The 140,004-nt window shown below is 39.3% G+C and overlaps 1 protein-coding gene across 10 annotated transcripts; it reads left to right on the forward strand.

Moving 5' to 3' along the window:
• Positions 1–689: 689 nt before the first annotated feature.
• Positions 690–113,289, forward strand: KIDINS220 (kinase D interacting substrate 220). 10 transcript variants are annotated; one of them, XR_010136371.1, is made up of 31 exons: positions 692–852; positions 11,563–11,707; positions 19,877–19,975; positions 20,951–21,049; positions 25,328–25,426; positions 26,161–26,262; positions 32,298–32,396; positions 35,529–35,726; positions 38,151–38,249; positions 40,346–40,444; positions 41,786–41,884; positions 44,662–44,839; positions 47,431–47,595; positions 48,596–48,775; positions 49,826–49,991; positions 52,285–52,436; positions 52,612–52,901; positions 58,884–59,024; positions 59,559–59,802; positions 59,971–60,059; positions 61,807–61,951; positions 67,812–67,974; positions 87,075–87,253; positions 88,356–88,579; positions 90,678–90,791; positions 101,646–101,777; positions 103,897–103,995; positions 104,970–105,206; positions 111,387–111,465; positions 111,710–111,766; positions 113,057–113,289. XR_010136371.1 is itself a non-coding variant. In XM_063713786.1 (29 exons), the coding sequence occupies exons 2-29, from the start codon at positions 11,600–11,602 to the stop codon at positions 111,453–111,455; spliced, it is 4,068 nt and encodes a 1,355-aa protein (XP_063569856.1). In that variant the 5' UTR covers positions 690–841; positions 11,563–11,599; the 3' UTR covers positions 111,456–113,289. The 10 variants fall into 10 exon arrangements, 9 of the variants coding, with proteins under 9 accessions (XP_063569856.1, XP_054404386.1, XP_054404388.1 ...); XM_063713786.1 differs by having other exon boundaries at positions 690–841; positions 111,387–113,289; XM_054548411.2 differs by lacking the exons at positions 111,387–111,465; positions 111,710–111,766; positions 113,057–113,289 and adding an exon at positions 106,650–109,730 and having other exon boundaries at positions 690–841.
• The last annotated feature ends 26,715 nt before the right edge of the window (positions 113,290–140,004 follow it).

The following is a 140,004-nucleotide window of genomic DNA, read 5'->3' on the forward strand; positions in this document are numbered from 1 at the left end:
AAGTTTTGCATTTTTGTATTTTTTTTTTTTTTTGTAGAGACGAGGTCTCTCCATGTTGCCCAGGCTGGTTTCAAACTCCTGAGCTCAAGTGATCCTCCTTGTTGGCCTCCCAAAGTGCTGGATTACAGGTGTGAGCCATTGTCCCCAGCCCGCACCAACTTCTGATGAAGTCAGGCTCCTTATTGGCTTTTTCCTGAGTTGCCAGGTTGACACATCGGTGGGTGCTTTTCGATGGTTCCCAACCTACGCACGTCGTGATCATCCTTGGACCTTTTCAAAAACCAAGATTGACGCTTGTTGGCAGCAAGGCCTAGGAATGTGGAGGCTGAAGGAGGTGAGGGGAGGTGCTGGGAGACCCGGAAGGCCGGGAGTGTGAACTGCAGGCCCCGCGGAAGGCAGAGGTCTCGCTCCTGAATCCGGAAGAAGGCTGCTGAGTGGGCTTTCATTTCTCGTGTATGTGCAGTGTCTTCTGAAGATGTAATTGATGTTTATTTCTCTGAATAAGCTTGATTATAATGGCAAATAGGGATAATAAATTAACTATAATAAGAGTGACATTGACACTGAAAAACATTGCCTGGGGCGCTTGTCCCGGGTGTCCCCGCCCCGCGGCCCCTCCAGCCCCGCCTGCTCTACGCCCCTCCCCTCCACGCCCAGGGGGCGTGGCAACCCGGAGTCCCGCCCCTACCCAGGGCACGTGATCTGTCAGTTCGCGGAGAGGGAAGAATATGGCCGCCGGGTGTGGTGAGGACGACGCGCTTGCAGTCGCCGTCTCTTGCTTTCCCGTCCTCTGACATCACCTGCAGCCGAGCGGGCCCGTTCCGCCGGAGCTGAGGACCAGGTTGGGAGACGGTCAGTGTGGAGGCCGATCCGCGCGAGGCTTTGCCGCGGGACTGGGGAGGAGACGGGGGCGAGGCCGGGCTTGGGGAGTCGGGCGGGGAGGTGGGACAGCCGGGGTGTGCGCGGGAGGGGCGAGCTCGGGCTGGGGGTCCGGGGGAGGGCATGGCGCGGGCCCCGGACGCTCGGTCCCGGCTTTCGGGGCGAGTCCGCGTTTCTTGGAGCGCCGGGAAGGTCTCCGACCTTGTAGTCTCAGGTGGTCTGTCTCCTTAGGGGCCCCTCGGGTGGGTTGGGGTGAAGGGTGTTGGTAAAACTGTTTTTTTTCTTTTGCCAAGCAGCCTCTGGCACATCCACCACCTTGAGAGCCCCCTTAGCTGGTACCGCTAATCGTTCTAGGTTCCTCTTTCTAGACTTCCATGGGCCGGGAGGTGTTGTTTTCTCCCTTGTTTTTATCGTGGGCTCCATTGCTCCATTGTCCTGTGCAGGCTTTTAAACGCCTGGCAAAATAGTGCAAGCCATTGATTTCCACGCCTCCAAGATTTGTTTATAGGGAAATAATTTCTTCATCACTTTGTAATGTTGGAATTTTTATTCTTTCTAGTTCACAGGTTTAAACCGATGAAGAATTTTTTATGAATAACTATTTATGCAGCCATCTCTGCTCCCTATGGGCACTTGTTAAAAATGTAGATTTCTTAGCGTTTTAGAGATTCCTATTCGTTCGGCCTGAGGCGTGGCTCGGGAATCACCCCTTCAGGTTCGTTCCTGTCCACATTTTGACAACACTGAGGACCAGACATCTACACCTTTTTAAACCACAGTGGGGTATTGAGTGCAGAGCCCAGGTTGGGAAATGCTGTGGCCAGGTGTGTTCTTTGTTCTCTTCTAGCTTTACTAGCATGGACTACTTTCATCAGAATCATTTTGGGGTGCTTCTTAAAATGTCAGTTTCTGGGCACTACCCCAGATCTAGGGAATGGGATTCTCCTGGGGAGGAGCTCAAGGGATATGTGTATTTGACAAGCTTCCCAAATAATTTTGATGCACACAAGTTTGAGAATTCTAGTCTACACCCTTTGTGTGAATAATTTCCAGATCATTCACACACAGTGTGATCGATATCTTTTTCCAAGTATTGGGTGGGTTTCTCCAACCTAGCTCTTTTGAAACACTTCAAATTCAGCCTGGCCAAGCACCCCATAGCCCCATTCACCCAGCTGGGGAGGTGGGAGGGAGGAGACATAGCTAAGTAGAGAAAAGTCTACTTTTTCTCCTGCTTTTTTTTTTTTTTTTTTTTTTTGTTAAGGGCCGCTCCGTTCTTCAGTCACCTATGCTGGGCCTCTGGTCATCTTCCACCCGTTTTCTTCTCCAACCAGTCACATAGTTTTATCTTTATATCCAGAATATCTCTTCTGGATATTTTGATAGTTCAAATATCAGGGATTTTATATTTTTCAAGTTAATATCTCTCATTTCTTCTCTATGCCCACTGCCTCTCTTGTGTACTGTCTGTTTGGTGATTCCTTGACTGGTATCTAGGGCCCTGATTCTTTGTATTTTTCCAGTCTGGGTCACATACACTGCCAGATTAATTTTTATAGGATCATGTATGAATGTGCCATCCCCTTCTTCCTGCTTTTGCTCAAGAACGGTCAGTTTCTCCATTTTATGTGCTACTGTATTTGTCGGGGCTGTTTAGAAGACAACAGAAACTTAAATCTTTTACTTCAAGGAAAAGGAGATAATAGGATTGAACAAGAGTCAGAAAGAAGTCAGGATCCCAGGTAGCTCCATTTTCTACATCTCCCTGGGGCAACTTTTTTTTTTTTTTTTTTTTTTTGAGACAGGGTGTGACGCTGTTGCCCAGGCTGGAGTGCAGGTGGTGTGATCTTGGCTCACTGCAGCCCTGACCTCCTCTTAGGGGCCACATTTGTTCTCTTACTTAGGAGGAGTCTCTTTTCTGTTCATATCTGTTGTGTTTTCTCTTTGCTGATTGGCTGTCTCAGAACTGTATCATTTTATGTGTGACCCATACTGATTGGCCCAGTCTCTGGTTTCTAATTCCCAGTTCTAGAGAGAGAAGTCTGATTGACCCAGCTTATCTTTTTCAACAGTTTCATGCCACAGACCATATGCCCATCCCTGGGTATGGCTGATGCTAGAGAACATGGCTGTTGAGGGTAGCAGGGGCTGTGGGTGGACAAAGTCCTCCAGAAGAGGTATCTTTAGCATACCTATGCAGTTATTCAATTTGACGGTTATCTATTAAGTTTCTACCTGTTCTAGATTTGTAATAGGTTCTGGGGATATAAGAATGAAGAAGAGAGACAGCCCTTAATAAATTAGTTCAAGGCTGGGCGTGCAGGCTCACACCTGTAATCTCAGTGCTTTGGGAGGCTAAGGCAGGAGGATCACTTCAGGCTAGGAGTTCAAGAGCAGCCTCGGCAATATAGCAAGACCTGTCTCTACAAAAATTAAAAATGTAAACAATTATCTGGGTGTGTTGGCATGCACCTGTAGTCCCAGCTACTCAGGGAGGGTGAGGCAGGAGGATCACTTGAGTCCAGGAGTTTGAGTCTGCAGTGAGCTATGAATGTGCCACTGCACTCCATCCTGGGCAATAGAGCCAGACCCTGTCTCAATAAAAATAAATAACTAAATACATACATACTACGTACATACATATACATACATAAGTTAGTTTATAGGTGACCCACGAGTGGGGTTTTGAAGGGTATGTTTTGACTTGTTAAGAATGTTAAAATTGGGTCAGGCATTCCAGGTAGTTGGATCAGCCTGGGCATGTCCGTTCATTCTACCGATACTGGGTTCTGTGGTGTACCAGGCACTTCTCTTAAGTGCTGGAGATTCAGCAGTGAACAAAACAGAGATAGTCTTTATTCTCATTGAGCTACATTTGTTTGGCTACGGGAAGCAGACCAAAAACAAAGTATGTGGTATGTGGAGTGATGCTAGGTGTTATAAAGAAGACCTTTAAAGTAGGGCTGTGGAAGGGGGATAGAGTAGAGGGGGAGAGGGCTGTTTTATACACGTATAAATGGTATACACCATTTATATATGGTGGTCAGAGAAGCTCTGATCAGGTGACGTACGTACAGAAAGTCACTGTGGCCTGAGCAGAGTCAAGGAGAAGGAGCAGCAAGAGTTGAGCTTAGGGAGGTGGAGAAGGGGTGGAATAGATCAAGCAGGGCCTTGTTGGCCCTGGTAGGGATCTGGGATTTTGAGTGAGAGGGCAACCGTTGGGGTGTTTTGAGCACAGAATGGTTTAAGAAGACATGATTCAGGAGGACCACTTAGGCCTCTGTGTCGAGGGGGCAAGTGCTGCCACCCAGGCCCAGGAATGTCAGCACCAGGGTAGGCTCTGGGGACTGCATAGGGGTGATTGTTGCTGGAGACTTAAGTGGGAGGAGGAGAAGAGGGACTGGAGATAGAGGACCATGGGAGGGGCCACATTCAGGAACTTACTGTGTCATATCTGGAGGATAAGAAATAAGTAAGCATTGGGCAGCATGGCCACTATTGTTGTTTTCATGTGCTGTGTCTGTAACTGGAGAAAAGTTATAGGGTGCGTCTGTTAACCGATTGGCCTTTTGGTGAAAGCATTTTGAATACATTTAGACATTTTGCCTATTAAATTGGCAAGTTCTAAAAATGAGCTTAGTACAACATAAATTTTTTGTTCTGACATTGCTGTTGGCTACATCTGCCATTTTCAAAATGGGTGGCAAGACATTAATTTTTTTGCTAATTGTGCAAAAGAATGTATAGCCTTATATTCCCATTAGACAGAAAATGCTGTGGACATTAGATTCAACTGATGTCCATTTATTCAAGAAATATAGTGTCTTGTATGGGCCAGCTATTAAGCTAAGTGTTGGGTATTTGGTGTAGAACAAAAGAAAATAATTCGTTCCTTTTTTTTTTAAGGAGGGGGGGAGGAGTCAGAAGCTTATATTATTTATGCGCGGGAATGCTATGTCGGGGGCGCCAATTATTAGGGGCACTAGTCAGTTGCCAAAGCCTCCGATCATAATGGGCATGACCATAAAAAAAATTATTACGAATGCATGGGCCGTGACGATAACATTGTAGATATGGTCGTTGCCTAGGAGGTTGCCGGGCTGGCCTAGTTCAGCCCGAATGAGGAGGCTTAGGGCAGTGCCTAGGACTCCAGCTCATGCGCCGAATAACAAGTATAGTGTTCTTATATCCTAGTGGGTAGACAGCTATTAATCAGATAAATATGTCCCATTCCAGCAGGTGTAGCTAAAAAAAAAAAAAAAAGACAAATTTAAAAAACGTAAATATGTAAATTGCAAGTTTAGTAAAGTGTTATGAAGGAATAAAAAAGATTCCATAATAGAGAACAATCCAGGTAATGAGAATCAACCAAGAAAGGGTGGTTAAGAAATGATCATATTCTGTTATTATGTAAAACAGCTAATGTTTATTGGCTTCATATGGGTTAGGTATTATTTTAATCCCATTGCATGTAATTGTGCAGTTATTTGAAGATGGGGAAACTCAGACACTGAGGTGAAGAAACTAGCCCAGGAGACAGGGAGTGATAAAGAGAGGTTGGTTAATAAGTACAGACATACAGTTAGGTAGAAGGAGTAAGCTCTAGTGTTCAGCAGCATGGCACTATGCTTAACAGTTTATTGTGTATTTTATTTTTTGTTGTATATTTTAAAGTAGCTAGAAGATAAGATTTGAGATGTTCCCAGCACCAAGAAATGATAAAAGTTTGAGGTGATGGATATCCTAAATACCGATTTGATCATCACACATCCTATGCATGTAATCCAAATATTACACATACCCCATAAATATGTACAATTATTATGTATTAGTTAAAAAAATTAAAGAAAAAAAAAAGAAACTAGCCTGAGATGATATAATGGTCAGTAGTAAAGTCAGGAGTCAAACCAAGGCAGTCTGGCTCTAGGGTCCATACTTTTGACCACTAGACAGCTTCGTTTTAAGCCGAAAGGGCTTTTGGAAGTGAACGTTGAAACTGAAATGTGAAAGATGAGAAGCTGTAGTTTTCCTCCTGTGATGAAACATTTTTTTTTTCTATTGAAAATGAACGTAGACTTACTATTATCAAGTAAAACAATACAGCACAAAGACGTGTAAAGGCAAAGCTAATCATCTCCTCCTTTTAGTCCTACATGGTAAGATAACGAATTTTACAGCCAGGTGTGTGTCCTTCCACACTTTTCTTTTTGTTCATGTGTACACACTGGATAGATACATATATGGGGGTCTTATTTATTTTATCAAATAGAATTATACTACACACGTGCTCTTTAACATGACAGTGTGTCATTGGTTTTACTATTGTGTGTATCAACAGATGTGGATTTAATGTTCTAATTTTATTTTGTAATTTCTAGGCACTTACATATGTGCTTACAAACATCTTATGACATTTAATAATCAATTATTCAGTGAAATTTATTAAACACTGTCAGTGCCCTCTAGTCAAAGACTGCCAGGAACATACCTCTAGTTGAACAAAGTTGGTCTTATTAACTCCCTACAATGAAGGAGAATGCATGTCCTAGGGAACGTTGGGGGTCTCTGTAAGAGGTTGTTAGAAAGGACTTAGAAGATTCAAGACAATGTTAGGTGATTCGGGGAAGAGTTTAAGGAAGCAAAGCTTTGCTCAGTCTTGGGTGCTTCAGGAATAAGGAGGAGTGGGAATTCTGCAATTGGATATTTAAAATCTTGACGAAAAGGCAAGAGGTATGGAGTAAGGCTAAAGCTGTAATTGATAAAGAAGCAGCAATCCTTCATATTAGCCACGATAGGAAGATGTTTGGGCGTTTTGTGGTTTGGGTGATGTTCATGTTTTTGTCTGTGTTCGGATATGATTCCAGAGTAGTCTTATTTTTGTCTTCATATCCTGGTGACAGAGTGACCTTGTTTGATGTTGGCATTCTTTGAAATTGTTGCATTTATGTTAGAACACCAAGTCTGGCTGTGTGTGCCAGGTCAGTTCCCGACAGTTAGGGGCTGCTTTTCTCTCTCACCTCCTGTTGTGTAGGCATTGTGCTAGATATAAAGCAGATCCTGCTGCAAGAACTTCTAGTCTAAGGGAGATGTGGAGAGAGTAAGTAAAATGGAGAGGAGAGTTGAGTGTGATGTGAGCAGTCTACAACTAGATGTGTATACACAGGTGTGGAGGAGCCCAGGGCCTGGCCCAGCTTGGGGTAAGCAGCCAGTCAATGAAGGCTTCCAGAAGATCTGTTAGAGCCATGTTCTTAAGGATGGGTAGGAGCTGTCCAGGCATATATACGTGGAGAATGGACTTTCTAAGCAGAGGGGGCATTAAGTGCAAAGGTCTGGAAAGAACAAAGTGTGGGGCAGTGAAGGAGCTGCAGGTAGATCAGTCTGGCTGGAGCTGGAAGTGTAGATGTGACTGTGTAGAGGGTGGGAGGGATGGGGCTGAGGAGGGGAGAAAGAGATGAGGCTGGAATGGTAAGATGGGGCCAGATTGTGAAGGATCTGCATGCCCTCATCATAATCAAGAATTGAACTTACTGAGTTTTCGCTCTGCTCAGTGGAGAGCAAAGCTTTCCGTAGGAATTGTGTATTTGCATCTTTACAATGGCTTTAAAAGCCTTAGAAGGCCTAAGTTCCTTGAATAACTTGTAAGTAGTAAAGCTGTCATCTGTCCTCCCAACCTTGGTTTTAGGAGAAATGTATTGTAGGTCACTCTTGCTTCAGTGTGGCAAATGGATTGCAGGGGGCAGGCCTGGAGAGAGGAGGCAAAAGTTGCTAGCCTGTCACATTGATCTGGGTGAGAGATGGTGTAGTAGATGTTTTTAGGATTGATGCCTAGATCACAACTGTTTACTCTTTTCTGGAAACAGTGCCAATATGGTGTGACCTTGTAACCCCCTCCCAACTTTGGGTCTCTATTTGCTTGGTTCTGGGTGTGCAACAGATCCAGCCTGGGCAGTCAGAGCCCTTTTCTGGGACTGTTGGATCTGGGAACAAAGAATAGCCTGCTTTCTCTGGTGTTAGAGACTATCTGATTTAGGCCAGGTGCAGTGGCTCACGCCTGTAATCCCAACACTTTGGGAGGCAGAGGCAGGCGCATCACTTGAGCCCAGGAGTTTGAGACCAGCCTGGGCAACATGGTGAAACCTCATTTCTACAAAAAATAGAAAAATTAGCCGGGCATGGTGGTGTGCGCCTGTAGTCCCAACTACTCAGGAGGTTGAGGTGGGAGGATCGCTTGAGCCCTAGAGGTCAAGGCTGCAGTGAGCCATGATCGTGCTACTGCACTCTAGTCTGAGTGACAGGTGAGACCCTGTCTCAAAAAATAAATAAACGATCTGATTTGAGGCTGGATGGCTGTGGGAAGCCATATTTCCCTTTGTGTGGAAGTAGTTGGTCTAGAATGAAAGTAGATTAAGCCAGTAGAGAAAGAGAATCCTCCTGGTATTTGAGGTCCAGTGGCAGCCACTCTTCCTGTAGTGTGGTTATGGGAAATAAACCAGTGTACTTCAAATACATTTTTCTGTTTTGCTTAAGCTAGTTTAAATTAGTCTCTTGCAAGCTTAGGGGTCTTGATTAGTATAGATGGTGAAGGCCTAAACTAAGGCACTGAGTGTAGGGTTGGGTGATGTCACATTTTAGGGGGTAAACTGGATAAAAATGGTAGCTGTGTGACTCAGAGGGAGATGGATGCCTTGGTAGAATGGAGATGAGAATGGTGTTCTGCATGGAAGGAGCACATTGAGCATAGGCGGGAGTGTGGAGCAGCACTGGGGGAGTGTGGTGAATTTGAGTTCTTCTCCTTGGCTGGGCTGTGGGGTGAGCTGGGGCTGGTATAGAGGGAGAGCCAGATCCTGCAAGCCTCACTGAGGCCTTAGGCTTGATCCTAGAAGGAGTGGGAATGAATGAAGGAGTGGGAATGAATGAAGGAGTGGGAATGAATGAAGGAGTGGGAATGAATGAAGGAGTGGGAATGAATGAAGGTGGGTATTGGTGATGACTGCTAATACAAAACCTCACTGCTTTCTAATGATAGAAGCATCACATTCCAGAACATGTAGGAGATAAAGGTTTTAAAGAAAATAAAAATTACACTAATGCCCATCACCATTTGTTCTTTTTTTATTTCCAGTATTTAAAAATGTATAGATTTAAAATAGCTGAGATGCTGGATATATAGCTCTTAATCTTTTACCTCCTTTCTTCTATCATGAGCATTTTTCTGTAACACATTTTTTGAGACATTTTGATGACTGTATATCATCCTACTTTGTGAATTTTTATAATTTATATAATATCCATTTCTAAGATTTTTGTTCTTATGGATAAAATTGTTTTACTTAAAATCTTAAAATTTTGTTCATGTTTCTCATGTTTTTAGAATAACTCCTAGAAGTGAAACTATGGGATCAAATAACATCATTTTTTAAAGTAATAGTTTTTCAACCCAAGAGTATAAATTCAAGTTGCTCTGAATATATACTCCCTAAAAGTAAGGTATACTGATTTATACTTTACATATCATAACATTCACCCTTTTTAATGGACAGTTCTGAATTTTGACAAATGAATGATTGTGTAACTGCCACCACAGTCAAGACATAGAACAGCCATTAACTCGCCAAATTCTCTTGTACTCTTTTGTAGCCATCTCATTCCCGTGCCTTAGACCCTGGCAGCCCCGATCTGTTTTCTGCCCCTGTAGTTTTCCTTTTCCAGAATGCTATCTAAGTAGAATCATATAGTGTGATAGTTTCTGTCCTCTGGCCCCCAGAGATAGATTTCCTTCCTGTGTCAAAACATATTCACTCCATCCCAACACCTCCCCAAAAGTCTCAGTTCATTTCAGCATCAACCCAGAGTCCACAGTTTCATTTAAATCTCATCATCTAAATCAGGTACGAGAGGGTCTCGGTGTAGTCCATCCGGAGGCATGATTCCTTTCCACCTGGGAAACACAAGAATCAAGTTATCTGCTCCAACACAGAGTTAGGGAATGGGCATGGGATATCAGTTATAGACAATCCTGTTCAAGGGTGGAGGAAAAGGAAGGAAAAGAGGATTCACCAGTCCCGAATAATTTCATTTTCATAACAGCAAAAGTTTTCAATTTTGACGAACTCTGGTTTATCAGTTTTCTTTTTTTATGCACCATGCTTTTAGTGTTATATCAAATCTTTCTTAATCTAAGGTCACTAAGGTCATCTGTATTTTCTTCTAGAAGTTTTGTACTTTCAGACATTATATTTAGGTCAATTTTGAGTTAGCACCTGTATGTGGTACAAAGTATTGATTGAGGTTTGTTTATTTATTTGCATTTGGATATCCAATTGAATATAATAAAATTTCTACTCTTTTGGAACTTACAGTGTAGTTATGGTAGACAGACAATAAGCGAACAATATGTCATTTTTTGGATGTTGGCAAGTGCTACAGAGAGCAGTGAAAGCAGGACAAAGGGTTGAGAGTGTAGGGCGACAGTGAAGTCTGTGTGGGGTCGGTACCCTGCCATCCCACATCCGGTGAGACTTTCTAACCAGGTGACCTGACGGAGGTCAGGGGGTGAGCCATGTGCGTGTCCTGTGCAAGAGAATTTTAGGCAGACAGAAAAATAGCACAGAGGCTTGGTGAGGTGGGACAGTGCTCAGTGTGGCCAGGCAGCCAGGAGGGTGAGAGGGAGTGGTAGGAGCTACAGTCACAGGTGTAACACAGGTGAGAGGCTTGCCACTCAGAGTTATCTTGGCCAAGGTAAAAACATTTGATTTTACTTTGAGCACCTCAAGAAGCCCTTAGAGGGCTTCGAATAAAAGAGGCCACGCTCTGACTTGGTACCACTCACACTGTGGTTCTTCCTCAGTGGTGTGAGTGTCACAGGGAGCTGGATGAAGATGCAGAGTAAGGGGCCCCACTCAGACCTGCTGAGTCAGAACCTCTGACGGTGGGGCCCAGGAGCCTGCTTTAAAAGCTCTGCAGGTGATTTTAATATATGTTAAAGTTTTAAAAAAAGTAATGTAATTTTAATTGACAAATTATATATATTTATGGGGTACAGTGTGATGTTTTGATACATGTATCCGTTGTGGAATGATCAAATCAGGCTAATTAACATATTCATCACCTCACATACTGAATTATTTATTTGCAGTGAGACCATTTAAAACCCACTCTTCCAGGTAAAGTGGAGGCAGGGAGGCCAGTTAGGAAGCGATGACAGTGATGCAGGTGAGTCACGGTGGCTCATCCAGGGTGGCAGTGATGGAAGTGGTGAGCAGTAGTCAGATGTGAAATGTATTTCACAGGTAGAGCCGAAAGGATTTGCTGATAGATTGAGTGTAGGGTGTAAGAGGAAGAGGCAACGTTTCTGGCCTTGGAAGAATGGACCTGGAGCTGCTGTTTCCTGGGATGGTGACAGCAGGGGGAGCAGGGGAGCATCTTGGAGTGGTGATGAGGAGGGTTTGGGGATGGATCTGGAGTTTGGTGTTTGGGTAAGTTAAGATGGAGGTGAGTGTGAACCTAAGAGACATCACTGCAGCTTTTTGACACCTGAGCTATGGAAGCCGTGGGAAGTCGTGTCTTCACTTCTGCCACTGGAGGTGTCCTTGCATGAGGTTAATGTTAAGAAGGATATTGTATTTAATAGTAACTTAATTTTTTTCTAATTATAAATTATGTGTATTTTGTCTAATTTAACAGGTATTCAAATAAAGTTAACTGCAGCTTTCTGTGAAAAATGTCAGTTTTGATATCACAGAGCGTAATAAATTATGTAGAGGAAGAAAACATTCCTGCTCTGAAAGCTCTTCTTGAAAAATGCAAAGATGTAGATGAGAGAAATGAGGTAAGACCAAGTTTGCAAAATTACATTCTTCCACAAATATTTGTTGACTGCCTGCTATGTATAGGATAGAAGTGTGTAAGAAATAGGTGGTTCTAACCCTTAGTAATATTGCACTGTACTTATGATATAATGTCTTATAGTTAAAAGTACTTCAAATTCCATGTTTTTGGAGTACATTTTAACTTATATAAATGATTGACTATTGAATTTAGATTTATTGATTTTTTTCCCCTGATGGAATAATTAATATTCAGGAAGCTTGATTACTGAAATCAAGTACTTCTATGAAACTTTAGAGATCATCTGGACCTGATCTTGATTAACCAGACAAAATCAGGGATTGTTGAAATACTTTCCTTTTTTTTGAGATGGAGTTTCACTCTTGTTGCCCAGGCTGGAGTGCAATGGCACGATCTCAGATCACCACAACCTCCTCCTCCCAGGTTCAAGCGATTCTCCTGCCTCAGCCTCCCTAGTAGCTGGGATTATAGGCATGTGCCACCACGCTTGGCTGATTTTGTAGTTTTAGTAGAGACAGGGTTTCTCCATGTTGGCCAGGCTGGTCTCGAACTCCCGACCTCAGGTGATCCGCCCGCCTCGGCCTCCCAAAGTGCTGGAATTACAATCGTGAGCCACTCCGCCTGGCCTGAAATACTTTCTTTAATGAGCCCCAACTATCTTCCTCCGTTGTTTGTCCCACTCACTTTGGGATTATTAAAAACCCTACATCTTTATTAGAGAGTTAAATAGGTTATGTATTATATTTAGTAACACACTAATAAACATTAACTCAAATGAGATATTTCTCCTCAATGTTATGAGTTAAAAAATATGGATTTTAGTTCATTACGAAAAGCCAAACTATTATTTTATATTATTTTATTTTTTTTGAGATGGAGTCTCACTGTGTCGCCCAGGCTGGTGTACAGTGGCGGGATCTTGGCTCCCTGCAAGCTCCGCTTCCTGGATTCACGCCATTCTCCTGCCTCAGCCTCCTGAGTAGGTGGGACTACAGGTGCCCGCCACCATGCCCGGCTAATATTTTTTTTTGTATTTTTAGTAGAGACGGGGTTTCACCGTGTTAGCCAGGATGGTCTCCTGACCTCATGATCCACCCACCTAGGCCTCCCAGAGTGCTGGGATTACAGGCGTGAGCCACCGCGTCCGGCAAGCCAAGCTATTATTATTTGGCAGGACATTTTAGGTGCTAATATGGTTTTGTATAAATATTGTAAGTATCAGGGTATGTGTTTGTTTTACAAAACTTAAGGAAAACAACCCTGTCTCTTAGAACTGTGTGTGTTTTCAAGAGTATAATATTTCTTGGCAGTGGATAAGATGAATAAGGAGTGGTTTTTTATTTTACACTATATGTGTATGTGTATATATATATACTTATGTGTTTGTATATATTTGCTTACATATATCTCTTGTGTAGACATATAAAAAGTTTTATTTATAAGTTTTTTTATTGTGATAAACACATAAAATTTATTGTCTTTACTATCTTAACCATTTTTAAGGATACAGTTTAGGAGTATTAAGTATTTCTCCATTGTTGGGCAATAGATTCCAGAACTTTTTCTTTTTCTTTTTTCTTTTTTTTTTGAGACGGAGTCTCACTCTGTCACCCAGGTTGGTGTGAAGTGGTGTGATCTCGGCTCACTGCAACCTCCGCCCCCTGCGTTCAAGCGATTCTTGTGCCTCAGCCTCCTGAGTAACTTGGACTACAGTCGTGCGCCACCACGCCTGGCTAATTTTTTATATTTTTAGTAGAGATAGGGTTTCACCATGTTGGTCAGGCTGGTCTCGAACTCCTGACCTCAAGTGATTTGCCCACCTCGGCCTCCTAAAGTGCTGGGATTACAGGCGTGACCACTGCATCCGGTCTACCAGAACTTTTTCATCTTGCAAAATCAAAATTCTGTCTATTAAACAGCAGCTCTCCCTTTCCCCCTCTCCCTAAACCCTGGCAGTGACCATTTTACTTTCTATTTGTATGAGTATGACTAGACACCTCATGTAATTGGACTTATATACTGTTTGTCTTTTTGTGACTGGCTTATTTCAGTTAGCATAATATCCTCAAGGTTCATCCACGTTATAGCACGTAACAGGATTTCCTTCCTTTTTAAGGCTGAATAATATTTCATTGTATGTACGTAGCACATTTGCTTGATCTATTCATCTGTGGCTAGAAATTTGGGTTGCTTCCATCCCTTGGCTGTTGTGAATAATGCTGCTATAAACATGAGTGTGCAAATATTATACATGTTTTTGCTTTTGTTTTTTGTTTTTAGACAGGGTCTCACTCCATTGCCCAGGCTGGAGTGCAGTGGCAGAATCAGGGATCACTGCAGCCTCGACCTCCCAGGCTCAAGCGATTCTCCTGCTTCAGCCCTCCAAGTAGCTGGGACACAGGTGTGCACCACCATACCTGGCTAATTTTTTGTATTTTAGTCGAGATGGGGTTTTGCCATGTTGCCCAGGCTGGTCTCCAACTCCTGGACTCGATCTGTCTGCCCGCCTCGACCTCCCAAAGTCCTGGGATTACAGGCATGAGGCATCATGCCTGACGTATAAATGTTTTTAAAGCTGCTGAATTACTTTATTATTACTTTTTCTGACCTGTGGTACCTAATTTCATTTAATGTTAACTCAGTCGTTAAGGAAATGTTGATATAAAAATGTTGTTATTACAATTATAGCTAATGTTTTTATTGAATGTTATCATTCATTTTCATTAGCTATTGAATAATAGCTAATGTTTTTATTGAATACTTATGCAAATATTCTGGTATATATTTCCTATATCTTAGCTCATTTAACTTACATAGCAGCTGTATAAAAAATAATACTGTTATTTATCTTTATTTATGGGTGAATGACTGAATTCCTAAGTTTTCTATCTAAGATATTATTTGGTAGAGTCCATATTTGAACTTTGCTCTATTTGACTTTAAACAAATTATAATCTGTTTAAGCTCTATGTTTTTTTTTTGATTCTTCAGAATAAAGTTTATTTAATGATAATGCCTATATTTTCAATGTTTCTATATTGAACAAAATATATTTTCATTAGTTAACATCATTACCCCCTTCAATGATTATGGATAGTCAAAAACTGTTATACATAGATAAGATATAACATTTATAATTGGAAGTTGTTATAAAATGATTACAGAAGTAGTCATTTTGTTAGCATATGTTAGCGTATTTGGAATAACGATATGATAGTTTGAAAACATTAAATTTTACTTTAGAGACGCTTGTCTAGGGAATGCTAAGAAAACAGCTTCACTTGGAAGGAAAAAATAGCACACCAATAAGCGTAAAATTAATCTTATTGCTATAAGGAGTAAAGCACAGTGGCATAGAGCTTAATTTAGCATCATGCGAGATAAGCATTTAATGGATATTAATTAACATATCCAGTTTAATATTGTATCAATTTAAATTGGAGTTTTAAAGTGATAATTTGAAACCCCCTAGGCTTTTTCAGTTATGGCTCAGTGTAAAAGTTGGTTTTTTTTTTTTTTTCTTAGCATTTTGCTTTTACAACTTCTGATAAAATGTAATTTTTATAGAATTACAGAAAGTTGTTTGTATTTTTTCCCCTTTATTCTCATTTTAAAAAATATTTATGTAACTTCATGTTAATGTGTTTGGCTATCAGTTTTGAGAAAGATTCTTAAGTATTAGATCAATTAAAATAATGTGGGTAGGCTGTATGTGGTGGCTCACGCCTGTAATCCCAGCACTTTGAGAGGCTGAATCTCTTGAGCCTAGGAGTTTGAGACCAGCCTGGGCACTGTAGTGAGACCCTACTTCTAAAAAATATTAGCCAGGTGTGGCACCTTTTAGACCTAGCTACTTGGGAGGCTGAGGTGGGAGGATTGCCTGACCCCAGGAGTTCAAGGCTGCAATGAGCTATGACTGCACCACTACACTCCAGCCTGGGCAACAGACTGAGACCCTATCTCTAAAAAATATAAAATAAACAAATTTAAAAAGGGGTAAAATTGCCTGATACTGTGCTTATTAGCACATAGTTGGCCACAAACAGTGAATTCTAGTTTCCTTTTATTGCTTTATTTATAAACTAGACAAATCTTTGGCCTATGAATAGTCTCAATGATGGCAAATCTTTGTCCTTTACAGAGTAGTGAAGAGTTTTTATTTTTATTTTGTTTTTGAAAGAAACAAACAGTCACTGTCAGCTGTCCTTGGTATAAGGGAATAGTGTTGAGGCTGGTCATTTTTCTCCCGTTTAAGAAAATGAACTGAGACTTTAAACAATGGATTTTTCTGTATGTTTATGAGTAAACTTTATTTTATTTTTTTGAGACAGAGCCTTGCTCTGTTGCCCAGGCTGGAGTGTAGTGGCATGATCCAGCTCACTGCAGCCTTGACCTGCTGGGCTTAAGCAATCCTCCCATCTCAGCCACCTGAGTAGCTAGGACTACAGGCGTGTGCTACCACGCCTGGCTCATTAAGAAAATTTTTTTTTGTGGAGATGAAGTTTCACAATGTTGCCCAGGCTATTCTACAACTCCTGGGCTCAAGTGATCCACCTGCCTCAGCCTCCCAAAGTGCTAGGATTACAGGCATGAGAGTCACTGCGCCTGGCCTGTAAATAGACTTTAAAGGAAATTTCAAAGGAGGATTTCAAAATGTTTTAGTTTCACTGTGGTTATTGGAAGAAGTAGAAACCCTCCAGAAGGACTGCTTTAAAAAAAACAGTGGTTATTTAGGTCTCATACACTTAAATAAGTAGAAATGGGAACCTAGAAATTGGGAAGAGCAAAAAGATGCTTGAATAGTAGCTGTTTTTGCATTGTAGTCTTCTGGGAAGCTGAGATAAAGTCCAGTATTTCAGTAGGTGCATAGTGTTCTGTTTTGTTTTTGGTGTGTTTTGGCTTGAGGTCACTATGAGTAGTAGAGCGGGGATTATGTGAAATGTAATCCTGTGTTTTCTAGAAGGAGATAGGCATGGAATTTGCTGGGATGTGTGGGGTCAGGTATGGAAAGGATCTTTACTGATTCATTTTCAAGTAGAAAAATGAAAGTTTTCATGACATGAGTTACTCTATCTCTACAACTGTAGTTACTGGACTGGTTAAGCAAGAACTAGGAGAATCCAAAGATAGGCTTTATTTTCAGGCCCAACTTTTAAAATAACAATCGTTCTATTTTTGGGGATCCTGTAAAACTTTATGGCAGCCTTTCCTGAAAGTCATTATCTTTTTGGATAGTGTAGCTACAAAAGGTGCATCAGTTAAGAATTGCTTTGTACTGCATGGAACAGCTCTCAAAACAGTGATTTAGACAAATTAAGGTTTTGTTTTTCTCACATTATGACAAGCTAGATGAACCATTTCAAGGCTGATATGATGGCTTCAGAACCCAGGCTCCTTTCTTTCTGGCCCAGTCCTCAATGTGTGCCTATTGCATCACATCAGTCATGTAGCAAAAGCTCCAGCACTGTGTCTCAGTATCAGGCAAGAAGAAGGAAAAGGCACAGACCAGCTGAATTAGTACAGAGCTTTCCTGGGAGAGCTAGCCAGGGCACCGTTGTGGGATTATTTCCAGCTGCAAGTGAGGCTGAACACTGGGCGTTTTTTTTTTCAGCTGAGCTCATTGCCACCCCCAACAAGCCCTGTCTTTCTAGATACTGGGTGGACAGCTAATAGTTTCTGCAAGAGAAAGTAATGACAATTCTAATCTTTCATTTGGCATGTTTCTAGGCTATCAAATTTATACCATCTTTCCTACTTGTGTTATATGTATTTATAACATTTATATTATGTTATATAACATTTATATTATTAAAACATTTATATTATGTTTTTCTCTCATTATCTAGAAACACTTATCTATGTGAACATCTGAAATGTAACTGTGACCCAGAGAGTAAACAGAAAACTTCCCTGAGTCTTTGGAATTATAATTTTGAAAACTGTGATGTAAAATTGATGTATTCTCAGGACTGTGGATTTAGAGTTTGTTGCTTTAATTTATATATTCTACCAATGACTTTGATACCTGACTTTTTATCCCCGTACATCAGAAGGGAGAACAGTTCTATAGAATGTATACCGAAGAACCTAGAGCTGACGGAGGCATGCATGGCATAGTAATTGATGTTGGTAGTTATGACTCAGAATTATAAACATAACGTTTAAGGTAATCTGTTTAACAAGTAGCAGTATGTGCATAGCTTTTTAGAATGATGATTATCATAAAAGTTATAATCAGCTTTAATGTTGAGAAGATAAATTGTTTCACCCAGAAAATCTATTTATGTGTAATACGTCATTCCCTAATGACTCTGGTTGGATGACATGTGGCTACCACATATAATTTAGCATCCATCCTTATATAGGAATGTCTGTATTTAATGTGACCGATATTTGAACTTTAAACCAGTGTTTGTGTTTAAGTCCTTACTTGTATTATTCTTATAATAGCATCTGTTGTATTTTGCTAATCATTATAACTATTTGCTTGTTTGGATGTTGTGCCCAATAGATTTTTAAATTCTTTGAGACTTTGCTCACCCGTTTACTCAGCACATATTTGGGTACCTGTGTGGCAGTCACTGTCCCTCACACTGGGTATATAGTTTTAAACCCATAAGCAAAACAGACATGTTTCCTGGCCTTTAGGAGAGACAGACAATAATCAGTTGTTAATCACACAATACAAGTGTGGTTACAAACAAGGATTAGTATAGGAAAAGTAAATTATAGGGGATCAGTAAGGAGGTGGGAATGAGCAAGAGGACATGTTGAGGCCGGGGGTGGCACAGGCTGGGTTGAGAGCCAGGCATGCCCTGCTCTGCGTCACTCAGGGTTTGTGTCAGCTTGGGTAAGGATGTCAGTTCTTATCCAAAAGAACTATGGCAAAACATTGAAGGGTTTGAAGCAGAGGAATAATGTCAGGTGGGTATTTAAAAGAGTCATAGATATTTCCCCCCATACTAATGTAGTAAGTAGATGTTTAAGTGTTTGCATAATTAAACTTAATTTTTGGTGTACATTTTTATCATATGCCTTAGTGTGTCTTCGTACCTTTAGTATCATCACTCTTTAACCTGGTACTTCCCTTTTTGAAAAATTTTAATTTAAATATTTTTTTGAGACAAGTCTTGCTCTGTCACCCAGGCTGGAGTGCAGTGGGTGCGATCTCAGCTCACTGCAACCTTTGCCTCCCAGGTTCCAGCGATTCTCATGTCTCAGCCTCCCAGGTAGCTGGGATTACAGGCGTGTGCTACCACGTCTGGCTAATTTTTTGTATTTTTAATAGAGACAGGGTTTCACCATGTTGGTCAGGCTGGTCTTGAACTCCTGGCCTCATGTGATCTGTCCACCTTGGCCTCCCAAAATGCTGGAATTACAGGCTTGAGCCACTGTGCCCGGCCTAACCTGGTATTTGCCGATCTGTTTCCTGTCGTGGCACTTACAGAGAATGATAACTTTTGTACTGCACTTGCAGTAGATGAGGCTTGCTGTTAGGGGTGACTTGTCCAGGCACCCAGCTGCCTGAGCCCTGCCCTCGTCTCCAGGGCTGAGGGAGCATCGTCTCTGTACTCCTGTGACTCATTCTTAACACAGAGGCTGGGACACTGATTTCAGCAGTAGGAGTTTATTTAGTTTAATGAACTAAGTTTCTAAGAGAAGGCTTTAAAAAACTACATATGTATATTATACATAGCACCTGGTTGTTCTTATTTATTATTTTACTTTTCTTCTTCTGGTCCTATTTCAGACAAAACATATATATAATTAAAAACACATTCTAGATCATATTCTACCTGTATGTTAGAGAATTTGGCTACCGTAAGTATTCTGAAATTTTATGTATATTTCAGTAATTGCATTCCAAATCCTAGTGTTATTCATATTTAGTTACTTTAAATGAATTTGCAGTGCTAAAAACAGATTATTAATACTGTGGGAAGAAAAATTATGTTTTATTTTTTCTTTGACTTTTAAGTTATTAGTAAACTGAAACTTAAAGTTCAAAGCTGTTTTTAAATTAAATATAGTAAACACAGCTAAACAATGCTTAACATACATTCATGAAAATGTGTGGTATATTTAACTGTGATGTTTTAGTAAAAGTACAGTATCTTGATAAGTTCCCTGTGTCTTTTATATTCTCTAGTGTGGCCAGACTCCACTGATGATAGCTGCCGAACAAGGCAATCTGGAAATAGTGAAGGAATTAATTAAGAATGGAGCTAACTGCGATCTGGAAGATTTGGTATATATTAAAATAATTTACTCATCATTTGCTCACTCTTTTCTTAGCTATTTTTTTGTTTTTCAGAAGTGATTCAAAAGTAGTAATTAAAACTTCTATATATATTTCAACTTTGCCTAGTGGGCTATATCAGTTTTTTTTAAAAGGAGTAATACAGGAGAGAAATTTTTACTTTCAATGAAGGATCTCAGCTCTTTGGTTTTTTTATATGGATGAGACTGGCTGAATAGAGAGCATGTGTACATATAGTTAAATGTCCGCCTAGAAGATATCCACATACGAGTCATGTTAAGTAACTCCCCATAATGGTAACTTATTATAAATATCATTACATGTGATAATGGCCAGGAATATATGGTCCCTTCTGATATCACTTCTGAGGGGTAAATCAACATTCCACACGGTTACATTTCCTCTGATTGTCCCTGTATTTTTGGAATTGCTTTTGAGGGTCACACAGCTACATCTATTTTGTTTCTTAATTGAATGATCATTTGAATTATATTACAGTTAAGAATTAAAAAATAAAAGAGAATAGTTCTTTATCACATGGTTTCTAAACACATCATATGAGATCTCTGTAGTCTGCTAACCTGTGAATGTGCTTTTAAATCTGATTACAGTCTCTTTAATTCCAATTTATATTATAGTAATGGTGGCTAGCCATGAGGATTAGCTTTGAGGTTTTGATGATCATCTTTTCTCGTTTTTAAAAAGCACAGTATATGATTAGAAGTTCAGTGAGTAGACTGAACAAGCAGTTGTAAAACCATGTTTACCCCATTCTTAGTGATGCAAGTGGACAGATAGAATCTTAGGAGAGCTTCAGTATGACTTTAGAGTAGTTTAGTTAGCGTGGGTCACATCATGTCAACTTGGTATGATCATTTGGTATGTAAGTTCAAATTTAATTTTCCTTACTTTGAAGTGTTATTTTTGGTTTGAAAATGATAACTTTTAAAATACATGTTCAAGGATAATTGGACAGCACTTATATCCGCATCGAAAGAAGGGCATGTGCACATCGTAGAGGAACTACTGAAATGTGGGGTTAACTTGGAGCACCGTGATATGGTATGGACATTTTTATATGTTCTTAATTAGCTGAAATCTTATTTATAATCATAGATATGTGTGAAATCTTGTATTTTTATGTGTGAAATGATATTATAATAATGTTTTTAGAATTTGGGGTTGGGCATTGAAATGACCCTCAAGAATGTTTTAAAACCCAGGTGTTATAATATACCTCTTAGAATATTCTTAGTCATCATTTTTCATTTATTTCGGAGTTTAAAATTCTGACATATTGTTACAAATAACTCATTACTGTTTAATATATCAACGTTTTGGAACTTCTGAGACAGTTATTTCCTTTAGGTAGGACCTTAGGAGGGACAGCGTATGGTTTTAAAACTATTATCAGGTGTTCGAAGTTATACTTTTCAGAATAATATTTTTAGATTTATTTTAAAAAATGTGATTATTTTCAGACATGCTATCTGTGCATGACAGAAGTTTAATAAGATGTGATCCTTAATTATTACTTAGCTCTTACTTGAGTTTGGCATCTGGTTAAAGCATAAGGTGAAGAGAGAGTTCATTTCTGGCTAATTCTGTAAAATGTTCAGCCCTTTTAAAAGTTGATTTTAACAGTAGAAGAAAGGAAGAAAACGATCTGCTGTGATATATAAAATATTTATTACTTAGCTGATGATGGTTTTTGAAGTACAGATGGTCTGAGTTTTTAAGAAGCCACAGCATTTCACCATTTTGCCCTTAATAGCACATTATAATTTAACAGTAGGTCAACCTGTATAATCTTATATTTGTTCTCAAGACTAAGTGCAATGGGTGGTATCCTTATTTTTATAGGAAGATACAGGGAACCACTGGTATCTTATATATTTCCAAAAAGAATTTAAGTACATTGCAGTGAAAGTTTAGGGAGAGAAGATAATGATGTCAGTAACTGAGGCAAAGATGGATATGACAGCCGAGAGTGAAATGTGGTTCTTGCCTTGTTGGTACGAAAGGTAGAAGGGAATTGCAGGGAGTTATCGAGTTCTCAATATTTTATTAAAGGTACCTTACCAGATTATCAGATGGGTTAATGACACAGCGGCTGTAAAGCACCTAGAGAGGCCAGGCGTGGAATAGGTACCATACCAATAGGTACCATACCAGTTATTCCATGCCTGGCCTCTTTAGGTGGTGTATAGCTGCTGTGTCATTTAACTGACTTCTCAGAACAATCCTATGGACTAAGGGTTGATTTTATTCTCAATGTATAGTTGAGGAAATTGAGACTGGAAGAAGTGAATCTTTATCCTAAGTCACACAGCTAGTAAGCACTTAGGCTGGGTTTTGAACCAGGTCTCCCTGCTCCAAAGGCTTTCTCCTCTATCATTGTTTTACATAGATCAGCAAGGGAATTAGGAACAATAACATATACGTTATGAATGTATAAAAATGCATTAAGATTTGTAAAAACTGATTTCTTAAACTTTTTTGGCTCTTCCTATTTCTTCAAAGTGATGACCAGAAAACCTTTAACATTTAAAGGATCTTTATTAAAGGTTCTTTATTTTGGCTTTAAAACACTGAAAGTTGGGGAAACTGAGGACCATGTCTCTCTTAATAGCTAGTTTTGTGGGACCTTAACCTCAAAGGATTGGGTGGGTGGGTGGTAGTAACTACCCAAGTAACTACTCAACTTCCCAAGTTGAGGGAAGACAGAGTCCCTGGGACTTGTTTAAGGAGAGGAGAGTGACCACTGAGGTCCTGTGGGGCTCAGGAAGAATTCCAGGATTTAATATCAGAAGTCTAGTGAGGACTCTTCCTGTGAGGACCTTTCCTGGCACCAAAATGAAGAAAGAGTTCATGAAATATAAAGCTATACTGTAGTTAATTGGTCTCAATCTTTTGCCAATTTAGCTTCATTTTCTTGAGATTAAAATTTTATCTCATAGGTTCTTACGTAGGGAGCCAGAGGGACATTATTCTTTATTTTATTTTTTTCCCCTGAGACGGAGTCTCGCTCTGTTGCCCAGTCTGGAGCACAGAGGCACAATCTTGGCTCACTGCAACCTCTGCCTCCCAGGTTCAAGCAATTCTTCTGCCTCAGCCTCCCGAGGAGCTGGAATTACAGGTGCATGCCACCGCGCCTGGCTAACTTTTTGTATTTTTAGTAGAGACAGGATTTCACCATGTTGGCCAGGCTGGTCTTAAACTCCTGACCTCAAGTGATCCTCCTGCCTAGGCCTCCCTTTTTTTAAATTTTTCTTTTTTTTTTTGAGACAGGGTCTCTGTCACCCAGGCTGGAGTGCAATGGCGCTATCTCAGCTCACTACAACCTCCATCCCCTGGGCTCATGTGATCCTCCCATTTCAGCCCCCCTTGTACCTGGGACTACAGACGCACACCACCATGGCTGGCTAATTTTTGTGTTTTTTATAGAGGCAGGGTTTTGCCATGTTGCCCAGGCTGGTCTTGAATTCCTGAGCTCAAGTGATCTGCCTGCGTCGGCCTCCCAAAGTGCTGGCATTACAGGCGTGAGCCACCATGCCTGGCTGGGACATTATTCAAATTGAAGTGAGGACGTGATGTTAAAAAGTTCTGGGCAAGTATTTTACAAGTTAAAATATAGATGTAAGACTTGACTTGATCAAATGCCCAGCTCTGTAATTTGACCTAAATTGTGTCTTTCATGGCCTTGACACTTTAGAGGAGTACTCATCAGTAATTTTAGAATGTTCCTCAGTTTGGATTTGTGGATGTTTCTTATGTTCAGTTGCAGATGTGCTTTAGAGGGAAGGATGTCCCAGAGGCGATGTGCTTTTCTTGGTGTACCCCCTAGGGGGAACGTGATTTCAGTTTGTATCACTGGTGATGTCAGCCTTCATCTCTTGATTAGGGTGGTGTCTGCCACTGTAAGGGCACTATTTTTCACTTTGTAATTACTAAATATTTGGGGGAAGATACTTTGAGACTAAACAAAATATCTTTATTCTGACTAAAACTTTCACCTATTTGATTTAGCATTCATCAGTGACTCTTAAACTTGCAGCAGTTATTACCATAACTGTGGTGGTGTAATGATGATTTTCTGTTCCCTCATATGTTGTACATTAATTAGTTAGAATTCTTCTGTAAGGAAGAGTGCCTACTTCCCTTCCCCACACCCTACTCTATCTGTCTATCATCTGTCTGTCCATCCATCCATCCATTCATCCATTCATCTATATATCTATCTATATCTTTCTATTTCAGTATGGACTTACAAATATTTATTCCATGGGTTATAGCCCAGTACTAATATTACTGCTCAAGTTGTTCCAACTTTATCCATTAGAAGCTCTTTCAGGCTGGCTCTGTGCCCTTTTATGATGCTCCATACTTAAAAAAAAAATTCCTTAGTAAGATTTCATTACATTGGTCTTTTTTATTGAATCATATCGTAGTTAAGGAGAAAATTGCTCCTGTAGCTTAGCAAGTAGAACATCATCAAGTGTGGTGCTGATTCATACCTGATGACTTTGCCTACCTCTGGAAATCCTGATCACAGATGAGATGCCTTAGCATCCTCTCTCTTTTAGCAAGAGGTACTATAATGATCTGGGGTTTAAAGGATGTGTTTAAATGCAGGAGTTGAATATGATTGTTAGAATCTCTCTCTGAATAAAGTTTAAATTCATAGAAAGAAGTGAATATCTAGGAACATAGAAAGTTTTCTGAAGAAATTTTTTTTTTTTTTTTTTTTTTGAGATGGAGTCTCGCACTGTCGCCTGGGCTGGAGTGCAGTGGCGTGATCTTGGCTTACTGCATCCTCTGCCTCCCGGGTTCAAGTGGTTCTCCTGCCTCAGCCTCCCAAGTAGTTGGGACTACAGGCGCACGCCACCATACCTGGCTAATTTTTGTATTCTTTTAGTAGAGATGGGGTTTCACCATATTGGCCAGGCTGGTCTCAAACTCCTGAGCTCATGATCCGCCTGCCTTGGCCTCCCACAGTGCTGGGATTACAGGCATGAGCCACCACACCTGGCCTGAAGAAATATTTTTGGACAGACAAAATAAATCTTAGAAATTTGGAAGAGTTCATAATGAATGTTCTCTAATTCAGGTTTCATAATATATTATAAACTTCGGACTAACCATTTGTGGATGCAAGAGATTTGACTTATTTCATGTACTATTGTATTTGGGGAGCCTGGGAGCTTAGAACTATTTAATACTACCATCATGAAACAATGATTTATAAAGATATTTACTAAAGACATTTCATTAGTGACATTTTTTATACTCAGAGATGATCTAAAGTTTGATTCCCTTACCCCTACATTTTTTGTTTAGGGAGGATGGACAGCTCTTATGTGGGCATGTTACAAAGGCCGTGCTGACGTAGTAGAGTTGCTTCTTTCTCATGGTGCCAATCCAAGTGTCACTGGTCTGGTAAGCATTAACAAAAAAATTTGTTTGTATTGTAAGTGGTAAGTTTTCTTAGGGAATACTTAAGGTTGATTATACTTGGCTTCGTGGTGGATAGAAATATTCTTTATCTTAGTAAACGTAACATATAATATGATTTCAAAACACAGTAATGATAATTTTTTTCTAAAGCTATTTCTCAGTTGTTGTCAGCAAAAAGGCAGCTCTTAGAGCTTAAATGTTAATTATAACTATATAACATTGCAAAAGGAGATTTTGAGATCTTTAGTCATCTTCCTGTTTTCTGTGTGTGAATCCTTAATCTGAATTTAAAGAAAAGAGACATTTACAAAATAATCATACTGTTTTTCTATACATTCTGTTATATATATTTACGTTCCTCTTATTTCGCCTTCTTCTTATTAGTATTGCCTGTTGGCCAGATAACCACATTTTAATGTGTTGAATTTATAAAAATAAATGTGCTCATAATATATGTTTACTTAAGATTTATTATATCTTAGTTGCCAATTATGTATTATGAGTATTTTGTCTATTTTTAAAGTGGAGAATGGTTTGTAATCTGATTTAAAAAGAACATTACTTTGTGTTACATCCTTTGATGTTTACTTTACTTAGCAAATGTGTTGTAAATATCTACCTAAAAGATTTTATTTCTCCTTCCCTCCCTCCCTCCTTCCTTTCTTTCTTTCCTTCCTTCCTACTTATCTACCTACCTACCAACCAATCTATCCTAGCAGTACAGTGTTTACCCAATCATTTGGGCAGCAGGGAGAGGCCATGCAGATATAGTTCATCTTTTACTGCAAAATGGTGCTAAAGTCAACTGCTCTGATAAGGTAGGTCAGCAGCATCTTTTCAGGTTCCAGCCCGTGTTATGTCCACTCAGTGTCTAAGTTATAAACATTTATATATGATTTCATGAGGCTTCTTTAATGTATTTTATATTTTTGTATATTAATGTATTTTATATAGATATATATCTCATAGATGGATTCCCCGGGTGTATTATGTAATAAGTATCCTTCTGATGTTTTCTTATGTCACATTCATCATTCCCAAGAAAACTGACCGGGATAATAGAATCCCTGTCTTCATTGTGTGGAGTTTTCTATTGTAACTCTCCTTCCTGCTTTCAGTCCTGTCTGCTTTCTCTGTATTGTTGTGTGAGAGATCTTTCTAAAATTGAAGTTTGGTTATGTCTCTTGTGCTTAAATTCCTGAAGACCATCTCCGGTATGATGGGTGAAGATGGGCCTTGCCTTCCTTTTTCCCCTTCACTTGCTGCTTGTCCCCCATGCTTCCTTGCGTGCCAGCGGCCGAATGACCCACGGTCCAGGGCCCTTCACAGTGTGCCCGCCTCTCCCTCCTCAGCTTCTCTTCATCTCTGAGGCTCCGCCCATTTGCCATCACTTCCAGAAAGCACCCCAGAATGATGTGCTATTCTTTTTTTTTTTTTTTAAATCCTTAACACTTACCTCAATCATTGCATAAATACTTACCTAATTATCTTTTTTTCTTCTTACTTTTGGAAAGCTTCGTTGGCTTTCTCTGTTTCGGGATGAAACCCAGGCTTCTCAGTTTGGCTTCAGCCTGTCTCACAGGCTCACTTCTTGCCATTTCTTTCCATATATGCTGTGTTTTAGATACAACAGATTGTCTAACATTCTGTGAACGTTGTTTCTGTGTTTATTCTGTTCCCTCTGCTAGTAATGTTATTCCCTCCTCTGCCTGATGAACTCCTGTTTATTTTTCAAGGCTTATTTGAGGTGTTACCTTCTTTGTTAAGTCTCCTTACCCTAGGTGCCCCTTCCTGGGTACTCTGCACATTGCCATTAGGGCACATAACCTATTGCCTTGTAATGATTGATTTTCACATCTTTCTTACCACTAGAGTGTAAGTTTCATGAAGATAAGGACTGCTCTTTTTTTTTTTTCCCCCCATTTTGTACCTCCATTATTTCCAGTAGTGGTCTTAGAATTTGGCACCTTGTGGGGATAGTCATAGTCTTTTCACATTTATAGCATTGTAGCTAAATATAGGAAAATAGCTATTACTTTAAGATTTTTTGTCATTAAAATAGATTCTGTGCATAAATTTCTTTAAGTACAACAGTATTGTTTAACCTTTTGTGGCTGTTGGAAATCATTCATATCTTGATCTGGGCAGTAGTTATGCCAGTGTATACATATGTAAAAAATCATCAAGTAGTACAGTGAAAATTAGTGTATTTTTCGCACTTTGTGCATGTTATACCTCTTTTAAAAATATTACACAAAATAATAGCTTAATGAGGAGCGTAGGGAGGCTGTTGTAAATATTTATATTATAATATGGCATTTAAGAATATTGCATTTGTACTGTTGGCTAATTCAGATTGACTGAGGTTTGAGGTATGTCTAAAATGGATACAGTTTTGTCTGTTGATGGAATTTTTTTTTTTTTTTTTTGACCGAGTCTCGCTCTGTCACCTAGGCTGGAGTGCAGTGGCACGATCTTGGCTTACTGCATCCTCTGCCTCCTCGGTTCAAGCGATTCTCCTGTGTCAGCCTTCCGAGTAGTTAGGATTACAGGTGCACGCCACCACGACTGTCTAATTTTTGTATTTTTAGTAGAGATGGGGTTTCACCATGTTGGCCAGGCTGGTCTCGAACTCCTGAGCTCAGGTGATCCACCTGGCTTAGCCTCCCAAAGTGCTGGGATTACAGGCGTGAGCCACCACGCCCAGCCTGTGATGTAATTTAATTATCATAGAGAAGCCTTTATTTTATCCTTCTTGCCTATAATAAAATGTTTCTATATAGCTTGGCTTTCAAGGCCCTCCAGAATCAGGTAATAATGCTACCTAATCTGTCACTCATTAGCATTTTGAGAAAATGTTTAGTACCCACTATGCAGTGCCCTGTACCTGCACTTAGCACAGAAGATACAAAAACAAAGAAGAAATGATCTCTGTTTAGAGAAGCAGGGAGATAAGTGGCCCATGTAAAATGCAAAGGCCCAGGGTCAGGTGACTTAGGAGTGTGGAGGTGGGAGAATTCACTGATGGCGCAGCAGTCAGTCAAGATTTGATAAAAGAATGCGACTTCCTCTAGACCTTGAAAAAAGGGTAGAGTTTACATCCGTGAGAGAGGAGGAGCAGAGATGAACTGGGCACAGGGAAAATGAGAGCACAAGGTACCAGGGGACGGCTTCAGGTGGCCTGTTGAGCTAGTGTTGAGTGCACCCTCAGTGGTGAGGAGAGGGGTGGGAGGGAGAAGCTGGGCTGCAGGTGGAACCATCTTGGGGTGAGTCTTGGATACTTGGCTGAGGAGCTTGGACATCTGGCCTGTAGACACTCAGAATCACTGGGGGTTTTAAGTAGTAGGTGGTCGCAAAGGGGTGTTTTAGAAAAAATTAACATTTAATAGTACATGGTGGGATTGATTGAAGATTGAGAGTATTTTTATTTCTGACAGAAATAGGGAGGTTTCTATGGGAACTGATTTTTAGAGAAGGGAAAGGAAGTCTGTTTTAGATGTGTTGACCTTGAAGTGGTGGAAACCTATAGTTGAAGGTGTCCTACTAGATAGCGGACATAGAGATTTGTGTTGCCGGTGATCAAGGGCTTGCCTAGAGGTGATTCTTGAAATTGTGAATGCGGATTTGGCAGCTGAGATCAGTAGTAATGCAATATGGTGAGCAAAGGGCTGATTATTAGGAATAATAATTATTATTTTCTTAATTATAATACATAATTATTTATATAATTATTATTAATCTCCAGAGCTAGGAGAACTTGGCTGGTGTAGCATCAAAGGTGGTGAATGAATCAAAAATTCAATTTGGAAGGGACAGTCAATATAGTTCAAAATACTGCAGAGCTTTCAGGAAGAAAAGAAAGAACTTAGTAAAAGATACATAGGTGGCCGAGTGCGGTGGCTCATGCCTGTAATCCCAGCACTTTGGGAGGCCAAGGCAGGTGGCTCACCTGAGGTCAGGAGTTCAAAACCACCCTGGCCAACATGGTAAAACCCCATCTCTACTAAAAATACAAAAATTAGCTGGGCATGGTGGTGGGTGCCTGTAATCCCAGCTACTTGGGAGGCTAAAGCAGGAGAATCACTTGAGCCCAGGAGGTGTGGAGATTGCAGTGAGCTGAGATTGTGCCACTGCACTCCAGCCTGGGCAGCAGAGTGAGACTCCCTCTCAAAGAAAAAACAAACAAACAAACAAACAAAAAGACCAAAAAAAGATACATAGATCTGGAGTTTAGGTAACTATTTGGGTGACCTCTGAAATGGTGGTTTTGTAATATTTATAGCAGAAACTAGTTTTTTAGGGGGGTTTGGTAAGGGGTTATAAATTATCTTGAAAAGCTTAAAAGAAAGGACAGTGATTATCTTCAGAGGGTAGCCTGTTGGAAAAATTTGTTAGGATAGGAGAGACCCACATTGGAAGGACCTCATTCAGAGACCTAGTAGGAAGAGGGAATAAGAAGAAAAGACTGATGATGTGGCAGGAGATTATTGAGTAAGGGCTTGGGTGAAAGATGACCATAGGGTCAGGAATACGCATAAAGGGATTAGATTGAGAAGGGATAGAGACCAGAATTTGAGAGATGAGAGACTTATTGAGGTAGTTCAGAGTGTGGCTGCAGAGCTGTTTTGAAGCAGACAGCATGCAAGGTGAGGGAAGGTCTTGCTGGATGTCAGGAATTCTTTGTAATGTTGAAAGTGGGACTGTCTCCCGAATGGGAGTGGGTGAGGACTAGCCGGCTCATGTGCTGAGGCAGGGGAAGGAGCAGAAATCATAGCACATAATCGTGGATAGTTCAGTTCCATCAGAAGGGCAGAAATCCAATGCAATAGGTATTCAAAGGATGAGAGCTCAGTTACAATAAGTATATTTTTAAAAGGCTTTATGAAGGGTGATTTTCTATGTGTATTATGTTTGAAGATATCTAAGATATTGATATTGTAAAGTTGGGAAAGGCATTTTAGCCAGAGTAAGTATTATCTGCAAAAGAGGGGGCTAGAAAAGAGAATTTAGTTCTTTTTAGTGGAGAAAACCACAGATGCAGGAGTGAAGTTGGGAATCTTCTCCTGTATTTCTTTTTTTTTTCTTTTTGAGACAGAGTCTTGCTCTGTTACCCAGGCTGGAGTGTGGTGGCACGAACACGGCTCATTGCAACCTCCACCTCTTAGGTTTAAGTGATCGTCCTGCATCAGCCTCCCCAGTAGCTGGGACTACAGGCATATACCACCACGCCTGGCTAATTTTTTTGTATTTGTGGTAGAGATAGGATTTCTCCATGTTGGCCAGGCTGGTCTTGAACTCCTGACTTCAGGTGATCCACCTGGCTTAGCCTCCCAAAGTGCTGGGATTACAGGCGTGAGCCACAGTGCCTGCTCATCCTGTATTTCTTATTTGTTCTTCCTAAGCCTGCTTTGAGGCGGTGGCTGTGGCAGCTGCTTCCCCTACATTCTCTTTCTCGTTTTGTGAGGTGCTGGCTCCCATGTGCTGTATTGGCAACCTTGTGATTCTGGCTGTCATGGAGTCTTCATCCATCTGGGAAGCCTGTCCAGGGCTCCAGCCCTCAACAGTGTGGTTGGTTGCTGTGGTGCCTGACATGATTTATAGAGTGACTCTGCTCAGTACAGTAGCCACTAGCACAGGACTACTTAGACTTACATTAATTAAAATGAAATGAAAAAGAAAAGAACTCAGTTCATTAGTCACAGTAGCCACATAGCATTCAAGTGCTTAATCGTCATTATTTGACAAGTGAGTACTGTGTCTCACAGCACAGAATTATAGAGTATTCCCATCAACACAGAAAGTTCTACTGGACAGGGCTGTCACAGAGAGTAGATTAAATTAAATTAAATGTTAATTTCCATCTGTGGGCTCCATGTACTGAAAGGTCACTGTGGACATTCATGTGTCTGCTGATCGCTAGCCTCCCCAAAGGCAGGCAATGCCTTAATGCATGATTTATATTCCTGGATGCCTTTTGAATCATGTTTCAGGGAAAAGTGCTTTTGAGTGCAGTTTCAAGGGCTCATGGGTCTTGTCCCACCTCTTGATAGCTTTGTGACCTTTGCCTATGAATTAACCTCTTAGGGCCTCAGTGTCCTCATCTGTGAAAATGTGATACTGTGAATTGTTCTTATGATAAGGATCGCACACGCAGACCCATGTAAAGTGGTTAGGCCACTTTAGTTTGTTTGGCACTTGGTTGTTACTATTCCTGCCTACAGTCAGACTGCTGGACTTTAAATTCTGTTTCACAAGATATGGGAAGCAATGAAAGCTTGTTGAAAATTTGGGGCTGTGTTACCTTATGATGGAAACATTGTCACTCATTATAAAAGTTAAATAAGAGCATGGCACAGTGGTTCGTGTCTGTAATCCCAGCACCTGGGGAGGCTGAGGTAGGCAGATCACTTGAGGTCAGGATTTCAAGACCAGCCTGGCCAACATGGCAAAACCCGTCTCTACTGAAAGTACAAAACAATGAGCCAGTTGTGGTGGTGCATACCTATAATTCCAGCTACTCAGGAGGCTGAGGCAGGAGAATTGCTTGAGCCGGGAGGCAGAGATCGCAGTGAGCTGAGATTGCACTACTGCATTCCAGCGTGGGTGACAGAGCGAGACTGTCTCAAGAAAAGGTTAAATAAGGTTGGTTAAAAGACATTTCATGGACTGGTTAATCTACTCAGGAGAAATAAAATGGGAGAAATAGGATTTATCTAAGATTACAATTATGATAAATGTATACAGTTTTCTAAGAATGATAAAAAGTAAGATTTTTATTAAAATTCATGTTAAGAGCTAGTTTCTTTGAGTATACTTTTTATAATAATTTTAAATTTATTGTTTGTTTTAATAGTATGGAACCACCCCTTTAGTTTGGGCTGCACGAAAGGGTCATTTGGAATGTGTGAAACATTTATTGGCCATGGGAGCTGATGTGGATCAAGAAGGAGCTGTAAGTATCTTATATTTTAATGCTTGGCAATAGAAACATGTTTTTTATTTTAAGAGAGAGAATTTATTTCTTTAGTGTATGCCTAGAGAAATTTCCCTCTGGTTCTAAAATGATAGCAACAGGAAAACAAGCATTTTCTGTTACCCTAAGTATGTTATATTATAAACATATATAATATAAATAGATACTTTTAAGGATCTGTTGCTAATGCACACACAACTGGGGAGGCTAAAAGTATAAAGAATAGCTTTCAGTGATCCTAGTGTGATATATATAGAGTTATGTGTCGCTTAATGACAGTGATACGTTCTAAGAAATGTGTCATCGGTGATTTCGCCATTGTGGGAACATCATAGAGTGCACTTACACACATCTGGCTGGTGTAGCCTACTCTGTACCTAGGCTCTATGGTATGGCCTGTTGCTTCTAGGCTGCAGCCTGTGCAGTGTGTTACCGTACTGAATACTGCAGGCAGTTGTGAGACAATGGTATTTCTTTATCTAAACATACCTAAACACAGAAAAAGTACAATGAAAGTCCAGTATCATAATCTTATGGAACTTATGTCATATATGCCATCTGTCATTAATCAAAATGTGCTGTGCATATTTTGGTTTTTGTCCGTGGTTCCTGGCTGACTGCTCCTATAACCTGTGTAATTTCATAAGTGACTACAGCAATAAGAGTATCTTTGGTTATATTTGGCCTTTTGTCCTTGGTTCTTGAAACAGCTCTGGATCAGTTCTAGAGTGATAACGATGAAATACAGTCTTTTGTTACTTATCACAAGCCCCTTTTAACCACACTTGAGCTTATGTTAATGAGGTTATTTTTGGAAAGTTTCTAGATAACCCCACTGGTTGAGGTGCTGGTTGCCAGGGACACCAACCATGTGCTCAGAGGGTTGGAACTCACAGCCCTAAGCCACCACCTCTGGGGAGGGGAGAGGAGCTGAAGATTGCATTGATCATCATTGACCAATGATTTAATAAACCATGCCTTCATAATGAAGCCTACATAAAAACCCGAAAGGACTGAGTTCAGGGGGCTTCCAGGAAGATGACCAAGAACACATCTCCGTACTGGGAGGGTGGCATACCGCAGCTCCATGGGGACAGAAGCTCCTATGCTCAGGACCCTTTCAGACCTCATCCTATGTATGTCTTCATATGCCTGCTCATTTCTATCCTTTAAAATATCCCTTATGGAAACTGGTAAATATTGCTTCCCTGAACTGTGTGAACTGCTCTAGCAAATTAATCAAACCCAAGGAGGGGGTTGTGGGAGCTCCGATTCATAGCCAGTCAGTCAGACAACCTGAGCTTTCATTGGCATGGGAAGCGGTGTCAGTCTTGGGCACCGAACACTTGCCTGTGGGGTCTGATGCTATCTCCAGGTAGGTAGTGTCAGAATTGAGTTGGAGAATACCCAGCTGGTGTCTGCTGCAGAATTGATTACTTGATGGATGTGGAAAAACCCCACACATCTGGTCATAGAAGTATTTAGTGTTGTGAGAATTTACGTGAAATGGAGTCTGTTTTTTCCTATACGTAGTACAAATTGTTTAATAAACTGTTCAAATCAAATGGTTTTTAATATTGGGGGAAAAACACTGTGGTGCATTAAAATATTTTTTCTTAAAAAATTTAAAGTAATATTGTAATTTTTGGGATATTTTTAGCTGTGCCTTATTTTCCCTCTTCAATGAGCAGATTTTAAAAAATCAGAAATCAGCTGTCAGAACTCAGAAAGCTTAAAAACTGGTTAGATACATCTTACCGATTAGCAGTTTTTAATTCCTCATTCCCCAGCCTGTGCCAGTTGTGTTGGGGAGATGAAGAAGCCTAATATCACTTTTCTCTTGAGCCTATAAGAATATGGTTAAAGGAAACAATATTTATGCATAAGAAACAGTTAAAATAATGCAGACTGCTATTTATAGAATTAGTATATTATGTGAGTGGATCATAAAGGATTCTGAGAAGAGGTAGTACCAGATCTTGGGTCGTAGTGAAACAAGAGTAAACTCTTTATGTCATACTTTTTGGCACACTATCAACCAGTTCCTCCTGTTTGCATACTGGCAGGAGCTGACTCATTGCCAGCCTTCAAGGCGTAGGCCCTGTTTTTGTGCTGGTGGAGGCAGCATGGTCTGTAGGCAGCTGCAGATGCCATACCTTCCACCTGCCGCCTCTGGACAGTTGGTCAAGTGAACAGGTGGCTGGTTTCTGTGATGATTGATGGCTCAAGAATTTGAAAAGGCTGTGTTATTTTAATATGTGGGAGAATGACAGCTTAATTTTGGGGGCTGATCTAAAATATTTCTATAAGGAAATTATATGACAGCTTGAAGTAGATGAACATCTCAAGAAGCAGTTTTAATACTACTTCTGGTAGTGAGTCACATTCTTCTCTTAGTTGATGTATTGTTTGTTTATTTAGAGACAGAGTCTCATATGTTGCCTAGGCTGGTCTTGAACTCCTGGCCTCAAACGATCCTCCTGCCTTGACCTCCTAAAGCTTTGGGATTATAGGTGTGGGCCATCGTAGCTGGCCTGATTTATTGTTATAAAATAGATGTGCAGTTTTTAAAAGAATGACTTAAAATAAGACAGGTTTTGAAAATGTAGTTTCTAGATTACTATGAAAGCCAAACAGTATATTATACTTTTCTTGAAATAGCTCATGGCTATTAATTCATTGTTTACTTTAGTGTTTTTTATGGGTTTTATTATAAAGAATTCTTGAAGTCTGATTCACCTGACTTTGGATTATTTAATTTAGAATGTGTTTAGTCACCCTGTCAACTATTTTATCCTTCATTACATTAGTGAGTTAGTTTGTTTATTATAAATGAGTCCAATTTCAGATTATCATTTAAATAACTGAACTTCATAATAGCTCTAATGACTGAAGATCATTAATGTATTTTCAAAAACAAAAGATACCTTCTAGCCGTTTTTGGTATGTTTCTTGCTATTTATTTTGGCATTTTATTATTGGAAATGACAATAATAGGCCACCTATTTGAAAACATTAGTTTTATGATTATGGCATAAATCGTATATTTTCTAGAATACATTAATTTCTTGGGCTTGTGTTTTGTTTTGTTTTCGTTGTTGTTGTTTTTAGAATTCAATGACTGCACTTATTGTGGCAGTGAAAGGAGGTTACACACAGTCAGTAAAAGAAATTTTGAAGAGGAATCCAAATGTAAACTTAACAGATAAAGACGGAAATACAGCTTTGATGATTGCATCAAAGGAGGGACATACGGAGATTGTGCAGGATCTGCTCGATGCTGGAACATATGTGAACATACCTGACAGGGTAGGTCACCTATTTCACATTGGTCTCCTAGTGGCGAAGTGGATGAAAGATGACCTTAGTGTCTTACTACCTTTCAAGATTCTCATGCATGACATAAACTTGTTTTAAGATAAGTTTATTTCTGCCTTTGAAACTAGTAAGTTAAAAACTGTTCAATCGTTCTGAAAAATGTCCTTTTTAATTTTTGTCAAATAATGTTGTTATTGAAAATGTCACGTGTGCTATTAGTCTGTAACTGACCTTGATGTGTCACTGTAGGTGTGCTTTCTTGTGCCCTGACTTCTCTGAGCTCACACTTACTGATCCACCTCTACCTGAACTCTCCACTTGAATGTCTAATTGGCCTCTTAAACTTACAATAAAACAGATGCCTTGCTTTTTTCACCCCAAACCTGCTTTTCCCTCATTCTCCATTTCAGCAAGTGGTACCACCATTCACCCTCTTGTTGAAGCCCCAAATCCTGTGCATTAGCCTTGATTTCTCTCTTTTCCTCATCTGCCCTCCAGCAGGCTCTGTTGACTTTACTCCAAAACAAATCCTTTATCTGTCCACCTGTCTTCATTCCACTATCACCTCCCAGCTGAAGCCACTGTCTCTGGCGGTGCTGCTGTTAAAGCAGTAACTTTGCAACTGGGTTCTCCACTCTCATCTTGGAGTGATCTTTAAAACAGTAAATCTCGTGTGTACTTCTTTATTTAAAGCCATCCAAGACTTCTTGTTGCACTGAGGATGAATGTTATCTTTTTAGTTTATAGACATGACATGACATTGTCTTTGCCTAACCTCTCTCCCCACTTTGTACCCCTCTTCTGCCAGTTTTCATAGCCTGCAGCCATGTTTGCTTCTTTCCCTTTCTTGAATGCACTGAGCTTGTTCCTGCTGTGGGGCCTTTGCAGCAGCTGTGCTCTTATTCTGAAATGCTGATCTTGGCTCCTTCTTGTCATTCTCACCTCAGCTTCAAGGTTTCCTCCTCGGAAAGGTCTTCAACTACTTAATCCAAAGTAGCTACCTGATCACTTTTTTTGAGACAGGGTGTTATTCTGTTACCCAGGCTGGAGTGCAGTGGTGTGATCACAGCTCACTGTGGCCTCAACTTCCTAGACTCAAGAGATCCTCCTTGCCTCAGCCTCCCAAGTAGCTGGGACTACAGGTGCATGCCACCACGCCTGGCTAATTCTTGTTTTGTTTTGAGAGACAGGGTCTCACTATGTTGACCAGGCTGGTCTCGAACTCCTGGCCTCAAGTGATTCTCCTGCCTTGGCCTCTTAAAGTGGTGAGATTATAGGCATAAGCCATCATGCCCAGCCTACCTGATAGTCACTTTCTAGAACATCACCTTTTTTTATTTGCATAGTGTTTGTGTGATTTTTTGTTTATTGTATATTGTCTTCTCTGCCAGGCTGTAAATTCTTCCAGAGGTAGGACTGCATCTGTCTTGTTTCCTAGTACCTAGAATGATGGATGGCACATTTAGAAGTTTACTAGTCTGCACCCATGTTAATGCTAATGTTCCCAACTAAAATTTGTCTGCCTTTGGTTTATTTCTGCTATAAATGTGGTAGTTAACACACTACAACATGGTGCTGAACTTAATAACCCTTAAGGACCTGCATCCTGATTTATTTCATAGTACTTTTGAGGTCCACTCAGGATTGAATTGAGCTGCAGCTCATGGGCTCATTCAACACAAAAGACTACAACTGATTTTTAAGTTAGCAGTAAATAAAATATTTATGCCCATTTCCAAAATAGCTGTTTCCAGTATTTTAAGTATAGATAGATGTAACTAAAAATGATCGTTGCTTGGTGAATATAGTTTCAGGGGAGAGCAGTGTCCTCATGAGGTTGTGAACTTAGTCTTATGCTGGGGAATGAGTCAGTCTTAATGCACTACTGGCCTGTAACTGCCAAATCCACTAGGTTTTCATGGATGCTGCTCGGGGAACTTTCTCCCTTAATTGAATGTGGCTGTAGATTCACTGATAGTTTTAGCTTTATAGCTCCGTTTTTTTTAGAATTCATGGCTTTCGTCATATAGCATTATTCCAAGATATTTTTACTATATGATTTTAAAATGTTAATTTGGTTCATTGACAGCCACAACGTCATTGTATTTAATTTACATTTGTAATAGGCGGTTACCTTCAAAGAGAATAGATTATTGTTCTGGGTAACTGGTCTTTCTAAACTTGTTTAGGAATTTCAGCGTCCTCATTTTGGGGCATAAAGTCCTCTGTCCCTTACTCTGATGTCTGTTAATATCAGATATTCATATTAGTTAAGTAACATTTTTCTCTTATTTAGAGATAGACTTTTTCCAAGAAATTTTTAGAAAAAAATATGAAAACATGATTAACTGTAACTTAAAAAGCTTATTTGTTATCAATTTACCTTGTTTTTGTTTTTATTTTCTGTCTTCTTAGAGTGGGGATACTGTGTTGATTGGCGCTGTCAGAGGTGGTCATGTTGAAATTGTTCGAGCGCTTCTCCAAAAATATGCTGATATAGACATTAGAGGACAGGTATGTGTGATTACAGTGCAGTTGCTATCTTAGAGTATAATTGGATGTAAATGTTGACTGATCATAATGTTATTCTTCCCACTTTCCTATGGAGATAAACTTGTAAACCCTAGTACATTTAACAGATGTATATTATTACTAAGTTTCACTGCCTTTATTGTAAAATTTCTGTATTAATGTCGAGTTAAATGTAGATAGAGGTAAACCAAAAAAGCTCATGTTTTTAGAATATACTGTCTTTCGTAATGTGTATATATAGATTCAATCCTTAAAACTATAATGAGTAGTTAGTGATACTGAGAGAGTCGGTGACACTTCGACTATCTGGTACTTATTTATTTTTTTAGTGTTTTCTGCCTGTTTTGTCTTCTTCCTCCATCTGCTGTTCTTCTACTGTTGTTGTTTTATTTTCTTCTCCTTTTTCCCCACTGTGCCTACCTTTCCTAGGACCACTTGGTAGTGCCTGTGGACATTGCTTAAGGCAATCATAGTTCATAGAACCACAAAGGTTATTAATTTTAGATAAAAGCCTTGCCCACAGTTGTGAATTTATCAAATACTTCAAGAGCTTTAGACTTTAGAAAAAGTTCTTGGTGTCTCATTTTGTTGTTGGACAGTCTACATTTCTGCTCAGTTTTTTCTTGTATTTGGCCAAAAATCTCTTGTGTCCAAATCCATTTTTGAATCAAACTATAACTATTATGCCAAATGTTATGGGGGAATTAACATGGGCCCCTTGTCTTTAAGACACACATATTTTAATTTGAAAGATTTTAGTTTGTTTATTTTTATGCTTTTAACATAAAAAGTGAAGCCACAAGATGGTATATGATTGATTGCCTAGCAAAAGATTCAAGTATGAGTCTTGAGGTGGGGAGAGAAGGCCTTAAGGTCTGGGGCTTTTGGAAGAAGGTAGAACTTGAGCTAAGTTTGAAGATGAGTTGGATTTAGGTAGGTGAAGAGCCTGGCGGGGTTGCTGATGCCTGTAATCCCAGCACTTCGGGGAGGCTGAGGTGGGAAGATCCCTTGAGCCCAGGACTTTGAGGTTATAGTGAGCTGTGACCATGCCACTGCACTCTAGCCTGGGTGACAGAGTAAGACTTTGTCTCTTAAAAAAAAAAAAAAAATAGAAAAGGAAAGCTGGGTGTTTCAGGCAAGGGGAGTTGTAATAGGATGAGAAAATTAGGAAGTGGAAGACTGCATTTCATAGCTAGTGAAGGAATCATTTGGCAGTGGGCAGTGGAGTGGCGGGCATGGTGGTGGGGATGGTGGGGAGAGGTGGAGAAATGAAATGGGAGGGGGTAGGGCCTGAGAAGTTTGAGTTGGGCAGCTAGTGTACATTTTTTAGAAGAGAAACTGTTGAGGAAATTTTGGTATTAGGAACTTAATGTGGCTGCTGCAAAAGTCGTTCGTTATCTCCTGGGTTAAAGTAACATTGCCACTAAAAGATGGGTTCTAGGTCACCTACTTGGACTTTTACCTAACTACTTTGCGTCTGTGAGTCCTCTTCTGTGTTTGAATTCATTTTTTTGTTGTTCTCTAGCTCTACTTTCAAGGTCTACGTGGATTGATTTTTGGGTTTTGAGCTAGATAAGATTTTAAAGATCTGATCAAGGCAGTATAGGGATATGGGATGGATGGAAATTAAGAAAGCTAAAAATGATAATGCCTTATATTTGTGAAGTACATTTTCGTGCATTATCTTTTGAAAAATTGAGCAATACTTATAGCATGTGACAGATGAAAATCTAAGGGTCAGAATAGTCAAGTGACATGTCCGAGTTTATAGGGTTCAGGTATTGATGACTCCTAACCCAGTGTGTGTTCCTGAAATTTGAGTACATTACAAAGTGTAGTTTACTTTATTAACTATGTGGGATTGCTACTTTTTAGGTTAAGTAATACGAAGTTTTCCTAGGCTTCTTTCACAAAGAATTTCTCAAAAGTAACTCCAAGATAGCATAAGGATTAATAGTGTTTCCTACCATGCTGCCTGTTGGAATGCTTTCTGACAGAAATGATGTTTTGTATTTATAAATAGCAGTTTTAAATATTGTATCTTACATGAAGTGATTGTGTTTTTTTAAATTATCTAGGATAATAAAACTGCTTTGTATTGGGCTGTTGAGAAAGGAAATGCAACAATGGTGAGAGATATCTTACAGTGCAATCCTGACACTGAAATATGCACAAAGGTATAAATGGCATTTCTATTCTGTTAGCAGCACCTTATGCTGAATGTTAGTACTGCTCATTTTATTTCAGTCGTCTTTGTTTGATGTTAGAGTTACACTGATTTTACTGGTAATATTCTCTATCAAATTGAGGAGTAACTTTGTATCCTTTCAGGATTTGTGTATTCATAGCAAAATACAGTGTGTTGTTACTTCAATTAAATACTTCTCAGAAAGTACAATATCAGCTATTCATAAATTGTTATTATTTGGACAGCTCATTTCTCCCAAATTCATTTATGCCACTGTTATCTGGGATGCAGAACACATTCCTTTGTGGGGAGATGGCGTGTGCTCAGGAATTCCAGGCCAGTCTGGGCAATATAGTGAGACCCTGTCTCTTTAAATGAATACATAAATAACCATATCACTGGTGGTTGGTTCCCCAGACTAGCTACTTTCAACTGTTTTACTCAAATCGTGTAAAAAATACAAAATTATCTAATACTGTGGTCTCCTATTTAGCCTATGTGTAATCATTTTCTATGGGGAAAATGTATTTGGAATTCTGGGTTGATATGGCAGGAATTCTTAATGAGTAAAGCAAAATTATAAAGTCACCCATAAGACAATCCTATGTCATCTGCTGTAGATCAGGACCAGCCAGTTTCTAAATCAGTGATGGTACTTCCAGTACACCAGGGTGGAAAATTTCTGAGATACCTTCTGGTTTGCAGGTGGCTCCTTAATCCTCTTTTTTCTTTTTCTTTTGGACCTTGGTGTCAGCCAGGGTGACTACCTGTGGCTTCTAACCAGATTTTTGTCTAACTCAGTGCTGAATTGTGGTCTCTTCTTGTTTCCCTTCCTTTGGTTTTGAAAGCAATCACGAACTCTTTTGAGGTTTTCTGAAGGCATACTGCTTGTTTCAAATGGTTCCACTGAGAATTGAAGCGATGTTGGTATACATTTCTGAAAAACTCTGGACACTGGCTTACCTGGACGTTGACAGGCTGGGCTGTGGGTTGGTTGGTGGGGAGAACGGGAAGTAGCCTCTGGAGGGGACCTGCCCCCAGGTCAGTGGTAGAACCTGGGGAAGGGCAGAAGCAGCCACTGCTGCCTGCTGTAGCTTACAAGCAGCTGGGGCGGGTCCCACACCTGGCTACGTGATTTACAGTCACTTTGATACAAATGAGTGGTTGTAAAGGAAAAGCACTTTTTTGTTGTTAGCTTTTATGTTTTCTTGAGAGGGTTTTAAATATAGGCTGTTACCAGAGTCAGATATTTCTTGACATGTGCATTTGTATGACATAAGCACAGGAGTCAAGCTATTAATCTGGCAAATGTTCTTATTTGTGCCCACAGGATGGTGAAACGCCACTTATAAAGGCTACCAAGATGAGAAACATTGAAGTGGTGGAGCTGCTGCTAGATAAAGGCGCTAAAGTGTCTGCTGTAGATAAGGTAAAACATCTGTGCGGAGAGAACACTGTATGGAAAGCTGTTGGTAGACTGACCTCTGTATGGAGTGGATTTAATGGGGATCTGATTTTAGGTTGTGTGGGGAGAGATGACTTGCTGGGGGTGTCCGTGTGGGATTTGGATCCCACACAGTAGCGCGCTGAGGAGTGGGTGGGCTCAGTGTGCTATTAACGCAGCTGCTTCCGACTCTCCTTCGACGGCTCACAGCAGCTGTGGGCACTGCCATTGACAACCACATCAGGAGGAGGCTCTGCCTTCGTCAGGGTAGAGCTTGCTGCGGATAAACAGGAGGAAAGAATGCACAGGGGCTGGAGGAGGCCGACTCTCAGAGCAGACCGCGTTAATGTTCACTGACAGGAGACAATGTGTTTGTTCTGCTGCGTGTCCTTGCTATAATCCTTTTAGAGGAATTTTTATATTTTCTGTAATAAGTTTAGCTCTAAGTGGATTAATACTTCATATAGATTTGATTTTTCATTTTGGTTTCTTTTTATTTTAAACAAGCTTATTTCTTTCTGTACTTTAAATTGGTTTTCCCCCAGGATAGAAGTGAACTGATGTATGAAGTAAAAAATAATATTGTAAATTTTCTCCTCTGATGAATGATATGATTTGGGCTTTACTAATTAATACTAGATTGAAGTTTATTTTTCTATTAGTTATAAGGCAGTTAAACAAAAACGGAGTCAAGAGTCAATGTGTTTGTGTTTCATTTTGCCATGTTACAACATTATTTTAAAACATAAAAGCACCTCCCCCCGTCGTTACCATGTTAACATAATGTCATATCAAAGAAAGGAAACTTTAATATTAAAAACTAGAAGACATAAAGTCAAAGAAGAGTTTTCAAAATGGAATATATGTAGCTTTCTAGAAAACTTCTTATAATGCCTGTTTTTCTCAATCTGCCATTGACTCATCTGACACTGGTCCGCCAATTTGCGATATAGAACCACCAGACTGTATCCTTCAAGGTTCCATATAGCCTTGTTAATTATATAAAATGCTATCTTAAGTAATTGCTTTATACTCATTAATAAGTTTCCTGAAGGCCTCTGCCTTGGTATTCTTTTGTGTGTTGCTGTGCCCAGAGTCAGCACATGATACTTGTTGACGAATACACATGATAGTTGGAACAGTTGTTCATTCATGAACACATTCTTACTGAGGATGGGTAAAATGCTATCCTGCTAGAATTTGGGTTACAAACTTTTAAAAGTCTTGAACCTGGATGTTCATAGAGAATTTCATAAAAACAATTTTAAAAGTGACGATTAATGTTATTTTTACCTTGCCCATCACTGCTCTCTGATTATTTTCAGCCTGTCAGCAAAGTATGCTAATATCCTCCCTGCATTTATAGAAATTTTGTATCTGGCAGAAATGCTGCTGCTACTGTTTTGTCTTCTCACAGGTCTGGGGATGAGAATTGGAATTGAGATGGGAAAATAAGATGAAATTGGGTTTGGATATGTTTAGTTTGAGGGCTGATAAGACATTCAGGAGTCTGTGGCCAGTAGACATTGGGAAATCTAGTACTGGAATCTGGGCAAGAAATCAAGGCTGGTGATGGAAATTTGGCAATTAGTTACTAGGATAGAGAGTTGCATGGGAGTGACTAAGATGATCAGTGTGAAGAAAGATGAAGGCTGAAGTCAAAATGGACTTCCCTTATGCTGTGTGTCATATTGCAGTTTTTAAATTGTGCATGTTTATCCAGTCTCTTCCTATTATGACATAAGCTACTTAAGGTCAGCAACTATTTTGTCTTTCATCTTTATATCCTCCAAAGTACCAAGCACAGAGCCTTACATATAGTGAGTCTGGTGCATAGTTATGCTACCACATTTTTTAGGACACGGGAGGAGAGTCTAGAAGATGAAAAGTTGAAGATAAGGTCGTGCCTTGGAAGCCACAGGAAGAATGTGTAGGTCATTTTCATTTAGTGTCCTGGAGATCAGTGTGGATGAGAACTGAGAATTTAATTTGTCGAGGTGTTTGTGAAGTAATCAATAGGAGAGCACTTTGCAGCCCAAAGAGGACTTTTGAAATTTACATGTTAGCTTTCATTAGTGTAGAATGTGAACACTAATGTGATTGGAGATGCTAATATGGAGAGAAGGTGGGTTGATAGGGAAAAGTGAAAGGTGAGGAGAATGGAAGAGGAGAGGAGAGAGTCGGAGGAGGATAGCTGTACATAGAGGACTCAGGTGGAGAATGTAGAGTGATGAGATTTAAGGGTTCACTATGGCAAATTGTTGACAAAGATCATTGGAGCTAACAAGATCACTTGTGTTAGATGGCTGTCAGCATGGATAAAGCTTTCTAGACAGATGAAGAAAGCCGTGAAATAGAACTTAAATTAGTTGAGGAAGGTAGTTGACATCCTTGGACAATAAATATTTGGATGATGGAGGGATACTAATGAAAGTGGACCCGCTTATCTCCCTGCAGCCTAGGAGGAGCTGCAGGGAGAAAGCCTATTGCTTCTCCTCTTTCACTGAGTTAAGGAAAGGGGAAAAGAATGACCTTCATTCTAGAGGGCTGTGGGAGAAATAGTATCTGAGCAAAGCTGGATGAGGAGCTACAGAAGGATATTATGGGGAAGATACAGATAAAAATTCATACTATATATGTGCTTTATATGAAAAATAAGAAAAGTTCAGATTTTGTTATTTTACAGAAACATGAAAATTGTTACTGTCTGCATACTATATATAAAGATAAGAAAGTTCAAGTTTCCTACTATTATTTTACAGAAAGGAGATACTCCCTTGCATATTGCTATTCGTGGAAGGAGCCGGAAACTGGCAGAACTGCTTTTAAGAAATCCCAAAGATGGGCGATTACTTTATAGGCCCAACAAAGCAGGCGAGACTCCTTATAATATTGACTGTAGCCATCAGAAGAGTATTTTAACTCAAATATTTGGAGCCAGTAAGTATTGAGTTTTGCTCCTAACTGAGCTTTTAAATAATCAATGTTACATTAAAGAATATGGAAAATAAGGCCAGGCATGGTGGCTCACGCCTGTGATCCCAGCACTTGAGGGAGGATTGCTTGAGCCCAGGAGTTTGAGACAAGCCTGGGCAGTATAGTGAGACCTCATCTCCACAAAAAAATTAAAAAGTTAGCTGAGCGTGGTGGTGTGCTTGTAGTCCTAGCTTCTTGGGAGGCTGAGGTGGGAGGATCTCTTGAGCCAGGGAGATGGAGATTGCAGTGAGCCAAGATCACACCACTGTACTGGGTCTCACTCTGTTGCCCAGGCTGGAGTACAGTGATGCAATCACAGCTTACTGCAACCTCGAATTCCTGGGCTTAAGCGATGCTCCCACCTCAGCCTCCTGAGTACTTGGAACTACAGGCCCATGCTACCACACCCAGCTGATTTTTTTTCTTTTTTTGTAGAGATGAGGTCTTGCCATGTTCCCTAGTCTGGGGCCAAGTGATCCTCCCACCTTGGCCTCCCAAAGTGCTGGGATTACAGACATGAGCCACTGTGCCTGGCCATGATTCTATTTTTTATGACTTTTTGTATTTTAAAATATTTTTCTTATTATAATAGTAATGTGCACTAATTACATTCCAAGAATGAAAACATGAATATAGCAGAAAGTTAAAATTCCCCATTACCCCCCACCTCCCAACTTGTAATTGTTTACATGACCCTCCAGGCTTTTCTTTATGCTTATAAAAATGTTACATACTATGTCTATAGTTTTAAAAAATAAAAATTGAGTTATACTATGTTACAAAAGCTTAAAGTGTCATATTTTAATTATTGCATAATTTTTCATACATTGAGTTCTCTATTGGTGAATATTTAGTTTGTTTTGCTAACAACTAGTGCTGCAGTGAACACCTTTGTACGTATATCCATTGACTCTTATTTTTAGGATTTTTTTTCTTTCTTTTGAAAATATTATTAGAGATTCAGGGGGTACAATTAGGATTATTTTCTTAGGGTAAATTCCCAGAAGTAGAATTGCCAAGTCAATGGATGCCCATAGTTTTGATAGACTTTCCAAAATGGTTGTAAAAATTTCTTCTTCCTCTGGCAGTGTAAGATACCACAATTCCCCACAAGCTTGCTAGCACTGGGTATTTCCAGCCTCTTACTCTTTGCTAATCAGATAAATAAGAAAAGAAAATCTCATTTCAATTTGTGTTTTAAAATTATTAGTGAAATTGAGATCTTGTAATATATTCATAGGCTATTGCTTCTCAGTCTTTTGGCTTAGATAATGTGTAATATGTTCATAGTCTATTTGTATTCTTGCCAGTTTCCTTTTTGTATCCTTTGCCCACTTTTTAGTTTTTAATATTTTAAAAAAATTGATGTGAGAGTCTTTCTATGTTATGGATATTGATCCTGGGTCTATCCTATGTGCTGCATTCCTCTCCCCCAGCATACCCTTGGTTGATGGTCATGGATTTTTATTCGTCATTCAAAAGTTCTATGTTTTGTAGTTTATTCATTAGTCTTTTCCTGCAGTTCTGGCCTTAGTATTACATTGAGAAAGAAAGGCCTTTTTAAACAAAGATTTTTAAAGTCTCTCCTATATTTCCTTCTAGTACTTCTATGGTTTTACTTTTTTCTACTTAATTTTTTAATGTTTCAGAAAATTTTGTTAAGGCTATGAGGTTATATAGCATTTTAATTTAATTTTTTTCATGAATGATTAAACTTTCCCAACACCACTTACTAATTCATCCCTTCCTGCCTTATTTGAAATGCCACTTATGTGGCATATCCTATATGAGTTCCAGAATGTTCAAATTATTGTTTTATATTTTTATTCTTCTCCAGTGACAAATACCCTTCAGTAGTCTTTAATTTTTTTTTTTCTATTCTTACACATTCTTCTTTCCTTTCAGTTAAAACAAAATCCTCATGGATTTTAATTAGAACTGCCTTAAAGTGATAGAATAATTTGGAAGAATTGCTGAACCTTTCTGCCTGGAATCATACAATGTTTCTTTTTCTATTATTATCTATTAGGTTCTTCAGTAACATTTTACAACTTTCTTTATATAAGTATTACACGTATTAAATTTATTTTATATGCTCATTTGTGTTAATCATATTTTATCGATTCTAAAATGCACAATGTTCCCATAATTTAACATCTCTGAAATTGGAATGTGTCTTGTAAGTGGTGGACAAGAAAGCATGATGTCACAATTTGGCAACATTTTGTTCTTTCTTAGTTATACATAAAAATGATGTATCATATAATAAGTATCAAGTTCTATGAAATATCATAGTAATTTAAGAATATCTGAAACTTTTTATGAAATACGATAGTAATTTAAGAATCTCTGAAACTTTTTTTTTTTAAATTTTAAATCAGGTAGCTTTCCAAGTCAGAATAGGCTCAGAGACTCCCTGAAACTGTCTCTACATGGGTATAAACATTTGAAATAATTTTTTTCTCTCTAATCAAGGAAACAATAAATGAAAATAGTGTTCCTTTCTAGTAGTAATGCCACTGTTTAATGTAAGATATGATGTGTTTTAATTATAGGACACTTGTCTCCTACTGAAACAGACGGTGACATGCTTGGATATGATTTATATAGCAGTGCCCTGGCAGATATTCTCAGTGAGCCTACCATGCAGCCACCCATTTGTGTGGGGTTATATGCACAGTGGGGAAGTGGGAAATCTTTCTTACTCAAGAAACTAGAAGGTAAAGGGCTTGCTTGTACAAAGTCTGTATATATAAAACAAGGTTTTCTCTGGGGATTTTTCTGAAATAAAGAGGAAGACCACTTTCTGTATAAGCATGTGTGTTGTGCGGTTTACTGAGATGAACTCCCCTCTGGTTGGTCCTTTACACAGTCATTTGAGTTCTATTTCTAAAGCAGATCCAATTGTGTGATAACCCCACATAAAACGCTTGTTGGCAAGTTTTTTCGGGCCCTTCACAGACTTGTCAATTTGCACGGTCCCACCTGCCAGCACCACCTCTGGCATGTGCCCCAGCTTCAGTCACAGAGGACTATTTGCTCTTGCAAGAACAGACCAGATGTGTTTCCCAGGTTGTTCCCTCTATTAGCAGCTCCTTAGCTGGCCTCACTACCACCCACCCAACATGCATGCCTTTTGCTTGGCAAAAGCTTACTCATTCTTCAAGGATAGGTTTCCGTATTGACTATAAAATTTTCCCCAAGTTGTGTACAAAGAATTACTTGTGTGGGACTCCCCTGGGCTCAACATGCACCTTTAAGAACAGTATTCTCAAATGTGCTGGGAAGGAGAAGGGATGAGGAGGATCACAGTGGAATGGTGGTGATATGTAGTTTGAAGATATAGGGTATTGTTTTCATTTTTGCATGTGGAAACAGTATGCATATGTGTAATGTTTGTTGTTTGTGTTAATGGAAACCACAAAAAACAAGTCTCAAGAAAATCTTGACAGATGGGAGTATATGAGAAGGGATTTTGTACATCCTCCACATGAAGCAGGAGAGGGTGGCGAGTCAGGCCTAGCTGTGGTCCTGGGGGTGAGGTGTTCATCTTTGGCAAGAGAACACTGGGTAAAATGGTTAAGTAGCAGTATTCTATCTAGGGACCTACTAAGTGTCCAATAAATGTTTACACTGAAAATGTGAAAACTGCCTATTGAGTTAAAAGTTGTATTTCTTAAACAAAACAGGAATAAGGTTTCGTATTAAATTCTCTTTCAGATGAAATGAAAACCTTCGCCGGACAACAGATTGAGCCTCTCTTTCAGTTCTCATGGCTCATAGTGTTTCTTACCCTGCTACTTTGTGGAGGGCTTGGTTTATTGTTTGCCTTCACGGTCCACCCAAATCTTGGAATAGCAGTGTCATTGAGCTTCTTGGCTCTCTTATATATATTCTTTAGTAAGTCTTTGCTTTTTATCTTTTTCAAAAATGGAGAAAACGTTAAGATTCATAGATAAAGAAAAAACATTGTCTGTCTTTTAAAACTTGTATGTGATTTTCATAATTGAGTGAGAAAATTGATCTTTTTGCTACTCCATAAATTTTCCTAAAGGAATATTACTCACAACTTGGCGGAAGTAGCTTATAAACTAATGTACTACTTGTTAATCTTGAAGCAAGACCCTATATTATTATACTTACTCTTTTTGTTAATTAATGATTTATATTTAAATCTTTTTCTGGGCCGGGCGCGGTGGCTCTCACGCCTGTAATCCCAGCACTTTGGGAGCCCAAGGCGGGCAGATTGCAAGGTCAGGAGATCGAGACCATCCTGGCTAACACGGTGAAACCCCGTCTCTACTAAATATACAAAAAAATTAGCCGGGCAGGATGGCGGGCGCCTGTAGTCCCAGCTACTCGGGAGGCTGAGGCAGGAGAATGGCGTGAACCTGGGAGGGGGAGGTTGCAGGGAGCCGAGATGGCGCCACTGCACTCCGGCCTGGGTGATAGAGCGAGACTCCGTCTCAAAAAAAAAAAAAAAAATCTTTTTCTGAAAAGAAGGCTTCCAAGCCATCATTGGTGTGCTCTTGAGCATTTTGACCACGTCTGTACTTTTAATTTTATCTAAAAGCAAAATAAAAAAAATATAATCCCTATTCTTGGGGGTATCTTCAGTTGCAAGAAAGGAAATAGATTTACTGTTAGAGGAACTGATAACCAACTTTACCAGTTGCGAATAGTGATAAATCCAAAGTGATTTGCATTTGAATCTGAACTGCAGTTATGTTTCTGTTTAAGGCATATTTTAGTCAGTTTACTTTTCATTTTTCATATCTTCTGTATCTTAGGGGAGGTTAATGGAATTCTTTGAGGAGTAGTTAGGAAATAGTATGGGACCATAGAAAGCTATGTAAGCTTAGCTGTCATTACTTGATATTTGATCTTTGGAGAAAAGATCTGCTTGACTAGTGACTGCTTTGGATAACTTTTTTAAACTGTGAATTTCAGTTGTCATTTACTTTGGTGGACGAAGAGAAGGAGAGAGTTGGAATTGGGCCTGGGTCCTCAGCACTAGATTGGCAAGACATATTGGATATTTGGAACTCCTCCTTAAATTGATGTTTGTGAATCCACCTGAGTTGCCAGAGCAGACTACTAAAGCTTTACCTGTGAGGTGAGTTGTTCCATTTGACAGAAGAAATCTTCAATGAGATTCAGAAAAAAATATTTTTCACTTCAAAAAGGTTATAGGGGCCGGGTGTGGGGGCTCACGCTTGTAATCCCAGCACTTTGGGAGGCCGAGGTGGGCAGATCACCTGAGGTCAGGAGTTCGAGACCAGCCTGGCCAACATGGTGAAACCCCATCTCTACTAAAAATACAAAATTAGCGGGGGCGTCATGGCGCATGCCTGTAGTCCTAGCTGCTTGGAAGGATGAAGCAGGAGAATCGCTTGAGCCTGGGAGGCAGAGGTTGCAGTGAGTCAGGATCGTGCCATTGCACTCCAGCCTAGGTGACAAGAATGAAACTCTGTCTCAAAAAAAAAAAATGTTTATAGAGTATAATTTCTCAGTGTATGTTCCAAAAAACATTGGAACCTTTTACATACAAAAATAAAAACATGCCCTGGTCAAATACCGTGGGAACACTTCAGATTATATATCCCTCTTGTACGTTAAAGGATCAGAGGCACCTTTCCATAAAGAAACCTGTTTAACTTCTATTTACCAAATTTTATTTGAGCATAAACCTTTTCTCCCTCTTATGTCACCTGTTACCATCTTTTGGAACACACTTTGAAGAGAGCACTGGATGGAGGAAGGGTCCAGCCACTGGCCTTGGTCCCCAGAGAGCTTCCCGTTGGAGACCTGACCCCTCCTTATGTGAGCGGTTAACCTGGGGAAACCCAGCTCCCCTCTCTGAGCTGTGCTTTTCTCAGCTCAGGAAATATATTCACATGTCTATCTAAAATTATTATTCATATTAAGTAGGAAATTTATGAGAAAACAGAAAAGATGAAAAATATTTAAGTCCAGGAATAAAGGAAAGGTAGAGGGCTCCAGAGGACAGTAAAATGAAAAAAAAAAAAGCTAGAAAATTAAAAGCAAAAGAAATTCAATGGAAGTAAGCAATGTAAGAATTTAAAATGTATTAAGGCCAGATGTGGTGGCTCACACCTGTAATCCCAGCACTGTGGGAGGCCAAAGCGGTCAATTGCTTGAGCTCAGGAGTTCAAAACAAGCCTGGGTAAAGGCAAAACCCCATCTCTACAAAAAATAGAAAAATTAGCTGGGTGTGGTGGTGCGTGCCTGTAGTTCTAGCTGCTTGGGGGGCTGAAGTGGGAGGACTGCTTAAGCTTGGGAGGTTGAAGGTATAGTGAGCCAAGATCACGCCGCTGCACTCCAGCCTAGGCGACAAAGTGAGACCCTGCTCAAAAAAAAAAAAAAAAGGCATTAAAAGATGAAAATTTTTTAATTATAAGAAAAAATAAGTGTAATTTAAGATGAAAATAAATAGGCCAAACCAGATAAAATATTAAAACTGAGTATAAGAGAAAAATAAAGGTAAAAACTTTTAAGTAACTAGCATATAGAATTAAGTATTAAGAAAAGGATTTAAAAGTGAAAAAGTTAAAAGGAAAACAGAATAAAATAATTGGAATATTTTTACAGAAAATAAGGAAACCAGTCTAAATTAATGAGGTGTTTTTTTTTTTTTTTCAGTTAGAACAATTAAAATAGCATCATTAAGACCACACAGTATATTACAGATTGTATTCTGAGAGCAATGTTTATCTACTGGACTGAGATGAGAGTTTAATTTAGAGATGGAAGGGAGAAAGGAACTAACACAGAAATAATAATGATTCAGAGAGTCAGAATACAAATAATTCACTTAATTTTGAAGATCAATTGTGAAGAGAATATTTTACAGCTATTTGTCAATCCCTGGTAGATGTTGAAGCTATAAATAAAATAAGGCATGCTAAAACTTGAGTTTTTAAATGGTATTACTGGGCTTGAAATTCTTTAATGACTGTAATTAATATTTTTTCAGGGTTAGAGTCTCTTTCGTTGGTGTTAGAAAACTTTCTTTGTGCAACTCTTGGTGGCCACATCATGACACGGGTGTCACCTTTTAACCACTATATCATGAGATCTGTTGGGGTGTCTGATACTCCATGTCTAAGTTCTGGCGTAACTTTCCCCCGACTGTCCTTAGTCAGAATTACTTTATACGGCTCTGCACATTTCACTTTTGTTACTATTTTTTCCTAAGAAAAGTATGTAAGATTTTAGAAGTGGAAGCTACCTAATTACAAATTCTTTTCCCTCCTTGGAATTTAAAAAACAATATTTCGAAAGAGACAAAAAGAAAATAAAGGGTAAATGATGCAAAGATGACATACATTGAAGTTATTTGTTACTTTAGATACCAAAGTAATGTTTGATTTGTTCTTTTCTTCAAGGTTTTTGTTTACAGATTACAATAGACTGTCCAGTGTAGGTGGAGAAACCTCTCTGGCTGAAATGATTGCAACCCTCTCGGATGCTTGCGAAAGAGAGTTTGGCTTTTTGGCAACCAGGCTTTTTCGAGTGTTCAAGACTGAAGATACTCAGGGTAGGATTTCCTTCCTTCCTTCTTTGTGTGTAAGGGGTGGGGGTGGGATAGATGTTCAGTTTATTTTCATGAAAACACACCTTGAACATTAGACTCATCAGGTACTGTGACTATAATGTTAGGATTTTCTAGATACTTGATATGTTAATTATTAAAACCATTTGTTGCGTTACAGGTAAAAAGAAATGGAAAAAAACATGTTGTCTCCCATCTTTTGTCATCTTCCTTTTTATCATTGGCTGCGTTATATCTGGAATTACTCTTCTGGCTATATTTAGAGTTGACCCAAAGCATCTGACTGTAAATGCTGTCCTCATATCAATCGCATCTATAGTGGGATTGGCCTTTGTGTTGAACTGTCGTACATGGTGGCAAGTGCTGGACTCGCTTCTGAATTCCCAAAGAAAACGCCTCCATAATGCAGCCTCCAAACTGCACAAACTGAAAAGTGAAGGATTCATGAAAGTAAGCACTCATTGGTTATTAGAAAAAATTGTAATGCGAATATGCTGCCACTGTCATGCTCATTTGGGCTTTAGGAAGTACACTCTCTAAATATTAAAGTGTTGCATTTATTTTAGTTTAGTTAATTTGTTCATTCATTCATTCATTCAAGACTATAATTTAAGGTAGTTTTAAGTTCACAGTAAAATTTAGAGGGAGGTGCAAAGATATCCCATATACCCACTTCCCCCACACATACACAGCCTCCCCAGTTGGCACCATTACCCACCAGAGCAGTACATTTGTTACAGTTGATGAACTTAGGCTGACACATCATAATCACCCAGCATCCATAGTTTACATTAGGGTTCACTCTTGGTGTGGCACATTCTGTGGGCTTGGACAAATGTATAACATGTATCCACCATTATAGTCTTATACAGAGTAGATTTATTGCCCTCAAAATCTTCTGTGCTTCACCTCTTCACACCTGTTCACCCCTCTCTCCACCCTCCTCCCTAACCCCTGGCTACCATTTCTTTTTACTATCACCATAGTTTTGCCCTTTCCAGAATGTCATATAGTTGAATCATACATGTGTACTCTTTTCAGATTGGCTTCTTTCAAATAGTCGTATGCGTTTAAGTTCCCTTCATGTCTTTTCATGACCTGCTAGCTCATTTCTTTTTAGCATGGCTAACGTGCCATTGTCTGGATATGTCACAGTTCATTTATACATTTATCTACTGAAGGACATCTTTATTGCTTCCAAGTTTTGGCAAGTATGAATAAAGCTGCTATAAACTTTTGTGGACAGGCTTTTGTGCGAACATAAAGGATTTGAAAACTCCTTTGGGTAAATACCAAGAACTGTGATTGCAAGATTGTATGGTATTTCGTTTTGTTAGAAACAACCAAACTGTCTTCTGAGGTGGCTATTTTGCATTTCCACCAGAAATGAATGAGGCTCCTGTTGCTCCACATCACATCCTCACTAGTGTTTGGTATTATTGGTGTTCTGGATTTTGACCATTCTGTTAGGTGTGCAGTGTTATCTTATTGTTTGAATTTGCATTTCCCTGATTACACATGTTGTGGAGCATATTTTCATGTGCTTATTTGCTATCTGTATGTCTTCTTTGGTGAATTGGCTGTTAAGGTCTTCGGCTTATTTTTCAGTCAGGTTGTTCATTTTCTTATTGTTGAGTTTTAAGAGTTCTTTGTATATTTTGGCTAATGGTCCTTTATCAGAGAAGCTTTTTGCAAATATTTTGCCCCATTCTTTTGGTTGCTTTTCATTCACTTGACAGTGTCTTTTGCAGAGCAGACATTTTTGATGAAGTCTAGCTTATTAATTCTTTCTTTCATGGATCTTGCTTTTAGTGTCCTATCGAAAAAGTTAACACCAAACCTATGGTCACCTAGATTTTATCCTCTGTTATTTTCTAGGTGTTTTATACTTTTACATTTAGGTCTGTGAGCTATTTTGAGTTAATTTTTGTGAAGTGTGAATGTGTCTAGATTCTTTTCTTTCTTACTTCCTTGCTTTTTTTCTTTCTTTTTTTTTTTTTTGTTTCCAGTTGTTCCAGCACTATTTGTTAAAAAGACTATTTCTTGTATTGTATTGCCTTTGCCGCGTGTCAAAGATCAATTGACTATGTTTGTGTAGATCTGTTTCTGGGCTCTCTTTTCTCTTTGTCTATTCGTTTGTGCATACCACACTGTTTGATTACTCTAGCTTTATTTTCTTGAAGTTGGGTAGTGTCAGTCCTCCTGTTTTGTTCTTCTCCTTCAATATTGTGTTGGCTATTCTGGGTCTTTTTCTCCTCATAAGAACTTTTGATTCACCTTAAATAACTTGCTGGGATTTTCATTGAGATTGCGTTAAATCTTTAGGTCAAGTATTGAGTCTTCCTATCCATGAACATGGAATATCTCCTCATTTATTTAGTTCTTCCTTGATTTCTTTCAAGAGTTTTGTGGTTTTTCTCATATAGATCTTATACATATTTTGTTAGATTTATACCTATTTCGTTTTTTGCAATGTTAATATAGATAGTAATTGTGTTCTTAATTTCATGTTTGATGTGTTCATTGCTGATATATAGGAAAGTGATCAACTTTTGTATTAATCTGAAACCTTGCTATAATTGTTTGTTAGTCCCAGGAGTTTTTTTTTGTTGTTGATTCTTTCGGTTTTTCAACATAGAGAGTCAAGCCATCTGTGAACTAAGACAGTTTTCTTTCTTTCTTCCCAATCTTCATACCTTTTATTTCCTTTTTTTTGTTTGTTTTGTTGCATTAGTTAGGACTTGCAGCACTATGTTGAAAAGGAGTGGTAAGAAAAGGGACAGTCTTGCCTCATTCCTATCTTAGTAGATGTTTTCATGTTCTCCCCATTAAGTATGATGTTAACTACAGATATTCTTTATCAAGTTGAGGAAGTTCCTCTCTATTTCTAGTTTACTGAGAGTTTCTACCATAAATGGTGTTGGATTTTGTCAAATGCTTTTTCTTTATCTAATTATGCAATCATGTGATCTTTCTTCTTTAGCCTGTTTTTTTTTTTTTTTGTTGTTGTTGTTGTTGTTGTTGAGGCGGAGTTTTACTCTTGTTGCCCAGGCTGGAGTGCAGTGGTGCCATCTCAGCTCACTACAACCTCCACCTTCTGGGTTCAAGTGATTCTCCTGCCTCAGCCTCCCAAGTAGATGAGATTACAGGCATGCAACACCATGCCCAGCTAATTTTGTATTTTTAGTAGAGACGGGGTTTTCACCATGTTGATCAGGCTGGTCGTGAACTCCTGACCTCAGGTGATCCACCCTCCCTCCTCGGCCTCCCAAAGTGCTGGGATTACAGGCATGAGCCATTGTGCCCAGCCTAGTCTGTTGATGTGATGGATTACCTTTATTGATTTTTGAATGTGGAACCGGCCTTACCTACCTGGCATAAATCTCACTTGATTGTGGTGTATAATTCTTTTTATACATTTTGCTTATGATTTGCTAATATTTTATTGAGGTTTTTTGCATCTATGCTCATGAGATATTTATTGGTCTGTAGTTTGCTTTTCTTGTCAAGACTTTGTCTGCTTTGGGTATTAGAGTGATGCTGACTTCATAGAATGAGTTAGCAAGCATTCCCTTTGCTTCTGTCTTCTGAAAGATCCTATGTAGAGCTGGTATAATTTCTTCTGTAAGTGCTTGGTAGACTTCATTAGTGAACCCTCTGAGCCTGGTGCCTTCTGTTTTGAAAAATTATTATTGATGCAATTTCTTCAATAGATATAGGCCTGTTCTTGTGAATTTTGGCAAATTATGTCTTTGAAAGAACTGGTCTGTTTATCTAAGTTATCAAATTTGTGGGCATGGAGTTGTTTGTAGTATCCCTTTATTATCCTATTTTTGTCCATGAGGTCTAAAGTGGTAGCCTCTCTTTTATTTGTTGTTTTTCTGAATTTGTGTTTCCTCTTCTTTCATCTTAGTTAGTCCAAGGCTTATTGATTGTGTTTATCTTTTGAACTAACTAGCTTTTGGTTTCATTGTTTTATTTCTGTTTTAGTTTTTATTATTTCTTTTCTTCTGATTACTTTGGATTTAATTTGCTCTTTTTCTAGTTTCCTGAGGTGGAAGCTTAGATTATTAATTTTATTTTATTTTTATTTATTTATTTTTTGAGACAGAGTCTCACTCTGTTGCCCAGGCTGTAGTGCAGTGGTGTGATCGCAGCTTGCTGCACTCTCTGCTCCCTGGGCTCAAGATATCCTCCCACCTCAGCCTGCCGAGTAGCTGGGACCACAGGCTACATGCCACCACGCCTGGCTAATTTTTGTAGATACAGGGTTTCACCGTGTTGCCCACACTGGTGTGGAACTCCTGAGCTCAAGCAATCCACCCACCTTGGCCTCCCAAAGTGCTGGGATTATAGGCATGAGCCACTGCACCCAGCCAGATTACTGATTTTATATCTTTCTTCTTTACTAATATATGCATTCAGTGCTATAAATTTTCTTCTTAGCTGTTCTTTTGTTGTGTCCCACAAATTTTGATAAGTTGTGTTTCCATTTTTATTTAGTTCAAAATATTTTAAAATTTCTCTTGAGATTTTTTTCTTTGACCCATGTGTTATTTGGAAGTGTGTTTTTAAATCTCTACATGTTTTGGGATTTTCCAATTATCGTTCTGTTTTTGATTTCTAGTTTAATTCCACTGAGGGAAGACACTGTATGCATGATTTCTATTTTAAATTTGTTATGGTGTGTTTTATGGCTCAGAATGTGGTCCATCTTGGTGAAAGCTTTATGTGAGTTTGAAAAGAATGTGTATTCTGTTTTTTTTTTCTTTTTTTGGATGAAGTAAATGTAGGTGTTCCAGTTGATTGATGGTGTTGTTGAGCTGAACTGCGTCCTTACTGGTTTTCTGACTGCTGCATCTGTCCTTATAGAATGGTATTGAGGTCTCAAGCTATGATAGTGGATTTATCTATTTCTTCTTGCAGTTCTGTCAGCTTTTGTCTTACATATTTTGATTCTCCTTTCTTAGATATATAAATGTTTAGGATTATTATGTCTCCTTAGAGAATCAGCTCCTTTGTTGTTATGTAATGCCCCCCTTTAATCCCAGTTACTTTCCTTGCTTTGAAGTCTACTCTGTCTGTCTGAAATTAATATAGTTACTCCCACTGTCTTTTGATTGGTGTTGGTATGCTTTCTCCATTCATTTACTTTTAATCTACATGTGTCTTTTTATGTAAGGTGGGTTTCTTGTAGATAACATACAATTAGCTCTTTTTTGATCATCTCTGACATCTCTTTCTTTTAATTGGTATCTTTAGAACACTGACGCTCAAAGGGATAATTGGTTTTGATGGATTAATATCTGTTGTATTTGTTACTGTTTTCTATTTGTTGCTTGATTTTTGTTCCTATTTTTGTCTTCTACTCTTCTTTTTGTCTTTTATGCTTTTATAGAGCATTTTTTTATGATTCCATTTTCTCACCTTTCTTAGCATATCAGTTGTACTTTTTTTAAAACTTCTTTTTTTGAGTGGTTGCCCTAGGGTTTGCAATATGCATTTACAACTAATCCAAGCCCACTTTCAAGTAATACTATATCACTTCTCAGGTAGTTTATCTTATAATAGCAAAGTAATCCTAATTCCTCTCTCCCATCCCTTGTATCATTGTTGTCATTAATTTCATTTACATTTATAAGCATACATAATATGTACATTATACACACACACCCCCCCCCCCCCCCCCACACACACACATATATAAGCTTACATAATCAAGGAGTGGCCACTTCCAAAGTGTTTATATATATATGTAGAACCAGAAACCAGCAGTCCTTTTATTTATTTTGAGCTCTATTCCAGATTTTTCCAGTGGAAATACATATTTGGAGTGAGAAACATTATAACAGTAGCATGTTTTTATAAAATAGACTTTTATAAGTTATTCAAAAGAGTTAGCAACTACTGTCTAATAATATAAGTTCCTCTAGAACCCAGTAAAGAGATCTGTTTTTAAAAATAGCAAATTGAAGCACCAAAATAAATAATACAGGGTTTTGTTTTTCAAAGTGAAAGGGACTTCATAGAATTCTGCAGCTCATTCCTGTGGCCAAGGTCAGATGCCATCAGGGAGCCAACAGCAGTGTAGCGCTTCGATCACTTGGATTTGCATCCAGATCTGAATCTTTTCACATTAACAGCTTCTGATCTTGCAAGTTAGTCACTCAACCCAGTTTGTTCTTTTTAGAACAGATATGGTAGTGTCTATCCCACAGTGTCATTCTGAGGATCAGCTGCTGTAATTTATGTGTAGTCACTTGGTAAATTGTGAAGCACTCGCTCTTATTTTAAGTGAAACCACAACTGGCAGCAAGGACTTTGAATGTCTTCTGTTCCTATTAGATGACTTTCTATCACGCTTTCTAAGAAATATGTTTAAGCTTCTTGGATCTTCCTTCAGTGCTTTCTATACCTTACTTTGCAATACAGGTTCTTAAATGTGAAGTGGAATTGATGGCCAGGATGGCAAAAACCATTGACAGCTTCACTCAGAATCAGACAAGGCTGGTGGTCATCATTGATGGATTAGATGCCTGTGAGCAGGACAAAGTCCTTCAGATGCTGGACACTGTACGTTTGCGCCACCTCAAAAGCCACCATTGTTATGTTGTGGCACTTGAGGGAATGTATGACTTCTCAAATATCTAAAAATAGAATGGAATTGGTTTTTGTTTGAGTAGTTCCTATTTTGTGATTTTTCTTTTGTAAAAACAACCATTCTTTATACAGAAACTTAGCAAGAATAAATGTTTGGTCACAAAGAGATTTAAATAATTTTAGCTTAATGGCACTGTGAGAAAAATGAATAGAGCATCTGTATTCATGAATGTTTCTCATGTGCATTGATTTACCTCTTTAGCAGACTGTAAATGTCTGAAAGAAGGACAATATTAATTTTCTTTGCAGGTTTTATCTATGTCAGATGACAACAAACCTAGATTGAGCTGTCAGTAAAATTTGCTTTTGTGCAGAATAAGTTTTGATGAAAAGAAATAGTAGTTTAGAAATATTGTCACCAAAAGGTAGCACATATTTTGAAGAGATGCCTTATTCTTTTGGACAATTTAAAATGTGTGTCACAACTGTACATTTCTTCTACCACAGGTCCGAGTTCTGTTTTCAAAAGGCCCGTTCATTGCCATTTTTGCAAGTGATCCGCATATTATCATAAAGGCAATTAACCAGAACCTCAATAGTGTGCTTCGGGATTCAAATATAAATGGCCATGACTACATGCGCAACATAGTGCATTTGCCTGTGTTCCTTAATAGTCGTGGACTAAGCAATGCAAGAAAATTTCTCGTAACTTCAGCAGCAAATGGAGACGTTCCATGCTCAGATACTACAGGTAAAGCACAGGCTCCTAAAGTACTTTGAGTTTGAAATAGTTTTGTAGTTTCCTTATGGCGACTCTCCTTTTTACCTTGAAAAATATTGTTGTTATTTCACATTTCTTTAAATATCATATACAACAGTATTTTGGTGTAAGTGATGCTGTCTTGATAAATTATTTAAGGGATACAGGAAGATGCTGACAGAAGAGTTTCACAGAACAGCCTTGGGGAGACGACAAAACTTGGTAGCAAGACAGCCCTCAATAGACGGGTAAGATGCCATTGGCTTCGAGCTGTATGTTTGTATTGCTATTTATTTGAATACAAATAAAATTAAGATGATGCCACTTAAATAATATCTTGTAAATATTGCATTTAATGCTTCAAATAAACATTATCATTGAATTTCCTTTCAGCTTCATGTGTTTCAGGGAATGTCCGCACCTAGAACCCTAACAACTGTACTTCGTATAGGGGTCCCAACCTGTTCTCAGCCCAGGTGCTGCTCCTGATCCCTGAGACCTTAAAGCTTGCCAAATGATTTCATCCAGGGTTGAGAACCACTCTGTTCATTCCTGGTCAGGTTGAGCTATGCCTGTTGCCACCATAGCAGTAGGGGAGAAAGGTTTGTAGTGTGAGAAAACTCCTGGCTTTGTCTTCCTGTTGGCCGGCCTTCCCTAAATGCTTGTGGGATGCTCACTCTTTTTTCCCTACCACATAGTAATTTGTGTCCTTCCCAGCCACTGGGGGTTTCTCCAACACATTGGTTGGAGACCTCCCCATCTTATTTGTATGGAATAAGGGCATGTTCTGTGTATATGTCTGTATGCATATGACAGGAAGATATTCACTTGCAGGGCAGTTGTGACAATGCCACTCACACTCAGTGAAGTTGGGCTAGTATTGGCATTGTGTTTTTTTCTGGTTTGCTACCATTAAGTTTGGATGTTTTACTTTTTAAAAAAATGTCTTCAGTGACATTTTTATTTTATGCCTCTACCCTTTACAGATATGGATGCAAAGTTAATATGATGAATGACAGTTGACAGCACTAAATTCAGAGGCACATATAACTTACCATTTTTAATTTCTTGCCTGGCACCCTTGGGTGCCGCATGGTTGCATCCATCCTTCCCGTGCATCAGGACCTTAGACAAGAGCACACCTTGGTTGTACCTGTTCCTCCTCTTATGAGATGGAATTCCTTTAACCCACCCACCCTGTAGAGTGCCTTTCGTTCATGTGGAGATGTGAGGATAGTTAGAGAGGCTGTCCCTCAGTTTTCACATACTTTAGAATAACCTAAACATTAGGCCAGGTGCAGGGCTCATGCTTGTAATCCTAGCACTTTGGGAGGATGAAGTGGAAGGATCACTTGAGACCAGGAGTTCAAGACCAGCCTGGGCAACATAGTGACACCCTCTACATAAAATAGAAACAAACAAATTAGCTGGATGTTGTGGTGCATGCCTGTAGTCCCAGCTACTCAGAAGGCTGAGGTGGGAGGATTGCCCAAGCCCAAAACATCCAGGTTGCAGCGAGCTATGATTGCCTTACTGTACTCCAGCCTGGGTGGCAGAGAGAGACCCTGTCTAATAATGATAATAACCTAAAAATCAAAATGCTGAATCCTTAAAACCAGACAAGGGCTTATTTGCTTTTTATTTAAGGGTTTCTATAAATAGCCAGACCCCATGGAGTTTGAATATCATTCTCTTTACACAATTCTGCCTACTTATAATCTTAAAGGCATTGAGCTTCCTCTAACTGTACCACTGTGACTTAAAATGCATCTGAAGCTAAACCATAGCATTTCATGCAGTTGCTGTGAATATGACTTTACAATTGCTTTGTGAAGATTCTACCTCACAGATAATAATTTATTACTGTATGATATTCCTTTTTGACTAAAACTTTGGATTTTTTTTTTGTTATAAACATTTATTAACATCTCAAAAAGCCTTAAGTTCCTAGACTGGACGCGTGGGTTCCTTCTCACTGACGATGTGCTGTTTCAGGACACTTACCGAAGAAGGCAGATGCAGAGGACCATCACTCGCCAGATGTCCTTTGATCTTACAAAACTGCTGGTTACCGAGGACTGGTTCAGTGACATCAGTCCCCAGACCATGAGAAGATTACTTAATATTGTTTCTGTGACAGGTGACTTTTGTCTCTTATTGTCTATGATAGATAATAAGCTTTAGCATTCACAAAACCATTTAATTTCAGAAACAAAGGTATGTATTGTGTGTATATGTTTACATTCCTGAATACTGGCTTTATTTGTATTAAGTGCACTTAATGAAGTCAGTTTTAGTTTTGACAATGAAAAGTCAGAACTGATATTATCAACTGTCGGCTGTATACCATTGTTTTAAAACTTTATGATTTAAAAAATCTTTTACTTCAAGTTTAATTTTTCTTTCGCTATAAAGATAATTTTATTCTGATTTGTATTACTGAGTATAAACTTATAATTTAAAATGTTGAAATTCAGATGTTCTACACTATTTTTTAAAAATTTTCATATGATATTTTGAATAAAAAATATTGACAATAAAATTGAGGATTATTGCCCTGTGCCTGAAGTCCCTGCATGGAATTCTGCCTTGTGAATTCCTCCTTGCTCATTGCTTCAGGGCAACCACATAAATACTTGTAATTTAGTTTGTAAAATATATGTCTCTTTGCAGGGTATTGATTGGTACTTTGTAATATTTACTGGTGTTAAGTGTATGATAGTTATACTAGAATTGTGTTTAATATTGTTGGGGTTCATGCTGTGAACTGTATTCCAAGTGAGGTTGTATCTAACATACTTACAATATTTTTGGTACTTAAGTTCCTTTAAGTGAGTTCTCAAGCCTCACTGTATTTATGTTCAACAATGGGAATGTTTTAGTATGTTATCAACATGTATGTATTCATTTAACAAATGTGTAGCGAGTGTCTACCTTATGTCAGGTAACATTTCTGGGCATTGTGGAGATAAGCAGTGAACAAGATAAAGTCTCTGCCCTAATAGAGAAAACTGAAAGATATAACGTCACAGAATGATGTGTGTCATGAAAACAAGACTGTAAACAGGAGATGGCCCTCCCTCTCACTCGAAAATTACTCCCATCAACACACAGATTGTTTCTTCCTTCCCAAGAAAAGCTGCTTTTGACTGTACCTCTGCCTCTAGCTACTACCCCATTTCTCAGCAAAGCTCCTCAAAAGACTTGTCTGTCCCTGTGTCTCATATTAATCTCCCTCTGTTTTCTCTAACTTATTCTCATAATCTCTTGTTCTCAGTTCAGTAAAATTGCATTTTCAAGGTCACCAATGGCTTCCATGTTATAAAATTCAGTGGCCAGGCCAGTGCTCATCTTATTTGACCCATTAGTGGCATTTGACAGTGTGTTGATCACTCTTCCTCGTTGAAAAATTTTTCTTCCTTTGGCTTCCAGAATGCCACACCAACTGGATTTCCTCCTTCTGCACTGGTGGTTAGTCTTCATCTCCCTTTACCATTTAGCATTGGAACGCCCTGGGGTGCGTTCCTTGGAGTTCTCCTTTTCTATCTAGACCTGGCACCTTGGCGACCGCATTTACTCTGAAAGGCTTAAATGCCATCTGTATGCCAGTGACTCTCAAATACGTATCTTCAGCCCTATAGCTCTTCAGTTGCTTGTTTGACATCTAATGGTGTCAATAGATATCTGACACATAATATGTCCACAATTGAATATTTGATTCTCTGACTCAAACTTCATCCATCCATGTCTTTCCTATCTATTAATCCAACTCTTTTCCAGTTCCTTAAGTAAGAAAATCTTGATCTTTCTTTCATATACTACCACCAATCTACTAGTAAATTCTGTAGCACTGTCTTCAGTCTATTTCCAGAATATGAGCACTGTTCACCATTTCTAGCATACCACCCTCATCAGATACATTATCATGTTCTACCTTTATTATGGAAATAGTCTAACTCGTCTCTACTCCTGTCTTTTTCTCTTTACAGCCTATTCTCCATACGGCAACCACAGTGATTCTTTTAAAATAGAAGCCAGTCATGTTATTCTCTGCTCAGAACTCTGTAATGTGTCCTCATTTCACTGAAAACCAAAATCTAAGTCCTTATAGTTTCGTACAAAGCCCTTTACGGTCTGACTTTCTGCATCCCCTTCCTCCTTCTGACCTCATCTCCCACCATTCTCCTCCTCCATCCCTTACTGACTTCTTTGCTGTTCCTTGAAAATGTCAGATATGCTCCCATCAAAAGACTCCTCCTGCAATTGCTATTTCTTCTGCCTGTACAGATTGTTCTTTGGATATATGCATCATGGGGTTTCTCACTTCCTTTTAAGTCTTTGCTTAAATGTCAGCTTTTCTACAAGATCTTCCCTCACCATCTCATATAAAATGACATCTTCTTTGGTATGCCTTGCGTTACCCCTTCCCTGCTTTGTTTTACTCGAAAAAAATCACCTCTAATTCACTACATCATTTACTTTTTTGTTTGTTTGTTTCTTTGGTTTTTGTCTGTTTCCCCTCAGCAGAATTTAAAATCCAACTGGCAAAGGTTTTCTATCTATCTTTCTTTCCTTCTTTTTTTTTTTTTTTTTTGAGGCAGAGTCTCGCCCTGTCGCCCAGGCTGGAGTGCAGTGGCATAATCTCGGCTCACTGCAACCTCCGCCTCCTGGGTTCAAGCAATTCTCCTGCCCCAGCCTCCCGAGTAGCTGGGATTACAGGCATGTGCCACCACGCCCAGCTAATTTTTGTATTTTTAGTAGAGATGGGGTTTCTCCATTTTGGTCAGGCTGGTCTCGAACTCCTGATCTGCCCGCCTCGGCCTCCCAGAGTGCTGGGATTACAGGCATGAGCCACTATGCCCGGCATTCTATCTATCTTTCTTATTGCTGTTTTCTCAGTACCCAGAACAATATCTAGGACACTGTTGTTGAATGACTAAGAGACCTGAATGAAGTGGGAACTGAGTTTTATATCTGTCTTGAGAAAAGCATCTTAACAGGAGGAAGAGCAAGTGTGAAGGCTCCAGCAACAGCTGGAGGCCAGGGCGGTTGCACTTTGGGGATCAAAAGAGAATGGTGGGAAGTGATGTCAAAGAACTAGCCACTGGCTGGGCGCACTGGCTCACGCCTCTAATCTCAGCACTTTGGGAGGCCGAGGCAGGTGGATCACCTGAGCTCAGGAGTTCAAGACCAGCCTGGCCAACATGATGAAACCCCGTCTCTACGAAAAATACAAAAATTAGCAGGCGTAGTGGTACACACCTGTAATCCCAGCTACTCAGGAGGCTGAGGCAGGAGAATTGCTTGAACCCAGGAGGCAGAGTTTGCAGTGAGCCGAGATTGCACCACTGCACTCCAGCCTGAGTGACAGAGTGAGACTCCTTCTTAAAAAAAAAAAATCTAGCCCCTGGGTAGTTCACTTTGAGCCTTACAGACCCCAAATCCATAGGAAGGATTTTGGATTATATTTAGACATTTTCAGACACTCTAAAGAGGACCAAATTAACATCATTTAATAGTTGATACTGAGATACACATTTTTAAAATAATGATGTTTACACATTTCAGAATAGAAAGAAAATATCTTCCTAAAGCCACATTTCAAATGTAAGAATTTCTCTAATATTATTCTGACTATACAGTAGACTTTCTAATTGTTAAATCAGAGGTATTTGTCTTTTATGTCTCATCAAATATAGCTCTGCCCATGAAAAATTTCTAAGTAAAATTTTCAATTTATAAAGCCCCTAACGCCATTAGTTTCATTGCCTAAAAGTGCTATGTTGAAAAATAACTTACAGATTTAAATCTGTGTATTTAATGAAATTTTGATTTCTTTTTTTGTGATGTTTTCCATTTCATTGGGTAACATTAGTTGGAAGTGTGTAGGGAAATATATTTTATTGGAAAGGATAGAATTTGAAGGCAAAAGACTTGGGTTTGAGTCACGGGCATGTTACTTAGCCTCTTGAATCCCCATTTCCCATGTATGCAAAAGTGTGTGTTACCCGCCCAACACCATACAAATAGTTGTTGCTATTAGGAAAGTCATTCAGTAGAGAGATTAAGATCAGAAAAGAATTTGAGGTTTTAGTAGATAAATATTGATAAGTATTTAGTTGAGTGGTTTCCTAATTAAAAATTGTGCTTTATCAAGTGTACTTTATTTCAAATTTGTTTTATTGGATTATTTTGGAAGATAAGATTAAAAAATTATCTTAGACATATTCGTTGTTCAGAATTTTCTTTTGATATTGCTTTATTTTTTAGCTAATTGTAGGCTAGATATATTCTTAGGATAGAATATTTATTTTTATTCACTCATACTTTTTTTTTGTTTTTTTTTTGAGATAGTTTCGCTCTGTCCTCCAGGCTGGAGTGCGGTGGTGTGATCTTGGCTCACTGTAACCTCCACCTTCCGGGTTCAAGTGATTCTCCTGTCTCAGCCTCTCGAGTAGCTGGGACTACAGGCGCCTGCCACCACGCTTGGCTAATTTTTGTATTTTCAGTAGAGGTGGGGTTTCACCATGTTGGCCAGGCTGGTCTTGAACTCCTGACCTCAAATGATCTTCCCACCTCTGCCTCCCAAAGTGCTGGGATTACAGGTGTGAGCCACCACACCTGGCCTATTCACTCATACTTTTAAAATAGTTTTCCAGTTCTCTCTGTCTACCGGTTCCTTCATGACTTTGCACGCATGCATGGTGCATTTGCTGTTCCTTTTGTCTGAATGTCCTCACTCTGCTTCCCTTGTCTCTGCCAGCCCGTGCCTTCCCACCAGACTAACTTGGGTTCATCCTTCATCGCTTAGTTCTAGTGGTTGGTTACATTCTTTTTTTTTTTTTTTGTCTTTTTCTTTTTAGTAGTTATATTCTTAAGGAAAACTTCCCTTAACTGCCGCTTCTAGATTTGATGCTCATTTTCTCTTTTCACACAGCACTGTGTGTATATCTCCAACATAGCCATATCTCCATCAAATGCTCACATCTCACCTTCCAGGGAAAAGGAATCAAGCCATGAAAATATAATTTCTGTGTATGAGCAGATTTGCTGAGGAAGTGAGGGCCTGGTTATATAGGAAGAATTGGATTGGGGCTTATATATCTATATCTATATGTATATCTGTATCTATCTATATATCTATATCTATGTATCTATTAGTAGTAGGGAAAGGAATAACTCATATTGGAACTAAAAGAAATAGGTATCTTAGTCTACATACAAATAAAATTGATAATGATGAAGTAAAATTGACAATGTTTGAAAATTTAACAACAGTGTCAGCAGCTCAGAATTTCTACCAAATCATGGTGAAACATGATACAATGAAACAAGGCATCCATTCTGAAAGTTTGAGGATTGCGACTGTCTACATGTACACAAGCCTAGTGGTAGAACAGCAAATCAGAGTCCTCAGAAAATCCCAGCAATAGACAGGGTTGTTTTAAAATACGTAAATAATAAATATTAGAAACATTACAACTCAGTTGGTAGGTTACCTACATAGACCACCCTTAGTATGTGAAAATGAAAGCCTGTGGGATTGCCCATTCATCTATAATACAACGAGAATGGACTGGCATATTTGGATCTGTTTATAGTCCATCAATAGGATCTCAGCAGATGGCACTTTAGGGGATTGGGGTCCATTGTGGGTGAATGGATGGTCTGCTCAATGATTGTGGGTGGCGTTGAACTGTGTGACACAGTTCTGAAAGATGTTTGCCTGCATATATGTGGTCGAAGAAGTATATCTCACCAGTGGCAAATCAAACAACCAAAAAATTACTTTAGAATGAAAATTGTGTTTAAGCCCTAAAAGCTTTACTTAATGCAGCTCTTTGGATTTTGGAAGCCATGGCAGTACTAGATTTGAATTTGTAGTATAAATTAAATGGTAAATTTTAGAAATTTAAAATATGTGTGAATATACTAAATGTTTTACTTAACATACTATCACACATCTATTAATTTTAAAATGTTTTTGTATTTTTTAAAAGGACGATTACTGAGAGCCAATCAGATTAGTTTCAACTGGGACAGGCTTGCTAGCTGGATCAACCTTACTGAGCAGTGGCCATACCGGACTTCATGGCTCATATTATATTTGGAAGAGACTGAAGGTATTCCAGATCAAATGACATTAAAAACCATCTACGAAAGGTACCTTTTGTGGCCTCTTTGTATTTTACTTTATTTTAGGTTGGGTTAAAAAAAAAAAAAACAAATGCATATAAAGCAGACAATACAAAATAATACGTATAAAATGTATACTTCTGGATTTAATCATTCTTATTAATTCCATTATAATTTTGGAGTTGTATTAGCACAGGTATATATCCTGTCATGTAAAATCTATGACTTTATTTGGACAAACTTTTCCTTTTTCAGATATATAAAGTTTATTTAAAATTTTTTAAAATTTTTTAGAAGCAGAATCTCTCTCTATCACCCGGGTTGGAGCACAGTGGCACAATCATAGCTCACTGTAGCCTCAAACTCCTGGACTCAAGTCATCCTCCCATCTCAGCCTCCCAAGTAGCTAGGACTGTAGGCGTGCACCAAGACGCCTGGCTCTTTCTTTTTATTTTTTGTAGAGGCAGGGACTTGCAGTGTTGCCCAGGCTGGTCTTTAAACTCCTGGGCTCAAGCATTTCTCCTGTCTTGGCCTCTCAAAGTGCTGGGATTACAGGAGTAAACCACTGTGCCCAGCCTTAGTGTATAGTTTATATATTAAAACTTCTAAGATTTCAGATAACTTTTATTTCCTTAGAGTATTGTCAGTATATGGTTTTCCTATTTTTCTAGTTCCTATTTTTTATGTACACATTTAATGTTTTCTAAGTAAATAACTGGTTTTAGAATTATTGATGTTGTCGTATTAGTCCACAGATTTGAGCTCTTCTAGGTTTTGCTGTTTAATTTATGTGAAAGTAGTTTAGTGGTTTAAACCTGTGTGCTGTATCAAGTAGGTGTTTCAGTAGATGCAGTGATATATAATTACTGTCTGCCTATTGAGAAGTGGTACTGAATTGCATCTGGTCTTTGAGGTTTTACAGATCATCTTATTGTGAGATACATGATTCGTTTTTCTCTTGGTTCTGTAGTACAATATTTTATTGTACATACGAGGTTTTATTTTGTGAATAAACATTTGTATTATAATACAGGTGCTGTATAATTATGAATGCTTGCTAAGCAGTTAAAACTTAACTTTAAAAAAGATTTAAGTGCTTCGTAATAATTCATACCAATATAATGAGGTTTATTTTTCACATGTTATATTTATACATAAAGCCCTATTTAATGTAAACAGGTAATCCCTTGACACTGTCATCTGTCCTCGAGATTGTTGTTGTTATCATTTGTGTGTAAATAAAAATGTGTCATAAAAAAGAATAAGCCTTCATTTAGGAACTGTGGAGCGATGGCTTAAGAAACAGTAGTGGAAGGAAATTGTGGCTGCTTTAGATTCTTAGACCCTGTCTGAATTGGTATTGTTTAGGAGTAGTATATTACTCCAGGAATGTATTTCTAGATTTCAAGAAGTTTGTAAACTTGGGCACAGGAGAACTAGTTGTCTCACGTGGGTCCTTACTTAAGGAGGTCGAGTCGCTTAGTGTTCCTGACCTCCTTCCTTCACGTCAGGTACTTTGCTAGGTGCCTTATGTATTCTTGAAGCTTTGGAAAGTGCAGAGGTGTTAGGTGGGGATAGAATGAGGGATGTGAACTTTGCTTTGCCATTAAACCAACTCATTACTTTAAACTTCGGCATTTGGCAGGCTTGCCATCTATGACTGGGCTGGATTTGGGGTGATTTTGAGATGCTTTTCTTCTCTTTCTGGTGAAATAGGTATATTTAAGTCTTAAATGCCTGCAACTACTTACAAAGAATATTTTTGTAGCTAGTCTAAGGAAGAGAAAAAGTATAGTAAGCAATCGTTGATAATTTGTATGAATTGACTTAAAATAATTATATGTAATAAGGATTTGGAGTGAAAAACTATAGGAAGACACTTTGATTAACATATTGAAAAGCCACATATTAAAGTATGTGAGAATAATCTAGATGATTATGTTTCTAGTTAACTGTAGTTGAGTTCTTTAATGCTATTGCTTGTCATTTGAATAAGAGAAAGTTTTATTTACAGCCGACAAAAAGCAGCAGTATGTAATTGATATTCATTTGTTGTATTAAAGAAATCTGATTTGGTAAAAACAATCAGAAAATAGTATTTTTAACTCTAGTAGTAAAATTTATTTTTTTAATCCATAAAAAGCCTCATTTATTTTTATAGCAATTTGATGACACATCTGCTGGCTTTATTCAGGTGAAAAAGAAAATGTTGGTTCTTGGTGTTTGGTGAAATTGTGTTGTTAAATTATTTTCTAAATTGTTCAACTTTTAACAAATGACATTTGATACTAACACTGGAAAGCAATTTCAGTGAATTAAATAGACCCCTCTGTAAACCACGGGAACATTAAGATGACACACTGTTCATTCAAGATGGTTTTAATTGGTACAATTATTGTAATTTTCTTGCAATTATGTGTTGAGCTGAAAGCTTTTGTCTGGATCATTTGAGAGGTTTTTTTTTTTTTTTTTTTTTTAACATACATTTAGTAAGAAAGGGAGTAAAATAAAAACTAAAAATTTTCTGTCTGGTTTTTATTGCAGCATTTTAGACAACCATTGAAATATTTTAATCTAAAACTTCATTTCTGGCATTTAAAGCAGAATGATAGTGGTTTTTAAAAAAATGAATTTAAGTAGTTTTCATGATGATAGTGCTTTAAATTTCTGTTTTGACACTGCTCAGTCAATCTTTTACCCAGGCCACGATATGGTCAGAATAATTTTGCGATAAGGATAACAACATTCTTTATTTTGGTATTTTATTTTGATGTTTAAAGAACAGTTGAATAAGTTCTAAGGGTGCTTCAGAATAGTAGCCATTTTCCATTTCATTGAAGTAGCAATTTGCTGTACAGACACTATGGACATCTAATTTATGACTTTAATAGACCGGTTATTTTTAAATTATTCAAGTAATGTTATTTCTATACATTATTTAGGGCATTCTCATAATAAAACATCATATTTTATGATAACCCCTCCTGATATTCACCCAAAGCTTTCATAAGCTTCATTTTATCACATGTAGTCATCTCATACCTCTTGTAGCTCTCACTAACCTGCTTGCTCTCTCCATCATTTTCTGGGTGATGATCAGCTCTCCTTCCCTCTCTTCCCCGCCATCATTTGGCCTGGATTATTGCACAAGCTTGTTTCTTTTGCATGTGGACTTAAGTTATGAATGTGGATAGCATGAAAAATTTAACATTAGTTTAGAGGAAGTTGTTGCTTCATCTCCTTTGTAGTACAAAGTCCATCCTTTGTACTGATAATTTTTCTCTTTAGTTTTTGAGATACTAGCAATATTTATTCCAAAAACTATTTAATGCATGCTATTTTGGTGTTTTTTATATACAGCTTAGAATCTTCATGAAATTCTTTGTTTTTGATGTATGACTTATCTGTAGGTATAGGTGTTGTCATCATTCAAAATTTATTAAATTACTGTCTTTTATATAATTATTGTTTCCATCTTTATTCTCAAAACACACTTGCTTTGACTGCAGAGATTCAGTATTTTATCCATATCTTTATCTTTTTAAAGAGAAAGCCTGATCTAGTTATTTGTAAAATTACAAGATAATTCCCCATATAGGAGAGGAAACTAAGCAGGTTTTTACTGAAATAAAGATTGTGTCATCTATAATAGAAATCATATTTTATCTGGACAGAAATAAATGACATTTGTATATTTGCCAAGTTCAGTGTGAAGAGTGAGCCTGCAAACCTTATATAAATATACCCATAATCAGATGTAATGTTGACCATTCAATGTGCATTTCTGGCTTTGCATTATTTTTATCCATGTCTTTGTGAAAATTGGACAATTCAGATTTCTAAAGATAAAGGTGAAGGGCATAATTTTTTAGCTTATTTTGATGTATGTTTAAATCATGCCTACTTTTGTTGTTTGGAGAAAACAGTGAAATGCATTAAATTGACGTGTTTGGCTTTTTTTTAGTTTACCTATTTGTGTATTTTGCTACTTATTTATTTTGTTGTTGTTACTAGACGTCTAGCAACATCCAAAGATGTGAGAGAAATTAAGGGGAGAAAGCTTAAAATTCATTCATTTATTCAGAAAACAGTTATTGGACACCTATTATGGACCAGGCACAGTTCTAAGAGCTTGGGTGTATCCATGAACAAAACCAGCAAAGATCCCTGCCCCGAGGAGCTCGCAGTCTGTCAGAGAGTGATGGGTAATAAACAACATATATAATACATAATTAGCATGTTAAAAGGCAGCAAGTGTGGTGGAAAGGATAAAAGGTAGAAGAGAGTTAAGGAGATGAAGAATAATGCAGGTTCTGCATTAAGTAAGAGGATCAGGATTGTCCTCATGGAGAAGGGAAGAGTTGAGGAAGGGTTGAAGGAGGCAAGAGAGTTTTCCAGGCAGGTATCTGAGAAAGCATTTCCAGGCAGAGGGAACAGTTCCAGGCCAGAGAGCACCTGGAATCAATGTTGAAGGAACAGCAACAAGGGAGCTGATGTGGTGAGATGGGGTGCAGTGAAGCAAGTAAGTAGGAGGTCAGGTTGGGTCACCAGTGGGGTTCATGGACCCCTTTTGGAGGACCATGGTAAGGACTTTGGCTTTTACCCTGAGTAAGATGGGGATTCATTGCAGGGTCTTGAAAAATGTGTAGCCATTACCCTGATGCTTCAGGGCCTATTTGCTGTATCAGTGCAGCTTGGCCTGAGTTAGGGAAGCCTGTTGATTTAAGGGAGCTTGTTTTGAGACTCTCACGGTGGGAAGGGAATAGGAATGAACCTGGGTGGAAAAATTAAGGTAAATGAAAAGTTCAGAAAGTAATTGGCTATCCCACAGTAAAGATGAAATGATTAATAGAGTCGGGCATGGTGGAGTACGCCTGTAATCCCAGCTACTTGGGAGGCTGAGGTAGGAGGATCACTTGAGCCTGGGAGTTGGAGGCTGCAGCGTGCCATGACTGTGCCTATGAATAGCCACCACACTCCAGCCTGGGTGACTAGTGAAACCTTGCCTTTTAAAAATAATAAAAGTTGGGTTATAGAAATAGCACATTGTGGCATTTTCTATGTGAGCTAGGAAGTAAATAACCTCACCTACAGTCCTGTTGCAGGGTATTGAAAGAAAATTAGTTATTCTAAACATCTGCAAGAATTTATAAGACTAATTTCCCTTTGTGTCTCCCCTGTCGCAATACTTTCTTGTTTCTTAGGATCGTTTTATTCTTTATTTTTTAATGATGGGTTAATAGCCAACTTTTTGTATCATTTAAAAAACTGCCTTCCTTCCGTTTTCTTGCCATGGTCTGGCTCTCTGATATACAAACCCCTGGTTGAGAGTGACCAAAAGGTAATTTTTGTGGCATTGAAGACTGCTAGGTGTAGGAAAGATATCATGGGGAGGAGAGCAACTAATGAGTTGCTTTTAGAATAATAATGATTTTGACTTATAGATAGTATAAAGTGCAAATGATGGTCTGTGCATATCAAATTGGGCTCTAAAGACAAAAGGATATAATTGGTCAAAATCTGTATTCAGGCACCAGAATACAGAAACCTGTATTCAGGTTTCTGCTGGAGTTCGCAGTGTCCTCAGCCTGGCTCCGGCTCCTTCTCCCTCTTACTGTTTACTTTCCACGTGCTCTTCTCTTTGGCCCCTCCCACCTCCTTCTTCTGGTCTTATCTTAAATATTACTGCCTTAGGAAGCCTTTTGTTACCAAGCCCCCCCATCCTTCGAGGCTTTATTAGATGAGTCCTTTATGTACTAGTGTGTTCTTTCATAGCACTGGCCATAGTTACCTTCTTATAAGTATTTGCATTGCTATTTCTTTAATATTTGTCTCCTGAATGAGACTATACACTTCATGAACTGTAACTTTCTTAAACATTGCTGAATTTTTTTGCTTCTAGACAAGTGATCGGTATTTAGGCAGTAGTGGGTATTTCTGAAAGAATAAAGAAATCGGATGATAACTTTTGGACTGAGGAAGGCATGGACTGGGGAGGTGGTAGATGAGAAGCCTCACTTTATCTTGAAGAGAGTACTGTCCATCCAGATACTTCATTCTTTAGGCTTAAATATGGGTAAAATCTTTCTTTTGTTATATACCAGTATATCCCTGAGCCGGACACATAGTAGCATCTCAGTACACATTGACTGAATGATGACTGTATATTTCACCTAACACTCGGCGGTTTCTGCCTTATGTCAGGTGTTGCTAAAATCACAGCAATGTTTTTGAAGGCATTCCCTGTAACTCTGAGTTCAGCTGCATTTCTAAGGTTTCTTACATTCATAATCCATTTATGAATGCCATGGTCTGGTGGAGTTGCTTTGTGTTTTTTAAAATTTTTATTTCAATAGCTTTTGGAGTACAAGTGGTTTTTTGTTGCATGGATGAATTATTTAGTGGTGTATTCTGAGATTTTAGTGCACCCATTATCCAAGTAGTGTGGATTGTACCTAATATGTAGTTCTTTATCCCTAGCCTTCCTCCCATCCTGTCCCTTCTGAGTCTCTAAAGTCTATTATTTTACTCTGTATGCCTTTGCTTACTCATAACTTGGCTCCCACTTATAAGTAAGAACATGTGGTTGTTGGTTTTCCACTCTGGTGTTACTTCACTTAGAATAATGGCCTCAAGCTCCGTCCAAGTTGCTGCAAAATATGTTATTTTGTTCCTTTTAATGGCTGAGTAGTATTCCATGGTGTATATAAACCACATTTTCTTTATCCACTCCTTAGTCAGTGGGCACTTAGGTTGGTTCCACATCTTTGCAGTTGTGAATTGTGCTGCTATAAACATATATGTGCAAGTGTCTTTTTCATATAATGACTTTTTTCCCTTTGGGTAGATACCCAGTGGTGGGCTTGCTGGATCAAATGGTGGATCTGCATTTAGCTCTTTGAGGAAATCTCCATAGTGTTTTCCATAGAGGTTGTACTAATTTACATTCTGGTGGAGTTGCTTTGGATTGGCTACTTCTAGACAGGTTCTTCTCACTTCAGAGTCTTCTTACAGACTCAGTTTCTTCTCAGAGACTTGTTGTCCAGAATTGTTTTTAAAAGGCCATGTACTTAGATGACTCCAGTTCTGTTGTGCTAAACATTTTAATTGTGTTCATTTATTAAACAAATATTTATAGAATTTATTATATGCGGGGCACAGTCTAATAAAAGTAGTAGCTAATATATTATGTGAGCCCTCATTCTGTCCCATGCATTGGATTAAGCACTTTACCTAGATTATCACATTTAATGCAGGGTGCATATCCCTAATCTGAAAATCTGAAATCTGAAATGCCCCCAAATCTGAAGCTGAGTGCCGACGTGATGTTCAAAGGAAATGCTCACTGGAGCATTTGGGATTTTGGATTTTTGGATTAGGGATGCTCAGCTGGTACTGCCGAAACTCCCAGATCTGAAACACTTCTAGTCCCAAGCATTTCAGATAAGGAATACTCAACCTGTACTTCTAACCCTAAGAGGCAGAGAGCAGGAGTTACCTAAGACCTCACAGCTGTAACTGTGCACTTCCCCAAGTCTGTTTCTGGGGGCCAGGAGCCTGTCCTCTGTAGCTGCCAGCTAGGCAGTGGGTCTGAGATACCAGAAAAATATAGAACTAAATATTTTAATTTCCAGATAGATTTTAACTTTTCATTAATATATCTGTGAGTATTTAGAATAACTTATTAGGTATCAATGGGAATGTTATAGCAGATGGAAATTTTTCTGCAGTGTTGAATTTATCTTTTCTATTGAAAAACACGAACAACTTAGCAACATATAAAATCTCAAATAAATGCTTTATTTAGTTCTAATTGTGTCTAGTAACTGTGCTAGGTTTTGTGTGGAAAGCTTTAAAAAATCACTTCTGATATTTAGCACTTAAACATCTGGTACATCGGTTTGTTTAAGCCTTTATACCATTTCTGTGTCTACTATATGGCTATAATTTTTTTTAGGTAACTTTTTTAATGGGTTTTCTTTTCTTTTTTCTTTTTTGTTTTTCTTTGAGACGGAGTCTCGCTCTGTCACCCAGGCTGGAGTGCAGTGGCGCGATCTCGGCTCACTGCAAGCTCCGCCTCCCGGGTTCACGCCATTCTCGTGCCTCAGCCTCCTGAGTAACTGGGACTACAGGCGCCCACCAGCATATCCGGCTAATTTTTAAAATATTTTTAGTAGAGACGGGGTTTCGCTGTGTTAACCAGGGTGGTCTCGATCTCCTGACCTCGTGGTCTACCCGCCTCAGCCTCCCAAAGTGCTGGGATTACAGGCGTGAGCCACCGCGCCCGGCCAATAGGTTTTCTTTTACTTTTGATTTTGAATGTATTTTCTCAGACTTTACTCTCATAATGCCATTTTCAGTGTTTAATGCAAACATAGAATGAAGAAAAAATGTTAAGTGTTCCAAAGTCATGTGTTTCTAACGTCAACATGAAAAACTCAGGTATATTAACCCAGATCTTCATTATCCAAAACCCTTATTATACGAGTTATCTTAAAAGATTTAACATTGAAAAAGTATATAGAGCATTCCAAAGTTCTACAGTGTTTGGAATTGTTGGAAACTAATACCAAAGACAATTTCTTGAAATATATGTTTTAATATGTAAGAAATACATGTTTAATATGTAAAAAAAATTATTACTTGTGCAGGTTTACAGTTTATTTTATAATATAGTAAGAACATTATGTATAGTTATATTTTTCAAACAAGTCTGATTATTAAAGAATTCAGTTTACCAAAAAAATTACATACGCCTTGACAGATCAAGTAACCAACTTTCTCCAGAAGTTGATTTTTCCAGTAAAGGTTTGTTATTTCAGAATTTCAAATCAAAATATTTAAAGACTTTTTAAAATACAAGAATAAACAAAAGTGATTTGTAACAAAAATGCTAGCGAATTCAAATGCTAAGAAAATGTCGAGCTGCTGGTGTAAAACCATGCTGCAGAAGTGGCTCCTGTTAGCAATCTTCAAAAAGTCCACAAGATGGGAGCATTTCACTACAAACATTATTAGCATGTTCGGCCAAACATAAGATGTAATACATTTTGCTTTCCCCTCCCATAGAAAAACAAGTGAGAGTTTAATGAAAGGTTGAATTTCCTTTTTTGTTGTTGTTTAAAAAAAAATGGCTTCAGGACATTTTTCAGCACTGAGAATCACGATCATAGGCAAATGAATGGGTATCTATTCATATGACATAGTTTTTAAGTGTTGTACTACTTTTGTCTCCTCAAATTAGTTTAAATTAAGTTTTGGGAAAATAGTGGCTATGAAAAAAGAGGAGCATAAAGAAATTGATCTGCTTACAAATTTGCATTTAGATATAAAAATATTAAATCCTAAACATTGTAGAACTTCGGTTCTATACTTTTTAAACGTTAAATCTTTTAAGAGAACTTGCATAATAAAGATTTTGCCTTAATCTGAAACATATTCATAGATGTACTTTGACTTCAGAGCCTCCTTTCTCTATGCCTGTCATTCAGTTTTATTACCGAACACTTGCATTCTATATATGATTAATGTAATACACTTTTAGATTTCTTAAAGGCGACAATTGCATGGACAATTCATCACTTGGTAGCAACTTATGATATTGCTAGTGGTGCCTAAAACAGCTATGAAAATTTGATCTCATGTACTTTTGTCGGAACATTTTTAAATATCGAGTATAAACTCTTGATGCCAAAAAGCAGGCTTTGCTTTTTAATGATAGACACTATTTTCACATGGAGTTAGTTATTAATTATTTTGCCTCTCTTACCACTTTACTAAAGTCTTCTCTCATTACCCTAGCTGAAAGTATTGCTTTGTCACCTGAATTACTAATATCTGATTACTTGCATGGTCGTAATTGGGTAGATATCATGCAGTAATACGCTGTTTTTTAGACTTGTACTCCCAGTGGAAGCCTTTTTCCAAATCTTATGCAAAAGTCCAATAAATAAAGCAGAATTAATACAAGTTTATTGATTCAAATTATAACATTTCCTAACAAATTCAGTTAGTGAGAAAAATGAGCTATTCTGAAGAATATTAAAATTGGAGAATTCTGGACGACTGTTACAATCCTAAATTGGTTTAAACATCTATTTGTTTCTCTAATTAGTTTTGGGACTGTAACATTAAGAAAATCCTAAATCATGAGTAGACACAAATGTTACCAGTGTTTAAACTTTCTTTGCGATGACAGGATGTTTTCATTTAATCTGATCTAGAAACTTGAAAGATTGATTGGGAATATTGTTTTATAGGTGAATCACCAATAGTATCTTGGAGTTGTTCACATTTCTTATAATTATTTGAAGTGTTCTCTGCTTCTCTGATTAGGTGAAAGTCATGTCATGCAATTTTTAAATCATTTTTACAGTCTTTGCTCAGGCTTGTAGGCTGTAGTGTAGTGTACTGGTTTGCATAATTTTATAAACAAAAAAGTGCTGATCTGGATTCTGAAAAAATGATGAAGGAAATTAAATATGTACATGAAGATGGAGGAGAAGCTCTATTTCAAAGTCTGCAAAAAACTGAAACTAAAAGAAAAACCCAGGATGACTTATGAGCACAGCTTATTTGTTGATCTTCTTCAGTGTGTTAAAATGTAATATGTAACAGCATTCATTTTTATTATAGTTTTAAGGAGTTAAAAATGTGTAAGTCATTACCTGAGGGATTTTGAGCCATGTCGGTGGCTCCTGTTTGAAAACTGGTACAGTGAGCAGTCAGCAGCTTTTGAAGCAGTCAGGAGCAGGTACCCACTCTGCTGCTATGTCTGTGGTGGTGTTGCATCCATTGCTTACCTCTCTGAGCCTTAGTTTCCTCATGTTAAAAATGGAAATAATAAATACCTCATGGGATGCAGAGAGAGAAGTTAGATAAACTAGGTAAAGCACCTGCCTCAGAGAATGGCAGACAGTAGGTATTCAGCCAATTCATTCTTCTTAAATTTCCCTCTCAATTCTTCGTAACTTTTAAATAAAGTTTCCCTGTTAGAGTTTATATAAGAAGAGGGATACAGATCCCCTAAATGTACCTTCCTCAGAACATTCAGCGTAGTAGACATGAATGAAGACAGTGCCTTACCAGTATTGTACTTGAACCTAGGCACATAGCCCTTTTGAGTTTTTATCTTTTACCCTCCCTGGTTGTTGATTGTTTTTTCATCCATCTAGTTGCCAGAATTGCAGCCTTAAAGCCAAAGACAGTTTGTGTATTTGATGACATTCTACTGAGTTTAAGGTTTTTTTTAATCCTTTAAATTACATGCGTACAAGTTTCCTTCCTTCTTATAAAAACATAATCTTGGGCCCTGATGTTCTGGCAAAATAGATCATCTTGGAGATATACACCCTCGGTGGGAAATAATTTTTGTTTAATGTAGAGTAATCTCTTCTAGTAAGTGAAATAATAACTTTGTTTAGCTCTGCCAATGGTTTCCAGGGCAGCTTATACAAGTGCTTTTATGGTTTGCACTATTTAACTCTAATCACACCGTCCTTAAACACATAAGTCAAACACATTAGATACTTGCAAATGTCTTCTTTTAAACCAGAAATAAACAGACAAACACACTTGAAGAAGGCACGCCATGATGATCTATTTGGCCTGCAGAGCATATAAGCACTTCGTTGTTTCCTAGTGTAGTTACTCAATAAGATGCCTATAAAATGCAAACTTACTTTTGTAGGCCTTGAAAAGTGAGTGTCAGTGAGAACACCTGGCACTGTTCGCCTTGTTGTCTTGAGAATATTCTGTGGCCACCACACGAGCACAGATGCCTCTTTTCTCTTCTGGCAAGTTCTGTTCTCCGTTGAGAGTTGTTGTGTACTTAATGCAGTCTTCTGCATGTGGACAGCTTCAGCTCTTAGTACTTTTATTACTTAGGCTGTGGCAGACAAAGTGTCTACTTTCTGACCCCCTAAGCTAATGTTCTTTCCGACATGGTAGGAAAGGTGACTTATGGAATAGTTACGAAAATACTTTTACAAGAATATTAGGAATGATTAAAACTTATGGGATGCAGCAAAGGCGGTGCTCAGAGGGAAATTTATGGCTGTAAATGCCTACATTAAAAAAAGAGAAAGATATTAAATTAATACCCTAACCTAACACCTTGAGGAGCTAGAAAAAGAAGAGCAAATTAAACTCCAAGCTAGCAGAAGGAAGGAAATAATAAAGGTTAGAGTGGAGAGACATAAAATAGAGAATAGAATAACAATAGAAAAAAAGCAATGAAACCAGAAGTATTTTCCTTGAAAATACCAGCAAATTGACAGATCCAGTGTCGAAGTCCAGGCTCAGAGGCAGATCCGGAGGCCAAGGTGAGCAGAGGTGCCTTGAGTTGGAGTTGCTGCTGAGGCCGGGATCTGTTCCTGAGGATTGGTGAGGGTGAACAGGGCATAATCATGGTAGATTTTTCTCAAGTATTTTTTCCAGTCTGTTTGGAACTGGGAAGTGAGGATTTTAATTTCAGGATTACATAGACAGGAAAAACCACAATTTTATTCAGATTACAGGTTGGAAAAGTCATTACTAACGTTCCTATCATCAGATTTAATGTTGAGACGGTAACTTACAAAAGCCATACAGGGCTGGGCGCAGTGGTTTATGCCTGTAATCCCAGTACTTTAGCAGGCCGATGCAGGCAGATCACCTGAGGTCAGGAGTTTGAGACCAGCCTGGCCAGCATGGTGAAACCTCGTCTCTACTAAAAATGCAAAAATTAGCCAGGCATGGTGGCTGGTGCCTGCACTCCCAGCTACTCAGGAGGCTGAGGCAGGAGAATTGCTTGAACCCAGGAGGCAGGGGTTGCAGTGAGCTGAGATTGCACCACTGCACTCCAGCCTGGGCAACAAGAGCGAAACTCCATCTTAAAAACAAAACCAACAAAGAAAACATACAGAATTCCAAGTCCGGGATTTAGGAGGACAGCCATACTGAAGATGTTATTATTCAAACACAGATGCTGTGGAGCAGACAGTTGTGACCGAGACCGAATTGGCATTTCCAAGTCAGTGTTAGTTTCCATGTTGATGGAGAGCTGAGAAAAGCCATTTTAATGGCATTTGCAAATAAGCAGGACATGGAACAGGCCGTGACTCCCTCAGAGATGCACATTCACTTGGGTTATCTGCCTCGAAGGACAGAAAATGGCAAATATTCAAAACTTCAGCAACCAGAGGCACTGGCCTTCATGAGACAATGGAATGGTTAGTTGAAACATTAAAGAGCAAACAACAGTACAGTCACTTCTGCTCCTCTGAAATGAAGACGGCTTCACATATCCCTTTGGAAACAGTCAAGTGTGCTTCTCATGACTAAAGGTTAAAGCTGTAAGACTGTTGGCATTTACTGAACTGACTGTGACATTTGTAATAAATATAAAAAATAGATATTTAGTTGAAAGGGTAATTCATCTTGATTGAGCCAATTGTGTTGTATGTTGTAGGACATGCTGCTTCCCTGCTTTCTTAATGTTAAGTACACGTTCCATTTGTATGGGATTTTTATTCAAATAGTCCTATTAAAGTATGCACTTTTGTTGGAAAAAACAAATCCTATTTTTTGAACTAATGGTTGCATCTTGTTTGTATAAACACTAGTCAATATCTTAACTCTTTTTTTTTTTCCTAAAATGAATTTGCAACGATGGGACTAAATAGAATAGACTAGGAAGTAGTGTGGGTAGCATAGTCTTCATTTTCTTAATTGACCACTTTATATTAAGCTGTTTTGTTTAAAAGCTTTTGGATGTAGGCCTGACATTGAGATCATCATTTTAGTGGTTAACTTTACTGACTTATCTGCAGCTAACATTGTACTCCATGGTGAAAGACTGAAATTATCCCTCCTAAGTTAAAAGAACAAGACAAGGATGCCTGCTGCTGTGTATGAATGCTTGTGTCCTGCCAAAATTTTTATGCTGAAGCCCAAACCCCCAATATGATATTATTTAGAGTTGGTGCCTTTGGTAATTAGGTTTAGATGAGGTCATGAGGGTGGAATCCTCGTATGGGATTAGTGCCCTCCTAAGAGGAAACCAGAGAGCTTCTCTCTCTCTCTGTAGTGTCCTTGATGTCAGGACCTAGGAAGAAGATCATTTGTAAACCAGAAAGAAGGCCCTTACCAGAACCTGACCATCTGGCACTTTGATCTCTGACTTCCAGCCTCCGGAACTTCAAGAAATAAATGTCTGCTATTTAAGCCACCCAGCCTATGGTATTCTGTTATAGCAGCCTGAGCTAACTAAGATACCCACTTTCACCACTGCTATTCAACATTGCACTAGAAGCTCTAGCCATTGCAACTGGACAAGCAAAATAAATAAAAGAATCCAGATTGGATGATTCTTCTATATATAGAAAAATCCCAAAGAGCCCACAGAAAGCTATTAGAGCTAATTAATCAGCAAAGTTTGCAGGATACAGATCAACACACAAAAATCAGTTGTGTTTCTGTACACCTTCAGTGAACAATCTGAAAGGAAATTAAGAAGGCAGTTCATTTTACAGTAGCATCTAAAATAATAAAATATCTCAGAATAACTTTAACCAAGAAAGTTAAAGACTTGTACACTGACAACTTAAAAAAATTGCCAAAAGAAATTAAAGAAGATCTAAATAAGTGGGAAGACATCCTGTACTCATGGATAGGAAGACTAAATATTAGGATGTCAATACTACCTGAAATGATCTACAGATTGAATATTGTACCTATTAAAATTCCAGTAGCCTTGTTTTGGAGAAACAGAAAACTGATCCTTAAGTTCATATGCAATTGCAAGATACCTCAAATAACCAAACAACCTTGAAAAAGAAGAACAAAGTTGGAGGACTGACACCTCTCAATTTCAAACATACTACAAAGCTACAGTAATCAAAACAATGTGTCACAGGCATGAGGATGGACATATAGAGCAATGGAATAGAATTGAGAATCAAGAAAAACCCATACATCTATGTCCAGTTGGGTTTTGGCAAGGATGCCAAGTCCATTTAATGGGGGAAAGGACAGACTCTTCAACAAATGGGGCTGGGACAACTAGATTTCCACATGCAAAAGAATGAAGTTGGACCCATACCCCACACCATGTACAAAATTGACTCCAGATGGATCAACCTATGCTTTTCCAAGCACAAGGTTTTGTCAATATCAGAAAGGACAATTAAGGTGAAAATTATTCTATTTTAAAGGGGTAGAGTGCTTGAGGAAGAACACCTTTTTGTGCATGTGTAGTTTGTTCCTTCTACAAATATTTATTGGACAACAGTGTTGTGACAGTATTCTGTGCAGGCCACTGGAGATACAGTGGTGGAAAAAACTAAACTTGTTCCCAGTTTTAATGGAATTTCCAGTCTAGATTGGGAGATAAACATTAAGAGAGTAATTCCACTAGTGCAGAATTATGATACATATTATGCAAGAAAGTATATATGCTCTGGGGGCTTGTAATGAAGGAATATAAGTTGGTCTCCAGGATGCTCTCCGAGGAGGGGGAAATTGCACTGAGCACAAAGGATGGGTAGGAGTTAACAGGGTGAAGATGGAAGGATGTAGCCAGCTCCTGAGGTATCCAGGGTTTTTGCCTTTTCACAGATGGCAGTGGGTGTATAAATGGACTCCATTTTTTCTTTGTTTCTGACTTTTTGGCTGCAATGCCAAGTGGCTGTTTTCTGTCTGTGTGTTCTGTCTGTCTCCCAGAATCTCCAAAGTGTTCTGTGCATGGATGGTATTTAATAAATGGACATTCACTGGTAGAAAGTATTTGAGAGTCTATTAGAAGTTAAATTTGTTTCAAGGCAATAAAATTCTAAGGCATTTAAGAGTTTTCTCTGTTTAAATTTTTAAACAAAATGTCTTATTTTTTAACATCCTACTAAATAATGACATTATTAGGCAGCTACTTTTAGATAAAATGTGATAAATAATACTTTCTTCATAAATTCTGCTCTAAGAATCTGTTTATATTTTGATTTAAAATAGAAGTCTTTTATGTAATTTAAAACCTCATTTTGAATGGAAGTGATATGAATAGTTTATGCAATTTCTGCCAAGGAATTAATATGGACTTTGTATAAACCACTGTCATTTATAATCAAAATGCTTTTAACTTACATTGATGTTGGCATTAACAAGTATTGCTAGATTGGTAGCATAGAAGGAAATTGCATTTAGACTTACTAGGAGCTCATTGATGCCTGAGGTTTTATAATGCTTTCTTTGGGCCATTTAACTGCTGGCAACTTTAATTGACATGATTCATAATGCTGGAAATTTAAATTCACCCTTAACTGAAAAATGAAGTTACTTAAATTCTTTAAATGCTAACCTTTGGAAAAATATCTGAAAAATAAAGGCACATATGATTTTGATGGCCCACTGCCAAAAGATTATCATTTACATAAATATCTCTTTCAGCAGAAGAGTTTAATGTATTGAGCTCAGAAGGTTAGAATAGAGACTTCAATCTGGAAGCCAGCAGTAGCCTGTTGGCTTGTGAACAGCAGCATTGTTCATCATACTGAGAACACTGTTGCATTCAGGCAGAAGCAGAGCTGGCATTAAAATGCAGTTAATTTGTTTCATGTGACTTGTCAGCTGTGTGTTTTTATCTAAATCTTTCTAGCTTCTCTTTTTAGTATTTTGTGTTCAACTCCTGAAATAGATGAACTACCTATTTAACTGTTTAAGCTCTGATTTTATCACCACTTGCAACCATTCTCCAGGTTTTCCATTTCATTTTAAATATGTTTAATAATCAGTTTGAACACGATTTTAATGTATTAAAAGTGATCCCATCTCAGAGGGCTTTTCTGTCTTGTGCATGTGTCTGTGTCTGTAAAAGGGACTTTCTGAAATTAATTAAGATAAAATTGCTACCCTTATTTTCTCCCCAGCACCCTATTCTCTTCTTGTTTGCTAATTGTGTTCTCTGGGTTTTTCCCTTAGATGACTTTCAATATTTGGCTACTAGCCAAGTATTGGGTCTGAGCAGTAAAGTGCTAGTCCCAAAGAAATGATATAACTGTTACTAACATTAGAATAAGGTTCCCATTTCACTTTTTAAAGGGCGTGAAAATCTTACTGCTCCTCTGCAACTGTGCTCACTTAGTATAATCTAACAGTTAATGTTCTTGTTTAATTGGAAAGATATATCCAGTGATTTTTAAACAACTTTTTGAGGTGTAATTGACATACAATAAACTGCCATATTTAAATTGACCAATCTCACAAGTTTGATAAATGTATATACCTACAAAGTCATTACCACAATCAGGAGAGTAAATGTTTCCATCAGTTCCAAAGTTTTCCACCTCTTCCTTTGATACCCTCCCTTGTCTCCCTCCTGCCTCACATTCCTAACTTCACAGCAAACCTTGGTCTGCATTGATACTTTAGATTGGTTTGCATTTTCTAGTTTTATACAAATGAAAACATACTGCTGTACACTCTTTATTGGCTGGATTAATTTATTGAGAGATTCATCCATGTTCTTTGTATCAGTAGTTCATTTTTTTTTTTTTTGGCTGAGTAGTATTCCATTGTGTGGATATATCACCATTTATTTATCCTTCCATCTGTTAGTGGACATTTGATTTGTTTCTAGTTTTCTCATCTACCTCTTGTCTTTTAACTTCTCTTTCTTTTTCTTCCCTTTATCCCTCGGTGATGCGTTCTTGCTTACCGCCTTAGATCAGGAATTGTCAACATTTGACCATTTTTGACCCACAAAAACTACAGTTTCATACAGTAGTGTTTAATGTGTTTTTAAATGAATATTACTTATTTTTACATTCAAGAGTCTCTGCATGATACATAATTGTTTACATATTGCTTGAACTCAGTTATACAAAACATTCTGCATTATAAAAGACTAAGTGACATATTATATTAGGAGGTATTGTGTCTGATTGGTTAAAGTATGTTTTTTCCTGTCTGTTTTTCTGTCTTATGTATATACATATATAGTAAGCATATATTACTTTTACAATAGGAAACAAAACCCTTTGTAAAAAAGGAAAAACTTATGCTTTTTTTTTAATTTGTGTAATTTATTTATAAGTTCTTCATTTCTTGTTTTCTTTGCAAAGGAAAAACTGTGGTATTCTATTTAAAACATGGGTTTCAGAACCATTCAGATTCGCTTTCCTAGTTGTGTGACTTTGGGCCATCTGTTTAATCTGTCTGAGGCCACTGTCCTCATCTGTAAAGCGATAACTCAATGAATCTTCATTGAGGGGTGACCCTTAGCCAGCTTAGGTGACCCTGAGCATATGATGCACCTGTGCATGTGCGGCTTTCCTTCTGTTTCCCCACCCAAGTCCTGCCATGGCCAAAAGTAGAATTCTGGCCGTACTCATTGTTACCTTTTTTTGTAACCATACTACTTTTTTGAGTTTCTTTCTCTTTTATTAAAAAAAAAAAATTTTTAGGCTGGATGAGGTGGCTCATGCCTGTAATCCCAATAGGGAGGCCAAGGTGAATGGAATGCTTGAGCCCAGGTGTTCAAGAGCCTCCTGGGCAACATGGCGAAATCTCGTCTGTATAGAAAAATACAAAAATTAGCCAGGCATGGTGGCATGAGCCTGTAGTCTTAGCTACCCCGGAGGCTGAGGTGGGAGGAAAGCTTGAGCTGGGAGGCAGAGGTTGCAATGAGCCAAGATTGCACCACTGCACTCCAGCCTGGGTGGCAGAACAAGATTCTGTCTCAAAAAAAAAAAAAAAAAAAAAAAAAAAAACAACTAAAAACTAAAAATAGATTTTTTGGCTGGGCATGGTGGCTCACATCTGTAATTCCAGCACTTTGGGAGACCGAGGTGGGTGGATCACCTTAGATCAGGAGTTTGAGACCAGCCTGGCCAACATGGTGAAACCCCGTCTCTACTAATAATACAAAAATTAGCTGGGCATGGTAGCGCACACCTGTAACCCCAGCCACTAGGAAGGCTGAGGCAGGAGAATTGCTTGAACCTGGAGGCAGAGGTTGCAGTGAGCCGATGTGTAATTAGACCAAATCCATCAGACCAAGATGTGTAACTGTTGTATAAGTAACTTAAGGTGACATGCAGAATTTACCTTTCTAATAGTGACATTAATAACCTTTTTCACTGATTTCTTATTTGAAGAATATCAAAGAATATTCCAACAACTAAGGATGTTGAGCCACTTCTTGAAATTGATGGAGATATAAGAAATTTTGAAGTGTTTTTATCTTCAAGGACCCCAGTTCTTGTGGCTCGAGATGTAAAAGTCTTTTTGCCATGCACTGTAAACCTAGATCCCAAACTACGGGAAATTATTGCAGGTGGGTATTAGTAGTAAATTTAATTTTTCATCTAAAATTCTAAGAATTTTTCATGTTTCTAACTTATTTGTGTACATTCCTCCTGCTCTGTGAAAAACCAAGAGGTATTGAACTAAGCACTACACAGAAAAATTAATGAAATTAAAGATTAGGAGTCTTGGCATCCTTTTGAGAATGTTAAGAAAATCCTGTTAGTATTTGTGGAACTCACTTTATTATGATCCCTGTCCCCACCCCTCCCGCCCCCGCCCAAGTCCTTCCTTTGGAACTTTGGAATTGGATTTCTTTTAACCTACAGTCATGACTTCATGATATCCATCCATTGTAATTTGCTTGTCACCAGTCTTCGGTTCTTAACAGGGATCTCTATCCAGAGAAGTAAGAAAATCTTTATATTACTTTTCAGATATTAACTTAAATCTGGGGACTAGAGCTTCCGGGTAGTGACATCAAGGCTTTGGAATAAATGAAGTTCTGGAGGTACCACTCTATGCACATGCACACACATAAAACCTTCATTGAAACAGTCTTGTGTATGACATGGCTCTGCTGACCTGCCTTTGAGTTTTCCAGGAACTGTGAAGAGATCGCCTTAAACTACTTCTGTATTCTATTTTCTAGGTACCTGTTACAAGGCTGATGTCAAAGGGTATTACATGGCTGTGGAATTTGTTGTTGTTCAGAGGTGGATGGGTCTCATAATTTGCAAACCCACAGTCTTTGCTAACATTATATGTGTTAATACCCAACAAATATGAGTTATTAATACTTGATAGCGTTATGAATAAAAATAATTGTTAGAATATCTTAAATCCTTTAAGAGTTAGAGAAGAGTCAATAGTTCCAATAACTGAAGAGAAGAATCCAGATATTGGTGACTTCGAATGGTGGAAAAGCTTTTATGCAAAGTAGCTGGGCATTTCTCACTAAAAGGCCTGTAAATTTTCAAGATTTTCTGTCTTCTTTTTTAATCTAGTTGGAATCGGTGGCAAGAGTGATAAAGTCATGTTTCTGCCTAGTAACTAAAGAAGAATGTGATAATTGGACTGATTCCTAATGTCCTGTTTTCTCTTGCCTTCTGGGGTCTGATTGAATCTTTCAGATGTTCGTGCTGCCAGAGAGCAGATCAGTATCGGAGGACTGGCATACCCCCCGCTCCCTCTACATGAGGGTCCTCCTAGGGCGCCATCAGGGTACAGCCAGCCCCCATCCGTGTGCTCTTCCACGTCCTTCAATGGGCCCTTCGCAGGTGGAGTGGTGTCACCACAGCCTCACAGCAGCTATTACAGCGGCATGACGGGCCCTCAGCATCCCTTCTACAACAGGGTAAGGAAGTTGGAGGCAGCCTTATTTTTAAGAATTTGTTCCAGGGAAACCTCAGTTTTCTGCTTGTGGATTCTGTTATGGTTTTAAAACTGTACTTTGGCTTTAGCATAGGAAAAATGTAAAGTTTGAATGTAAAATATAGGAGTTTTTGGAAATAAAAATAATTTAGAATTTTAATGTGTTGTAGGTCTCAAGAGAGTCTGAATATTAGATTTTTTTTTCTTTTATTTAGTTTCTTGATAAGTAAATGGACTCCACAGGGTCAGCAGTGACTGTCCTGTGCTTCAAAGGAATCTGTTTCTTTGTTTATAAACAAATGTTCTATTTGTTATAGCTTGTATAATAGTTTATATTGGCATTTAAAACAATGATAAACTTAAATTCCTATAGTAGTTTAGTAAACCTATACTTAATATGCTTTTGTCTTTTAAATGTGAGATAATAATGGGAAAGTACTGCTATGGAACTCAGATGTTTTTCCAAATAATAGCACTGTAGCCCATTTTTGGAGTCTTATGTCAAGTTATCTTCAGTCATCTACAATTTTTTAGTTAATAGGATAATTTCCTAGATGAAAAGATGAAATGCAACTAATTATCAGTAGTATTCAGGCCCTGTCAAGTTTAGTAGGCCCAAGCTATATTCTCACTTTAATGACCTCAAACACTAATATTTCCTGTAGGAAAATGGAGCGTGAACCTGGGGTTACACTTTCTGGAACTGTTCTCTTAAGGTGCATTGCAATTTCTTATTTTTGCTATCTCCCTCTTTAGTCTAATTCGAGAAAACATAGGACCTAGTGCCTAAACTGCCTGTGCCTAAACTCTCTGTGTAAATATATTTCATATGAGCTGGGAAGAAAGAGAATTTAGGATAAATGTAACAAAGAAAGGATTCTAGAATTTAAACTTTCAGTTTTTGAAAAATGTTGGCCATATAAGTAATTAGGTACTGTTTAAAGAGGCCCGAGAAATGTTATTCCATTTTTCTATTTGGACAAGGAGACAAAGGTGGAATACTAGCATTTTATCATGTATTCCATCTTTTAAAATTTAACTGTGTGGTAGGCAGTGTGAAATACAGGTTTTTATTTACCAGTCTTAAAATCTGCTGTGTGAGTTTACATAAAATAGTTCCGTTGATACCAACTGAAAATTTGAAACTGAGAAGCTTATTTTAAAAAATGAAAGATTACCTTACCGTCTAGCCTGAAATACTATGTTCACTAATTTCATGAATAACAATAATGTAATCATGCTTTTTAATAGTATTTTATCACTTTTAAAACCATTTACAGTTTTCTCTTGTTTTTAAATCTAGCTACTTTTCGCTGTAGTTATTTGAGATTTTTTAGTGTTAAAAGCAGAATAATTCTTCTAAGCTGGCAGGAGTAAAAAGGGTGGGGAAGGTTTCACCTCAGTGTAACAAAACCTTATGAACTGCAATCTTTATGTTTAGCCTGTATGATTTGATATCTTCTGTTTATATGAAGCTGGTTACAAATGTATGCCATTGTTATAAATCTCACATAAACAGTGGATTTGCCACCTGTTTTTTTAAAAATATGCTTGCTTATTTAGGTTATAAACTCTAGAGTGTAAACTAGAGGTGAACTCCAGGAACTTGTAATAACATTATTCTTGGAATTTGTGCCATGGTGTTTTCATATATTCCAGACTTTTTGGTCTTATTTAGGCTAATCTTTTTTATTGGTAAGGAATAGTATTAAGATTCCAGTCTGCTTCTTTTAAAAAGATTATGAGTTAATATTGGTTAAACTGCTTAGAACCTGACAGATGGTAAGCTTGTAAACATATTAAATATAGAGAGAAACTCGTGTCAAACTGTAAAGTGCAAAACTTTAGTTGCTCATTTTTCTAGAAAAAGCTTATATGAAATGACCAATATAAAAATGTAAGTAATATTTCTTGTTTGAGTTTAGTATCTTATGGAATATGAGTGAGGCTTTTTTTTTACTTTGTTTTGTCATTTGTATTAAAGTTTTGGAGTTGTATGTTATTGGTTTCATTTGAAAAATCTCATTACATTTTCATTTCTGTAATTGTTTACCCCTTTTTTGTTACGTGTTTTTCCATAGCCATTCTTTGCCCCATATCTTTACACGCCAAGGTATTACCCTGGCGGCTCCCAACATCTCATCTCACGTCCATCAGTAAAAACGAGTTTGCCCAGAGATCAGAACAATGGCCTAGTAAGTATATAAAAGGGTAATGAAAATATTAATTTAATAATAAACATAGATAGCATTTGAGGTTTGGTTATTTCCTTTACATAGTAAAAGAGTGCAACTGATTTCATACATAGTTTTAAGAAACATAACCTATTACTAACATAAAATGTATTTATTTTCATTTCTGGTAAATATCTATGGAAGGAAAATGACTAGCAGTCTTAGCGAAGAAATGTTGACTTGTTTATAGCCTGAAATTTCTGGCTTGTAATATAGTGTTTGCTACCAAAACTTTTAAAACTAAGCCTTTACATTTGGTAATTTCTAATATCTTCTTAAAGAACGTGTGTATACAGTACCTTTATAGTATGTAAATATTAGCACCATGATATAAAAAATAGAGGATGTATTGAAGGAAGAACATTTCAATCAAATGGCAGGAATTAAACAAGATAAGGGAAATTCTTCCAATGAACTATTGAATCTAATAAAAGACATTTGTGCCCAAAATATGAGAGGCTCCTGATGATAAAAGTAATAGTTTAAAAAAAGAAACTCTCTATTAATATGTTTTTATAAATCAGGAGGCAAAAACATAAACTGTTGAGTTTCAGTGTTGTGTATTATTTTACCATCATGTTCATTTGTCTTCACAGTTTGGCTCCCCCCTTCCCCTTTTCACCCACACTCTCCTATTTTGTGTTGTTAGGAAGTTATCAAGGAGGATGCTGCTGAGGGGCTTTCTTCACCCACAGACTCCTCGAGGGTAATGGAGTAGTCCTGTGGTGTGGATCGCTGGCATCTCATTGCTTCTGCCTCAGTAATGACTGTCTTAATTGTGATGATAGCAGCTCACTAACTCTGCATTTGTGGTGTGATGAGCAGCTAGTATAGAGTAGCTGAATGCTAATAATTATGGTTCATGAATTAATTAAAAAGCGGATGTTTAACTTCACCCATTATTTCCTCCTGCTTTTCCCCTTTTTCAATACATGGGATGGGGTTTTTTTTTATTCTTCAATAAGGAAGGGCTTTTTCTATCAGCCGTCAGGGGTGTTCAGTTGGTAGTATTTGCTCCTCAGTGTGAGCTCTATCTTTGCTTTTGACTGTTTTTGTTAAGCCTGTGGTTGCTATTACACATGTGGAATATTTTAGAAAAGTATCCAGTATCACCCTTGAGACTACAAAAAGACACATGAGCTAGATGGTCTAGACTAAAAATGCATCTTTAGTAACTCAATCTAGATGTCTACATTTAGTTAAGTCTTAGTCTGAGTTTTAGTGCAGTACTATAATACTTTTCTTTGCCTATATATTTGTTAAAATAAATTTTCCAGATAAACAGATCGTTCAGCATGTAAAAGAAATTATTTATTTATTTATTTATTTATGTTTTTGCCAACACCTTAAGGTAGGTTTCTTTAAAAAAAAACAAAAAGAAAAAAACAAAAAACAAACAAACAAAAAAACCTTGTAGAGGGAATCACTTCATAAATTACTATGTAAGTGGCCAGGCGCAGTGGTTCACACCTGTAATCCCAGCACTTTGGGAGGCCGAGGTGGGCGGATCACTTGAAGTCAGGAGTTCAAGACCAGCCTGGCCAACATGGTAAAACCCTGTCTCTACTAAAAAAAATACGAGAATTAGCCAGGTGTGGTGGTAGGCACCTGTAATCCCAGCTACTTGGGAGGCCGAGGCAGGAGAATTGCTTGAGCCTGGGAGGTGGAGGTTGCAGTGAGCCAAGATCACACTGCTGCACTCCAGCCTCAGTCTCAAAAAAAAAAAATTACTATATAAGACTTCGTACTTAATAAGAAATAAGTTTGTGATGAGCTTTAAAATCTTCATTTAAAGCCTGGGCGACAGAGCAAGACTCCGTCTCAAAAAAAAAAAAAAAAAAAAAAAAGAACCCAGTTTGTATTTTAACTTTGATTGTTTTATTTACAGACTATGTTACACCCATGTAATATGGTCAATTTAGCCTATAGCTGTGTTGAAATGTGGCATAGCAGTTAGAGTTAACATGGTGAAATATTACTAAGTTTATCTGTAATTTTTAACTTAAAACTTGCATTTTGGCAGGCAATAGGTTGTTTTTCTTTTGACGGAGTTTTGCTCTTTCGCTCAGGCTGGAGTGCAGTGGCGCCATCTCAGCTCACTGCAACCTCAGCCTTCCGGTTTCAAGCGATTCTCCTGCCTCAGCCTCCTGAGTAGCTGGGATTACAGGCTCCCACCACCATGCCTGGCTAATTTTTGTATTTTTGTAGTAGCGATGGGGTTTCATCATGTTGGCCAGGCTGGTCTCGAACTCCTGACCTTGTGATCTGCCCGTCTTGGCCTCCCAAAGTGCTGGGATTACAGGTGTGAGCCACCGTGCCTGGCCAGCAATAGTTTTTTAACTTTAATTTCCTTTGAGTTAATGTTAATAGGAGAGAAAAAGAGAACCATTGTGGTGCTTTCATTGAGAGGTTGATGATTATTTTAAAGTCAACATTTCAGTTGAAGTGTTTCAGTGACTTCAGTTATCCACAGTAAACCACAGTAATTCTCTTTAGTGCTTACGGGATCTTTAATCCATGGGTCATCATCACTATATGCAAGAATGACCTTTAGTTCAGTCAGAGAGCCTTTAACATACAGATTATTGCATGCAATTCAATTCTCTAAGCTAAAATTCCTGAGCAAAATTTTGAAGAAAATCAGATACTGTGAAGAAGTTAATGGCCTTAATGACACAGACACGCTGACATAGTAGCTATTCCCATGCTCAAGAACGTAGACAAATACATGTCATTAAAAGGTATCTGTAGTTTCTTTTAGGGACCAGTAAAGGAGCATTAGGCAAATTTTGAAATGAGTTTTTGGAGAAGGGGAAATCATGTGATTCTTGAGATGTGTTTAGAAGCTCAACAGAGGTGCTCTGCATATATTAGTGACTTTGTCTAGTAGAATAACCATATCATTTGCTTTTATTTTACTATGAAAAGATCATTTTATGATTAGCATAACAAATAATAGATGCTTACTAAGCTTCCTTTGCTTTTAAGAAATTAACAACAACAATAGAATGTAAAATTTGTTTTGTCGAAGCCTAGAAAAAGTAAGTAGTCACTTAGTTCAATGCCAAATTGAAAGCTGTGGTGGAAGGTAAAGAATCAGAACGTGGGATCATTGCCAGAACTTTGTAGCTGGACCAACAGAGAGTGTCTAGCAGAAAAGTATGTAGCCCATCGAGCTCCGCAGCAGAAAACTCTGTGTTTCTGGACAATGGGATTTCCCATTGGTCCCATCTCTGCTCGGTCAGCTGTCTCTATACAAAGCCTGTAGAAGAGTCAAGAACTACACAAACGTTTTTGGACAAATTGTCATGTCACAAGGTAATGTGTTAAAAAAGCCAGGCCATAAGGGGTTAACCAGCTATGGTCTTTTCAAAATAGAGGTGATCCCATATATATATATATATATATTTATTTATTTATTTCTTTTGCCGTGAGGAACATCTGAATCACCTTTATAAATTAGATCCTTATAAAAATCATTGAGTTTTCTCACATTAAGGAACACTGTAGTGCTTATAGCTTGTGATGTCCAGGGAGGGACTTGTCAGACAAATTATAGATATATCCAAGTGTTTCACAGAAGTGAGGATTTATATAAATTAATAATATATAATATAAATAATATATATTATAAAATAATTATATTAATATATAACATATTTATATTATAAAATATATAACTATATTAATGATATAGTTATATAAAATATGTTAATATAAAATATATTGATATATTAATAATATAAATCCTCACTTCTGTGAAACACTTGGATATATCTATAAGCCTCCATGTTAGCTTTTTAAAATAATTGTATAATAGAGAAAAAATATATGCCAAATCTTGTGAAACCAGGTTAAAAAATTAGTACTATATGCAAGACATGCTTCCCAGAATATTAGGGCTAGAAAGGAACAGTGTTTTTCAAACTTCCAAAGCATAGACGCTTTTAGAAATGAACTCTTAATCAAAATTCCAGTTTGTAAAACCAATAAAAGCAGAATCCTGGCACCCACGTTACACATGCCTTTCCTCTTGAGGGTCCCCCAGGAGTGCTAGTCTCCACATGGCACAGATAGAACGTGTGAGACTTACCTGAGGGACACAGGAAGGGGTGCCAGATTTGGAACTAGAGTGCAGGAGACCATGGCGCTCAGCACCATGCTGGTGGCTCTGCCCCATTCGTCCTAAACATGACTTAGTCAGGTATTTGGTCTTTTGAGTTAAACAGACCCTGGTGATGAGCTCTTTGCCTTGGACAGATTACTTTACCCCTCTGATTCTCAGCATTCTCACCAGGAAAAGCAGACCTGCCTCAGGTCTGATTGAAGGATAGTCAGCCTTAGCATACTTTAAGTACTTCATTATTATTATGACTACTGCTACTACTGCCCAAAGGCCAGAATCCGTGGAGCCTTAAAGACGCAGAACTCAAACTGTTTTTGGTTGAATCATCTTTGTCTCAGTCATGGGAGTGGTGTACAAATACTCCAATCAGTTTAGATTCATGCAGCCTTTTTATCTGTTGATGCTTCTTAGGCCTAAAGGTGTTAATCGGTTTGTTTTCTTAGAATTTAGAGGAATTTCTAGGTTATTTGAATACTTTAGACACTTTAAAATTTTGAAAGCTTTCCAGGGATATTTTCATTGGTGCCTTTACCTTCTTTGAGTCCAGTTCCCACTAGGAAATGGCAGCATTCACATGATTCTGTGACCCCAGAGAAGCGAAGGACCCAGTATTGAGGGCCTATTTCCGGCCAGGTCTCCTCAGTGGCATGTTGTTCTGTCATCTCAAAGAGTTGCTCTCAAAGCTCTGTAGTCTGGCTTAATTTAAGGTATGCTGCTCCTGGTGGTAACTGTGTTTCATTGAAAAGTGCATTTTCAAAGGAGCAATAAAGCATTTCTTCATCCTTTCATTTTTCCCTGAATTATTTTACATTGAATACCACAGATGCTTGTGTGATCAGCGATTAGTTCAACAAATATTTATTGAGTGTAAGAGGCGCTATTCTAGTGGGACACAGCAGTGAACAAAACTGATGAAAATCTTGCCTCATAGAGTGTGGACCTGAAGGCCACCAAGGGAATTATCGGTTTTATGAAGTCATTCTTTCTTGACCTCCTCAGCTACAGGGTTTACTCGTTACCTTTGGACAGCTTCATTTAGATCACTTTTATACCTTGTTGAAAAAGCATGACAATAATTAGCAAAAAGTTTAATCATAAAGAATTTCAGAACTGCAAAGACAGTGTTAACACAGTATCATGATCTCCAGTGTGCTGTTACCTTTACCTTTAGATGTTGATGAAAACTATTGAATGAAGATATTAAAACTGAAAGTCTTGGTTTTCATTAAACAGGATCCAGTCAGTGGAGTGACCAAGTAAAAAGTGAAAACAAGTCCCCATGGGATGGCCCATGCAGTAACCCTGCACTTAGGAAGGCTGAGGCAGGAGGATGACTTGAGCCCACAAGTTCAAGACCAGCCTAGGCAACATAGCAAGACCGTTTCTTTAAAAAAAAAAACAAAACAAAAAAAACAAAAATTAACCAGGCAGGGCATGGTAGTGCACACCTGTAGTCCCCCTAGTTGAGAGACTGAGGTGAAAGGATCAGTTGAGTGCCAGGATCACAGCACTGCACCCCAGCGTGGTGACAGAGCAGACCCTGTCTCAAAAAAAAAGCGGGGCTCACCTGTGGAGAATTTTTATTTTCACCACTGGTTTAGAACTTAAAGCTGTCTCTCATTGTTCAGGAGAAGACGTGGACAAGAAAGTTAAAGGTGCCATAGGTAGGGAGTCAAAGGCGTTTTAGATTGTGTTTAGGCTTCAGGCTCAGGACAGGTACTCCTGTCAGCTCTCAGCGACTTTGCACGTAGCCTCAACCAGCTTTAACACCATTCACACTTTTTAAAGTGTCTTAGAAGTGGATTTGTACTATTCTGTTTGAATTTGGAAAAGTATTTGCTCATTTTTGCCTCTTATTAAAGTATAGTGAAAAATTGTCTTCACTTCCCGCTTGAAAGCTTTTGTGCCAGACTTCAACTCAAGAACACTTTTTTCCTAAACAATTTTCAACTAAATTGATTGGGATATTTTCATAGAAATAATATTACAGTAATGTTATGAAATCCTAGAGTACAGTTAAAAGTTTAAAAACAACAAAATTATGTTCATTGCAGTTGTTTAGTACTTGTGTTTTTATTTTGTTTTGTTTCATTTTGGTTTTCTTGAGACAGAGTCTTGCTCTGTCACCCAGGCTGGAGTACAATGGCACAATCTTGGCTCACTGCAACCTCCGCCTCCTGGATTCAAGTGATTCTCCTGCCTCAGCCTTCCGAGTAGCTGGGACCCAGGCGTGCACCACCACACAATGAAAAATTAGCCCAGCTAATTTTTGTACTTTTAGTAGAAACAGGGTTTAACCATGTTGGCCAGGCTGGTCTTGAACTCCTGACCTCAAGTCATCCACCACTGTGGCCTCCCAAAGTGTTGGGATTACAGGTGTGAGCCACCACACCCTGCCAGTGCTTGTGTTTTTTAAAAGATTGCTCTTAAAATGTAGTGTTATGCCTAATCTGTCAACTTTGACCTAGTATTTCTTAAGTAGCTTGAAGAGTAAGTTATATTTTCCAGTCAGGTTAATAATAATAGCTTTCTTTTGTGTTTTGGATGTCTTGTAGTAAGCTGTAATTTCCTTAGCACTCCTTTTTTGGTATTTTTGCAAATCTCTACAGACAACTTTTTAAAAACCTATTTATAATAAGGTCGATAGTGTAAACTAGAAAACAGGGTTTCCATGAAGTGCTCCAGATATTGAACATGTTAAAAGAAAGACATCAAACGTCAGGCTAGCAAAAACCCTGCCATTTAATGTACTAAAACAGTGTTGTAAATCAACTTTGGTACAAATTGCCAGTCATCTCTAGATTATTTTAAGCATTTTAAGAATATTTACTATCAATCTAAGTACAGAAGAATAATTGCCAGCAGTGATTATTTGCTTTGGATTAGAGTTTTTAAAAATCCACCTCACTGAAATGGTTATATTCATCACAGTTTGCAAGGTTTGTCTGTTTCTCGAGCTAGAAGCCTCTTGGGGCCATTCTTATGAAATGGTATTTAGCGCATCTATTATGTGCCACATACCCAAAGAAGCAAAACTCAATTTTGAAAGTGTATTTCTGAACATGAGCTATAGTGTGGCTAGATATTTTATGATCATGTGATAGTCTAAGTAACTAAGCCTTCTTATTCAATGTTTTTAAATTAATGTTAAACTTGCATATAGTAGGAATATTGACTTTTCATAGCCAATCTGATGTACCTCATTTTCTTATTAAATGTATGGCTCATGATTTATTCTTCCAATACAAAAAATGTAATTTTTTTAGGAGTATAATTGTAAGATGACCAAGCACATGTGAATGGAATGCAGCTACTTTGGGTGGGGGTGTGTGTGCACGCATGTGTGCTCCTTGCTGTGTGCTATTGTCTGTGGTCCGTTCAGAGTGAGGGGGAAATAGGAGGAATGATGAAGCTCTGCCTCTGTGTGTTAGACATTTATAGATGTGCATCAGATGTGTTACTTTATGCTCTTGTCCTTCACTGTGTTTTATTCCTTCCTTAAAGCCGTGTGACTCTGGGTTTAACAAACAGAGACAGGTACAGAAACTCTCAATGAAATCTTACTTTTCTTATTAGACTACTAGAAGCAATCATTGGCAACTTCATGCTGAGCTGTCTATAAATCTGTGCTCATTAAGGTGCTTTCAGTTTATTAGTTGCTTCCAGCCATTGCATGGCACTCATTTCTGGCTAATCAGTTCTGTGCTTATTTAATAAATTTTACCAAAGATGATAATGTGTCAGAGTGTAGTTCTAATCTACTTACAATACATAGTGATATAGTTACCTCAAGGTAATTTCAGTATTTTGATAGCTTTACTTTTACCTGGAGAAATTCTGATCTGTGTAAATTTTGAAGTTTATTTTTAACAGTTTAAACACACTAATATCTTCTGCATTCAGCTTTCTGATTCAGAAAAAATTTTTAACAAATTCTGATGTTAAAATCAATATGCTAAAATGGTCTGTTCTTGACTCATAACAGATAATTTCAAGTAAGAATGCATGATAAACATTAAAGTATTATTTGAACTAGTCTGTGTATTCTCAAAGTAATATGCTTAGTTTCTAGTAAGAATTTATCTGCTGAATTATTGAATATGCTTTTTGCCCTTTCCTTATCATTTTTGCACTCTTTCTCCTCCCTTTTATGAGATTTCCACCCCCAAATTATTATTTTGGTTATAAGATTCATGTGGTTTCAAAATAATTTTCTTATGTATGATTATTTTAGAAAAGGTCTAGCAGGTAATTACCATTTCTTCTTTATTCAAAGAAGCATATTATAACATATTTTCATTAATTGATAATTTAGCTGTTGTATAAAGCCCAACTTATAATAAGAGTCAGACTATAGTTTTGATGGAATTACAAAGATCTTAATGTCCCTATGTGTCTGTCTTTTCTTAAAAAGCTCTTAAAAGTAATTCAGAGGTAACATATATATTCTACATAATCCTCAATGAAGGATAAAATATGCTTTAAAGTAACTGATAAATTGTAAAAGTTGTAAAAAGATTGTGAAAGTAACATTGGGTGGAGCTTTTTGCTTTAAAGGAAAAGGGCAGTATCTTTATTGACATGTCTCTGTTGCTGAATTCTCAGCTTCTCCATGGACATAAAATTCTCCTCAATATTTTACATTTTTCCCTCCAAAGCTGACAGAATTAATTTGATCCATGTCTATTATACTTGTTGTTTTTAGCACAATCAGAAGTAGAGAGATTTGGGGATTTTTGAAATAAATTTTTTACTTTAAAATAATTTTAACCCTAAAGAAAAGATGCAAAAAATGCTATTCTGTCAATGTAAACATCTTTCATAACTGTAGTATAATAATCAAAAGCAAAATTTAAAATTGGCATAATACTATTAACTAAACTATAGACTTTATATGAATTTCACCAGCTTTTCCACAAATGTCATTTTTCTGGTCCAGGATTCAATTCAGTTGCATTTTATTTCTCCTTAGTCTGTTTTAATCTGTGACAGTTTCTTGGTCTTTCCTTATCTTTCATGACCTTAATTAACACTTTTAAGGAATACCGGTTAGTTATTTTGTAGAACGTCCCTCAATTTGGGTTTGTTTGATGTTTCCCCGTGATTACAAGGGGACGGTATATTGCTAGAAAACTGCAGGAGTGATGCTATGCCCTTCCCAGTGCATCCAAGGTTCATGATGTCCATAAGCCTTCCCACCACTAATGCTAACCTTGGTCACTTGGTTAAGGTGGCATCTGCCAGGTTTCAGCACTGTAAAGTTATATTGTTCCTTCTATAACTAGTGAATATCTTGGAGGAGATACTTTGATACTCTGCAAATATCCCGTTTCTGCTTATACTTTTGCCCATTAATTTTCGCTTCCGTCTGTGGATCATGTGTGCACTCACTGTTACTATGTTTGCCTAATGGTCATTTTCTGCTTTCCTCTTCTACATTTATTAATTGGAATTCTGTAAAGAAAAGCTGTCTCTGCTTCCTAATTAATTCACTTTTTTCAATTATTTAGTTATATTACTATGGACTCATGGATATTTATTTTATCTATGAGGCATAATCCAGTAAAATCATTCTTTATTTTGTTGATTAAACTATTTTTTGTGATTTTTTTGAACAACAAAAAATGTAAACAATTGTAACTGTATCCAGAGCAAGGAGACTGGTTGAGGAATAAAAGCATTTGAAAGATAGAAAAGATAAATATGACTCAGCAATAAGAAGAAATGAAGGACTGGCATGTTATGACATGGTGGACCTTGAAAACATTATGTTAAGTGAAAGAAGTTGGAAAAAGGAAAATAGGAAGTTATAAGACCTGATAAATTACAGTTCTGGTTCAAGTTTACCACTAACTAGCTATTTGTTCTGTGACTTTGAAGTCCTGATTTTGACCAGCCTGATGCACTCTCTAAACCACAATGGACACATCTGTGCTGGGAACATGCATTTATCATTGACCACGGACAAATGGTTTGTTAGTATCCACATTCCGAAAATGTTTTTCTTCTAAATAAATACTAGACTTTTTAATTATTTTGACTTTCCTTTTAAATGAGAACACATTTTAATAGATGGTATTTACTTTCACATGTGTTAAAAATTAATACTGTTGTTTTGTATTTACATGATGATTTGACAGATGCTAAAGGAAGTTTTAGATCCCTTGGATACAATATGATCAAGATCTGAAAACTTCAGCTCTTGTAACTATTGAGGTAGTCTGTGGAAACACTCAGAGTTGCTTAATTGTCTGGTATAGGTACTTCAAAATTATTTTGTAGGTTTATTTTTTGTATTCGTATAATATTGACATTAGTAGTTTTCCATCTTTTTGCATGTGTGTTTTTTTTAACCTCTCTTCTTCCTCTTATTAAGCATGGCACCCTTCTCTCTTGAGATTAGGCAGTAAACATTTGAGAAGTTGGCCTAGGCTTTGTTCATGAAATGTTCTGTTTTCTTAGAAAAAATGGTTTTGACCAGGCTGTATCAGCTGTAATAAAAGCTACTCATTAGGTTATAACAGTAACTAAATCTATTCCCTAATGGTATTTCCTTACCATGCTAAACACATTTGTTGTTTTTACTTTACTTCGTGGTATAATTTAATGAGTTTTTCTCTGTCACATGACCTCATTATAGATGGCATTAAGTGCTTATTCATACCTGTATTTTTCCTTGACTTCTCTAGGGGTCAGACCCAGCCCCAGGCCCAGTGGTATTACTGAATTCACTGAATGTGGATGCAGTATGTGAGAAGCTGAAACAAATAGAAGGGCTGGACCAGAGTATGCTGCCTCAGTATTGTGCCACGATCAAAAAGGTGAGGCAGCCACTTACACACTTACACACGGACCAGAGACAGCACTGGGGGTGGAAGACAGGACTGTGTGGGTCGTGTACACTTTATGTATAGCTTCCCAAACATGCATTCCGTGTTAAAATGGGAAAGCTCTAAATGGAAAACATAATTCTTACTAGTTTGTATTCTAAAATTGCCCTGTTTTATTTTATAAATGGATAAAATAAAATAAAGTAGCTGTCTTACCATGTTCTTTTTTAAATGACCTAATACAAGTAAAGAATGCCTTGATGACAAAGAGAAAGCTCTGAGGGATTCCCATTGGGATAAACAGAACTCACCTTTCCAGTGTGGAACCGAAAACCTTTGTGTTACATTTTTTTCTAATTGTAATATTTGTTAGTGTGATTTAGTGATTATCAAAGTAAGCCACACTTGCCTCATTTTCTCCAAATTCTCATTTTCATGTCATGTAGGACTTAGGATCATGTCACATTTGATGAAACTGCATAGGTTTGGGTTTGCAAGGTTAATGCATTTGCATAATTTTTTTTTCTTCTAAGATCCTATTGCAATTCTAGAGCTATCAGAAAGTTGGATAGAGATGCCTGAGATTTGGGGGAAGGTTTTAACGAAGTCTTTATAGTAGATATTTCACTAAGGTATACTTTTTATATCAGAGTACTGTGTAATAAAGTAGAACGTTAATAACCAGCCTCTAATATTTATATACTTGAAAGAATGACATCTGAGAGAAGTTTTTTAAAGAATTATGAGCATATGTAGACACCATTTTACTCATCTCAGCCAGTTTTAGAAAGGTTTCAGATAATGTCAGTTTCCTTACAGAGCTGGCTTGTGCTAGTCCCTGTTTGCATGAGTCAAACACCAGCTTTTCCATGGACAAGCCCCACTTTCTCCTTCAGGCAGCTGGTTGGTGTCAGGAAAGAGCGGGGTCTCCCACACGAGTCCTTTGTGATGATTTTGTTCCCATCGGGGTAGTGGTTTTCTCCCCACTCAGCTCTTTGCTCCTAGGCCCCGGCTTTCTGAAGCCCCTCAGAGCCGCTGGCCTTCTCCGTGCTGAGGGCTCTGCGGCATTGTTGCAGCAGGACCTCTGTCACAGACTTGCTGTGTATACTGTTTTCTTCAGGATTAACTTGGAAACTGAACATTCTATTGATTATAAACATAGCTATTTCATAAGTTTGCCCCAGTTAATAAAGTTAGGTTTTACATTTTATAAAAGCAGTAAGCTACCTATTATTAATAAAGAAAATGCTGTTGTTTCATTTAGGGGAAACTAGAATTACAGGGAACCAAAAGTGATAACTTCCTTTTTTATGATTTTTTTTTCTTTGAGATGGAGTCCTGCTATGTCACCCAGGCTGGAGTGCAGTGGCGTGGCCATGGCTCACTGCAACCTCCGCCTCCCGGGTTCAAGCGATCCTCCTGCCTCAGCCTCCCAAGTAGCTGGGACTACAGGCATGTGCCACCACTCCCAGCTAATTTTTGTAGTTTTAGTAGAGATGGAATTTCACCATGTTGGCCAGGCTGGTCTCAAACTCCTGACTTTAGGTGATCCACCCACCTCAGCCTCCCAAAGTTCTGGGATTACATGCGTGGAGCCCCTGCGCCGGACCTTGTGAATTTAATAGACTGGAAAATTAGTGGATGGGCATTCTTCATATCTGTATCTAATATAACGGAGAAACAAGTTTGTCAGGCCTACTTCATTTAGAACGTTGTTAGTGACCAACACGCTTATGAGGACAGATGTCTTTGTCCCCTCCCAGCAGCTTGTGTTCATGTTCATATTTTCTAAGATTAGAAAACAAAAACTAACAGTTTTGTTGTTGCTCATGACAGCATAGGTAGTTTTGGAAATAGGTAGGAGGGCTAGTTCTTCGGTTGGTCCCAGAAAATGCCTGAGACATTTGGGAAAATATGAAGTGGCTGATGTTGTTCAAATTCAGCTTGTTTATTGTATTATTATATGGGATGATAACCTTTTTTTTGGTCAGCCTTTCTGGTCTCTAGAGACTTATTTAAAACTAAATTTAAGCATACTTGGCAATCACTAGTAATTCAGAATATTTCACATTCTGTCTTTATACCCATAATTGTTTTAATTTTTACTCAGGCAAACATAAATGGCCGTGTGTTAGCTCAGTGTAACATTGATGAACTGAAGAAAGAGATGAATATGAATTTTGGAGACTGGCACCTTTTCAGAAGCACAGTAAGATATTTATAACATTGTGATGTTTACAACATTATTTTATTATAACATTCAAAATTATTTATAACATTGTAGAAACCAGTATCAATAAGTACTGGCCTAAACTGGTATTTTTTTCATATATTTTTTTAATTTAAAAACTGCTTCTTATACTTACGTGCAATCCTGTGTTGTGGAAAATACACACAGCAGCACTTGGCAGCCTTTGCCTTTTTGGGTATTTCACTCAGAGATTTGGGGAAGAGGCCGCCTGCCAGTTCTTCATGCTTTCACCTGCCTTAACTCTCATCAGGCTCCTCGAAGCCTTCGAGGCCTTGACCTTCAGCATTCGTCCTTATAGGGCTTGCATTGCCCAGGTTTAGCAAGGATCCTGTTAAGTCAGTTTACATGTGTGATCACCCTCAGTATTTGATCAAACGCCTCACTAACGCCCCCACCCCCAGGTGATGTCTGCTCACCCTGGCCATCCGCATACCCAGAGTCCCCCACTCCTGCTGCCTCCCGTTAGTAATGTTCCATCCACGGCCCCCACCCTGCCCCTTGGTGGTAGATCCCCACTCATTCGTGCTTATTCCGAGTTGAACTCCCTTCTGTAGTGAGACTGCGTACCCCTGTTGCCATAGTTCTGAATAAAATCTGGACCTACCACTCTACTCCTGGCCAGCTCTGGTTTTGACACATGCCAGCTGCATTTTTCTTTGTCCTTAAGTTAAGTTTTAAACAGAAGTGATAATTTAATGGACAAATCGCAGTGTAGTATATGTATGGTGGTTTCTACCATTGCTTCCTTTAGTATTAATTAATGTGAAAGATAAGCTGATGTATAAAACAAATTCACTAGAAATTCACTTACCAGAAGTATGCTTTCTCATTGCTGTTGCAGTAGCTTTATAATGTTTGATTTTTCTAAATATTTCTAAAGCTTCTAAAATATGATTTGTTAGTGTAAATATTTACGTTTTTCTTCTGTTAAGATACTAGAAATGAGAAATGCAGAAAGCCACGTGGTCCCTGAAGACCCACGTTTCCTCAGTGAGAGCAGCAGTGGCCCAGCCCCGCACGGTGAGCCCGCTCGCCGCACTTCCCACAACGAGCTGCCTCACACTGAGCTCTCCAGCCAGACGCCCTACACACTCAACTTCAGCTTCGAAGAGCTGAACACGCTTGGCCTGGATGAAGGTGCCCCTCGTCACAGTAATCTAAGTTGGCAGGTATTTATTGAATGGCATTTTTCATATTATTGAAGAATAAGGGCACTGTTCAGTTCACTGAGATTATATGGGCATTTAGACAGTCATTCAGAAAATGCTTACCGAATACCTAAGTGAACAAGAGACAAGATGGAGGGCTCCCTGTACTCAAGGAGCTGCATCCATCTGGAGAGGGGCAGTCAGTGAAACAAAGAAAAAAGTAGCTCATGTAGACATTGACGAGAGCTGAGATATCCATCAGGGTCACGGCATGCAGAGTCTATAGGGATTAGGCTACTTGAGCTAGGGTGGTCAGCAAATTCAGCCTTTCCCAGGCGATTTTCCTGTTGCATTCAGTAACTGTTGGTTGAAGTACATCTTCATTGGAACGCTGGCCACACAGTGTCCCTTTGAGCACCATCCTTTGCTTTTCCAGGACGCCTGCACACCCTTGGTGGATATTGGTTTCTTCTCGTCTGGCATTAGATGTCGGCGCGTCCTTTGCAGATTCTTAGAAGGAGGAGGCCGGGTGAGGGGTAGGAGCAGGGACAGAGCAGAGTGAGAGATGCAGGGGGAGTAGGGGAGTGAGGAGAGCGCAGCAGGAAAAGCAGAGCAGGGCGTGGAGAGCAACGGGAGGAGGCACAGCGGGCGGCAGCGAGTAACGCTGAGTGGGCGGGGCAGCGCTGAGGAGGAGCAGCACCCTGGGGAAGGAAGAAAATGTCCTGTTTCCTTGAGAAGGTCCCCAACAAATTCACTTTGCTCCTTCTTTTTTGTTTTAGCCTTTGCTCTTGACCCTTCTTAAACTTTCTTGATTCTTCTCCTTCTTTTTCCTCATCTGTACTTTTTGCTCCTTGTTTCTTAGCTGTTCTGGGATCTGAAGCAAATTCTAATTCTAAAACTTCATATTGGAAATAAACTTGTAAAACTATTTTATTTTTCTGTTTACTAAGGCCCAACTATTGGCCTCATTGCTTTTTATATTTTATCAATGAAGTTGACTTTGGCCTTAAATAAAAGCTAAACGTTTGAAGTTATAAAAACAAGTGCTGTGGCCACGCATGTGGCCCACGCCCATAGTCCCAGCTGCTCAGGAGGCTGAGGCGGGAGCATCGCTTCAGTCCGGTAGTTTGAATCTAGCCTGGGCAACACAGCAAGATCCTGTCTCTTAAAAATGAAATAAAAACCAGAAACAAGTGCTAAGATTATTTGTCAATACAGTGTTTAATTATACTTTTAAATATTAACAATAAACTGATTTTATTAAAATTTATAGAAAACTTTCTAATAACAGCATTATAAGGTCACAGCTTTTGTTAAACTGTGTTATGTGGAATTCTTTTAAAAGAATTTGATGTTTCGATGACTTTTTAAATGGTTAGTGTACATATATATTTCCTAAGCTGATGTTTATGCCTTTTTTCTTCTTATTTGAATTTTTAAATTATTTTTTTTCTGTCTTCACAGTCACAAACTCGCAGAACCCCAAGTCTTTCGAGTCTCAATTCCCAGGATTCCAGTATTGAAATTTCAAAGCTTACTGATAAGGTGCAGGCCGAGTATAGAGATGCCTATAGAGAATACATTGCTCAGATGTCCCAGTTAGAAGGGGGCCCAGGGTCTACAACCATTAGTGGCAGATCTTCTCCACATAGCACATATTACATGGGTCAGAGTTCATCAGGGGGCTCTATTCATTCAAACCTAGAACAAGAAAAGGGGAAGGATAGTGAACCAAAGCCCGATGATGGGAGGAAGTCCTTTCTAATGAAGAGGGGAGATGTTATCGATTATTCATCATCAGGGGTTTCCACCAACGATGCTTCCCCCCTGGATCCTATCACTGAAGAAGATGAAAAATCAGATCAGTCAGGCAGTAAGCTTCTCCCAGGCAAGAAATCTTCCGAAAGGTCAAGCCTCTTCCAGACAGATTTGAAGCTTAAGGGAAGTGGGCTGCGCTATCAGAAACTCCCAAGTGACGAGGATGAATCTGGCACAGAAGAATCAGATAACACTCCACTGCTCAAAGATGACAAAGACAGAAAAGCCGAAGGGAAAGTAGAGAGAGTGCCAAAGTCTCCAGAACACAGTGCTGAGCCGATTAGAACCTTCATTAAAGCCAAAGAGTATTTATCGGATGCGCTCCTTGACAAAAAGGATTCATCGGATTCAGGAGTGAGATCCAATGAAAGTTCTCCCAATCACTCTCTGCACAATGAAGTGGCGGATGACTCCCAGCTTGAAAAGGCAAATCTCATAGAGCTGGAAGATGACAGTCACAGTGGAAAGCGGGGAATCCCACATAGCCTGAGTGGCCTGCAAGATCCAATTATAGCTCGGATGTCCATTTGTTCAGAAGACAAGAAAAGTCCTTCCGAATGCAGCTTGATAGCCAGCAGCCCTGAAGAAAACTGGCCTGCATGCCAGAAAGCCTACAACCTGAACCGAACGCCCAGCACTGTGACTCTGAACAACAACAGTGCTCCAGCCAATAGAGCCAATCAAAATTTCGATGAGATGGAGGGAATTAGGGAGACTTCTCAAGTCATTTTGAGGCCTAGTTCCAGTCCCAACCCAACCACTATTCAGAATGAGAATCTAAAAAGCATGACACATAAGCGAAGCCAACGTTCAAGTTACACAAGGCTCTCCAAAGATCCACCGGAGCTCCATGCAGCAGCCTCTTCTGAGAGCACAGGCTTTGGAGAAGAAAGAGAAAGCATTCTTTGAGAAAAACAAGCAAAGGAGAAGAGTATTACTGTACCCTTATGACAGAATTGTCCTGGATTTTGACTCCATCCATGCCCATCACCTTTCTACATTTCGCTGACAGATAACTAACAGATGATGAGGCCGAGGTAAAAGAGACATCCGCAGTGTGACAGAAGGGAGCATGAGAAGCATGGCTCACCAGCCAGCCTCTATTGTCTTTGTAATTAGAAGCTTCAGAACTCACTAATACCACTGTACCTTTCATTGGCACATTACCCCATAAAACTTTTTGAGACGAGGTGAGATCTGAGTATAAAGATAGGTCAGAAGCATTTTAAAGGGCTTACTTTGCCAAAAAGAAAAAAAGCTAGAGACCCTTTTTGCAAACATTTGGTGACCACATATTTGAGGGAAGATGTGTGGCGTTAGGTGAAGCAGAAGCAAACCCTGCTCTTAGGGGCTCATCTAGGTGAGTGCACAGCCTGTGACGCTACAGGGAGAGGCTGAGTAAACCGAGATCCAGCGTTCTGTATGGCAGGGGTATTGCTTATCACAGAGGTTCTGAAGAGTAGGAAGTACATAATGAAGAGGGCTTTAAAAATTGCCAAGAAAGCGAGTCACCAGGGCTGGCAGTAGTGTAACGGGGCTGTCCTGAGCTGTTAGGAGAGTAGATGAGGGGAGGGCTGGTGACCTCCGTGGGTTTATATGTCGGAAACTCTTCTCTCCAAATCCCAGGCCTGGCTTCCAGCACCATCCAGCTGTGCCCAAGAAGCCACCCTGGTCTGTTCTCCAACTCTTTTAAATGGTGCCCAACTTTGCTAAGTGAGCTTAGCAATGAGAAGTAAAAAAAAACATGAATTCTTTTTCTGGAAAATCAGGGAGACATGGGTACTAATAAATATTTATAGATGAGTGAATGAGGAAATAATTACATCACAAAGGTCAGTGACAATTGATAAATGACAAGGAAATATTTAATTAGGTAAAACTAAATCATTGCTCTCTATACTAGAATAGACTTTATCTACTTCGTCTGTTCCTAAGTCAGCATGTTAATTCTGGGGAAGGATCATAAGAAAGGAAATACTTTTTTTAAAAAAATTTAGAAACATGTAACAAAGCAAGGGTAAAATATATATATATATATATATATATATATATATATATATATATGTGGTGTTACTGTAAAAGTGTACTTTCCATTAATTATTAGTCGAGTTAAGAGAATGATCACATTGAAGTACTGTGTGGACTAGAAATGTACCCTGTCATCATGCAATGAAATGTTGTTATCGTTTTAACATAGCTCATTTATGTAGAATGAATTCTGGTGGTTTACCCCAAGTCGCAGTTAGGACGGTAGATGGTGAGATCGCAGATGCGCGATTATCTGGATTCAGTGTTACATTTTCGATGTTTATCACTCAGTGGGTTTTTATTAATATGCTGATTAAGTTATTTACTGGGCCAGTCATTGTGCTAAATAGTTGCTCTTTTGTGTTTCATTGCCTTGATGTTTGAGTGTAATCTAGCATTTTAATACAGTGTTTATTTTGCATGATCTTTAACAAATGTTTTAAGCAATTTTAAAGAGGCAGGATGTTATTGACATTATACACTGAAGTCTTAACATTTTAACATTTATAGTGCTTATTTGCAAAATTGTATAATTAGGAATTATTTCAGAGACAATGTTTTCTTTTTCAGGTGAGTAGTTGCCGCGTAATATCATTGGAGTACATTCTTTATACTGTTTGTGAAATTAATACTAGCATATTAAGTGTACAAATAGATTTAGAAAACAATAAAAAATTGCATGCTATTCTGACTCATGAATTTTTATTCACTATGATGATTCACATTTTGATTAAAAATAAAAGTAGTTTGTGTGTTTGTTTTGTCACATGTCTGAAGTTTGTTAAAGACTTTCAGGTTCATGTACAGTCATGCAGTTGGCAGAAGTGTTCTGAACTGCTCCCAACTAGTCTTTTTAAGAGAATGTGGCTCGTAAGCCCCAGTGCCTCAGTGGTGCTTTATGAAGTGTTTGTGCCCACAGCATGCTAGCGCCCAGCAGCGCTGTGCAGTGCGTTCCTGTAGATAGAAAAGGTAGGTTATCCAGAACCTGGAGGACATCGGTTTATTCCATGAACTTCCTGGAAAAGTTTGCTTTTTCATACTGATACCGAAATTGACAAACCAGATGAGTTATTGAGTTATAGACCATCTCCCTTGAACCTGTGTGTCTATGTGTGTGTATCTGTTTATAGCTCAGTCTGATTCTCACATATGCAAAACTCTGCTTTAAACTGGGTGAAAAATGATAGAAAAAGAAATTGGTGCTCTAATCTTTCCCTTAGATTCTATCCATTTGGAGTCCTGTGGGGTTTTTTTGTGGTTTTGTTCGTTTGTTTGTTTGTTTGAGGCAGGCTCTCACTCTGTCATCCAGGCTGAGTGTAGTGGTGCCATCATGGCTCACTGCAGCCTCAACCTCCTGGGCTCAAGCTGTCTCCCAGCTCAGCCTCCCGAGTAGCTGGGACTATAGGCACGTGCCACCACACCTGGCTGATTTTTTATTTTTTGAGGAGATGCAGCCTTGCTATGTTGCCCAGGTTGGTCTCGAACTCCTGGATACAAGCAATCCTCCCTCCTCGGCCTCCCAAAGGCCTGGGATTATAGGCATAAGCCACCATGCCCAGCCGAGTCTTGTGTTTTATATACCATTTTGCCTTCACTGTAAGCCACAGATAGTTCTGATAATGTATCAAATATTAAGCCAGATTCATTCACCGTGGCCTTATGGAGTGCTGCCTGTGAGTACAGGCTTTCTGCAGGAGAAGACTGGAAATAAAAGAAGCTGTTGATCTCTTTCAGTTGAAATAACTTCCGCAGTGCTGGGTATTTAGGGATCAGCTCTCCAACACTGGGAAATTTAAGCATTCATAATAACCAACATTTTCAATATTAAAAGGAAAATGTGTTTAAGTGTTATATTTTACTTACATGGGTTTATATAGTGGTCAGAATGATTTTGATTGCCTAGCCAAGTAATTTTAAATGAAACTTACTTGCGAAAATGCTAATCTTGAGACCTTTTTAGACCATTTGCATGTTAGACTGCTGCAGTAAAATATATTTGTAATCATGATTTTTTTCTTACAAATACTAACCATTAGAAGATATTTTTTTGAATGAAAAGTAAATCTCATGGGTAAAAGACTAAATTTAAAAGGTGATTTTTAGTTACACCCGGAATTCTCAGCCTATTTAGAAGTATCCCATAGTTTAAAAATCCAGGAATCTCTGAATTCCTGGCTAACTCCTGAGTAAAATCACCCTATCTACCTGGAAAAGCACTAGAAGGCACCGTGCCCCTTCATGGGCGAGTGACTTGAGGGAATACATGGGTAAAAGGGAAGGTGCCATAAGTTAACTTCTTTGGCCAGCACTCCAGACTGAGCATCGAGCCTCCTTTATTCCCACCTTCTCTTCCAGACGCACGCCGACACTGGGCAGAAGGGAAGAAACCAGTGGGGATACTGTTCTTTTGCGGGGGCAGCATGAGCAGACCCAGGTGGGCTCTCTGAGACTATCGCGTTTTGATTTTCCAGGCTGTGGTACTCCCTATCCTTCCCTACCTCAGAATTCTAAGCATAGGCCATAATTATGCAACTGAATTGAAAAATAGAAACGTATAGACAACAGCCAGCACTGGATAGTTTTTTAATGGCTTATCACAAAGGTTGAGAATCCCTGGTTGAGACTGATTAAATAGAGAATTTACAATCTTACATAATTTTAAACCCTTTCATGCCTAGGAAGAAAATGCTGGCCTTGAGATAGATAGCTCTTCAGAGGATCCAGATTAAACTAAGGTATGTAAAAAATTAGTTTTCAAAGTCAGCTGCAGTCATATGCCATGTCAGGACATTTTGGCCAACAAAGGACCACATCTGTGACAGTGGGCCCATAAGATTGTAATACTATATTTTTACCATCCTTTTTCTATGTTTAGACATGCAGATAGCATGGTGACAGTTGCCTGCAGTATTCAGTACCACGCTGTACAGATGTGTAGCTAGGAGCAGTAGGTTATGGCACACAGCCTAGGTGTGTAGTAGGTGCCACCATCTAGGTCTGTTTAAGTGTGCTCTATGATGTTCCCACGACAAAATCGTCCAACAGCACATTTCTCAGAATGTACCCCTGTCGTCAACTGATGCATGGCTGTAATTTTAAGCCAGCTGTTAAAAAAGTTCTCACCAATTAGAGAATTTATATTCTCACCACTTTAACAAACAGAGTTAAGTAAGAAACCTCTAAAATGGTTGCTAGAAATTAAATATTGTCACCGACCTGGTCAAAACCTTTTAAGTAAAATGATTAGCCAGTTACAGCCTTGGCTTACACTGGCATCAGAGTCTGGTGTGTGCCACACACACGTTCTGTGGATGGAATGTTTCATGACAAGGACTTTCTGGAACTCAGAAGCCCTTTTTGAGTGGGGCCTGGGTAGCTGTAGGATGAGCAGATCTAAATTCCCAGTACAGTGTGGCATTTTGAAAAATAAAGAATGTATAAGAATAAAAGGGTCAGTCAAGAAGTAGGAGCAATTATTACCAAACTATTTGAAGGATGACCCTTTAAAAATCAATAAAAACCTATCTGGAGTGAAAGACCAACTTAAATGAGCAATAGCATGAATTACATAATATAAAGACAAGTGTTCCTGCTTCAAAGCACACGAAATATTCTTGAGTCTGCCTGCGGAGCTTCAGCTGCAGTCATCTTTTTACCAAGATTGCACGTAAGTCCATTTTCTTAGGTTAAATGCTTTTTGTAGTGTTATTTACACTGGTGGTATGTGCTAGGAACCCTTTCTTCATTTTTCTGAGATTTGACAGAACATGGAATAACATATCAAACTGAATTCTTAGAACGTGAGTAAATGAAACTTTCCTTTTAGAAGCAATGTAGAATTACATGCTCCATATTATTCAAATTAAGAAGCTTTTGAAATAATAAGACCACCCTGATTATCAATGATCATTTTCTAATTTTAACATTTTGTACATATTTACCTCGTTTTCTTTCAAGGCAACAGGGACTGTAGATCTTAATACCCTGCCCATAGACCCAAGCACTTTTCTCATTTCTTCTGACAGTTCGAGTCACTTCTCACAGTTGACTTCCTCACCAAATAATAAGGGGGTGAAGAAGACTCGGCCTACCTACTGTTCAGTAATCCTGCTGTCCAGTCGACTGGAGAAGAGAGATTTGTTCACCTCTGCTAGTTTTATTTGTTCTTAGTAGTTGTAGAATTTAAATTGGTTTTAATGAAATGTTCCTCTTATAAAATTTTAAATAAAAGCTATTTAGTATATATTTAATATAGCAAGAAGCATGTGAATAAGCTCTATATAACCTGACATTGCGTATCTTATAGCATCCTCTTGGTCAGATGTCTAATAAAAAGATTGTTATTTTCAAATTTATCATAGTTCCTGCAACTTGCACTTTTTAAAGATGTGTATGAGAATTTATAGACTACATATTGCTATACTTGATGGAAATTAAACTATTTTTATTTTGAAAGAAGTTAATTTATATTTTAAGTTCTTTATGTTTTTCTCCTTTTACCTGAGTTCTTTTCAGTCATTTTGTATTGTAATTTTTTTTTAGGTTATCATATATTTTTCTTTTTTAGGTTACCATCCTAGTTTACTGTAAAACATTTCTTAGAGCAGTAGATTGGGAAAGAGCCTTGAGACATCTTTTAGACCAAATCCTAGATCTCAGAAAGCCAGTAGACATTCAGTAGTTACTTGTTGGCCAGGTGCCGTGGCTCACGCCTGTAATCCCAGCACTTCAGGAGGCCAAGGTGGGAGGATGGCTTGAGCCCAGAAGTTCAAGACCAGCCTGGGCAACATAATGGGATTCCATCTCTACAAAAATAAAAATAAAAAAATTAGCCAGGAATGGTGGTGCGCACCTGTAGTCCCAGCTACTCGGGAGGCTGAGGTAGGAGGATGCAGTGAGTGGTGATCACACCACTGCACTCCAGCCTGGGTTACAGGGTGAGGCCCTGTCTCAAATAAATAAATAAATAAAACTTGTTAAGTGAATGAATAAACTAGGGGGGCAACTCTGAGAGTGTCTGCCCACAAATCCTACACAGTGCCTTCAAATTACTGGGCGCGGTGGCTCACACCTGTAATCCCAGCACTTTGGGAGTCTGAGGTGGGCAGATCATCTGAGGTCAGGAGTTCGAGACCAACCTAGCCAACATGGTGAAACCCCGTCTCTACTAAAATACAAAAATTAGGCGGGCGTGGTGGCAGGTGCCTATGGCCCCAGCTACTCAGGAGGCTGAGGCAAGAGAAGCACTTGAACCTGGGAGACGGAGGTTGCAGTGAGCCTAGATCGCACCGCTGCACTCCAACCTGGGCGACAGAGTGAGACTCTCTCAAAAAATAAAATAAAACAAAATACTGAATGTAAATCCCTTAACATTGTGCTGTTGTGCCACAGCTCCTTACAGGTCCCACCTTCCTTCTCACTTTCTGCCCACCCTGTTACCTGCCTGGGCCCCTGTAAGCTTTTCTGCTTGTGCTTTTGGAAATCTTTCAACCATAATAGCATGCTTTGTTGCAAACTCTCAGGGACAGAAGCCAGGCATGGTGGCATGCACTTGTAATCCCAGCTACTTGGGGAGGCTGAGGCAGGAGGATCACTTGAGCCCAGGAGTTCAAGAGCAGCCTGGGCAACATAGCGAGAACCTGTCTCATAAAAATAAAAAGGAAAAAAATGGGGGAAAAAACCCTCCCAGGGATAGATATCCACAGCCAGTCTTGCTAAGCTCCATCATTTTAAAGTGCAAGGCGGTGCCTCCCATGTGGATGATTTAATCCTCTTGTACTTTGTTTAGTCCTTTGTGGAAATGCCCATCTTATAAATTAATAGAATTCTGGAATCTGATTAAAATGGTTCAACTCTACATTTACTTTAGGATAATAACAGGAGTATCACAGAATGTCTGAGATGTGGATTTACCCTATCTGTAGCTCAGCTCTTCAACCATTCTTTTAGCAAGGCTAGTTATCTTCAATGCCAACCCCTCGCTGCCCTCTACTATCTCCTCCCTCAGATGGACTACTGTGATTAAGCTTGAGCTAGAATAAGCATGTTATCCTGGGATTCCATACGGAATATTTTATATATGAGTGAGCCATTATGAGTTGTTTGAAAATGTATTATGTTGAGGGAGGGTAACCGCTGTAACAACCGTCACCAAATCTAATCGGCTGAATACATTTGACGTTTATTTCTTGTTCACCTGACAGTTCAGTGTTACCTAAATTTATATGAAGACTCAGAGGCCCAAGCTCCTTCATTTTGGGCTCCACCGACCTCCAAGGTTTCAGGGCCCTCTGCCCCGCCTTCTGCACCCACAGGGGAAGAGAGTGGAGGATGCACACGCCCAGGCCTGGAAGCGACGCATGTGGCTTCCCTGTCCACAGACTTCACCCACAGTCCATTGGCCTTCTTAAGTCATGGACTCCTGCTGAGCTGCCAGGGTGCATGGGGAAATCCACGTGACTGTGTGTCCTGGAGAAAGGGGAGCGTTTCGGTGAGCACACAGGAGTCTTTGCCACTAGATGCTGATGCGGATTCCCCACAGCTGATGAAGCATGGAGACTCATCTTGTAACAAACAGATGAGTTGTTGACATCTCTTAAGTTTACTTTGTGTGCAGTTTTCATTCAGATAGGACAGGCTGTTAAAATCTTAACACCTAACTGGAAGAAGGGTTTTAGAGAAGGGTGGTTTTCAGTAAGCCAGTTCTTTCCACAATCCGAGAAACAAAATGAATTTCCAGTGTGGAGCAGTTTGCAGGTAAGGTTTTTGTTGTGGTCTCGCCCAGGCTGGAGTGTAACTGGTGTGGTCATGGCTCACTACATTCTCAAACTCCTGGCCTTAAGTCATCCTCCTGCCTCAGCCTCCCAAAGGCAAGTAAGGTTAAGAATAGGGGAAAGGTGAAGTTTCACAGCTTTTCTAGAATTCTTTTTATTCAAGGGACTCTCAGACCATCAAACCCACCCAGAATCTGCTCAATTTTCAAGATTTGCTTATAAATATTTATAATGTAAACACTCAATTGCTATCTGTTTTTTAGGTTCTCCTCTCTCTCCCAGAACAGTGGTAACAGGAAATCTTGGGGGCTTCTCTCTGTTCTTGCAGATGTGGCAGGATGTGGTCCTGGGGGGCTCCCATCCCAGTCCACACCCTCTGTGGTGTAAGCAGGGATTGGTAATTAATGAGACGCTAAACCCTCCAGAAGTGAGCACTCATGTCCCAGAAAACACATCTTCCACCTCAGAAGCCAGTGGGAAAACTAGACTTTGTGTCTGCATATTTGTTCTTAAAACACACTTTTCTGCAGTCTAACTCTGCTGACCACTTTCCAGTTTGCTCATATCAGAATTTCTTTGGTTCTAAGATGCATATTTTCTTTTTGCATTCTGACTTGTTAGAAATTAGAATATGTCTTGCAGTCAATAAAATCTATGACAACATTTTTTTTTCTTAATGGTTCCTAAAACTCCTGTAGTTGATGGTGTCTTGCTTAGGTTTAATGAAAGAGATTTTAATATATGGCATGGTTATGTTGAGTTGTATCTCTATCAGTATTAATGGGCTGGGGATGATTTATCTTCAACTGAACCCCCAAATTCAACATTTTGTGTTGAATATTTATTTTATCAGTTATTCTTTATCCTGTACTCATTTTGGATACTTACCAAAGTATTGTATGTATTTGTTATAATAAAATGGCTTACCGTGTTTGAACACACTGTGTATCTGACAATGTTCTAAGACCTAATTTGATCTTCATGACAACTTCATAAAATAGTTACTATTATCCTCAATTCACAAATGAGAAAGTGAGACACAGAGATGCTAAGGAATTGCCCAAAGTCACACAGCTACTGGGTGGCAGAGCCAGGGTCCGGGCCCAGGCGGTGTGGCTCCAGGTGCCGCCCACTCTTGACGTGATACTTACCGTCAGTGCTCCTTACCAGTTAGGGATGAGCTGATTCTCATATTTTTCCAAGATACATTTTAATTTTAGCTTTATTTGCTGTATCATCGTCATCAGTGTCATCATCATCATCAGTTTTCTTGTTTTAAAATGAGGTTTGGAGTCTCTTCAAGGCTTTCTGTTTTAGAAAAGTAAAACTCTTAAAAATCTATAGCCATGTGAATTATACTTATAGAGAAAAAGAGTCTTGTTTTATTAACATCAGACATCTTTGTTCCTACTAATTATTGTGGAATAATGTTCAGTGTCGGGCTAATGATCGATGGACATCACTCATCCAATTATGATGTATGGATTAGACCACGACCTTAAAGTCTGTACATGGTGTTGAATATATTCATCTTATTTGCAGTCTTATTGTCATCTAGCTTTGATACACTTGCCCTTTCATATGTCTCTTATCACTATTCTGTGTAAGATTATAATCCTAAATACCACTATATGTATTTTTCTTCATATTCTATTATTGAATAGTATTAATGCTTAATGTTAATATATAAGTAATATATACATTTTAAAAATTATTACTGCTGTAGAGTTTTTTTTTTTTTTAAATGATTGTGGTCTCATAAGGAAAAAAGAAAATAGGCAAAACAGGAGCCCTTTTCCCTTTCATAACAAGTCAGTCACCAAAGCCAAAAGCCAATAAATGCAGCAGTACAGTGGACAGTGGGTTGAAATGGCTGGTGACGTTTCTGTGTTATGTAACCAGCTGCCTACCGATTGGAGTGCTTGCTGCAAGCCAGACACTGCTATCAGCATTTCACACGGATTAACTCATTAAATCCTAATAACCCTGCACAGTGAATACTGTTACTTTCCCTAGTTTACAAGTAAGGAGGCTAAGATGCAGAAAATGTGTAACTTTTCAATAGCATATTTGATTTTTATAACTGTCCTCTAAAACATTGACATTATTTTTATCTATTTTTGAGAAAACTGAAGATTCAAGAGTTGGAGACCTCTCTCTCCCCCAAAGCCACCCAGCTAGTGACAGAACAAAAACACCAACTCCAGTTGTCTAAGTCCAGATCTGATGCATTTTCCACACACACTGCGGTACCGGCTTCCCCGAGTGTCCACCACTCTCAGCTGCGCAGGCCTGGGCAGCATTTGTCTCCATCTTCCTTTGTAGAAAAGGTTAGCGGGGAGCATAAAACACGTGCTCAGCCAAGGCAGTCCCAGGTTTCCCCAGCTCCTTCCTCTTGGCTCTTCCTTTGAATCACAGCAGCCTCACTGGTAGACAGGAACGGAGTTCAGATCTGCAGGTGATCCTGGTCCAGGAACTCACTGGATCTTTGAATCCTTGTCTCTCTCAAAATTCCTCTGTCCGGCTACACCATCCTCACTGATGGGATCTCGTAAACTGAACTCTGCCTTTTGGTATAAGCATAACTAATTTGAAATAGATTTAAACTAGTGCGGTGTGTGTGTGTGTGTGTGTATGTGCATTTAAATTTCACATTGTCAGGTAGCTGATTTGATCAAACCCATCTCTGAATTGGTGAGTTCTTTGGTTAATAAATTGTAAGTTGAAAGAACAGCTGAGTCACAAGGCTTGCGTTATGGGCCTGACTCTGTTATTTATGAAATGGCCATTGATTTTTCAGCCTCAGTTTATCTTTTAAAAATACAAATGATGAAGGAACAAGAACTATCCCTTTGACAATTGGTTCTACCTCCCCCGTGCTTATTTTGTGTTAGTTACTTCGCAAATATCAGCTCCCGAATCTGTAGGGAGCTAAGGCCTCAAAACCTTCCCCAATGCCTCGCAGCTGGTACATGTTAGAACAGGGATTTGAACTCACACCTGATGCCAAAGCCAATTAATGTACCTCCTGCTGTGCCTTCTGCCTCTCCAGCAATGTAGGTGAACTCAGTTTCCAGGCTCCAGGGGGCATTAGAGAGACAGTCACAGGCATGTGGAGTAAGAAGAAAATGTCGCGGTCATTTCATCCAGCTCCCTCATGCTTGCCGATGAGGAAATCATGACGTGCTTCTGTCATTACAAATGATACACAGGAGGGTTGCTTTCATCCCACTTTTGGCTGCATTTGATCTCTTCCTCTGGGTCACCTTCTGGCTAGCAGAATACAGCTTCTTGTCATTAGAATTAGACTTCTTAGGTGCTAATATTCCTTGTTTTTTAGACAATTAAACTCATTTCTTTTTTTTCTTTTTTTTTTTAGAGAAGTCTCACCCTGTTGCCCAGGTTGGAGTGCAGTGGCGCCATCTCGGCTCACTGCAACCTCCATCTCCTGGGTTCAAGTATTATCTTGCCTCAGCCTCCCAAGTAGCTGGGATTACAGGTATGAGCCACCACACCTGGCCCTCATTTCTTATGAAATTAGATGTGAGTTATCAAGTTTAACTGCATATCTGGAATGGCACTATACCCATTTTTCAGAAAATATCCTTTTCTCTAAAGAGTCCCAGGATGTCGAAAATGCTCAGTGCCTTGACCTATTTTCCAAAAAATGTTTGCATTTCTCATAGGGAAACTATCCTATTATTAAAACAGAATTGATGATCTCTTAAAGTATAAAGTTATTTAAAAGTACACATTTTTGAGTTGAGAGCACAGGTAATTCATTCTTATAACAAAATATTAAAAATGCCATGGGTGTGTATTGTGAAGAGTTTGAAGTTGTTTTGGGAATACAGCATTTGCATCTTGTATTTTTGATAGTTTAACAAGACATCAAAGCTGCATTGCAGATGTCTCAGCAAAAATATTTCCATTAATAAGCAGTTCCTAGGGTTAGCAAATTAACGTGATCACAAATAGCATGTCAGAAATTTGTATCCCATGTTTATGGACGTACTTCTTTAACATTTTCCAATTCGTTTATTTTTAACCTCTTTTTTTAGAAGATTAATTTTCTTTTAAAGATTTTATTGATTGGAAGTTACAAAGTTCTTGATATTTCAAATATAATTCAAACCCATTGGTTCTGTTTTGTTTAGATTTTTTGAATAGTATAAATTTAGTTACAAACTGCATTCGAATATTATGATTCCAGAAATTATATGTGAAAGGCAACTCTTTCTTAGCCTTGGAGTTGGTAATTAGAAACACTGTTCTAGGTTGGGAGGGCGGCTCGGGGCTGTAACTCCAGAACTTTGGGAGGTCAAGCTGGGAGTATGGCTTGAGCACAGGAGTTTGGGACCAGCCTGGGCAACATAGTGAGACCCCACCTCTACAAAAAAAGTAAAAATAAAAAAAATTAGCTGGATATGCTGTCACACACCTGAGGTTCCAGCTACTTGGGAGGCTGAGGTGGGAGGATCACTTGAGACCAGGAGTTTGAAGTTGCGGTGATCTATGATCACATCACTGCACTCCAGCCTGTGTGACAGAGTAAGACTCTGTCTCAAACAAAACCAAAAACTGTTCTAAAGATCATAATGGATTTAATATTTTCTATAATTGAAAAATTTGTTAGATTAAGATTTATTCTATTTTAGCTGTTCTGCTTTATATATTTTTACATAAAATCTACCTTGTTAGTAGCTGTATTAAGGTTCTCCAGTGACACAGAAACAATAAAATGTAGATAGATAGACAGACAGATACCTAAGAGGAGATTTATTATGAGAATTGGCTTATGTAATTATGGAAGCTGAGAGGTCCCACAATCTACTGTCTGCAAGCTGGAGAGCCAGGAAAGCTGGTGATGTCACTCAGCCCAAGTCTGAAGTCCTGAGAAATGGAGGGTGAGGGAAATGCGGTGGGGGGAAGCTGGTGTGTGAGTCCTGGAGTCTGAAGCCTTGAGAACCGGGAGTTCTGAGGTCAAAGGGCAGCAGATGATGACAGTCCCAGCTCAAGAAGAGAGAGAATTCACCCTTCCTCCACCTTTTTGTCCTATTTGGGCCTCGGCAGATCAGGTGATACCCATCCACACTGGCGAACATGCATCTTCCTCAGTCAGTCCGCTCATGAAAACTCTGACCTCTTCTGGAAACACTCCCACAGACACACCCAGAAATACTGTTTTACCAACTGTCTGGGCATACCTTGCCCAGTCAAGTTGACACATAAAATTAACTCTCACAGTATCCATTCACAGATGAGGAAAGTGTGCTAGTGTTTTCTGAAACAAAGGCATGCATAATTCAACTAAACAAAAAGACCAAGTGGAGGGCTGGCATCGCCCAGGAACACAGACAATGGAATCCATCGCAATGGGAGGGAGGCAGAATACATGGGCATAGATGTCAGAGGAAAGCAACACTTTCCACACCCAAAACTACTTTAAGTGTAATACAATTAAAATGAGTTTTGGGGTATGTACATCATACCTCAACACAACTGTTTAAAAATATTTAAAATATTATTTAGTATTATTGAAAATTTTATGAACCTTATTTTACATGAAGGAGAAGAAGAAAAATTTTCCTGGTAACCCATAAACAGGGAGATAGGCAAATACAGGAGAGTGGCCGGGGTGAGAAGGCCATCATCCTATCTGAGCTCAACTGAACATAAAATGACAGTAACCCGGATGGTGTGGGACTGCTTTAAGAGTAGACATGCAGATCAATAGAACAGAACAAAGACCCAAAATGTCAACCCCCAAATATATTTTGACAAAGGCACAAAGCAATTAAATGGATAAAGGATAGTATTTTCAGCTATCCTTTATATGGATAAATGGTGCTAGAACAATTGGATGTGTATATGTTCTCCCCCATCCCCAAGAGATCCTATAGATCTTAAACCTTACACAAAAATTAACTCAAGGAATCATAGATCTACATGTAAAATGCAAAGCTGTAAAACGCCTAGAAGAAAACATCAGAGAAAATCTACATGACCTTGGGTTTCACGGGGAATTTTACGTGCTATACCAAAAGCATAATCCATAAAACACGGTCATGGGCAAACATCTCAGTGGTATAACTCTTGAGATACCCAGCGAGCCCAAGAGAGAAGCACAAAGATGAATGGAGATAAAAAGGAAAAGAGGATGAAGAAAGTTGATGAATGAGAAGGGGAGCAACCTCTACAAGCCCCCTTTCCCTTCAAATCGAGAATGACTTCCATCCAAGCAAGCCAAATCCTTGGCTTCCTGCAAGCCCAGCCTGATGAGACCTTTTCAGGCTACTGGATCCTATTTTCCTACTTATTTAAAAAAATTCTGCTGCAATTAAAGTCACTAATACATAATCACACACTTGATTATACTCTGCCCTCTTGTATTAGCTTCTAATTTTATGTAAGTGTTGTTTGCCAGAAATTTTGAAATTCTTTCATTTAGGATTTATGTTTCCATTGTTTTTAATCTCCCAAAGTGTAAAGCTCAGTACTCAGGCACCTGAAAGGAAAATACACACGCTTTAAAAAGGAAGTATATTAGTCTATTCTCACTCTGCTATAAGGACAAAGCCGAGACTGGGTAATTTCTAAAGGAAAAAGGTTGAATTGACTCACAGTTCTGCAGGGCTGGGGAGGCCTCAGGAAACTTATGATCATGACAGAAGGGAAAGCAAACATGTCCTTCTTCACAAGGCGGCAGGAAAGAGAAGAATGAGTGCCCAGTGAAGGGGAAAGCCCCTTATAAAACCATCAGATCCCCTGAGAACTCACTCACTATCATGAGAACAGCATGGGGGAACCACTTCCGTGATTCAACTGTTTCCCACTGGGTCCCTCCCACAACACGTGGGGATTATGGGAACTACAATTCAAGATGAGATTTGTGTGGGAACACAGCCAAACCATATCAGGAAGAAAGAAAACTGAATAGAAAGGGATCTAGAATAGGAGATGGGAAGGAAGGAAAAGATTTCTGGGCTCTCATGCCATTGGAGAGGCCCCTCCATGAGGCCACAGGCTTCCAATCTGCAGAGCTGCCTTTTGTGAAATGAAGCACCAGTACTGCATGACCTATTTGTTAATTTCTAAATGGATTCCTTTTAGAAAGCAGGAGAGATGGTCATAAGAGGATACCTAGCTTTCTTTAATACATTCTTTAAATAAAAATAATTTTAACAAAGGCAGGTTATTTAAGTTCTTCTCTGTAGCCAGGGGTCAAGTTTAAAGCACAGGTGGAAAGAAGTACTTAGTATTTTTTCCTTTAAATGATTTTATAACCCCTATTATGTTCCAGAAATACAAAATAAATCAATTAATAGGTTTGAGGTAGGGAGAAAATTCACATAAGTCTGAACTAAGATGAGAGGAGATCATAGCAAGGAGAGAGTAGAAAGTTGGTTGGTTAGAAAAACAAGGATCACCTTACAGCTCCTCCCGAGAAGTCTTCATAGTGTCGTCTTACCTTGGGGCTTTCTTGATTGTATTGTGAAATTCTAGAGCAGCATGCATAACTATCACAAAAAGTTTAAAAAAATCAAAAGTCTAATCTTTTATAAGTGACTTTTATATTCCTTATTTTATTTTATTTTTTTTAGACAGGATCTCACTCTGTCACCCAGGCTGGAGTGCGGTTGTGCAGTCACAGCTCACTGCAGCCTCATACTCCTGGGGTCCTGCCTCAGCCCCTCCCAAGTAGCTGAGACCACAGGTGTATGCCTCCACACCCAGCTAATTTTTAAATTTTTGTAGAGACCAAGGTCTCACTTTGTTACTCAGGCTGGTCTCAAACTTCTGGGCTTAAGCAATCCTTCCACCTCGGCCTCCCAAAATGCTGGGATTACAGGCATGAGCTACTGGGCCTGGCCAGCTTTTCGATGATTTCTGCCATTACTCCCCTTCCCCTCCTCTACCAGTAGTGAGCATGAACATAAAGCATGGCCTGGAATTCGGTGTGGTGGTTGATTTTACACATCAGCTTGACTGGGCCATGGAGTGCCCAGACATTGATTCAGACGTTATCCTGGGTGTGTCTGTGAGGGGTTTCTGGATGAAGTTAACATTGGAATGAGGACCCAGTGAAGCGGATTGCCTTCCCTTGCAGGGGTAGGCCTCATCCAATCAATGGAAGACCTGACTAGAACATACAGACTGAGTAAGAGGGAACTCCTTCCTGCCTGCTGAGCTGGGACATTGGTTTTTCTGGCCTTTGGACTTGGATTAAAATATTGGCTCTTCTTGGGTCTCGAGCCTGCCAGCTTTCAGACTGGGGGGGACACCACTGACGGTCCTGGTTCTCAGGACTTCGAGTCCGGCTGGAACTCCACATCAGCTCCCCTGGGGCCCAGCTTGCTGGCTGCAGACGCTGGGACTTTTCTGAAGAACTTTGACTAATACAGACTTCACTTTAGAGTGGCTAAAGGACAGGACTTTAAGAATAAGTTTCCCGAACTGATTCTGAGGTTTCTGGATTCCCACTCCCACCACTCCCTTTGCTTCTAGGCCTAGAACTAGACCCCAGTGCCAGCAGGTCCCTAAAGGTTAGGTACAGTGGGAGCCAGGAGGAGGTGTGCCACACTCCCAAAGAACGCCTGCGTTTTCTCATGTGTACAGAAAGAAACCTGGGAAATGGGTGTGGATGGACATCAAGAGTGTGAGATGATGCTGGGAGGAGCCTAGGGCCGGAGCAGGTTGAGTTCGTTGTGAGTCCGGCTCGCAGAGCTTCTGCATTTGATGCTGTAGCTAAGCAAGTTGGAAAGACTCTCACAGTCTGTTTGGTGATTGGCTGAAACATGGACCAAAAGATGACCTACAGCGTGCATATTGGAAATGCTGGACCAAATCTATATTTTCTAATTATGTTACAATAATAAAGCCAGCATCCATGTAACTACAGCAAGGTTAAGAAACCAAAATTGTTGGCCAGGAGCGGTGGCTCATGCCTGTAATCCCAGCACTTTGGGAAGCTGAGGTGGGTGGATCACTTGGGGTCAGGAGTTCGAGACCAGCCTGGCCAACATGGTGAAACCCTGTTTCTGCTAAAAATACAAAAATTAGCCAGGCGTGGTGGCATGCATCTGTAGTCCCAGCTACTCAGGAGGCTGAGGAAGGAGAATCGCTTGAGCCCAGGAGGCAGAGGTTGCAGCGAGCCGAGATCGCACCACTGTACTCCAGCCAGCCTGGCGACAGAACAAGACTCCGTCTAAAAAAAAAAAAAAAAGAAAGAAAGAAACCAAAATTGTCAATATCTTAGTAGTCACTCATGTGCTTCTTTGGGAAGTACCAAAGACAGCAGCACTGCCTTGACTTTGTGACAATCTGTATTAGGCTGTTCTCATACTGCTAATGAAGACATATCTGAGTCTGGGTAATTTATAACGGACTCACAGCTTCACATGGCTGTGGAGGTCTCACAATCTTGGTGGAAGGTGAATGAGGAGTGAAGTTACATCTTACATGGTGGCAGGCAAGATAGCGTGTGCAGAGGAACTCTCAGATCTCCTGAGACTTAGTCACTATCACAAGAACAACACAGGAAAGATCTGCCCAAGGATTCAATCACTTCCCGCTGGGTCCCTCCCACAACACATGGGAATTATGGGAGGGAGCTACAATTCAAGAGATTTGGGTGGGGACACAGCCAAACCGTATCACAACCATTTCCTCACTTACCTTTATAATTTCACCAGTTATGTGTACGTTCTTGAACAACTTTTTTTTTTTTGAGACGGAGTCTTGCTCTGTAGCCCAGGCTGGAGTGCAGTGGTACCATCTTGGCTCACTGCAACCTGCGCCTCCCAGGCTCAAGTGATTCTCCTGCCTCAGCCTCCTGAGTAGCTGGGATTACAGGCTCACACCACCATGCCTGGCTAATTTTGTATTTTTAGTAGAGATGGGGTTTCACCATGTTGGTCAGGCTGGTCTTGAACTCCTGACCTCGTGATCCGCCTGCCTTGGACTCCCAAAGTGCTGAGATTACAAGCGTGAGCCACCATGCCCCACTTCTTGAACAACTTTATCTGGTTTTGATCTCATATAAATAATATCGTACTGTTAGTATTTATCCTTGACTTATTTCTGTCACTAAACACTATTTGTGAGGTTTATTCCTATTGATGTATAGCATTATAATTCACTAATTTCCACTGCAGAATAGTATTCTATTGTATAAATATTTATAATTTATCTATTTACTTTATTGGATATTTGAATCATTCTCCATTTTTATTGCCATGTTTGTACAGATCTGTATTTACATGTCTCCACATGTATGGATGCGTGATTACACGTGTTTACATGTTTACATGTGCAGGGGTTTGGTCTTGGACTTTTTGTGTATAAATTTCTGGGCTTGAGTTACTTAAAAGAAACGTGTATTTTTATAATCAGAAAGAATATTGCAAAAAGAAAAGAATCTTTCAAATTAGTGACGTCTCTGGGCCTCCCTGGGCTAAGTCTGTAACTAGAGTCCTGTGGTGCTCATGAAACTTGACGAAGGTGCCAGGAGCTGAGGGTGAGGAACGTCCATGACTGGAGGTGAGGAGATTGTCCTTGGGAAACAGACTGAAATGGGGACCTTTCAGTTTGGGATCACGCGCAGAGAAAGCAGAGGCAATCAGAGGAACCGATGTCGTGGTGGGTGTGCTCGGCAGGCCCTGGAGTTCTGGAGCTCTCAGAACTCCTCTTCCTCCACCCCCAGGTCAGCAGTCCTCTCCCATGCAGCTTGTCTAACACAGAACTCAGAATCGTCCCCAAACCAACTCTCCCCTCTGCATTTTCCTTCTTGTTGTTGGCACCATAATTATCTCCATTTCAGGCTCAGAAATGGAGCGCTCTTCGCTTCCCCTCCCCATCATTCCCTCCTCCCAGCAGTCACCAAGCCCTCCACGCTCCCTCTGCAGCAGCCCTCCCTGGAGGGCGTCTCCACCTGGAAGTTAGCTCTCACTATCACCTGCCTCCAGCCTTTCCCCCTTCATTCCAGTTTCCACACAAATGCCAAAGACTTTGTCATAGCCATCTCCTGCCCAGCGGCGTTCAGTGACTCCTTGTCCCTTGCAGAATCTGATTCTAATGACCTTAGGTGGACAACAAAGGCCCTGCGATATCCGACCCCAGCTTACTCCTACACAAACTCCATTTCTCAGCTGAAGTTGTCCACTTAACGAGTTTTTCCTGAATATTCTGAAGACCTTCAGGAAACGGGAGGAACAGACAGTCCTTATCATTGTTTGTCCTCACTCCTTCCTGTGCCCAGAACTCCCCCTCCTTGCTTTCTTTCTTGCTGAAATGCTGTGCCTCTGGACATAGCATCTTCCCCTGAAAGGCAATTGTCTCGGGGGTAACACTTGAGACTTAAAAACTTACCACAATCCAAGGAAGTGTTTATTCACGCAGCCACTGCTGTCACCAAGGTGCTGGGCCGAGGGGCAAACTTGAACTTGTTAACAGAATTTATTCCTGAAAGAGCTGCAATAGGCCAAAACATAATTGGCTCTCAAAAGTTTTCGAGAAGCATAATGAATGATGTTAAGAAGAATGTTGTTGTGTAACTTATGGAAGCAGAAGAACCCTTAAGCTTAGTAATATTCAGAGGCATGGAGTCTAGTCCAACAGTCTTAATTTGCAAATTTAAAAATCCAGGCTCAAAGTGTTCTCCAGCATGTCACAGCTTGTTTCAACGTGCAGCAGCATTAATCTCAACATTGTCTAAACTAGTCTTGTTCTAGAAGGCTACAACTTAGCAGAATGCATTAATATGCATTGGCTGGAAAGGAAGTAACCGTGACTTGAAGCAAAGAATTAGTATCAAGTTTATGTGAAGTCTAATGTTCAGGTAAAATTTAAATACATAAAAAAGGGACTTTTGGAATAAAATGACATCAAACGTGAGTGTGGCATGAAATTAAAATTAAACAAGATCTAGAAGATATCAGAGACAATCCAAGTGAGAAGTCAGTCACTTACAGAACCCTGACAAAGGTAAGATCCGTGAATTTAGCCAATTGCTAAGTACTGGGAGAAGGACGGAAGGGTTAACTTGAGAGAGTGCATGGTGTGTGCTGAAGAACAGCTTGAGCCCAAGGTGAGCTCTCTGAGATCTGTATCATGAAGCTGAGTGACAAGTGGAGAAATCATAAGGCCGAGCATTCGTTCTGGTCTTTCAAAGGAAACTGGACAGAAATAGCCTGGGTTTGAGGAAAACTAATTGGCGATGAAAGGTGGTGTTTTCTTTGTGACCCAGAAACAAAGTGTCAGAGTTTTCCCTGGAACATTACAACATTCCCAAGATCCCCAAAACTGCACATGTCAAAATCCTAAATAAAGAGCACACGGCTTTTTTCCTCTGACATCTGTGTATTGCTCTATCCAGGAGGTGGAAAAGTCCATCCCTGCTAACGTGCTCATGTCCTGGAGGGTGTGAAGGATGCTTCAGTACGCACAGCTGAATGGGGCCCACCGGCTGCTGGCCTCCCATGATGGGGGCCTGGTGGATGGGGGGGTTTCTGAGAAACCATTTCTGGCCAAAATCTATTAGCAGATTTATCACTTAGCTCATGAAGATGTTAGCAGGTGTTACAAAAACTAGATTGTGGTCCCGTGACTTTAGAAAATCCAACCACATCAGTTGCTTTGTTACATAATTTATTAGAACTTTCAATATAAAATTTGAAACAAACCCCAAGAAGAGAAAATGTGCATCTCCTGCAAAGAGATCCGACCCCAAAGCCTATTCCCCTGAGCACCATTCAGGGCGGGTTCCATAGAACGTCCTGCCAAGGGCCTTACTTAATGTAGGCCTTCATCCAAACACCTTGGGCAATTCCAATAAATCCAACCCACTGTTGACCGTTTTCAAAACACTATGCTCCCACTGCTTAAATCAATTCCGAAGGAGGAGCCACCGAGGTTCTTCAGAGCGCAGGACACTCATCTCAGTCAATCTATGCAAATAACCCTGTCTGCCAGGTAAGGATGAGAGAATGATCACCTGCGTCTCTTTCCGCTCTCTGCTGACGCAGGTGTCAACCTACAAGGACAAAGGGCATAGGAAAGGCGGGGACGGCAGGTGAGAGGGTTCAACACTACTGGCTCAGCAGCCTAGGAAGGAGACGAGGCGTCGCTAGTGTCTCAGCAGAGAAGGCAGCTACATCCTGGAGGCTTGCAGAAGGGCTCTCCAGAGAACAGTTGATGTGCAGGGCCTCTAAGGCCTGCAAAGGACCTGGATCCCGGGGCGTCCCCTTGAGGAAGAGGAGAAAGTGGGGATGAGACAAGGTAGGGTGACTCAAAGTCTTCACCTGGCCAGAGAGAGCCCCTGCTCCTGCCTGCACAGCAGGTGGCCATGCCCTTGGCCCCACTACAGGGAGGAGTGAGGACGGTGATTCTTTGGAGAACTGGAGGACTTGGTGATGTGGCTGGAGGGTGAGGCACGAGTTTTAAAACAAAGGGATTAAGCAAAATTCTGCAGTACTGACTAGGTGGGAGTCCTGCTCCCCTACCCTGCGTTCAGGAAGCTGACAGCAAGGCAGAAGACTAGGGGGTTCTACTCAAGGAAAATGGAATAGTTCTGAATAAGACTGGGCCTGGGATTCGGGGTATTTCTCACCAGGCCTCAGTGAGGCCCACCAGCTGACAAGTCCATCTCATCAACACAGCTGCTGTGTTTTCTATGGAGCTGATTTGGCTACATGATTGAATGTATCCAGGGGTCATCAAAAATTCTAGGAAAGCTTCTAATATAAAAGGGAATGCCTAAAACAAACAAATAGGGGAAGATAAAGAAAGAAATGACATTGGAAGGAAACAGAGGCAATGCAAAGAGCAGAAGAAAACTTTAAAAAAAAACCCAATAAATATTTTCAGGGACCTAAGAGAAGATGCTACACCCTCAAACAGAATACTATATATAAAAATGGAACAATTAGAGAATAAAAATAAATTTTGGAAATCAGATAAGGTAGGCAAAATTTAAAATTTAATAGAAAGGGTAAAGGATGATGTTCAGAAAATCTCCGAGAACATGGAATTAAATCACAAAAGAAGAATAGGAGAGAAACTTTTTTTTTTTAAGTTAGGCAATCTAGGAGATCCAACACCCAACAAACTGCAGTTCTAGAAAAGAGTAAATCGAGAGGAGGATTTAGAGAGAATAAATTGGGAGGAGGATTTATCCCAGAACATTGCAGGAAAAGTCCCCAGACTGAAGGATGTGAGCTTTCATATGGAAAAGGCCTGCTGAATGCCCCACATAGTGAATCCAAACAACCGCACCAATGCATATGATCAAGAAATTTCAGAATCTCCAGGATACAGAGAGGATTTTGAAAGCTTCCAGAAAAAAAAATGGGTCATATAAAAATAATTCACAGGGCAGGGTATGGTGGTTCACGCCTGTAATCCCAGCACTTTGGGAAGCCGAGATAGGTGGATCACCTGAGGTCAGGTGTTTTAGACCAGCTTGGCCAACATGGTGAAACCCCATCTCTATTAAAAAATACAAAAATTAGTTGGGTGCAGTGGCAGGCGCCTGTAATCCCAGCTACTCTGGAGGCTGAGGTAAAAGAATCACTTAAGCCTGGGAGGCGGAGGTTGCAGCGAGCCAAGATTGTGCCATTGCACTCCAGCCTGGGAGACTGAGCAAGACTCTGTCTCAAAATAATAATAAAATAATAATAATAATAATAATAATAATAATAATAATAATAATTCACCTACAAATAAAGGAATCATCAGAGTCTTCTCTGAGCAACACTGGAAGCTGGAAGATGCTACAACAAGCCTTTAAAATTTGGAGGGAAAAGTGCCATTCAACCTAAAATATTCTACTTGTTAACAACACACCAGGGATTTGGTCTGGGTCCTGCTACTCCCAGCACAGAAAGCCAATCACTGAGACAACAAGTATTGCCAGGGAAGAGGGCTCTAACTGGGTGCTACAGCTGAGGAGATGGGAACTCAGTCTCAAATCTATCTCCTTGATTGACTAAAATTGAGGGCTTACATAGCAGGGAAAGAATGTAACTACAGGCAGCTAAACAGGAATTGGGATAGGTAAGGAGATGAAAAAGAATGAGGGGTCTGGCTTTTCATTGTCTGGATGTGGTGATCTGGTGAGTTTCAGTTCCTTGATACTATCTGGGAGGCCTGAGAGTTGGCTTCCTGGGGAAGGAACTCAGATAAGGTGGATGGAAGTTGTCAATTATAAAGGTAATTGACTGTGAGGGTGGATTTCTATGTTCACTTTAAAACGCTGTAAACTTCAGTTCTCTGAGGCAATTGAGTGTGGTTCAGACCCAGGAAAAAGTATCAGTCAAGTGAGAGGGTACAATAATGGCATTTTTAAGTGTGCATGACTTTAATAGGTTACTTTACATGGCCCTTTCCTAGGAAACTGCTGGAGGGTACACTCTAGCAAAACTGGAGAGTAAACCAAGAAAGAGGAAGACAAATTATCCAGGAAATGGGATCCCAAAGACAAGAGAGTCAAGCACATCAAGATTATAGCAAGGAGAGACTTCCCATACCAACAGCCAGGAATCCAGGCTGAAGCAGGAGGATGGAAATCTTTATGAAAAACAAGAAACTGGTATGTTTGTGTGCGTGGAAATGTATTGATAAACAGGTGATGGATTGGAGAACTGGGGTAAATATTTTTTAAAGGTTACAGGAAAAAAGACAATTGAGAAAATATGACAATCAGCTTCCGGAAAAAGGAAGGTACACGGAAGAAAAGAGGTATGGACTTGATTTGCTACCTTGGTTCAATCTGGTTTTAATGAGATAAATGCTAATGTCTGACAACAGCTATGATTACAACCCTGGGAAGGTGAGAGAGGGGATGTGTATGTGTCTGATGATGGGGAGGGCTAAGCTCGCCTCACTGTGGTGGGAGGAAAATGAAGGATGCCTAAGAATGATCTGTTGAGCAAGAGCAGTGGACACTATTGATTTAGATGCTCGGAGGGAAATCCGGGGAATGGCCGCAGCTCTGAAGTTGGTTGCCTTTGGGGAGCGAGACTGATGGGTGCAGAGGGATGGGCCAGAGACTGCTGCTGCTTTACATTCTGGGCCTTTAGTATTCTTTGGATTTTAAAATTATGCTTATGTGTGATTTTGTTTAAAAATGAAAATGAAAATGAAGACATATGTATCTAAAGCTACCCAAGTTGCATTTCTTTATGGTTACTCCTTAAACCCCTCAAGACTTTTCAGGCTGTTTGCAGAAAGCACACTGCTCGTGTCTTCCTGCCATCAGCAGATGCTGGGATGAACGATTAATACTCCAAGTGGAGCCTCCCTTCGTTCCGAAGCAAGGCTCTTCAAACTGGAGGCACACAGGCAGGAAGGCTCGAGGGATCCATCTTCAAGCTTCTGTTCCTCATTCTCTCCCAGGAGCGGGCTGGCCTGGGAGCACCCCTGTTGCAGGGATCACACCCTTCCCTTGCCTCTCTGTGTTCACCTGAGGTCAAACCCCAGAGCCATCAGACAAGGCTACAAGGCTGGCTTGTATACCTTTCCTTTCAAGACACTCCGAAAGCTGTGGCAGGACTTGTGCTCTCCCTGCCTCAGTCACGCTTCTGTTGGAGGAGGGCTACTTTAGCCTGTGTCAGGACATTCTGAATGTAGGTATGCTGCTGAGGGACAGCAGGAAGGGTGATGGTATTTGTGTGATGCCTTTCCCATCTCCTTCCCTAAATTATTGTTTGAGGAAGAATCCCCCGTGAGCAGAGCACCAGTGAGAAAGGCTGGGGCCCTGGCTCTGCGTGCACCCACGGGCGCTGGGCTCCTTCCTGACCCGGTGTTCCATGGGGATTAGGATTAGACAGCAGCAGTGCTGTCAGGGACGCATCACTGACTTGTTTATTTGAATATTGAATGGAAAAATAAAGTTAGTTTTTTTAATAGCAAAAAGTAAGTCTGGGTTGGTTGATTTGACAATGAGGACTCCACCAATTTGTTTTTATGGGAACATTTTGCATAATAGAAACTATTTCTGTGGCTCCAGTTTTGACAAAATGTTTTTCAAGCCCATAAGACAAAAAGCATTCTTTCTTTTACTTTTCTTTTTTTTTGTTTTTTTTTTTGAGACAGGGTCTCACTTTATCACCTAGGCTGGAGTGCAGTGACGTGATCTCGGCTCACTGCAACCTCCGCCTACCGGATTCAAGTGATTCTCAGGCCTCAGTCTCCAGAGTAGCTGAGATTACAGGTGAGCGCCACCACGCCTGACCAATTTTTGTATTTTTGTATTTTCAATACAACGGGGTTTCACCATGTTGGCCAGGCTGGTCTCGAACTCCTTCCTGACCTCAAGTGATCTGTCTGCCCTGGCCTCCCAAAGTGCTGGGATTAGAGGTGTGAGCCGCGTACCTGGCCTAAAAAGCATTCTTTCAAAAACATTCTTTGGGAAAAGGCTTATTGACATGATTCGTGTTTCCATTTTCTCAATCCTTTCTGAGCATAAGCAGCTAGACAGGGGCCTTAAATAAGAGAGTAAAAGGTAAAAATTAATATTCATTTGATAAATCTTGGTAAGGCCTTTTTACGATGATTCCGAGAAGTGGAGAACATGAGTGACTCAGCCCTGGGGAAAGGATGGGTGTCCAACCTTTCGCTTCCCTGGGCCACACTGAAAGAAGAAGAATTGTCTTGGGTCACACGTGAAACACACAAACACTCACGATAGCTGATGAGTTAAAAAAAAAAAAAAGGTCTGTGCATAATTTTCGTGGTATCCACCACCACAGATAAGCAAAAGAGTCCTTGCATTCCAAGGGTTGGACACGGGTGAAACTTGAAACCATCAATTTCAAATTCTTTACTCCTCAGTAAAATTGAAGGCAGATGTACTTGAGTTGTCTTTGGATAGAACTGAAGTGGTGATTGCTAATGGTTCCCCATGTGATTTCTAGCACATCACTCGGAAGAAGTTGGAAGAACCAGTGACATCGTTCCATCAAAGCTGCCTCCATTTCCATCTCCTTGTTTATGTGGGTAAGTGGTCTTGACATTTATATCTATACAAATAAAAAAAAAGCAGGAATAAAATTCATGTTGAACTCTGGCTCATTCTACAGAAAAATAATATTCATCTATGGATACTTAAAATAATAAGCGAGACTTAAAAGTAAATAACAGTCTTACTCATCTCATTAATGGACTTATTGCCTATAAAATATTATCTTAATGTTTATAAAAACTAAGGCATTGAAGAATAATTTGTGGTCAGTGGAAATAAAAACATCTATAATTTCTGTATATTTATACATATCCTTTTTACAGAAAAGTATGATAGGGTAATCAATAAATGATTTTCAAATATAAACATGTATTACATTAGAATAAAATCCTGTGGAGGAGATGGAATAGAAACACCGACTCAGAGATTAAAAAACAGTATGAAATTTTTGACTCTTAAGAAAGAAATGGTTCTTGTATTTTAAATATGGGTGATCATAGCTATCAAATGGTGCTGATGTTAAATGGTTAGTGCATTTAAGACACTCATGTAATTATTTTGCATAAAATTTTCTTTTGCATACATTTAAAATAACAAAAATTTTAGATGACAGCTTGTGGCAGGCCAGGCGTCACTAACACAGGCCTCCATAACAACTGTCTCGGCACTGACTGACTGGTTCAGTCAAACATTAAAAGCTGAGAGAGCCAGTGCCCTCATACAAAGGCTGGAGTGTAACAAAAGCCCACCAAGAGTTTTGCCTAGACCTTTCCTGGGCCTTAAATCATGACAAAATAATGAGGGAATTCTTAACAGAAACCGTTTAGGATTAAACAAGTTTTATTGGTGGTCTGAAAAAACTCCCCAGGCCTCCACAAACAAGTTTATTGGGGGTCTGAAGAAACTCCCCAAACCTCCGTAATTTAGCAGGAGACAAGATAACGGCAATCATCCCAGCACCTGGACCCATTTAGATTAAGTAAGTTTACTGAGGCTTCAGTGGAAGGTCTTAAAGACTCAAACCTTAGTTACAGATTAAAAGAAGTTAATCACTCATGTCTTTAGATAAATACACACTTACATATATGCATATAGCTTAGAAGGTATATAAGCTCTGGAAAACTCTGTAATTTTGAGTTGGTCTGGAGATAATTTCCAGGCCTTCTCCCTGTAACTGGTTACAGAAATTAAAACTCCCTTCTCTCCCAGTTCATCTGCATCTCATTATTGGGCTGCAGGAATTAGCAGCCCAACCCTCGGTTTGGTCCGGGAACAAACTTAAAAACGTGGGAGCAGATACATGGTTTTTAAAAATCCTATAAGGGGATTACATAAACAAAAATGTTTGAAGAGTATAATTCTAAACTGATCTTTTACCTTTTCAGATCATGTTCAGGTTACCAATTGCTGTGTAAGAAATATAGAATGGCATAAAACAACAAGTACATATTTTATTGTAGATAGTTATTATAAGTACTTTTTTCGTATAGTTCTACAGTTCTGGGGGGAGGCGGTCACTGGCCTCAGCCGGGTGTTCTTGCTCAGGTCTTTTAGGCAGGTGTGGTCAGGTGGTGGCCGGGGCTGGAGGCATCTCAAAGACTTCCTCACACAGGCGTCTGATGCGGGGATGGCAGCTATTGGTGGCAACCCCTACTCATGGTGTCTTTCTGCAGCCTGGGCTTCCTCACAAAATGGTGGCTATATACCAAATAAACGATTTTTGGAATGTCCAGAGAAAGAGAACCAGGCAGAGGTCATATTACCTTTTAAGACCTAGTCTTGGAAGGCACAGAGGGTCACTTCCTTTCGTTGCATCTGTGAAAGGGAAAGAAATCTTGGGGCCTCAAAATCACTAAGCTAAAGGGAAAAGTCAAGCTGGAAACTGTGTAGGGCAAACCTGCCTCCCTGTCTATTTAAAGTCACCCCTTTGCTCACTGGAATAAATGCATATCTGACTGCTTCCTTTGGAGAAGCTCATCAGAAACTCAAAAGATGCGACCATTTGTCTCTTATCTATCTATGACCCGGAAGCCCCCTCCCCGCTTCGAGTCATCCCGCATTTGCTTTGAGTTGTCTCGCCTTTCTGGACCGAACCAATGTTCGTCTTATGAATGTGGGTTGATGTCTCCCGTCTCCCTAAAACGTATAAAACCAAACTGTGCTCTGATGACCTTGGGCACATGTCATCAGGACCTCCTGAGGCTGTGTCATGGACGCACATCCTCAACCTGGGCAAAATAAATTTTCTAAATTAACGGAGACCTGTCTCCAATATTCGGGGTTCACACATCCTAGTGGAGGCAGTCATGAAGTCCAGCTCGGTTTCAAGGGCAAAAGACAGAGACGCCTTGCGCCTGTTGCAGGAGTGGTGGCAAGGTTCTGGAAGAGCATGTGGGGCCAGAAATACTTCTGCAGCCACACATATATAAACGGCCACAGATCACTGTAGGGAGAAGGAAAACAAATGCCTCCTATGGACTGATTCCCTCGTGGCAGAAAATGAAATGGAAAAAGACCTCTGCTCCACGCTGGATATGTCTCAGCTTGATTTTCAAGAGCTGCGCATCTAGGGCAGGAGAGGGGGTTATAGATTGCGGAATGGAGTTGAGAGGATCCCTTCTTTTGCTTCCAGTGAGACTGAGCGCCAGGTTTTGCAAACGCTCACTTGCACCTCACAGCGAACAGCAGAGAAAGGGGTAAGATGCCAACAGGCGTAATCGCTACCACCGCTGTCACCAGCTTTGTGTCTAACATTGCTTCTGTGGGGTTAGCGTAGGGCAGGAAACTGTCTTGGTGGAAAATATTTGAAATCAAGTAGGACTTTTCCTTCAACACTGAGGCCTTCCGCTTCTTTTGGTATCTAATTGCCTCCATTCACCTCCCCCAGCCCCCAGTGATTTTCACTTAGCTGGAAAATGTCAGTTAAAATTCACACCCTTACTATAGTGAAAGAGATGTAAAAAATAGAAATGGCGTTCTTTCCCGACACTGTCACCGTCTCTTACATGTGGCTTCCAGTAAGAGTGTTTTTTTCTTTCTGTTTCACTGATGATTTGGCTGTGGAATCTCAGAACTCTTGGGCTCTTGCCTATAACTAAGAATATAAAGGCCTTCCACGGAAAATGTTGAAGTATATAAAAATCTTCAATATATGCTATTTTTGGATTGCATATCAACATAAGATTTAGGATTCAAGTGCCTCGCTTTCTCTATCTAGATGTTACCAAAAGACGACCACCTTCCTAGGCTGAAACGTGTGGAAATGGCCCACGGCATCTTCACCATTTCCAGAACGTGGCTTCTTTGTCCACAATGACCAAGCACTAGGCGTGAAGGTGTAACCTTCAATTGTGAGATTGAAGAATGCCATCAGCTGTGTGTATGTTTCCAGTAACTAGAAGATTTCCCCACAAAAAAGCTTCCTGCATAAGGTGGGGTGGGGTACAGAACTCCTGAACTGTATCCTTGGCATTTATAACCTCGAAACTCGTTTCACCTTGTCATTCCACTTATTCTTAGGATAATCATTTCAAGAGCAGAACTTTTTTTGTTTTGTTTTGAGTGGGACAGGGTCTCACTCTATGACCCAGACTGGAGTGCAGCGGTACAATCAGGGCTCACTGCAGCCTCAACTTCTCCGGGCTCAGGTCATCCTCCTACCTCAGCCTCTTGAGTAGCTGGGACTCCAAGCACACACCACCATGCCTGGCTAATTTTTGTATTTTTTTTGTAGAGACAGGATTTTACCAGGTTCTCCAGGCTATTCTCAAACTCGCCCAGGATTGCTCAAGCAATCCTCCCACCTCAGCCTCCTGAAGTGCTGGGATTGCAGGCATGAGCCACCAGGCCTGGCACAAAACATTTAATAGTATGGTTTTCTGGCCAGGCGCGGTGGCTCATGCCTGTAATCCCAGCACTTTGGGAGGCCGGGGTGGGTGGATCACGAGGTCAGGAGATCGAGACTATCCTGGCTAACACGGTGAAACCCCATCTCTACTAAAAATACAAAAAATTAGCTGGGTGTGGCGGTGGGCACCTGTAGTCCCAGCTACTAGGGAGGCTGAGGCAGGAGAAAGGCGTGAACCTGGGAGGCGGAGCTTTCAGTAAGACAAGATTGCGCCACTGCACTCCAGCCTGGGCGACAGAGTGAGACCCCGTCTCAAAAAAAAAGTATGGTTTTCTACATAGAAATATATACATTCTGTTTACATATGTATATACATTTTATAATGGCAAGGAGAATTTGGGCATCTCTGATAGACTATATATGACAAAATAATATATATCATATTTAATAATATAATATAAATTATATATAATATAAATATAATAAAAATACATATCTTCTAGATATGCCAAAATTCTCCCTGCCATTGTAGAAGCAGAAATACTATATTATTATCTACATCAGCTCAAGTTCCCACGGATAGGTGTTTCAATCATCTGGGATAATACTTGGAAAAAGTAAAAGGCTCTAATGAGTTATGATATCCACAATATGTGATCACTTAATATGCTAGTTTCTTGGGTTAAAAAAACCAAGTTAATTGTGATCTAGTAGATAAGTTTGAAATATCTTGGCTATAACTAAAAAAGACACATATAAACCATTGACATCTAGACATTTCAGCAGCTGGAGGGAATGCCAGCATAATTCCTAAATCGAGAGTTTTAGTGACAAAGCAAGATATGCCTGGAGGAGTTGCATGGCCAAAATTATCTCTGCCATTTCCACCAAATGTTTCTGCAGAGCATTTAAAATGGTGTCTGCAGTAGGAAGTTAGCCATTTCTTAAAGAGGCATTTCCTACTTGTGAGACCTACGGGATATAGCACTTGCTCGTGATTATGGGGTGTCTAGGCGGATTTCCATCAGCAGTGAAGGAATCCAGGACACCTGGCCTGGTCCTGATTCCATTCCATTCCATAGCCCAGCGTTTTTCATAAAAATACCTGTGATGGCCAGCCTCCAAGATGGCGTCCCTGTCTCCTGCTGTTCACAGCCCACACCCTACATACCAGGGTTGGTCCGTGCGACCAACAGTGATGGCAGGTCACTTCTAAGATTAGGTTATAAAAGAGTACAGGTTGGGCACAGTGGCTCATGCCCGTAATCCCAGCACTTTGGGAGACTGAGTTGGGAGGATCGCTTGAGCCCAGGAATTCAAGACCAACCTGGGCAACATGGTGAGACCTTATCTCCACAAAAAAATTTAAAACTTAGCCAGGCCGGGAAGTTGAGGCTGCAGTGAGCTGTGATTGTACCATTGCATTCTGTCAAGGGCGACAGAGTGAGACCCTGTCTCAAAAAAAAAAAAAAGATGGATGAACTATAAAGGAAGAAAAAGTTCTTTGCTTTCACAACACACACACACACACACACACACACACACACACACACACACCCACCCACCCCCTAGGCATGTTTCCTCAGGGAAGCTGCATGAATCAACTCTATTGTGGTCTGTGGACTGGAATATAAGCATGGGCTTGTGGCACAGGTGAGTCTGGAAAGACTGAGCCCAGATTCACCTGGACCTCTAAGGCCTAGAACACTCACGTGAGAACCTCAACTAGCTACTGTGCCAACCGTTACATGTCTGAAGCAAGGTCGAATCCAAACTCAGGATGAATCACCCGTGGTCCACATTCTTGCAGCACAGTCTTTACTCCTGTGTGGCACACAGGCTGACTTGCACGGTGCTCAGTTGTGGTGGCATCTCTCCCCTCACCTGAGCTCCTTATGCTCATCTTACACCAGCACCCTGGGTGCTCAGTGTTTGCTGGGCTCCAGGACTCATTTGAATGTCACCTCAGGTCATGGCAAAAATCTCAGGTGGGCCGTGCAGCTACAATTCGGATGGAAAGGTTCTTGAGGAGTGAACTGGAGCTTGAGCTTCCATCTCGTGCAGGAAGCTCTTCCTCTGCAGCATCACTGATGCAGGACCCTGTGGCCCCTCCTGGAGCCTGTCTAGGGCAGGAACTCAGTGCTCATGAAGGTCTGATCCAGTCCAGCGCATTTATTCACACACTCAACACATATGTATTGCCTGCTTACCACGTGCCAGGCACTGTGCTAGACCCTGGGATATGGCAGCCTGTTAGGCAGACCAAACTGCTGTCACCTGTTAACCCCAGTCAGGTGTGAAACTTCATTGCTGTGGCTCATCTGTGTCCCCCAACACTCATGTGTTGAAAATTTGATCCCCAGTGAAGCAGTGTTGAGAGGCGGGAATTTT

Source organism: Pongo abelii, chromosome 12 (genome assembly GCF_028885655.2).
Source record: "Pongo abelii isolate AG06213 chromosome 12, NHGRI_mPonAbe1-v2.0_pri, whole genome shotgun sequence".
NCBI lineage: Eukaryota > Metazoa > Chordata > Mammalia > Primates > Hominidae > Pongo > Pongo abelii.

Coding starts and splice junctions, on each gene's coding strand:
- KIDINS220 (XM_054548411.2), top strand. CDS start 11,600: ATGTCAGTTTTGATATCACAGAGCGTAATAAATTATGTAGAGGAAGAA. Junction 11,708..19,876: donor ATGTAGATGAGAGAAATGAG/GTAAGACCAAGT, acceptor TATATTCTCTAG/TGTGGCCAGACTCCACTGAT. Junction 49,992..52,284: donor ACTAAAGCTTTACCTGTGAG/GTGAGTTGTTCC, acceptor CTTTTCTTCAAG/GTTTTTGTTTACAGATTACA.